Source organism: Bos taurus, chromosome 28, assembly GCF_002263795.3.
Source record: "Bos taurus isolate L1 Dominette 01449 registration number 42190680 breed Hereford chromosome 28, ARS-UCD2.0, whole genome shotgun sequence".
NCBI classification, from domain to species: Eukaryota; Metazoa; Chordata; class Mammalia; order Artiodactyla; family Bovidae; genus Bos; species Bos taurus.
In genome coordinates this window covers 7600756-7733398 of record NC_037355.1, presented here as the reverse complement: position 1 = coordinate 7733398, position 132643 = coordinate 7600756, and the positions used below count along the sequence as shown (strand labels likewise).

General features: G+C 45.0%; 2 long non-coding RNA genes across 2 annotated transcripts; both read left to right on the top strand.

The window, feature by feature from the left end:
• Positions 1 to 29386: 29386 nt before the first annotated feature.
• Positions 29387 to 39836, top strand: LOC104976163 (uncharacterized). Its single transcript, XR_816147.4, has 3 exons — positions 29387 to 29629; positions 30036 to 30081; positions 37102 to 39836. It is a non-coding gene; the product is annotated as an uncharacterized lncRNA (long non-coding RNA).
• A 12220-nt stretch (positions 39837 to 52056) lies between these two features.
• LOC132344119 (uncharacterized) lies at positions 52057 to 116965 on the top strand. Its single transcript, XR_009493233.1, has 3 exons — positions 52057 to 53602; positions 55527 to 61691; positions 113791 to 116965. It is a non-coding gene; the product is annotated as an uncharacterized lncRNA (long non-coding RNA).
• Positions 116966 to 132643: the final 15678 nt, after the last annotated feature.

The window sequence follows — 132643 nt, the reverse complement described above, 5'->3', positions numbered from 1 at the left end:
CAACTCATGACTTCTCTAGATCTTTGTTGAAGCGCCTGTTGGGTTCAGGCAGTCATCTGTTCCTACTCTCCTACTCTTATTTCTCTCTTTGACCTTCTCTTTTCCTCCTTGGCCTTATGGGTGGGGAAGGCTGGCTGTAATTGTCCTGGAAAACCAGCCCTCAACTGGGAAGTGACCCTTTTCTGAGAGTGCCTCAGGTCCAATACACGTGTCTTCCAGGATGGACATGTCAAGCACTGGTCTGCCTCTTGGCCTATCAGATACAGTTGAATATATGTGGCTGAAGCTCCTTCCAGTTGGTTATTTATCTTCTGCTTTCAGTTGAGTGTGGCTGTGTGGTCAGAAATGGGCTCCCCTGTGTCCTAGTCCCCTTGGCTGGTGGTACCTTTTCTCCTTCCCCACTCTTCTCCAGTAGGTAAGTTCTTCAGGGAAAGAATAATCAGAGATGAAGTGAAGTATGGACACGCACAGTGGAATTCCCATCAAATAATGAGAAACATCTGAGAACAAAGTTTTCTGGTCATGAGCAGTGTAGTAGGCTGCCTATTAGTCCAGAAGATATAGTCTTTTATCTCTGTAAATGTAGCCTGTAAATGTTACTTCCTTTGGAAAAAAGGACTTTGCAGATGTGATTAAGTTAGGCATCTTCAGATGGAGAGGTTATTCTGGATTATAGCAGTGACTTCTGAATGCTATCACAGTTGTTCTTATAAAACAAGTGCAGAAGGAAATTTCTCTCTCTCTCTCACTCACACACACACACCATACACACTCTCAAAGGCGTTGTCAAACTGGAAGCAAAGATTGGAGTGATGTGCATGTATGTGTGCTCAGTCACTCCGTCTCTGCCACCCCATGGACTGTAGCCCTCCAGACTTCTCTGTCCATGGGATTATCCCAGCAAGAATACTGAAGTGGATTGCCATTTCCTCCTCTAGGGCTGAGTGATAAGTCAAAGAATGCCCACGTCCATTGGAAGCTGGAAAAGGCAAAGAATGAATTCTATTCTAGAATCCACAGGGAGTATAATCCTACTGACATCTTGATTTTGGTCCAGTGATATTGCTATTGGCCCTCTGGACTCCAGAACTGTAAGAGAATAAATTTAATCGTTTGAAGCTACCCAAGTGTGTGGCAATGTGTTACAACAGCCACAGGAACCTAATGCCACCTGTAATTATGATGTCAGAGCTTAATCACTGTAAGATCATTTCTAAGCTGGGAGCCCCCAACCATCAAACCCACATCTGGAGTACTTCAAATGCCATGTCGTACTTAGTCAACAAACATGTTCTGAGCAATGTTTTGATCAGTGTTCAGCGGCAGAGCATGGATGTTATTCTAGTAGTTTAAGTCCAAAGAAATTTATTACAAGCCATTAAATGGCTAGGAGAAGAGGTATGAGAACAAGTTCTAGGCTAAGCTTCCCAGGATGAGTCCATTTAAAGATGCTGCTCCTGCCACCACCAGGAAGCTGGCTGCTCACCTGCAAAGCTTGCCTATAGCTGCTACATCATCTGTGCTCCCAAAATGAATGCCCTGTGCCACACTTCTCTCCCCAGTGGACCCAGTTCCAAATTTTAGTCTTGCATGACTGCCTGTGCCTTAAGGAATTTAAACTACAACCAGAACTGTAGCTGCAAGGGAGTCTGGGAAATGTGGTTTGTAGCTTTCCAGGTTTTGCTTTATAGGAAGACATTCCTATGGTGATTAAATTTGCAATCCTGATGCCATGGATATTGAGTGAACCAATCTATGGGTTTTTTCTTTGTTAAAATTAATTTTATTGTGTCTAGAATATATTTTTTGGCCACCTGACGTGAAAAACTGATTCATTTGAAACGACCCTGATGCTGGGAAAGATTGAGGGCAGGAGAAGAGGGCAACAGAGGATGAGATGGTTGGATGGCATCACCAACTCAATGGACATGAGTTTCAGCAAACTTTGGGAGACAGTGAAAGACAGGGAAACCTGATGTGCTGCAGTCCATGGGGTTGCAAAGAATTGGACATGACTTAGCAACTAAACAACAATATTAAAAATTTGTTTTTATTTTACTGGAGCAGAGCTGATTAATAATGTTGTGACAGCTTCAGGTGTAGAGCAGAAAGACTCAACCATAAATATACACGCATCCATTTCCCCCCCAACCCCCCTCCCATCCAGGCTGCTACATAACATTGAGCAGAGTTCCATTTGCTGTACAGCAGGTCCTTGTTGGTTATCCATTTTAGAGATAGCAATGTGTACATGACCATCCCGAACTCCCTAACTGTCCCTTCCCCAGGCAACCATAAGTTTGTTTTCTGAGTCTTTTTCTGTTTTGTAAGTAAGTTCATTTATATCATTTCTTTTTAGATTCCACATATATGGGATGTCATATTGGAATATTTTCTTTAAAGAAATTAATATAAACCCATGTTTGCCATTTTACATCACCCCATCAATTTAAATTCCATGAACCTTTAATGCTTTTTTAAAAAAAAATTTTGAAGTATATAGTTGATTTACAATGTTGTGTTGGTGCAGATATACATCAAAGTAATTCAGTTATATATATATATTCTTGTATTTTATATATATACACCTTCAATTATATATGTTCTTTTCCCTTTATATATTTCCATAAATGTGTTCTTTTCCAGATTTAGTTCAGTCGCTCAGTCATGTCCGACTCTTTGCAACCCCATGAACCGCAGCACGGCAGGCCTCCCTGTCAATCACCAACTCCCAGAGTCCACCCAAACCATGTCCATTGTGTCGGTGATGCCATCCAACCATCTCATCCTCTGTCGTCCCCTTCTCTTCCTGTCATCAATCTTTCCCAGCATCAGGGGCTTTTCAAATGAGTCAGCTCTTCGCAACAGGTGGCCAAAGTATTGGAGTTTCAGCTTCAACATCGGTCTTTCCAATGAACACCCAGGACTGATCTCCTTTAGGATGGACTGGTTGGATCTCCACATAGTTCAAGGGACTCTCAAGAGTCTTCTCCAACACCACAGTTCAAAAGCATCAATTGTTCAGCACTCAGCTTTCTTTATGGTCCAGCTCTCACATCCATACATGACCACTGGAAAAACCATAGCTTTGACTAGACAGACCTTTGTTGGCAAAGTAATGTCTCTGCTTTTTAATATGCTGTCTAGGTTGGTCATAACTTTCCTTCCAAGGAGCAAGTGCCTTTTAATTTCATGGCTGCAATCACCATCTGCAGTGATTTTGGATTCCAGAAAAATAAAGTTAGCCACTGTTTCCACTGTTTCCCCATCTATTTGCCATGAAGTGATGGGACTGGATGCTATGATCTTAGTTTTCTGAATGTTGAGCTTTAAGCCAACTTTTCACTCTCCTCTTTCACTTTCTGCCATAAGGGTGGTGTCATCTACATATCTGAGGTTATTGATATTTCTCCCGGCAATCTTGATTCCAGCTTGTGCTTCCTCCAGCCCAGCGTTTCTCATGATGTACTCTGCATATAAGTTAAATAAGCAGGGTGACAATATACAGCCTTGACGTACTCCTTTTGCTATTTGGAACCAGTCTGTTGTTCCATGTCCAGTTCTAACTGTTGCTTCCTGACCTGTATACAGGTTTCCCAAGAGGCAGGTCAGGTGGTCTGGTATTCCCATCTCTTTAAGAATTTTCCACAGTTTATTGTGATACATGTAGTCAAAGGCTTTGGCATAGTCAATAAAGCAGGAATAGATGTTTTTCTGGAACTTTCTTGCTTTTTTGATGATCCAGCGGATGTTAGCAATTTGATCTCTGGTTCCTCTGCCTTTTCTAAAACCAGCTTGAACATCAGGAAGTTCACAGTTCACATATTGCTGAAGCCTGGCTTGGAGAATTTTGAGCATTACTTTACTAGCGTGTGAGATAAGTGCAATTGTGCAGTAGTTTGATGATTCTTTGGCATTACCTTTCTTTGGGATTGGAATGAAAACTGACCTTTTCCAGTCCTGTGGCCACTGCTGAGTTTTCCAAATTTGCTGGCATATTGAATGCAGCAGTTTCACAGCATCATCTTTCAGGATTTGGAATAGCTCCACTGGAATTCCATCACCTCCACTAGCTTTGTTCATAGTGATGCTTCCTAAGGCCCACCTGACTTCACATTTCAGGATGTTCAGCTCTAGGTGATGGGAGTGATCATACCTTCATGATTATCTTGATCATGAAGATCTTTTTTGTACAGTTCTTTTGTGTATTCTTGCCACCTCTTCTTAATATTTTCTGCTTCTGTTAGGTCCATACCATTTCTGTCCTTTATCGAGCCCATCTTTGCATGAAATGTTCCCTTGGTATCTCTCATTTTCTTGAAGAGATCTCTAGTTTTTCCCATTCTATTGTTTTCCTCTATTTCTTCGCACTGATCACTGAGGAAGGCTTTCTTATCTCTTCTTGCTATTCTTTGGAACTCTGCATTCAAATTCTTTCCCCTTAAATATATATTCATATATATATATATAAATATATTCTTTTTTATATTCTTCTCCCTAATAGTTTATTACAAAATTTGAGTATAGTTCCCTGTGTTATACAGCAAATAGTTGTTGGTTATCTATCTTATATATAGTAGTGTGTTTGCTAATCCCAAACTCCCGATTTATCCCTCCCTGCCCTTTCTCTGAATCCATGGTTTCTAATTCAAGCAACTGCTATGTGCTAAGCACTGCTTAAGCAAATAGGACAGAGTTGTTGCACTCAGGAAGTTAATTTTCTCATGATTATACATAGCAAGTTCATTAAGAGACCCAATAATTTCACATACAGGTATGTGCTATATAGAAGATTAAGTGGAGTTATGAGGTAATGGCTGGGGTGGAGTGTTGGAGGCTTTAATTAGAATGGTCAGAAAGGGTCTATTGGTGTGGCATTTTTGTTAAGTTTTGGATGATAAAGGGGCAGCCATGCAAAAGCCTGGGAATAGTGTTTCAAGAGGAGGGAACAGGATGTGCAAAGGCTTGGAGAGAGGAATCCCTTGGCAGCTTCAAGGGAGAAAAAAAAAGGCACTTGTGGCTGGACTGGGGTGGATGGAAGAAGAAAAGAGGGAAAATGGGTTATAAACTGGGCAAGCATGAGGTGTTGAAGACCTTACAGGAGTTTGGATTTTATTTTGGTTGTAACAGGAAGTCACTGGAAAGCTTTAAGCAGGAAAGTTGTAGTAAGTTGAAGAGTACCCTCAAAAACTCATGTCTGCTGGGACTTCCCTGGCAGTCCAGTAATTAAGACTTTGTGCTTCCAATGCAGGGGTGAAAATTTGATCCTTGGTCAGGGAACTAAGATCCCACATGCCATGCTGGGCAGCCAAAAAAAAAAAAGTTCATGTCTGCTAGGAACCTCAGAATGTGACCTTCTTTGAGAATTGAGTCTTTGCAGATATAACGAAGGGAAGGATTAAGATGAACTCATCTTGGGTTAGGGTAGGCCCTAAATCCAATGAGAGTATCTGTATAGGAGACAGAAACAGGGTGACTCAGAGCAAAGACAATGGGAAGATGGAGGCAGAGACTGGAGTGATGTATCTACCAGCCAAGAACTCAAAGGACTGCTGGTAACCACTGGAAGCTAGGGGAGAGACATGGCACACGGAGGACACGGGACAGCTTCTCCCTCAGAGTCTTTAGAAGGAACCAACCCTGCCAGTATCTTAATTCTGGACTTCTGGTCTTCTCAGCTATAAGAGAATACATTTCTGTCATTCCGAGCCACCTGGTTTATGGTAATTTTTTCACGGCAGCTATAGGAAACTAATAGAGGAGTAGTGTGCTCTAATTACTGCTGTGAAAGATCACTCTGGCAGCTGACTGTCTGGGTGTTTCAGTGGTCCAGGTCAAAGATGATGTAGCTTGGTCTAGGGTAGTGTCTGGGTAGATGGTGAGAAGCTTTCAGTTTCAGGATATTTTAGAGAACTCCTATGGGCTTTGCTCTTTGATTGGCTGTTGGGGGATGGCTGGGAGAGAAAAAAGAAGAGTTAATGTGATGCTTAGGTTCATGCAGAGACATTACTTTGCCAACAAGGTCCGTCTAGTCAAGGCTATGGTTTTTCCTGTGGTCATGTATGGATGTGAGAGTTGGACTGTGAAGAAAGCTGAGCATCAAAGAATTGATGCTTTTGAACTGTGGTGTTGGAGAAGACTCTTGAGAGTCCCTTGGACTGCAAGGAGATCCAACCAGTCCATTCTGAAGGAGATGAGCCCTGGGATTTGTTTGGAAAGAATGATGCTAAAGCTGAAACTCCAGTACTTTGGCCACCTCATGTGAAGAGTTGACTCATTGGAAAAGACTTTGATGCTGAGAGGGATTGGGGGCAGGAGGAGAAGGGGACGACAGAGGATGAGATGGCTGGATGGCATCACTGACTCGATGGACGTGAGTTTGAGTGAACTCCGGGAGATGGTGATGGACAGGGAGGCCTGGCGTGCTGTGATTCATGGGGTCGCAAAGAATCAGACACGACTGAGCGACTAAACTGAACTGAACTTAGGTTTATGGCCCATACAACCAGCATGGTTTGTTTTTATTTTAAAAATCCATTTATTTTATTTTATTTATTTTTTTGACTGAACTAGACCTTCATTGCCATGCACGGGCTTTCTCTAGTTGCAGCGAGCGGGAGCTCCTCTCTCGTGCAGCACAGGCTTTAGAGCGTGGGCTCCGTAGTTGTGGCACACTGGCTTAGTTGCCCTGAGGCGCATGTGGGATCTTAGTTCTTTGACCACGGATTGAACCTGTGTACCCTGAATAGGCAGGTGGATTCTTAACCACTGGATTACCAGGCAAGTCCAGAATAGTTTATTGAGATGAGAAAGTTTGGGGATCTGAGTTATGATCGAGACTTGGTCATGGTAAGCTTGGATGACTATTTGAAACCTAAGCGTTGATGCTGAACTAGGTGATTTACCAGACTAGGGTGTTAGGGAGAAATGGGCACAGGGATAAAATAAAAAAAATCATCAAAGTAGAGATGATATTTAAAGTGTTGAGACTAGGTAGAAGAGAGAAGAGCAGGTGGGGATATCCAAAGACTATATAGAGATTGGGCAGAGACAAAGGAACCTGAGAAGTGTGAGGAGTGTGTAGGAGAAACATTAGATGTAGGTGGGATTGTAGAAGTCATCTGAAAAAGTGCTTCTAGGAGGGAGTTATTGACCATGAATGCTGTAGAGGGTTTTGGAAAGAAGAAGACAGCACTGAACAAGCCCATGGTGTGATGGGGGTCTCTGGTGCCCTACTTTAGGAAGGAGGTGGAGATGAGAGCTTGACCCGGGCAGTTGGAAGAGAGAAGCAGGGGTGCAGGAGGTCAAGGAGGTGGTAATGGTGAGTCTATACAACTCTTCAGAGAAATTAGCCTTCTGAAAGGAAGGATGGAAGTGGTTGGGTACTGGTGGGGGAGGTGGAATCAGGGAGACTGGGGGTCATGGCAGGAGAAGTGTGCGTGAGGAGATGGGGAAGATTCAGAGGATGCGTGATGGTGTTGGCCATTGATGGTTAGGGACACTCTCTCTGCTGGGTTTCAGAAGGTAAGGCAGAGTGTGTGTACAGGGCCAACAGGGCTGTGCCAGCTGATGCAGAGAGCTGATGGTTGGTAGAACGGGTGGTGGAAATTGAGCTCAGAACCCAGTGATGACTGCTGGAGCCTCTGCCATCAGGACTCTTGTGGAAAGTCACCCCTGTCTCAAGGGTGGTTTGTTTAATTCACATCAGCAATGTCCAGATGGCAGGAACCCAGGTCTCTGTGTCAAATAATTAAAGAAAAAGTATCCCTTTTCCCTTGAGGATCTAGAACCACTGCTTTCCTTTCTTCCCATCACCCCTTGTCCCCCACCCCAGGGAATTCTGCAGGGGCAGAGTTTCTCTGTCCCAAGAGTCTGATTATACTCCCTGTCTCGAGAATAATCTTGCTCCTCCTTTTCAAAATAAAGCTAATGAATCTATTTTTCTTTTTATTCTCTTTGTCTGAGACCGTGCGACCTTCACTCTGTCCCCCCCCCCCCTCTTTTTTTTTTAACTAGAGTTCTCTATGACATCCATTCTCTTTTTTCTTGTCCTAGCCTTCTTTTGGGGCTCCTCTCATGGAATCGGAACTTAAATTTTTCCCTAAAAAAAGGGAAAATCCTTCATACATTAAACCTTAGCTAACTAATAATATAGTTTGACTGGTTGTCCTTTTATCTGCTAGGGCAGTTTTTTCAGTCTTCTGTAGACCACTAGTCCTGGGAAATATTCTGCCCCTCCAAGAATTTCTTGGTTAAACCAACTTTGGACATCTTGCATATTAAAGGTTCAGAGAAATCCTGCAGTTAAAAATTTACATAATTCTGCTTCATCAAACATTTCTCAAACATATTTGGCATGTGTTCTGCGGAACACATATTGAGAAACTTCTACCTATGCAGCCGTCGTGTACAGCAAAAGACAGTTGTCCCTGCCTAACATCTGGATCCAATGGAACCTTTAAAAAATATTTTTCAGTCATTGTACAAATAATCTGTAGAAGTAAGAGCAGAAAACAACTCTATTAGATATTTGGACACTAGAATTGAACACAAAAAGTCCACATCTTTCTTCCATATTTTCCTGATTTTTGAATGTAATACCCTTTGAATGCAGCTCATTGCCCCTCAGCTGCTGCACATCATTGTGGAACATGGTCCTGTAAATACTGACTCAGACTTCAAAGGCATCTCTAGGAAGTTCTAGCTTCTCATTGTTTCTGCATCTTCTTGCACTTGCATCATCAAAATATGAGAAAAAAAAATTGGGACCTTTGATAGCACATGATTTTGAAGAGGAGATGATGGCCAACTTCTTTGCCTCATAACTGCACAGACTTTTCATTTTTAGATTTATAAACAGATTAAGATGATCAGTCTAACAAGTCTCTCTATTTCCTTCCCATCACCTCTGTATATACATCTGCTCTAAACATTTGCCCATTCAAGTAAATTCCCAGTGCCTTGACATCATAAAAGATGAAAGAGCACTTCCAAACATCCTTTTAGCAATGCGATGGTCCAGGTTCCTGTGACAAAACAGTGCATGATGAAGTCTTTCTGGTTTGAATAGCTGATTGAATGAGAACGCCATATTTCCTTCTTGTCCATAAGAATATGTAATTCACCCATCAAATTTTGAGTTTGAGAAAATCCATCAAGGATATTATTATCTGAAGACTTATTGTCTGAGGTTTCATGCATATGATCAGTTTCATCATTGTCATTAGAGCACGCAGAACTGCCGCCCTGTCTTCATCTTTTGATTCATCTAAGAATTGTGAAACGCTGGCCTTTAGTTTTTTCTCTATGCCATTATAAATACAAAGTAAAAAAATTGCTCAGTTTTCAAGTGTGTTTAATGCAAGCTCCAGAGATGATGTGTCTATTCTTCTTTTATAATTCTTAAGATGATGCCATGCTTTTGGCAATGCAATAGGAAAAGCAAGAATGATGCAAGTGTGATGATTTATCTCACAATTGCATTATCCTCTTAATCTAGGTCATTCCATCATTTTTCTTCTACTCCTTTTTTCCCACATTGTTCAGAATAATTATGACTAATGATGAAGGAGCAGACGTGTTTCGAGATAAGCAACTTAAGATCTGCAAAAGTAACTTAGATGTATAAAAGGGTCTTAGGGATGGTATGATCATCCTTTTCTCTACTTGTGATGAGTGGTGACTGCTCTCTGCTTATAGTGCTTGGGCTTCTCATTGCAGTGACTTCTCTTGTTGCAGAGCATGGGCTCTAGTGTGTGTGGGCTTCCACAGTTGCAGAATGTGGGCTCAACAGTTGTGGCACACAGGTTTAGTTGCTCCGAGGCACATGGAATCTTCCAGGACCAAGGATCGAATCCATGTCCCCTGCATTGCAGGCAGATTCTTAATTGCTGGATCACTAGGGTTGTCTAATAATTAATCTTAATCTTTTAAGAAAAATAGTAATTACTTCTTTTCTCCCTTTGGAGAACCCCTAATAAAGAATAGTAACATCAATCCTTACCAAAAAAATAGAAGTGCTCAAAAAACAAAATACCTCCAAAATTAAAATTGAATCTAACACAGAGGAGCCAGGTTGGGCACCAGCCTGTCCAGGATGGCTTGGGGAGGGGGAAGCTGAAGCCCTACCCCCAACCCCCAGGAAGAACCGGCTGGTCAGGCTATGAGGTCACATGTGCCTCAGCCTGGCTGGTAAGACCCTGGCTGGGAGTCACCAACTGAGGCTCTGAGGGGCTGTGGGGAGCCCACACCCAGCACCAGAATACGGAGCCTCTCAAAGATTTGGAACACTTTGGGTCTCAAGCTTTTATTTTCCACACCCCATCAGGGAAAGAAAGAGTGAGAGGAAGCCAACAGTTAGGAGACTTTGTGTTGTTGTGTGTGGCTGTTGGGGCAGCGGTCCCTAGAAAGGACTGGTTTGTCCCATTAAGATTTCTCTCTCCTGTCCCTGTTGGACACAGGAAGTCAGGGAGAGAAGAAATAATATCACACCCTCCTCACTCTTCAAAGCTCAGTCCTAGTTCTAGCCTTGAAGTCACCCAGACTCTCCAACTCCTAGCAACACAGCTGCCCGCCCCACTAAGCCCCTGGCAAGCACACAGCCCCTCTTCCTCTGCCTTCCATATCAAACAGTGACTGACTGACCATAGCCAGTGACCAAGGCGACCCTCCACCAGGAACAGTCGGCACTCTCTGTGTGTCCTCAGGCCCTGGCACAGTCTCTGGGCCCGGTTAGGGCCTGCGCGTGGATATGGAGGGCACGGACGTGGCTGTGCTCTTGCACACAGGGTGTGGGGCTGTGTGGTCTGTGCACATATCGGTCACTGTCTTGCCCCAAGGAGCTGACTTATCACTTGAGGAGATATAGCCCCATGAAAGAAAAATTCGTAGTACAGTAAATGACATTTGGAGAGATGAACCCTTCTCTTCTTATTCCTCCCAAACCCATCTGGGGGTTTCTGAAAGATCCCATTGCCTCCTGGCTGGCATCTTCACTGGGTGGGTGAGGGGAGAGGGCAGAAGGGACACCTCGGAGGGAATATTCCCAGCTTTATCTCCCAAGTGTCTAAGCTGTATTCTTGTGGATTCTCTTCTGCCTACTGTTAACCCACAGTTTCCTTTTGGGTAGATAAATAATGATTCTCTGTCACCACCCAACATTCCCTGCCCCACTCCCCCACACCCGTGCTCCCTGAACGTCTTCCAGTTCTTTTTTTAAAAATGTATATATTTATTGTAATTGGAGGCTAATGACTTTACAATATTGTAGTGGTTTTTGCCATACATTGACATGAATAAGCCATGGGTGTACATGTGTCCCCCATCCTGAACCCCCTCCCACCTCCCTCCCCACCCCATCCCTCAGGTTGTCCCAGTTGCACCGGCTTTGAGTGCCCTGTTTCATGCATTGAACTTGGACTGGTGATCTATTTCACATATGGTAATATATATTCCCTGCTCCAAAAATCCATTTAATATATGTGAAGGCCACCCTATGGGATTCTAAGAGAAATGTCCTAGTTCTTAATACAGCTTGACTTTTGAAAATCAAAAGCACTTTGGTTTTCAGAGTCTTGTTTCAGCCAAAGGGGGACAACTAAGAACCTTGAGAACTGGAGAACTAAGAACTTGAACTTGAAATGGACAGTGTCAGGAAAGCCATCCTGCCCCTGAGTTGGAGAGGGGCCAGCAGGCCACCACCCAGGGGTGGGGAAGGTCAGCTCAGGCGGTCCTAGGGCCCACCACTCATCATAGACTTGACAGATGTGCTGTGTCTACTGTGACCGTGATCTAAAGGTAGCATTTTAAGGAAGGAACAATTTTTGTGAATTTGAAAATGAGCTGGTAGAGGGAACAACCGGAAACAGTAATGTCTTAATGCCTTACAATACTACCCCAGTGTCCTCATCGAAGTGTGAGACACACTGGCAGTGAGAACCATGGGAGTTCAGGGAGAGGAGAGAGCGTGGTTGGAGACTGGGAGGGTTACACAGGGCGATGTACTGGAACTGGGGTTTGAAGAGGAACCAAGGGACGTCCCTGCTGGTCCAGTGGCTAAGACTCTGCGCTCCCAATGCAGGGGGCCCCAGTTCAATCCTTGGTCAGGGAACTAGATCCTACATGAGACAACTAAAAGATTCTGATGCTGCCACTGAGACCTGGCACAGCCAAATAAAGAACTATTTAAACAAACAAATCTAAAAAAAAGAGGAGCCGAGTAGGCAGATGAGAGGGAGAGGAACGTCTAGGTGAGGTTATGATGTAGACAAAAGGGTGAGGGGAGAGATGCTCCCAGAGCAAGTGAGGATGCTGAGGCTTTGGTGTTGGGAGGATGCAGGAGAAGCTTGGGAAGGTGGTTTGGGGTGGGGAGGGTGGGGCTGGGGAGGCTCTGAAGGCCAGGCTAGAGACAGGGTCACTGGAGTGGGGGGTGCAGGAGGGCAGCCTTCAGACAGGAGGCTCTTCTGGGATGAACCTCGGTCAACACAAGGCCTCGCATAGTGGAGCAGGAAGATCCGACCTCAGGGACTCTCTGAGGTAGGATGGGAAGGAGTCTAGGACTGTGAGAGAGGCTAAGCTGACTGTGACAGGAATGAGGAGGCCAGAGGGGAGCCGTCAGCAGGGCTGATCCCCAGTGGGCAGCCGGTATCAGGCCTTTGGAGGACAGCTGAGTGGTCAGGACATGTCCAAGGGGCACCTGCACAGAGGTGGCCCTGCCCTGGGGCGAGGCTGGGGGAGGAGGGGACCTCAGCAGGAGACCAGAGCCGTCTGGGAAAGCCCACGGTGGGCGGTCACCTCACACGCACACAGAGCATTTTTCAGATTTGAAGTGGTCGGTATGCACAACTCAGAGCTTGTGGAAGGGGCTGCTGATTTCTCATTGTTCTGTGATGTTGGTTTCAGTTTTGCAATGAGTGTTCACACACACAAAAAAAGAAAACCTTGCACAGTGAACATCCCAGGGGCCTAATCTCTCTTTCAGGGTTGCCGACTGACCTTGAACTCAGTGTCTCCGCCTCCCCCGCCCTGACACCCGCACCTGGGCCTCTCCGACCTCTAGGAGGGCCTCACACCCTGGCTGGAGATTTTCCACACAGCTTTGGTGATTTACATTTTTGGTATCATAGATTTTTGAACGAGCGATCTGGAGACGGTGATTTTTGGGGGTGAGCCCCCCGGCAATGGTTGTCTTTCTGGGGTGATGAGTCAAGATGACTGGGCGGGTGGTGGATGAGATGATGTCCTTTTCTTGGCATGAGATGTCTTCCAAGTAAATGAATAGGCTACTTTGAAAAACACTGCAGTGGGAGGAATGGGTGCGCATGCGTCTGCTCCAGGCACTGGGGTTCCTGGGCATCCTCACCACCACCATCTTCATGTACTCATGTTTCCCCTCAGCGGCCCCTTCTCCCGGATCTGTCCCCCCACCCCGGGATCTGATTGTGAGAACAATGAAAAACGTCAGCCACAGACTGAACCAGGCTTCCTTCCCTGAGCGCTTCCGACAGCCAGCAAAAATCAATAAATTAGGATAAAGAAAATGACATTTGGCTTTGTCTGGGCTCTCCCACCAGTGTGTTACTACCGCCTTGGTGTTGAATGGAAATTCTGTTTCCTCCCCCCTCTAAATTTACAGACTGTGTTTCCTGCTTTCCTGTTAGGGCCTACTCTCACTTAGACACTTCTGACACTTACGGATCGACTTTTTTTTTTTTTTTTAAACCACAGATTTGAAAAGTTAAACACATATAGATACACATACTCACGGGGCAAAAAAATACAAAACAACAAACCCTGTTTAAGAGCTGACTAAGCACTAAGGCTGGCCCTGCAAGAGCAAGGGGCCATGACAAAAATTCTCAGCTTAGCTGACTTACACAGCTTGAATTTTTAATAGTTCACAACTCAAGGAAAGCGATTAGCACTTTGTTGTCTACAGGATGGATACTTCACATGGTTCTTCCATTAAGACACACCACCACCATTTGAGAGAAAAGCAAATACTCGTTTGCAGGAAAGATGGGTCAGGTGACCAAGTGGGTTGGTACCCAAATCGGACAGCACAGGGCCAGGCGTCCAGGCATGGCTTTGGATGGCTGGAGTGGGTCATCTTGAGCCTTTATCCTTCCCTTTCTGTCTACCCTGATGGTCACTAAATGCTCAGAGCAGGAGAACAAAACATCTTTGCAGTCATCTTGGGTGTACATCCCAAGACTACTGTTAGCACCATCCTGGCAGAAGTGTGAAGTTTTCTCCTGGTGGGATACTTGATTTGAGATGAAGCAGTGCTGTCTAAGGGCTTCCCCGGGTGGCTCAGCAGCAAAAGAATGTGCCTGCAAGGCAGAAGCTGTGGGAGACACCGGTTCGATTCCCAGGTTGGGAAGATCCCCTGGAGAAAGGCATGGCAACCCACTCCAGTATCCTTGCCTGGAGAATCCCATGGACAGAGGAGCCTGGTGGGCTACAGTCCGTGGGGTCTCAGAGAGTTGGACACGACTGAAGCAACTCAGCATGCACACATACAAGTGCGGTCGCAAGTTGGTAATGAGGTGGGGTCCCCATACAACCAGCCTGACTTCTCGATGAGAACCTTGGTTTCTGCTTCTGGGCCTCAGAATTTGCTCAACTAGCCCAAACACCATTAGAGCTCTGGTTGAGATCATGCTGTAAGGTGCTGATCCCAAGAATGAGCTGCCAGGTTTATAAAGAGATCACTGGTACCCACTGGATTTTGTGCTGCGTTTGCTCAGAGGAAATTGTGCAAACTTGTTAGATAATGAGCAGTGATTCTTACCCACGGGTGAGACCAACTCCACAGAACTTCTGTACCTTGAGAACACATATGCTCAGCGTGCAGCAGTGGGCTGGGGACTCTGTTGTCCCTGGCAGACAAGGCCAGGGTCTGCCTTCTAGGGGCCTACTGCCCCGGGCAGGACTGGACATTTCTGCAAAGGGCAAATATTTCCTGCTGTGAGGACCGTGTGTCTCTGAGGCAACTACTTGGTCACTTTTGGGTGAAGGTAGCTTGGTTGTGGTTGTGTCTCAATAAAACTTTATGTACCAAACAGGTGCTGGCTGGGTTTAGCCCATTTGTTAACTGCCTAGATTTTTCCTCTGAGTTTCTAAAGTGCAGGAACAAGCTCTATTTTAATGTTATTGAACTATAGTTGATTTACAATGTTGTGTAAATTTCTGCTGTACAGCAAAGTGATTCAGTTATATATACTTTTTCATGATGGTTTGTCATAGGATAATGAATTTAGTTTCCTGTGCTATCCAGTAGGACCTTGCTGTTTATCCATTCTCTATATAATAATTTGCATCTACTAATCCCAAACTCCCAATCCTCCCCTCCCCATCCCCCTCCCCCTTGGCAACCACAAGTCCAAGGAACACGTTCTTATTCATGTTTGTCTAGCTAGAGCCTGGTGCAGGGCCTGATTTTCAGACTGAGAGTTAATACTTTCAGAAACGAATGCACACACGCACATGTATAAGACCGACGGCAGCAGCACTATTTTCATTAGCCCTAAACTGGGAACAACCCAATGTCCATCATGAGCAGAACAGATGAGACCCTCAGGGGCATATGCTGGGTAATACACCATGAAGATCTTCCAAGGAAAATGCCGTGGCTCTCTAGGTATGTTTATAATTCCCACCTTGAGCTGCCTTGGAGTCATGATACTAGACTATTTAAAATAAAAGACTCAGCATATCACATACACATAGGCACACACACAGGCAGTTATCTTACAATTAACCTTTCAGGTGTATGGATAGCTTATATTCCAGTTCTGTTGTCCTTCCAACTCCCTCCTTTCCTTATTCCTCTCTCTTTCTCCCCCTTTTCCTCTTCTCCCTTCTCTCACCTCTTTTCGTAAATATTTATTATTCATCTTCTATGTACCAGGCACTATGCTTGGCTTTAGGTAACACAGAGCAACCAAGACATAACATCTGCCTGCAGGGAAATTATAGGCCAGTAGCTTAACCCGAGGAAATCAACACTGAATATTCGTTTGAAGGACTGATGCTGAAGCTCCAATACTTTGACCCCCTGATTTGAAGAGCTGACTCACTGGAAAAGACCCTGATGCTGGGAAAGATTAAAGGTAGGAGAATGGGACAACAGAGGATGAGATGGTTGGATGGTATCACCAACTCAATGGACACAAGTTTGAGCAAACTCCAGGAGATGCTGAAGCACAGGGAAGCCTGGCGTGCTGCAGTCCATGGGATTGCAAAGAGTCAGACACAACTTAGCAACTGAATAGCAACAACAAAAGCTGAACCCAAAGAAAGGAAAAATAAAGGCAGAATTTAATAAACGAAGACATAAATATAAAATAGGGATTATCAATAAAACCCAAAGTTGGATTCTTTGGAAAAGTAATAAAACTTATTTTAAAAGTCAATAATTTTAGCAAGATTGAGCAAGAGGAAAAAAGAAGGTAAAAATAGTCAATGTCAGGCATGATAAGGAGACATCACAACAGAACCCACCTTCATTAAAGACCATAAGAAGTTGTTATGAACAATCTTACGCCCATACATTTGAAAATTTAGATAAATGGGTATATTCCTAAAACATATAATTTACCAAAACTGACAAAGAGTATGAATCTTAACTATTCCAACATCTATTAAATAAATTAAACCCTTAATTAAAAAAAAAAAAAAAGCTTTCCACAAAGAAAACCCCAGGCTCAGAGGTAATACTTTTCGAAACGAACGGGTGCAAGTACATGTATAACAATGATGGCAGCAACACTGTTTGCACTAGCCCTAAAGTGGGAACAGTGCAAATGTCCATCAGCAGCAGGACAGATGGGGAAAAATCAGAGCCACAAAATATTGGGAAGCTTGCCCTGAAGCAGCGTATGCAGATGGTTGCTCTGTGGTGCTGGAAAAGATTTTCAAGGGAGAAGTGCTCCTGTCTGGAGGCTTGAGAGAAAGAGCAGATTCCTGCTGGTGGATTTGTTAGGAGGGTGGGGAGGGAGCAACACACCCTATGTGTTTGGGAAGGACAGGCACTTAGGGAGCTGGAGATTAGGAGCAAGGGGGAAGGGCTGGAGGTGATTCTCGGTGGGCCAAGGAGAGCCACTGAGGGGTTTAAGCTCAGAGATAATAGAACCAGAGCTTCCTGTTTTAGAGGGATACTCTGGAGGCTTTACTCTGAAGGCTGAATGGAAACAAAGACCATAGGGAGTATTGGAGAGATGCACAAGGTCAGCTAAGAGGCAATGAAGCAGGGGATGGTGCCATTGCAGCAGAGGGTAGAGAGGAGGGAGTGGAAACAAAAGCACTGCTGGATTGAATCTGTATGACTTGGGCAGGGAGCACATTCAGGGGCGAGGGGGAGAGAGAAGAGTCCAGGACAGCCCTCAGGTTGGGTTTGGGTGGACAGGTGGCTAAAAATCCCATCCTCTGGGGAAAAGGTCAGGGAATAGGAGGAGTTAGGTTTGAGGCATATTGACCTGGAGAATTCAGTAGGAAGTTGGGCATTTGGATGCAGGGCTCAGAGGCAAAACTGCGCTGGACATCAGTTCAGTCGCTCAGTTGTGTCTGACTCTTTGTGACCCCATGGACTGCAGCACGCCAGGTTTCCCTGTCCATCACCAGCATGGCGGCTGTCAAAAGGTGATCGGACGCTCCCCTTGTAGTCCTGTGGTTAACAATTCGCCTGCTAGTGCAGGATATGGGTTCGATCTCTGGTCCAGGAAGATTCCACATGTTGTGGGGCAACTCGGCCCACATGCCAGAGCTCCTGAGTCCGTGCTCTAGAGCCTGTGCTCTGCAACAAGAGAAGCTTGTGCATCCAAGGAAGAGTAGCCCCTGCTTGCTGCAACAGAGAAAGACTGTGTGTAGCAATGAAGACCCAGCACAACCAAAAATAAAATAAATAATTGTTTTTAAAAAGCTGATGGGAGTGGAGGGAGAAGTCTTTGGCCAGCACCCGTGTATCTGACAGTCATGGGCTGTGGTGGGAAGGTTTCTACTGCAAAGAAAGCACAGAGCCTTCCTTTGAGGTTGTCTGCATATGCTGGGGCAGAAGTTGTCATACTGGCTGAGGGAAGGCTCCAGTGGGATGGGGACCCCCCAAGATGGGGGACCCAAGGAAAACAAGCCCTTAGATGCCCTTAGATGCTGCCTCCTTCCAGCAGCAACTCCTGGTCTCCATTAACATTTGGCTCCCTCCAGGAGGCTTTTTGCTTCCTTAAACAATAAGGAATTAGGGCTATTGGTTCTGGATGTTGAAACAAAGCATGTTTTTTTTAATATTATCAGCCCCATAAGGAATGAGAAGCTTCAGAATGGCTCGTCTTGTCTGGGAATGGCACCGTTCATGGGGGCTCCTTTCCTTCAACTAAGGAGTAACTTGACATTTTTGAGAGTTGTCTCAGCCTCAAAGCTACAGATTCAGTTTGAAAACCATTCTGCACATATGCAGTCCTGCATGATTTTCGTTTTACAGCATAGAGGCAGGAATGTGTATCTATTGTTTTGATGAGCTTTATGATCAAAGTCTATGGAGTTGGTTGTAGATATTTTGAAGGCAAAGAAGCAAGTTCTCATCTGGGGGACAGAAAACTAAGCTGAATGGACAATTTGAGAATGGAAGGAACATACCCAAGGAGACTGGATAAGACAACTTTGGAAAAATATAACGCAGAGTCAACCTTTGCTTAAATAAATCTTACCAAGGGACCCAAGAGGGCTTCCCAGGTGGTGCTAGTGGTAAAGAACCTGCCTGCCAATGCAGGAGAGGTAAGAGACATAGGTTCGATCCCTGGGTCAGAAAGATCCCCTGAAGGAGGAAATGGCAACTCACTCCAGTGTTCTTGCCTAGAGAATCCCACGGACAGAGAAGCCTGGCAGGCTATAGTCCATGGGGCCACACAGAGTCAGACACAACTGAAGCAACTTAGCGTGCATCAGGGACCCAATAACTAACATGGGTCAGTGCTGAGCTGCTTGGGGCCTTGGAGCCCACCCTTTTCCACCACCCCCTGCTCCCCAGGCTTCACTCTTGAAGCACGGCTACCATGGTCTGTGTCTGTCCTGCTAAATTTACCCAGCACCCCCTGGGCAGTGTCTCTTGGGTAGCCACGCACATCTCTCCATCAGAAAGACCTGACTCACCGCCTGTTCATCTGCATGCCTGTCTGGTCCTTCTGTCACAGGGAGGCCACTGGCTCTTTTGTTTTCAAAAAATATTCCAGCCCATGGAGTTTTTCAGCTGGGGCTTGGTCTCCCAAGGCTTCTGGCTTGAGTGGAACTGACATCTTGTGTCTGAAGGGGGACAATCAGCTCTGGGCTTTGAGAGGAAAGAAACCCACAGGCATGTGTGTGGTAGGCGTGTGTATGGGTGCTGGGTCCTCTTGGGGCTTGAGGCTGTATATGCACACACTTCCTTGGGTGTGAGGAAAAGAGGACAGGTGGGGAGTGGGGCCCCCAGGGGCCCAGACCTGGAGGAACTGCTGAGCAGTGAACTCTGAGAGGCTTTGAGGGACGGGATGTTTAGCACACAAAGGGCAAACGTAATTCATATCCATAAACCTGACAAAGGCACATGACCACTGACCGTTCTACTTTGGAATTTGCTCTTTAACCTAGTAAGGTGGATTCAGAAACTCAGCGAGATGAGGGCATTGGTTCAGAGGTCAAGTCTGGCTGAACCACTCGGAGTCACCTCGGCTAGCTCTGCAGTGGTCACAGTCTCCTCCTGTCAACAGCAAGCATTCACCAGGCACCCAAGGGCACCTGTTCAAACCTCAGATCCATCCCTACCTTGTCCCAGAGGGTCAGCAGGGCCAGTAGGCATCTGCAGGCACTTAGGGCATGCTGGGCACCATTCTAGCACATTTGGTGCCCCATCTCATTTCATTCTCACAACACCTTTGAGAGGAGAGGCTGGATAAAAGCAATGGGGAGCATTGATTTTTTCAGTGTGGGCTCACCATGTTATGGGCTTCCCAGGTGGCTCAGTGGTAAAGAATCTTCCTGCCAATGCAGGAGACTCGGGTTCGATCCCTGGGTCGGAAAGATTTCCTGGAGAAGGAAATGGCAACCCACTCCAGTATTCTTTCCTGGAAAATCCCATGGACAGAGGAGCCTGGCGGGCTATAGTCCATGAGGGGGGGTGGGGGTGGGGGTCACAAACAAGCCATACACGACTGAGGGACTAAACAGCAGCAATGCCATGTTGTAGGTTCCTGTTTAAGCCCCCGACAGGTACTGGTCCTGGATGAGCTCTGGAGGGACGGGAGGAGATAGAGAGATGGTGGCTTTGGCAGCAGCAAGCAACCCAGTGAGGGCAGAGCAGAGAAGAGCTTCAGGTGCCAGGAGAGGGACCCACCAGGGGCACAGGCCGGGGCAGAGCCCAGCATAAAGCAGAACAGCTTGGGTGGAACCCAGGCTGCTTCGGTCCCTCAGGACCTCAAGCATGGGAGCTGCCACCTCCCCAGGCAGGGACACTTTCCAACCTGGTAAAGAAATCCTACAGATATCCCTTCGAAGTTGGGTCCAATGTGGGTTTATTAGGATGCTTCCTAAGTCCAGGAAAACTCAGTTACAGAATCTGTGAAGCACATTTCTCTCTCTCTCTCTCTCCTGGAGAATCTGATGGGGATAAGAGAGGCAGAGGAGGACCGCCATGCAAAAAGCTATGTTCTAATCATCCCTCCTGACCTCACTCAGCCCCAGAGTATGAGAGAAGCTGGACAAGCAGGAAAATCAGGGGAGTGAGGGAGGTTCTCAGGGGCATCTTGGGGTACTGGCCTTTTTCAGTTTAGGATTCTTGGTTTAACTCCCACCTTTATATGCTTTCCTATATAGGGAAATGGTCCAATTAGATTTTTTTCAGGGATCAGAAGGAACTGAGCTTCTAGTTGGTGAACAGAAAGTGTGGCTGCTAGAGGAATAAAGGGTGCTCTGGATTCCAGCTTCCAAGGCGGCCAGTGCCGCTCCTTGTTCAGGACTCAAGGGTGGGGCAGGATACAGCCTAGATGTCCCTTGGCCAGTGCCTAGGGACAAACTGGCTTTTCAGGAAGGAGGCTGGTGAGCCAGCAGGTGACCGCATAATAAATTTGTGAGAATTTATCTGCCAAGACTGGAAGGAAGGCTCATCCACAAGCTCTCTGTGTTCTCTATCCCAGGTGATGCCGTCGAGAAGCGCAAAGTTTGCAGGCAAGGGAATTCGCAGCGTGTCTTTTCATTCTAGGTCTCGGGCAAAATATGTCCTTTGATTGACAAGGCGTGAAGGTGAGGAGAGAGCGGGCAGAGCCGCCCAGGTAAATCAGAGGGAGATTTTGCAGGACAGGAGGGCATAGAGGAAGCTTCTCCATAGGGTATCTGCAACCTGGGGAGGTGGGAGATAAGTGCAGCCAGAGCCAGCTGGCTCCCGGGGGAAATGGAGAGGGTAGAAGTGCACATTGGTGCTAGTGGGGATGGGCAGGCAGGCTCCCAGGTCGGGGGGATCTTTAGCTGCCCTGCAGGGGGACTTAGGAGTCAGCAACAGGATGCAAGAAAGGACAGAAGGGACCGGGCCCCTTTACGCCTGAGAAGGAACAATGGTCATTCTTCCACTGGAGGCTGACCTTCCCGAAGAAGGGAGGAAAGGCCTCCAGGGCGAGGGGGTGGGGGCAGGATTAAGGAAAGGGAAGACAGGGACCACAGACGCCTGCACTGACCCAGGCGAGCAAGAGGCCTTGGGAGCTGACTTGGAATCTGATATGCCCCGTCTCCGGCATGAAAGAACCTGGCCAGCTCCTGCTGATGGCTTTACCTGAGTGTGACTTTATGACTTCACATGCACCACTGACTCAGCCCTCACCCACCTGCCCACCTCTGTGGCCTCCTAGGACCCAGAGCTGCAGGCCCGGAAGGGTCGCTGCCAAGCTGCCTACGGTGAGGGTCTCACATGCTGTGTTGTGAGGCTCTGTGAGACTCACCATCTATACACACAGGAAGAAGGATTTCCCAGAAAAAATAAAGGAAGCTGGCCAATGTAATCAACTCACACAAACCCCTCCTCTTTCCAAATATGCGCCTATCTCCAAAACAATCAAAACGGCCCCATTAAATAACACTTGTTCAGGACAAAGGAAGCACTGCATGATGGGATCACAAACCGGTTCCAAGGAAAACATTCCCAATTGTTAGGCATGCGACAATGGACAAAAAAAGCTGAATGGCATTTCCACGGGAGGACTCTCGAGATTGGGGCAAATCCTTAAGAGCACTTGAGTCCCCTGTTGAGTCCCCTGTCTGGGGGTCACCTGGTGGCTGTCCCACAGTCGGCACCCCCAAGGAGGCTGTCCCTTCCCCACATTGTGTCCAGAAGGGATAGAAGCTGGGCTGGGGCTTGGCACTCATCACAGCCAAGTCCTCACCTGCCTGCTGCCTACCCTCAGTGACATGGACATTTGAGCCATATCTGCCTCTGGTGTCAGCCCCCAGGCCCTCAGTGGGAGGCGGGCCCTCTCTCCACAGTGGTCAGTGGCCCTGGAGACTTCATCTGGTGACAGGAGGAGACGGTCGTCAGGGGCCAGAGGCAGCTGAGACCAGGGAGCCTTTCTTTTTTTTCCCCCCAAAATGTCACATTTTATTACTTGATCAAGGACTATCTTTACGGACACAAATGATGTACATAGTGAAAAACAAACAAAAAACCCCATATTTATGGTCTTCCCTGGGGGTCTGGGCTTCCCTGGTGGCCCAGACAGTAAAGAATCCATTTGCAACGCAGGAGATTCAGGTTCGATCCCTGGGTTGGGAAGATCCCCTGGAGAAGGTAATGACAACTCACTCCAGTATTCTTGCCTGGAAAAATCCATAAACAAAGGAACCTGGCTGGCTACAGTCCATGGAGTCACAAAGAGTCGGACATGACTGAATGACTCACACACTGGTGGTCCAGTGGTTAAGAATCTGCCTGCCAAGGCACTGGACACAGGTTCCATCCCTGGTCCAGGAAGATCCCACATGCTTTGGAGCAACAAAGCCCATACACCACAACCACTGAGCCTTCGAACTGCAGCTACTGAAGCCCAAGCACCCAGAACCTGTGCTCCACAGAGAAATCACTGCAATGAGAAGCCCACATGCCTTGATGAAGACCCAGCACAGCCAAAAATAAATAAGTAAATAAATTAAAATTAAAAAAATTAAAAGAACCCTCTGCTTAAAACATGTTACATATGCTTGCATTTGACAGTTAAAAACATGTTACTATATCTCTGTGAGATAAACAAATATCATTGTCCTCTTTTTATAAACTAAGAAATTGTAGGTAAAAGAGATTTTTCCAAGGTCATGTGGATAATATTTCACAAAACAAAAATAAGTAATTATTTATTTTGATTTCTATACAGGGACCTACTACCTATGCTACGATAAAAATTCATCATTTGTTTATCATCACACAGCATTAGAGATTGGGGAGTCTTAATTTGTCACCAAAAGAAGGGTTTGGGAAACCTTAGGGACAACAGTCTTCTCTTCTCTTATGGGCTGAGTTGTGTACTCTCAGATTCCTATGTTGAAACTCCAACTCCTGGTGTGACTGTATCTGGAGACACGGATTTTATGGAAATATTAAGGGTGGGGCCCTGATCCCATAGGATTAGTGTCCCTGCAGAAGAAACATCAGAGAGAGTTCTTCCTGTCTCTCTTTCACTCCCAGTCTCCCCATGTGGGGACACAGTGGGAAGGCAGCCATCTGCAAGCCAGGAATTAAGCCCTCACCAGGAACCTGCTCTTGGACTTCCAGCCTTGGAACTGTGAGAAATAAGTGTGTTTAAGCCACCTGGTCTGCTATACTTTGTTATGACAGCTCACACTGACTAAGACATCATTCAGTGACAAACCTGAAGGAAAAAGGGACCAAGAAGTCGGGGGGCAAATGGATCCTGCAGGCATCTCAGGCATCTGCCCATACAGCTGCTGAGGGCTGCCCGCTCAAGACCCCACTGAGCCTCGTACGCATGTCTGTCAACTTTTATGTTGGGGCTTCCCTGGTGGCTCAGATGGTAAAGAGTCTGCCTGCAGTGTGGGAGACCTGGGTTTGACCCCTGGGTCAGGAAGATCCCCTGGAGAAGGAAATGGCAACCCACTCCAGTATTCTCGCCTGGAAAATCCCATGGACAGAGGAGCCTGGCGGGCTACAGTCCATGGGGTCGCAGAGAGTTGGACGTGACTGAGCGACTTCACTAACAGAAGCAGAAAAGCAGAGCCCAAGAAGTGTGGAGCCTTCTTTCAGTCCTCACTGCGTCTGTGGGTTGTGTGTGCCTCACCTTTGGGTGAAGGCTGGTGTGCCCACAGGCCACGTCACATGGCACCTGTGAATCACAGGCAGGCGGTAAACAGCAGGGAGAGATAAATTCTTAATAAACCAAGTCCCGTTGTTATGCAAATACGCCTGCTGACAAAGAAAAAGGGAGCGAGAACTACAGGATATTTATAACAGGGAGAAGCGGGACTGTTTGGAAACAGACGTTTTATGAGGCTCCCGTGAGGCACCAGCTGCTCTTTCAACATTTCTATTTCAGGGCTTTATGTAGGGAAGCAATCCCTCTATAAATAGCAGGGCAAACACATTTGGGGAGGTGGCTGTCCCTGTGTGGGGAGGCTGCGGCCAGGAGCCCAAGTAACCTTGAGACCCTGTCACCGGACTCTCAGGGGCTTCCCAGGTGGACACCTCCCTCCTTGCCGATGTTTCAGGGGTTCCAAATTCTTTTCCTTTCTGCCTGCCTCTGGGCTTATTCTTTCTTTTTTTTTAAACTTTAAAAATATTTTTCTTTATGTTTTGAAAAAAATTCATCCCTCAGAAAACTTGCAAGGTTATCGTGTGAAGTGAAGTAAATCAGACAGAGAAAGACAAATATCATATGATTCACTTACATGTGGATTCTAAAACAAAAATGATACAAATAACTGATTTACAAAACATAAATAGACTCAGAGACACAGAAAACAAATTTATGGTTGCCAAAGGGGGAGAGCAGGAGGGAGATAAACTAGGATTTTGAGATTGACATATGCACACTGCTATACATAAAATAGATAAACAACACTGACCTACTGTACAGCACAAGAAACTACCCTCAATATTTTGTAATAACCTATAAAGGAAAAGAACCTGAAAAAGTGTATATATATATATATATACATACACACATACTGAATCACTCTGCTATATAACTGAAAGTACATACCTTGTAAATCAACTCTACCTCGATTTTAAAAAGTTGCGAGAATACTACAAGGAGTTATCTGTATGTCTTTTGCACCGATTTACAAGTTCACATTGTGCATCCTCTCTCTCTGTGAATACTTGCTATTTGTCAGTTTTGCTGAGCTATTTGGGATTAAGTTGCAGACAAAGGGGTTCTTCAGGAAGCCAGTATCTCCTGAGAAAGATTTTTTTTTTTTTTAATGTAACCACGATACGGTGAGTTTCACTACCAAGATCTAAAATGAAGTCCATATTCCCATCTTACCGTTGTCCCCAGTATGTTGTCATAACATCCCTCTTTCCCCATATACACGATCCTGTCCAGAATCATTTGTCACATTTCCTTATTCTGTCTCTTTAGTTTCCTGTAATCCCCGAGAATTCTATAGTCTTTCTTTGAACTGCACAGCCTTAATATTTAGCCAGTTAGGATCTGAAAAGGGAAGAAGCATGACCACAGGTACAAAAGAATAAGAGATTTATCAGAGGATTTGTTTATGGCAGCATCGTGGGAGAAGTGAGCCCTCCAAGCACCGGGCAGCCACTCCATGTCTGCCCGCGTGTGTGTGTGCTAAGTCACTTTAGTCGTGTCCGACTCTGTGTGACTCTATGGTCTACAGACCGCCAGGCTCCTTCCTCTGTCCATGGAATTCTCCAGGCAAGAATACTGAAGTGGGTTGTCATGCCCTCCTCCAGGGGATCTTCCTGACCCAGAGGTCACACCCAGGTCTCCTGCATTGCAGGCAGGCTGTTTACTGACTGAGCCACCAGGGAAGCCCCACTCCATGTCTACCACCCGGATTTTGTGCACATTCTATTTTGCGCACATTCTCTACCCACCTGCCCAGCCACCTTTCGTCCCCACACTTCTCTCTCCTCCTGTAAAAGAGCATCTGATAAATGTAAGGCAGGTGAGCATACCTGCCAGCTGTCCTTCAGTGTCAGCCTGCTTACCAGGTTAGGTCCTCGTCTCAGCTTCTCTTCCTTGTGAGATGGGAGACCTCCCTGGGGGGACAGAACCCAGTCTAGCCTATTTACAGGTCCATCTCCAGGAGCCAGCCCAGGACCTGGCAGAGTCTTGACTCACAAAATAGCTGGACAGGTGAAGGGATGAACTGGTTCATCACGACAGATGAACCGGATGAACTGCTTTTCTGGAATCCAGACTGCCTGAATGATGACTTGTATGGTTGTTTGTTGTTTAGTCACTAAATCGTGTCTGACACTTTTGTGATCCTATGGACTGTAGCCCTCCAGGCTTTTTTGTCCCTGGGATTCTCCAGGCAAGATTACTGGAGTGGGTTGCCATTTCCTTCTCCAGGGTATCTTCTGACCCAGGGATCGAACCCAGGTCTCCTGGATTGCAGGCAGATTCTCTACTGCTGAGCCTCCTGGGAAGCCTGACTGGTGGGGTTTGGGTCTCGCTATGAGCAATGGCTCAGTTGGTGGGCTGTAGGGGATTGGATCTGCCGCTGTGTCCAGTGGTGACTGTCCTGGAACAGAATTGCTATGATTAGGGCAGGATTCAATTTCAAGGCCTGGAAAGCCAGTATATCAGTTGGCTTAAACAAGATAGGCATTTATTTCTCTTTCACATGAACTGCCTCCTGAGGGAAGTGACCAAGGCACCCTTGGGGTCCCAGGCTCCCCTGACTTCCCGCTCTACCCTCCCCGGGGTGTGGCCTTCTTTCTTGTCCCTAATGACTATTACCTACTTTCAGGGTACAGGAAGAATCACAAAACAAAGAAGAAACCAAAAGTGTAGCCATGGGACACCTCCGCTTACACCCCACTACCCAGCACTTGTGTGGGCCACATGGGTGGCAAGGGAGGTGCAGTGTGATCTTTATCCTGGGCAGCCTCCTGCCCGGGTTAAAATGCTACTGCCATGGAGGAGAAAGGAGTGGTTGTGTCAGGGTTCCAGCCGTCTTCCCCACAGTTGTGTTTGGGGGAAGGCCACATGTCTTGGTTTTCACTCTTTCACATGCAGGATATGAGTTTGAGCAAACTCTGGGAGACAGTGAAGACAGGGAGCCCTGGCGTGCTGCAGTAAATGGGGTTGCAAAGAGTCGGACACAACTGAGCAACTGGAAAACAGCAACCTAATGCAAGATGGGCAGGGGGCAGAGGGCCCAGGCCCCATCTCTGCCAGGACAGTGAGGCTGCTCATCATTAGCTTCTCCTAGGAGTGGGGCAAGCTGGAGGCTGTGTGTCATGATTGGATTGCTTGAGTTGACTGGCACGAGGCCGTCCGTAATGCAAATGACAAAAATTCAGAGAGTAGGCTGTCCTTAAATGCATTGGGAAAATCCCCCATGAAACAACAACAAACAAAAACTACTCGAAGCCCATGGGAGAAGAGAGGAGGGTTGTGTGTGTTTGTACATCGGAACCACGGTTTCTCATGGCAGGCTCACTGGCTGTTTTTGCTGCAGTATGATAGAAAGAGCCCATTTACTGTAGGGTGGGAATTTTAAATCTCCTTTTAAAAACATGATTCTCCTGGGATTGTGTCAGAGGCAGGGAAACTGCTCCCGGGAGAACAGTTTCGTAACAACTTGTAGCTGAGTTTATTTTGTTTCATTAAAGTATGCCCGGCTGATCGTTTCCTCCTGTTCTCATGCCTTGGGAGGCAGAAGGTAGAAAGCAAATTGGCCCCTGAACAGTACAGCGGTTGGCGTGTGAACCAGGGATGCCCCTCGCTGTGTTCAGCGGGTGAAACACCCTGACTCCCAGCAGTCCTTACGGGTGGGGAGGGGTAGGGGAGTGCCTCTGATAAGGGAAAGGCGGTGTGTGCTTGATTTAGCCACATGGCGCTTGAGCATGAACTGCTGGTGTTCATCCAGGTCAGTTTCCCCATGTCTTCCATTCTGGGACCTGGACGGGGATTGTAACATTGTTGGAGAAGGAAATGGCAACCCCCTCCAGTATTCTTGCCTCATGGACAGAGGAGCCTGGCGGGCTACAGTCCGTGGGGTTGCAAAGACTTGGACGTGACTTAGCGACTAACCCACCACCACTGGGCATCACAGGGCTAGGGTTTATCTATTTAGTCATTGTCCCTCTAAGCCCTTGTGCTATTTGGCGGGTCAGAGGGGCAAATGCAGGAATGTGTACGTGTCAATCAGTGGAGTAAACAGAAGCACAAAACCGGGAGGCCTGCATTTATTGAGGGTGTACTACGTGCTAGGTCCTGAATGGACACCATCTCAAGACCACCTTTGAGGGCATAATGACTGACTTCTCACTTTGGAGCCGAGGTCAAGGAGGTTGTGGCAACTGAGGAATTTGCCTCCAGGTCTGCCTGTGATGGGGTTTGGGGGTGGGACACTCAAGGAGGGAGGCAGCCCAGCCCTTTAAGGCTGCCCAGGGGCATCTGTGCAGGAGAGAGAAGGCTTTCTCACGGTGGGGGCTGCACGGGCTATCACAGGACAGGCCCCTCCCTCCACTAACGGACCATCCGGGCAGACTTTTTGCCATTAGCAGCGGCCTCTGTGGTTTGACAAAGGTCCTCCAGCTTATCTGGCCCTTGGTTTCCTGTGATATTAATGTTTACACCGAGACAATACCAGCGCTTTCACTGTGGGTTAGAATGAAGAATTTACCTTCTTCAAGTGTGAGATCTGCCCTCCTGAACTTTTCCACACCAACCGTTTAACCCTTTGATCCTTTCAATCTGTTGTTTTCCATATATCAGCTGGTGTATCAGGCCAGCTTGGATTTAAAATCCTCTCCCTGGCCCAGTGCTAATGTAGCAGAAAACAACAAATTCGGAAAGACTGATCGAGAGATTTAAATAATAAAAAAGTGACTTCCTCACTTTGTCGGTGTCTTTAGCAAAGCAGATATTTACTCCGTTAGTAATTCATTTTTAAAAATCTTTTTATGCACTCATTTTTGTCTTCGCTGGGTGTTCGTTGCTGTGCGCAGGCTCACTCGCGTTGTGGAGAGCAGGGAACTACTTTCTAGCTGCGCCGGCGCTTCTCATTGCAGTAGTTTCTCTTGTCTGCGAGCACAGGCTCTGGGGTGCGTGGGCTTCAGTAGTCGTGGCGCTGGGGCTTAGTTGCCCTGAGGCATGAGGAATCTTCCCTGGACCGAGGATGAAACCTGTGTCCCCTGCATTGGCAGATGGATTTTTAACCACTGGACCACCAGGCAAATCCATTTATTTTTTTTCCTATGTCCCGTGGGAGAGAGATCTCAAAGAGTTTCAGGTTTACTGTTCTGCTGAGCTTTGCATGGGCCAACGTGTTTTCTCCTGCACCTCCCATTCTAGGGGACAGACTCAAGCATAGAGTTTCCACCAAAGCAGCACCGCGGAGACCCCGCCCTTCCCCCAAATGCAATCCAGAAAATTCTCCTCCACCAAATAATAATTGTCGCATCCTCAAGGTATATACTTTTATACCAAGTAGTCCTTTGTTTCTCCCCATATGTCTTCCACCTGTTTTCTTATGTTTCTATGCTGCTGACTCTGTGCTGTGGGCAATATTGAAAACGCATATGTCACAATCCCTGCCCTCAAGGAACTTAACCAGACAATTGGGAATTGACACCAAAAAAATGATAGAGAACCACAAAGATGGCACAGCCTCAAGACCTAAATTTCAGACTATAGTTTGAAATCCTTTAGTGGATGGGCTGTAAAATGAGTTTAAGGGATCACAATTGGCATTAAAAAAAAAGGAAATAACTCAAACAGCAAAGATTTGAGTGTCTATGACATAGTACAAGTAAGCATATTTTTAGTAAAAGTTTGGTTCTGTTTTACATAGAAATATCATGTTTCTTACCATAGGTCCTGGTCACATGTGTTTGAACACTTCTGACAAGCCAGGTGTGAGGTGAGTATGGTCTGGTGTATGAAAGAATGCCAAGGAGATACAATCGTTCCTAACTTGTGTTTGAGTCATGGACCCTGAGGACCATTTGAGAATGATTGCAAGTCCCTCTAGAAAGCATACATATGGCTGACATTTTGCCTATGATCTCAGTAGTTCATGGACTTTACAACCCGTTCACAGACCTTGGTTAGATCCCTTTGATCTGGAGATTAAAGCCAGGAGGTGGGGGTGGGAGTGGTGGAGAGACTGGGGGAGGTGGTGCGGTCTCTGTTTTCAGGGCCCTGAATTTCTGTTGAGGAAAGAAGATCATCCATTACTCACGGGAAGTCAACAAAGGCTTCCAAGGAGAAGCAGCTGACCTGCATTTTAGGAAGATTGTTCTGGAAGCTTTAGAGGGCAGAAATCCAACTCGGAGGCTTTGTAATAATTATTTGAGAGATGGGAGAGGCGGATAGGTAGGAAGGCATAGCCTGAGATGTTTTTATAATGAAAAAAGAAATCACTGGACCTGGTATTTGTTTGGATAGAGGGGAAAATGAGGAAAAGAGTCTAGGGTGGCCCCTGGGTTTCTAGTTTTAAATGGACAACGATGCTCATCACAGTGTCAGGAATAAATAGGGGGGAAAAGTAAATCTGGGAAAGAGTATGAGTTTAGTTTTGTGGTTAATGGACATGCTCAAGTATATATCTGGAGATCCCAACATGCTTCCTTTGAAAACAAAGAGCAAGTGCCAGTGAAGGCTGCCTTAGGGTGGGGCTGAGGACTGGCGGACTGGAGGAAGAGGGGGCTTTGTACTTCGTTTGCATGGGCGTGTTGTTTGGTGGAACAGTTTGGCAATCCTGGGACAACAGGAGTGTTCTAAAGACTCTGAAATCCCCACTCACTGTGGAAATAACAGGAAAGGCACAGCAGGTGAACTGGTGAGGGGGGCAAAACAGTGCTTGGAATACAGCTTGGGGCTCTAGAGGCAAGAGGGACTGGTTTTAGAAATAGAGGGGGAGGGGCTGGTCCTGCTCAGTAGAGAAGAAGGCCCTATAGACTGTGGCAAAGTATATCCTATACTGGACTGGGTTGCTCTACTCTCCTCCAGGGGACCTTCCCCACCCAGGGATGTGTGTGCATAAGTCGCGTAGTCATTTTCGACCCCATGGACTGCAGCCTGCCAGGCTCCTCTGTCCATGGAATTCTCCAGGCAAGAATACTGGAGTGGACTGCCATTTCCTCCTCCAGGGAATCTTCCTGACCCAGAAATCAAACCTGGATCTTCTGCATTGCAGGCAGATTCTTTACTGTCTGAGCCACCAGGGAAGCCAGGATCGAACCTGCATCTCTTCCATTTCCTGCATTGGCAGGCGGGTTCTTTACCATTAATGCCACCTGGGAAGCCCATGTGTGTGTGTGTGTGTGTGTGTGTGTGTGTGTGTGGACAATGTCCACCCCACCAGAAACCTGAATTGGTGGGTCTGTCCACTCCCACGCCATCAGCACGTGTGAGAAAGAAGCACCCTGACACTAACACTGCCTATTTCTAGCCCATGTCATGGCTGTGTTCTGCTGTGTCTCTGGTCTGCTTCTGATCTGCCAGGTCCTACGCTTCTGCTGGGTCCCTTTATGGCTTAGCACTGAACCCTCAAGCCTAGTGCCCAATAATGCCCACTCAGTCTTGACCTCTGTTGGCCTCCACCACATCCGTCTACGATTTGCCTTTGAATCCTGGCCTGAACTTCTGCCAGCATGTCTGGACCACTGTCCTGTCTCATCCAGTCCTGTGGCCTGGTTTCTGCTGAATTCCACTGAGCCTGCCAGTGGACAATATACCAGAGACCAGGATCCTCCAGTCTCTTCCAGGCCTGGGTACCAGAAACAACCATGTTTGTTTCTGCTACAGAAGATCAGGTCGGGAAGGAACTTCACGTTTGTTCACTCTTGATGGGTGCTGCTGGGAATCTGGGTTAGAGTCAAATCTGTATTTGATGATCTGGGCAAACTCCTCAACTGTTTGTTTGTAGTGTTACTAAATAGTTTCAGATGTCAGTATAACATGTATGCCATGATGCTATGATTGGAGCACTCTGTGCTGAAAAAAAAGTTTTTTTTTCAGATAAGCAAAATACATAAGGTGAAATTAAATCTCCTTCTCAGTCTGGAAACCTCTGTGAAGATCCTGCATTATTTACCAACCACAAGAGCTTTTCCTTGGCTGGGGCATGTGATCCAACTAGCACTTTTTTCCAGCTGCTCAAACATACTTTGGCACAGTCACTCACTAGCTCCAAATACCAGGATTACTCCATTCCTGTTCAGAGGTTCAGTGACTTGGCTCCCAGAGGAAAAGCAAAGGCAGTTTCAGAAATCTACTAACTCCCCAAATGGAACTAAATAATAGCCGTGACTTCAGGGTATTGTTTGAAGGTGAAAGGAGATGATGTGTAGAAAGCATTTATGGGATGTATGTGCCTGGCACCTAGGGAGGTCTGGGTCAAGGTCAGCTGTTTTCCTTAGGAGGTTCTACGGATGAACACATCAGCTGGGGCTTCTGGGGTGGGTTTGTCATAAGTTGAGAAATCAATCCAGAGTCTCCAGGATGCTATGTCAGCAGCTGAGGAAGACCCAAGTTTGAATCCTAGCTTTGTATCCTCCACCCTGGGTTTTGCTGAGTCTCAGTGTTTTCATTTGTCAATGGAAAGAATGCCTTTCTCAGAGGGCTGCTGAAATGACCAAGAAAAACATGGACTAATGGTAAGTTATCAAGCAGCAATTATGATTACTGTGATCTCTCCCGCTTCTTTAAAAAAAAAAATGTTGATTTTTTTATTTGGCTGCACCAGATCTTTGTTGCAGAATGTGGGATCTAGTTCCTTAACCAGGGATTGAACCTGGACTGCCTGCATTAGGAGTGTGGAGTGGGGCTTCCCACCAGGGAAGTCCCCTCCCTTGCTTTTTGTAGCAAGTTGTCAGGAGAGCATCACATGCTCAGGTATCTTCTTGGGTGTTACAGAATTGTTTTAGTGTAGGTGATGACCATTCATTCGTTCGTTCATATGGTCATTCATCAGTTCATTCGTTCATTCGTTCACCTAACAGATATTTGTTGATTACCTTCTATGTTCTTGTGCTAGAAATACTGCACTTGCCCTTATGGATGTCATATCCTGGTGAGAGAACACAGTCACATAAACCAAAACATATGGGAGGTACATGTGATGCCTGTGCAAATGGGCAATGTCAGGTTTATTAGGGAGATTCAGGGTCTGACTTCACCAAGCTCAGGGAGCCAGCGACCTAGGAACCCATGACCTTTATGCCTACTCAGGCTTTTCCTAACTGGATTGACTTAGCTGGTGCTTACAGTTGAGGTCCTTCCTCCAGTCCTGTGTGTCCCGTGGGGCCCTTGCCTCCCAGGCTCAACAAGGTCTGTTGCTCTGGGGCTCCCTAACTTCTGCTTTGCTCCCCATCTGGATGAAGGGTGCTCCTGGAGTTTTTATAAGAACATCTAGGTTCTCTAGAAAATTAACTCAGGAAACTAAATAGTGCTTCTGGCTGTGGGGAGGACACAGAAGAGAGCTCTGATTCTCCATCCCAGGACCCAGAACTGCCTTCACATCTCACTCAAGCACCTCTGAAACTTGTCAGCCGCCTTCACACTGTGGTGTCTTGGTTAACACTGTTCTGTCAGCCTAGCATCTCCCTTCTCCACCTCTCAGTTCTATCCATCTTCCCAAGTGCTGCTCAGATAATCCCTCTGTTTCAGAGAGTGCAAGCTGTCCCCCAGTATCCATTACCCTCTGATTCTGGTGGTCCCAGAGTCTCTGGAGTTGAACTGGGCACATGGCGAAGTGTGCAACACTTCCCAGACTTCCTGAAGCTCGATGTGGCCATGGGACCAGGAACTGGCTCCTTCCCACCCTTCTTGCTGGCAGGAATGGGAACTTGGTATTAGGACCCCATATCCTGGCAGAGCAACAAGATGGAAGGTGCCTGGCTCCTTGACGTGGTGAAGCTGCCCCATCAGCCCTGGGACATGGATGTTCAGTCAGTAATCTGAGAGAAAACCAGTCTCTCTTTTTTAGAAGATAGTTATTTTGTTTTTTTTTTTCAAATTTAATTTTTTATTCTACATTGGAGTATAGTTGATTTACAATGTTGTGTTAGCTTCAGGTGTCTAGCAAAGTGATTCAGATGTATGTATGTATGTGTGTATGTATATATATATATATATATATATATATATCTTTTTCAGATTCTTTTCCCATGGAGGTTATTACAGAATATTGAGTAGATTTCCCTGTGCTAATCAGCAGGTCCCTGTTGTTTATCTATTTTATATCAAGTAGTGTGTATATGTTCAGAGAAGGCAATGGCACCCCACTCCAGTACTCTTGCCTGGAAAATCCCATGGATGGAGGAGCCTGGTGGGCTGCAGTCCATGGGGTCACTAGGAGTCGGACACGACTGAGTGACTTCACTCTCACTTTTCACTTTCATGCATTGGAGAAGGAAATGGCAACCCACTCCGGTGTTCTTGCCTGGAGAATCCCAGGGATGGGGGAGCCTGGTGGGCTGCCGGCTCTGGGGTTGCACAGAGTCGGACACAACTAAAGCGACTTAGCAGCAGCAGCAGCAGCAATGTGTATATGTTAGTCTCAAACTCCTAATTTACCCCCTCCTCCCTTCTCCCCCAACACCACCCCGTGGCTCAGTAGTAAAGAATCTCCCTGCCAACATGGGGATGCAGGTTCGATCCCTAGGTTGGGAAGAGCCCCTGGAGAAGGAAATGGCAACCAACTCCAGTATTCTTGCCTGGAGAATTCCATGGACAGAAGGACCCGGTGGGTGCAGTCCATGGGGTCACAAGGAGTTGGATATGACTGAGCGACTAAATAACAACAGCAACTACCACATATCCTGTTTGGAAACCATAAGTTTGTTGTCCAAGTCCAAATGAAAAAAAAAAAAAAGAAGTAGATGTGAGACACAAGCTGACTTTTATCACACTAGAAATGGAAGAAATTTGGGGAAAAAATGTAAAATAATGCAAGTCTTTTAATGCAAGTTTTTGTTTTGGAAAATATACTTGTTTTCATTACATTAAAAAAGCTAGTTATTTTGGTTTTCTTTAGAGAACCAGATCTAATCTCCTAAAGACTCATGCTCCTGTGTGAGAAAGCTGAGTCCCTTTCTGCCTCTTTCTATATATCCTAAACATGTGTGCTTTGGCCTTCAATAAAGCCATCCTTCGGCTCTGTTTTGGAACCCAGAGATTTGTAGGAGCTTATAGTTCCCTGACAACATGACCCCTGGGTGAGCAGGAACCTGTCCTATTAAATGTGTACCTCTCCCTATAGCCATAAGCACAGTTAACCGTTACTCTTTGTGTACTTAATGAATGTGTGCTTAATGAATTTTTGGTGAATGAAGAACGATTCCCTGATTCTCCTGGACTAAAAATACCCTTTTTCTAAAGCATCTCTGTCCAATATAAATATAATGCAAACCATATACGTCATTTCAAATTTCCTAGTAGCCACCTATAAAGAAAATGCCAAAGCAATTTGGTGACATTCATTTTAGTTAGATATTTCATTGAACCCTTTATATTCAAATGTTGTCATTTTCACAAGTAATCATTATAAAACTTATTACCAAGAGAGTTTTTACAGTCTTGTTTTTCATGCTAAGCTTTGGTATGTGGTGTGGTTTTTGTATTTTCAGCTCATCTCACTTGGGACCAGCTGTGTTTTAAGCACTCAGTGGCCACTTGTAGTGAGTGGCTTCTGTACTCAGTTCTGGGGGGCCCTAAGCCATCTTGGAGGCATAGGGGAGACCTGAAGGGGCTGGAAGGGCAAAGGGGATACAGGGAGGCAGAAACGAGGCTTCATAGAGTTTTGCTTGGCTGTGATACACTAAGACTCAGTGAATTGTAGCAACTGTTGAGTGATTTCAATACAGAAAAAATATTGTGGGAAGAGGAGGAACCACTGACAAAATGAAAGAAGAGATGGAGTCAGGAATCAGGAGTAGGCAGACTTTGAGAGGAACTCTGGGGGCCACCAAAGCCTTCAGGTAGAAGTCGAGCTTTGCCATATTTAATGGTGGATTAAAATGAGGACCAACCTTGCCCAAGAGACATTATGGCACGAGGCTGGATTTTCCACCACATTGCCTGAGTGACCCCGGTGAGCCGTTTCCACTCTGAACTTCAGGTTCCTCAGGAAGCCCCCTGGTAGCAATAGCCTGTGGGTGGAGAGCAGTCTCTTCAAAGGATCAAGATTCCCAGCAGCATGGTAAGGAGACATTCCATGGGCCATCTCTGACAAGCTCTAGGGCCACCAGACACAGCAGGCTCCATGGATGTCCCGGAGGAAGGATGGAGGAAGGCTTTTTTTCTTGGCTTATGGAAACAACAGGTAGTTTCCAACCGAGGGATCTGGCCAAGGAAGAGTTGATTCTGCAGGAAGGGAAAACTCAGAGACTGATCAAGGGAGGGGCAGTCCCCACACAGTGGGGAGGGGGAGGGAAGTTTTGGAACACAGAAGGCAGGATAAATGCCTTTTTTCCTGTTCCTGGAATTTCCTTCATGGGGCTCAGGGGTCTGAGGAGATGGGGCATGAAATACCTCTCAGCAGCCCAGCCTGGGCCTATACAAGGAAGAAATGGAGAATCATGGCACTCACATGAATCACTTGAGGGAGAAGCAAAAAAAACACCCCCAAGAATTCCTTTAAGATCTCAGCCTTCCAGTATCTTGGGCTTCTTTTATCCAGGTAATAGTCTTGGTTTTCTACATAACTTGGGCTTCCCTGGTTGCTCAATGGTAAAGAATCTGTCAGCAGTGCAGGAGACCCAGGTTCAATTCCCAATTCAGGAAGATCCCCTGGAGGAGGGAATGGCAGCTCACTCCAGTATTCTTGCCTGGAGAATTCCATGGACAGAGAGAGGAGCCTGGTGGGCTATGGTCCACGGGGTCGTAAAGAGTCAGACACGACTGAGTGACTAACACACTTTCTTTCCACACATAGATCTGGTCATAAAGGATGTGGGAGGAGGCCAACTTGGAATTGATTTCAGGAGGAGGAGGTCTGATGTCTCGAAGCTCAAGGTTCCAGTCACTGGAGTATTCCAGGGAATAACAGAAACCATGGTCACGGTGATGGTCTGAGAACATTTGCGTGCTTGATTCACCAGAGAATCTTAGAAACTTATGACTTTGTTCTTGGGATGCTGCCAGTCTTTCTGGAAGTGGCTGTACTTTGGGATGAAAGCAGCTGAGGAAATAAAAAAGTGTTAGGTCAGGACCAACAGCCTGACGTAAAATCCCCAGGCCAGCGTTGCAAATGAGAGGTCAGCCAGCCCCCAGGCCAAGTGTATTCTTGATGGAAAACTAATTAATTTTCAAGAAGGAAGTATGTCATTGGATAGAGTTCCTTCTTGTCTCCCCAGCTTGTATAAACAGCTGGACTTGTAAAATTTTCTGCATGGAATGCTGGTCCTTTAAGACCCAGCCTTGGCCACATGTATCCCAATGTTTCCTGATGATGATGCTTTCCTTGAGTGGCCCCACTGGGGATGAAGGAAGAAGTTTCTACTGCACATCTGGACTGGCTGTTGGTCCAAGCAAGGTGCTCCACAAATGTGTGTGAAGAGGAGGCATTCATGAGACTCAGCTTCTGAACAATTAGGAGAAAGAGGCACTTGACTCCTCCCACTTCCTCCTGCCTTCATCCTCCAGGTCTGGTGTGCCCAGAGGGCACTGGAAGCCCACCTTTTTATTTTTTGCCAGTCTTAGTATTGTGTTGCTTAGCGCTGTTTTTCTTACGTAAGAGGGAATATCCAACAGACTTGATAAATGTATTCATTCTCGCGTGAGAGGAATTTAACCCTTCACCCTGGTCCTGAGTGGCCTAGGCTGAAGATTCAGAGCTTAAGCAGCTGGTTGCCAATCAGGATTTTGCCCCTTACTAGCTGTGAGGCTCTGGGCAATTATTCACTTTGCCTCTCTGAGCCTTAGTTTTCTCTTTCATCTTAAAAACAGAAGAGTGTTCCTTGTGTTTATCATTGTTTAAAGTAGAAGTTCTTGGGACTCCCCTGGCAGTCCAGTGGTTAAGACTCTGAGCTTCCACTGAAGGGTTCAATCCCTAGTTGGGAAACTAAAATCTTTGAATACCGTGTGCAGAGTGGCCAAAAAGAAAAAATAGTAGAGGTTCTTAACCTGAGTCCAGGGATGAGCTTTAAGAAATCCATAAACATTCCGATATACCTGGTAAATTTTTTTCTCTTTGCATATGTGAATTTTCCTTCAGAGATGATCTGTAACTTTCATCAAATTCTTAAAATGGCATTTGACATTTGCCTGCCTCTCCCCTCAAATAACACCACTGGGTTAGGGATGACACCTGTAAATGGTATACAGTAAAATTTCTACTTAAAAGGTTTTAAAAAATGCTAATGATTTTTATACCTACTTTCCAGGGTTTGTAGGATTAAATGAGATGATGGACAGTAAGCTCTTAGCACAGTGTTAGACATGCTGCAAGCACCCCAATGCCGGATACTGGGGTAAGATTTTGAAACGCAGAGACTTAATTTTCTCTTTTGTCTTCTAGAGTATATAACCTGTATGCTAATTGGGTGGTGCTAGAGTAGAGGAAGGAAGCAGAGGGGAGATTGTGATTTATCCCAGAAAAACTCTCCACCATTCGTTTTGGCGACCTCACCTAGAAGCTGGGAGTTGACTGGACAGCTTGCATGAGTGCAGGGCCAGAACTCTCTGTCTTAGACAAGAAGTTGAGTGTGCTCCAGGGATATAGGCATTAGGAGTGTTGTATTAGGGCAGAGTAGTGAGAGTAGGGCTCCCCTCCCTCCAGAGCAGGCAAAACAAGATTTACTGTCTGTAGGGAATTTTATTTTTAATTTAATTTTATTTTTAAACTTTACGTAATTGTATTAGTTTTGCCAAATATCATAATGAATCCGCCACAGGTATACATGTGTTCCCCATCCTGAACCCTCCTCCCTCCTCCCTCCCCATACCATCCCTCTGGGTCGTCCCAGTGCACCAGCCCCAAGCATCCAGTATCGTGCATCGAACCTGGACTGGCAACTCGTTTCATACATGATATTTTACATGTTTCAATGCCATTCTCCCAAATCTTCCCACCCTCTCCCTCTCCTTTTAAAATGAGGATAAAATTGGGGCTTCCCTGGTGGTACAGTGGTTAAGAATCCACCTGGCAATGCAAAGGATACCAGCTGCAGCCTTGGTCCAGGAAGATCCCACATGCTGCAGAGTGACTCAGCCCATGCTCCTGGAGCCCATGCTCCAGAGCAAGAGAAGTCACCACCATCAGAAGCCCGCACCCAATGAAGAGCAGTGCAACCAGAGAAGGCCCGCGTGCGGCAACGAAGACCCAATACAGCCAAAAATAACTGAGTCAATAAAAGAATAGAATGAACCCAAATGAGTCTATTTTTTATTGTCATAGGCAATTTTAAACACTTTCTGTGATAAAGAAGATCTGATATATACTAGAATAATGCTATTTGCAGCAACATGGATGGACCTAGAGAGTATCATACTGAGTGAAGTAAGTCAGACAGAGAGAGACAAATTTCATATGATATCCCTTATATATGGAATCTAAAGTAGGACACAAATCAGTGTATGTAAGAGACAGACGCATACTCACAAATATAGAGAACAGACTTGTGGCTACCGAGGGGGAGGGTGGTTGGGAGTGAAGGACTGGGAGTTTGCCATTAGCAGAGGCGAACTGTTATATACAGGATGGATAGATAACAAGGTCCTACTGTATAGCTGCTGCTGCTGCTGCTAAGTCGCTTCAGTCGTGTCCAACTCTGTGTGATCCCATAGACGGCAGCCTACCAGGCTCCCCTGTCCCTGGGATTCTCCAGATAAGAACACTGGAGTGGGTTGCCATTTCCTTCTCCAATGCATGAAAGTGAAAACTGAAAGTGAAGTTGCTCAGTCATGTCCGACTCTTTGTGACCCCATGAACTGCAGCCTACCAGGCTCCTCCGTCCATGGGATTTTCCAGGCAAGAGTACTGGAGTGGGGTGCCATTGCCTTCTCCATACTGTATAGCACAGAGGACTATATCCAATGTCTTGTGATAAACCATAATGAAAAAGAATGTGTATATATATTAAAAAAACTGAGTCACTTTGTTATACAGCACCAATGAACACAATATTGTAAATCAACTATACTTCAATAAAAGTAAAAAATAAAATTTCTCACATTGACAAAAAATCAGCATCTGTAGCAAAATAGTCCTCCCTACAAAAAATAATTTTATTTTTCTAAGTTCTAAATAACTGGTAAAATTACTGTTGAGTTTTAATAAAATATATGTTAATTTTTTAGCATATTTTTTACCGCTTATCCTTTAATGAACACTGTATTCTCTGTGGAAAGTACTTTGGACACCTCCTAGGTATGTCATGGAGCAGTGGTAAAGAATCTGCCTGCTAACACAGGAGATGCAAGAAACATGAGTTGGATCCTTGCTTCATGAAGATCCCCTAGAGAAGGAAATGGCAACCCACTCCAGTATTCTTGCCTGGGAAATTCCGTGGATAGAGGAGCTTGGTGGGCTACAGTCTATGGGGTCGCAAAGAATCAAGACACAACTGAGCACACACAAACACACACACACAACTGAGTATACACACACACACACACACACACACACAGAGGTATGTCGTTGGCCTCCCAACACATCCTCACCCAGCTACACAGTTCATTTCAAGAGTGAATGCATAGTCATCTAGAACCATCTAGAACCAAAAGAACCATCTAGAACTGTTCTTTTGGGATGCACTTCATGCCTCCAGTCCCTGTGATATAATATATTCCTTAAAAAAATGGTGTATCAATTTAATGGAATAGTAAGCAAGTATCGACTATGCCAAAGCCTTTGATTGTGTGGGTCACAATAAACTGTGGAAAATTCTGAAAGAGATGGGAATACCAGACCACCTGATCTGCCTCTTGAGAAATCTGTATGCAGGTCAGGAAGCAACAGTTAGAACTGGACATGGAACAACAGACTGGTTCCAAATAGGAAAAGGAATACATCAAGGCTGTATATTGTCACCCTGTTTATTTAACCTATATGCAGAGTACATCATGAGAAGAGCTGGACTGGAAGAAACACAAGCCGGAATCAAGATTGCTGGGAGAAATATCAATAACCTGAGATATGCAGATGACACCACCCTTATGGCAGAAAGTGAAGAGGAACTAAAAAGCCTCTTGATGAAAGTGAAAGAGGAGAGTGAAAAAGTTGGCTTAAAGCTCAACATTCAGAAAACGAAGATCATGGCATCCGGTCCCATCACTTCATGGGAATAGATGAGGAAACAGTGGAAACAGTGTCAGACTTTATTTTTCTGGGCTCCAAAATCACTACAGATGGTGACTGCAGCCATGAAATTAAAAGACGCTTAACCCTTGGAAGGAAAGTTATGACCAACCTAGATAGCATATTCAAAAGCAGAGACATTACTTTGCCAACAAAGGTTCGTCTAGTCAAGGCTATGGTTTTTCCAGTGGTCATGTATGGATGTGAGAGTTGGACTGTGAAGAAAGCTGAGCGCCGAAGAATTGATGCTTTTGAACTGTGGTGTTGGAGAAGACTCTTGAGAGTCCCTTGGACTGCAAGGAGATCCAACCAGTCCATTCTGAAGGAGATCAGCCCTGGGATTTCTTTGGAAGGAATGATGCTAAAGCTGAAACTCCAGTACTTTGGCCACCTCATGTGAAGAGTTGACTCATTGGAAAAGACTCTGATGCTGGGAGGGATTGGGGGCAGGAGGAGAAGGGGACGACAGAGGATGAGATGGCTGGATGGCATCACTGACTGGATGGACGTGAGTCTCAGTGAACTCCGGGAGTTGGTGATGAACAGGGAGGCCTGGCGTGCTGCGATTCATGGAGTCGGAAAGAGTCGGACACGACTGAGCGACTGATCTGATCTGATCTGAAGCAATTATCAACAAGAAAAAGGTAGATCTCTAGATACTGATAGGAAACAACCTCCAATCTATAGTGTTAAATGAAGTAAGTGATATACAGAACATTTACAAATATTTTAAAAAGTGATGTGTACGTTCCTGTGTATGTGAAGAATGGTAGTATAGTGATTGTAAAAATAAGGACACATACTTGAACTACTCCAATTCTGTTACCTCATGTGACTGCTTGAAGGTCTTGTTTATGTTAAAAATTGAACACAGTGAAGCAGAGTGTGAATTTCGAGGTGCAATATTTTTGTTTGGTAAGTGACAAGTTTAGTTCATATGTGAAATATTTTACTGAATCTGAACAATATTTTGAATACTGGCATTTCTTTTTCTTTCTGTATTGTTTGTTCATTTTAAAGCTAAAGAACACATCAAGACATCAAGAGGGTAATGACTATTACTGATTATTATGTGATTCTTAGATGAATAATTTTGTGGCATAGAGAAGGGGGTTTTAAAAAATGATATGCTCTGGGTGTCTGACACACTGCATGCCACCTATTTTTAATCAGAACTTACAAATGATTTTCGGGCATTATTTTTATTTGACCCTCACAAGAGTTACTCAGAGAAGCAATTTAATCAACATTTGTAAATCAGTCACCTTTGAGGCCATTCCAACAGAAGAACCCAGGTTATTAATCCTATTGACCTGCTACTCAGTCCCTGTTCTAACAACAAGAAGCTTCCTACTTACTGATACTGCTACTCATAGAAAAAAAATCCTTTAATTCTAGAGATGAAAGGATAAACATAATGTGGGATAGAGTTAGCATCTCAGGATGAGGAAGGAGACCACAGATGGGAGCCCTCCCTATTTTGGTAAAGGGAGAATTTGCAAGAGTTCAGCAGGGAATTTCAGAACCGGAAGTGGGACCTGGAGCTCCTTCTTGGTGGGAAAAGGGAGTCAAGAGAAGACTTGGAATCTTTGGGCTTTTTCTGGTGGCTCAGATGGTAAAGAATCTGCCTGCAATGCAGGAGACTCTGGTTTGATCCTTGGTTTGGGAAGGTCCCCTGGAGAAGGGAATGGCTACCCACTGCAGTATTCTTCGGCTTCCCTGGTGGTTCTAGTGGTTCAGATGGTAAAAAACCTGTCTGCAATGCAGGAGACCAGGGTTCGATCCCTAGGTGGGGAAGATTTCCTGGAGAAGGGAGTGGCTACCCACTCCAGTATTCTTGCCTGGAGAAGGGCCTTCTCAGGTTTCTGTGATAAATCCGGTCTCCCTGCAAGTGGGCGGGGCTCTGCTCGGCAGCGCTGTTGCACAGGAAAACAGCGCAATTCACCGCAAGTCCTGTTTCAACCTCGCCCCTTTGTTAACCCGGAGAAGGCAATGGCACCCCACTCCAATACTCTTGCCTGGAAAATCCCATGGACGGAGGAGCCTGGGGTGGGCTGCAGTCCATGGGGTCGCTAAGAGTCCGACACGACTGAGCGACTTCACTCTCACTTTTCACTTTCATTCACTGGAGAAGGAAATGGCCAACAGAAACTATAAGCAAGGTGAAAAGACACCCCTCAGAATGGGAGAAAATAATAGCAAATGAAACAACTGACAAAGGATTAATTTCCAAAATATACAAGCAGCTCATACAACTCAACACCAGAAAAATAAACAACCCTATCAAAAAGTGAGAAAAAGACCTAAACAGACATTTCTCCAAAGAAGACAAATGGATGGCTAACAAACACATGAAAAGATGCTCAACATTGCTAATTATTAGAGAAATGCTCATTATTAGAGAAATGGGTGCCTAAATTTTGACAAAGGAGGGACGAAAATACAATGGTGCAAAGACAGCCTCATTATAGAAAACTATAATGAGATATCATCTCACACCAGTCAGAATGGCCATCATCAAAATGTCTACAAACAATAAATGCTGGAGAGGGTGTGGAGAAAAGGGAATGCTCTTGCACTGTTGCTGCTGCTAGGTCTGCTAAGTCACTTCAGTCATGTCTGACTCTGTGCGACCCCATAGACAGGAGCCCACCAGGCTCCCCCGTCCCTGGGATTGCACTGTTGGTGGGAATGTAATTGATACAGCCACTATGGAAGATGGAGATTCCTTAAAAAAAAACTAGGAATAAAACCACCATATGACCAGCAATCCCACTCCTAGGCCTATACCTGAGGAAACCAAAATGAAAGAAACACATATATCCATGTATCCACGGAGAAGCAATGGCACCCTATCCAGTACTCTCGCTGGAAAATCCCATGGATAGAGAGCCTGGTAGGCTGCAGTCCATGGGTTGCTAAGAGTCAGACACAACAGAGCAACTTCACTTTCACTTTTCACTTTCATGCATTGGAGAAGGAAATGGCAACCCACTCCGGTGTTCTTGCCTGGAGAATCCCAGGGACGGGGGAGCCTGGTGGGCTGCCGTCTATGGGGTCACACAGAGTCGGACACGACTGAAGTGACTTAGCAGCAGCAGCAGCAGCTTGGTTAACCATGCATCTTAGAATTACCGAGGACCTCTCCCCATTTCTATCTGGGACTTCATCAGGGAGGCATTCTCCTGCAGCAAAGCTTCCCAGTTGATGGACTTAGGCATGACGAAATGGATTTTAGCTGGGCTGATAGAATGTGACTCAGCCACCAACTTGAGCAGCCCGGGGTCCTGGGCTGTGAGCCCAGCTTTGAACAGCAGCTTCCCATCCCCCACCCCCACCTCGTGTGCCACACAGATGCATTCTGCACGTGTGCAGTCTTGTGCAAAAGGTCAAGAAGTACTGCCTCCAGGGCAACACAATACTATTCCTGGCTCCTGAGGGGAGAAACGGATCTGTCAGGTGCAGATAAGAGAAGGGTGGTTTGACCTGTTTCATTACTGGTGAAAATTACCTGGTGGTCTGTGTGCTTCCAGATTAATTGGGCTGTTTTGCAATTCAGTATCCTGTGGGGAACACGGGGCACACATCACCCTTGTGTTTGGAAGCTCAGCAACTGTTTTCCAGCTTGGGTTGCTGTATTTTTTTCTGTTTGTTTTTTCTGTTTCCACCCACAGCCTATTAAGACATTGTGAAGTGCTCAGAGATACAGTAGTGCTGTACACACGCCAGTTCTTCTTCTTCCTGAAACAAAGGGAAGACGCTGTGGCTCTGGTGCCCTGTGATACGTGCCATCTAAGACTTATCATAATAAGATGGTTTGGATCCTTGTTTCTGGAAAGATGGCACCACCTGTGTCTGAGGGTGATGGTGACAGTTTATAAGCACTTGTCAAATTATAACATATGAATGAAACTCAAGTCATGAATGAAATTCTTTTGTGGGGATTTATAACTGTTGATTAAACCATCCAGACTTTATTCACAATTGGTTGAGATTTCATATCCTCTTTCCATGTGTAACGAATGAACTGCATTCAGCCAACAAATATTTATTCAATGTCTTCTGTATCAGGCGCAGGACTATGTGCTGAACACGCTTTACTTGGTAAGACAGAAAAACAATTATTGAGGCAGAAGGAAATGCCTGTAAACAAAAGCTGAAGGTGTTCTGGTTATCTGAAAGTGGTTATTGAAACGAAAATGTGTAATAGTGTCTGTCTTCCAGATTCATAGGTACATCTGGCTTAATTCTCTCTAAATTCATGGGTCCACCTCTAACATTTGCAGAGTACAGGGTGGGGGTACAAATAAGCCTATAAATGGTTAAATCATGTCTTCTCTTTCTTCTATCTTTAAAAAAATATATACATTCATAAAGACAAAATTTAAAACTGTCCAGAGCTATGTTTCCATGACCAAAAGTTGGCAGTACTAGAGGTGACTGAATTAATTATTATTGCACGTTTAAATGTTCATCTGTTTCATTTGAATGACAAACAAAATAAAGACACACTTAATTTATCATTATTTTATATTTATTTCCTTAAATTAATTTTTTGCTTTCATTTCAACATGATCACAAATCCTGTCATTATAAACGAACATTTTCACATCATTTTGTTCTGTGGACAGCAATGAGCTAAGGAGTTCTTTGTGTAGGTATATTTAAAATATGAAAATCTTGAGTGTATTTTCATAAAAAATGTGAGAGTACATATAAAATATTAAAAAAAATATTTTTACATATACTGGGTTGGCCAAAAATTTCATTCGTGTATTTACATAAGATGCTACAAAAACACCTGCATGAACTTTTTGGCCAACTCAATAATTTGAAAGAAAGTCACTTTTCTCATAAAATATGAGGTTAAAATTTGAAAGGAAATATTCAAATTGTTGTAATTCAGTTCAGTTCAGTTCAGTTGCTCAGTCATGTCCAACTCTTTCCGACTCCATGAATCGCAGCTCGCCAGGCCTCCCTGTCCATCACCAACTCCCGGAGTTTACCCAAACTCATGTCCATTGAGTCGGTGATGCCATCCAGCCATCTCATCCTCTGTTGTCCCCTTCTCCTCCTGCCCTCAATCCCTCCCAGCATCAGAGTCTTTTCCAATGAGTCAACTCTTCACATGAGGTGGCCAATGTACTGGAGTTTCAGCTTCAGCATCAGTCCTTCCAATGAACACCCAGGACTGATCTCCTTTAGGATGGACTGGTTGGATCTCCTTGCAGTCCAAGGGACTCTCAAGAGTCTTCTCCAACACCACAGTTCAAAAGCATCAATTCTTCGGCGCTCAGCTTTCTTCACAGTCCAACTCTCACACCCATACATGACCACAGGACAAACCATAGCCTTGACTAGACGGACCTTTGCGGGCAAAGTAATGTCTCTGCTTTTCAATATGCTATCTAGGTTGGTCATAACTTTCCTTCCAAGGAGTAAGTGTCTTTTAATTTCATGGCTGCACTCACCATCTGCAGTGATTTTGGAGCCCAGAAAAATAAAGTCTGACACTGTTTCCACTGTTTCCTCATCTATTTCCCATGAAGTGAGGGGACCAGATACCATGATCTTCGTTTTCTGAATGTTGAGCTTTAAGCCAACTTTTTCACTCTCCTCTTTCACTTTCATCAAGAGGCTTTTTAGTTCCTCTTCACTTTCTGCCATAAGGGTGGTGTCATCTGCATATCTCAGGTTATTGATATTTCTCCCGGCAATCTTGATTCCAGCTTGTGCTTCTTCCAGCCCTGTGTTTCTCATGATGTACTCTGCATAGAAGTTAAATACACAGGGTGACAATATACAGCCTTGATGTACTCCTTTTGCTATTTGGAACCAGTCTGTTGTTCCATGTCCAGTTCTAACTGTTGCTTCCTGACCTGCATATAGGTTTCTCAAGAGGCAGATCAGGTGGTCTGGTATTCCCATCTCTTTCAGAATTTTCCACAGTTTATTGTGATCCATGCAGTCAAAGGCTTTGGCATAGTCAATAAAGCAGAAATAGATGTTTTTCTGGAACTCTCTTGCTTTTTTGATGATCCAGCGGATGTTGGCAATTTGATCTCTGGTTCCTCTGCCTTTTCTAAAACCAGCTTGAACATCTGGAAGTTCACGGTTCACATATTGCTGAAGCCTGGCTTGGAGAATTTTGAGCATTTCTTCACTAGCATGTGAGATGAGTGCAATTGTGCAGTAGTTTGATGATTCTTTGGCATTACCTTTCTTTGGGATTGGAATGAAAAGTGACCTTTTCCAGTCCTGTGGCCACTGCTGAGTTTTCCAAATCCGCTGGCATATTGAGTGCAGCACTTTCACAGCATCATCCTTTAGGATTTGAAATAGCTCCACTGGAATTCCATCACCTCCACTAGCTTTGTTCGTAGTGATGCTTCCTAAGGCCCACTTGACTTCACATTCCAGGATGTCTGGCTCTAGGTGAGTGATCACACCATCGTGATTATCTGGGTCATGAAGATCTTTTTTGTACAGTTCTTCTGTGTATTCTTGCCACCTCTTCTTAATATCTTCTGCTTCTGTTAGGTCCATACCATTTCTGTCCTTTATTGAGCCCATCTTTGCATGAAATGTTCCCTTGGTATCTCTAATTTTCTTTAAGAGATCTCTAGTCTTTCCCATTCTGTTGTTTTCCTCTATTTCCTTTGCTTTGATCGCTGAGGAAGGCTTTCTTATCTCTCCTTGCTGTTCTTTGGAACTCTGCATTCAGATGCTTATATCTTTCCTTTTCTCCATTGCTTTTTGCTTCTCTTCTTTTCACAGCTATTTGTAAGGCCTCCCCAGACAGCCATTTTGCTTTTTTGCATTTCTTTTCCATGGGGATGGTCTTGATCCCTGTCTCCTGTACAATGTCACGAACCTCCATCCATAGTTCATCAGGCACTCTGTCTAGCAGATCTAATCCCTTAAATCTATTTCTCACTTCCACTGTATAATCATAAGGGGTTTGATTTAGGTCATACCTGAATGGTCTAGTGGTTTTCCCTACTTTCTTCAATTTAAGTCTGACTTTGGCTATAAGGAGTCTATGATCTGAGCAACAGTCAGCTCCTGGTCTTGTTTTTGCTGACTGTATAGAGCTTCTCCATCTTTGGCTGCAAAGAATATAATCAGTCTGATTTTGTTGTTGACCACCTGGTGATGTCCATGTGTAGAGTCTTCTCTTGTGTTGTTGGAAGAGGGTGTTTACTATGACCAGTGCGTTCTCTTGGCAAAACTCTACTAGCCTTTTCCCTGCTTCATTCCATATTCCAAGGCCAAATTTGCTTGTTACCCCAGGTGTTTCTTGACTTCCTTCTTTTGCATTCCAGTCCCCTATAATGAAAAAGACATCCTTTTTGGGTATTAGGTCTAAAAGATCTTGTAGGTCTTCATAGAACTGTTCAACTTCAGCTTCTTCAGCATTACTGGTTGGGGCATAGGCTTGGAGTAACTGTGATATTAAATGGTTTGCCTTGGAAACGAACAGAGATTATTCTGTCGTTTTTCAGATTGCATCCAAGTACTGCATTTCGGACTCTTTTGTTGACCATGATGGCTACTCCATTTCTTCTGAGGGATTCCTGCCCGCAGTAGTAGATATAATGGTCATCTGAGTTAAATTCACCCATTCCAGTCCATTTGAGTTCTCTATTCCTAGAATGTCAACGTTCACTCTTGCCAGCTCCTGTTTGACCACTTCCAATTTGCCTTGATTCATGGACCTGACATTCCAGGTTCCTTTGCAATATTGCTCTTTACAGCATCGGACCTTGCTTCTATCACCAGTCACATCCACAGCTGGGTATTGTTTTTGCTTTGGCTCCATCCTTTCATTCTTTCTGGAGTTATTTCTCCACTGATCTCCAGTAGCATATTGGGCACCTACCGACCTGGGGAGTTCCTCTTTCAGTATCCTATCATTTTGCCTTTTCATACTGTTCATGGGGTTCTCAAGGCAAGAATACTGAAGTGGTTTGCCATTCCCTTCTCCAGTGGACCACATTCTGTCAGACCTGTCCACCATGACCCTTCCATTTTGGGTGGCCCTACACGGCATGGCTTAGTTTCATTGAGTTAGACAAGGCTGTGATCCGTGTGACCAGATTGGCTAGTTTTCTGTGATTATGGTTTCAGTATGTGCCGTCTGATGCCCTCTCACAACACCTACCGTCTTACTTGGGTTTCTCTTACCTTGGACATGGGGTATCTGTTTCATGGCCGCTCCAGCAAAACGTAGCTGCTGCTCCTTACCTTGGACGAATGGCCTCTTCTGATCTTGAACGTGGAGTAGCTCCTGTCTGCCCTCCTGTGCCCGTGCAGCTGCCGCTCCTTGGACGTAGGGTAGCTCCTCTCGGCCTCGCTTCAAATTGTAATTAGCAAATGTAAAAAGTGTTCAATTTTCTCAAATAAAATGTCTTACATGTTATTTTCTGAAAATTAAATCTTATCACATCATTGTAAACTATACTTTCAATTGCTAGTATTCAGCTCTCATCTAGTTGCTAATGTAAAGGATCCATGTTCTGCATCAGACACGTTACAGTTAGACCTACAAAGACACCAATTTTAAGATCATGGGAATTGTGAGATTTTGCACCAGGTTCCCCAGCTGCCATGTGTGATTGTTGCGAATACCATGTTAATTTTTGAGTGTCTCCGGGAACAGGAATTGGAACAGGAAGAGAAGCACTGGAAACAGATGAGTGCGTCTACCGGGAAATGATAATTTCTGCTGCAAGAATCTGTTCAGTCACATTGGCCGAGGGGAAGCAGTTGACATGTTAATTTGTCTTTGCTCTCACCTGCCTGCATCTGCTGCTCAAACCCTCTCTGCGATCTGAAATCCTGTCCTGTCTCTGATCAGCAGCCACGGTAAAACTCAAAGGCCTTCGTGGCATTTGGAAGCAATGAGTTTCTCTCTTTTTCCCAGAGACCATGGGCAGAGATACAGAGATGTGATAGAGAAGCAGTTTCCTGGGGCCTGAGCCATGTTAGTTACAGACAAGATGTTTAGGGTTATGAATGAGGCTTTGGCAACAAAGAGCACAGATCCCAAGTGACTGCAGTGTCCATGGGAGTGTTAACAAAATTGCTTTTTTTTTTTGTATTTATGAATGAGGAGCCATCTAGGTCACAGGGCTCAGAGCAGAGTCCCTGAGTTTCCTGGTAGCATCAGTCATTCATATGGAGCAAGACCTAGTGATGCTTTCCCACTTGAGAGTGACTCTTCTTACCTCCTGCTCGCTGCCCCATCCCAGCTCTGCTCAGCCCACTTTCAGGGTGGGCTCTGGACAGGTGTCTTCCATCCAGTGTACGTTCATGGGCCATGGACCAGGAACAGTTCATTTCTGTCCTGGGATGGGGTGGGGTGGGATGGGCTGGGAGGTGGGAAAGAGGTTCAAGAGGGAAGGGACATATGTATACCTGTGGCTGATTCATGTTGATGTATGGCAGAAACCCAAACTAAGTAAATGAAAAAACAAAAGCAAAAACTTCTTTATGAGAGTCTGACAGATGGAGACAGAATTTCCTGCTTAGAATGAGCATATAAGCAAAAACTGAAAAACAGAGGGATTGCATGAGGGACTTCCTTGGTGATCCAGTGGCAAAGACTCCATGCTCCCAATGCAGGGGGCCCAGGTTCAATCCTTAGTCATGGAACTAGATCCTACATACTGCAACTAAAGATTTCACATGCTACAATGAAGATTAAAGATCCTGTGTGTCTAAGACCCAGTGCAGCCAAATAAATACTTAATTTAAAAAAAGAAAATGCAAAGTGAACGCATGAGTCCATTGTAAGGCCCACACAACATTTTGGTGCTGTGTTAACATAACCAAGGGTGGTAGAATTCCACGTCTAGCCTTGTAGGATGAGGGCTGACTTCAGTCCTCTCTGATCACCCTGGCAAAGTCTTACAATTTGAAAAGACTCCCTTCAGTCACTTGGGATCTGTGCTGTCTCTTGGCCACCTACTGCATAGACCTGACTCATTGGAAAAGACCCTGATGCTGGGAAAGATTGGGGGCAGGAGGAGAAGGGGATGACAGAGGAAGAGATGGTTGGATGGCATCACGGACTCAATGGACCTGAGTTTGAGCAAACTCTGGGAGACAGTGAAGGACAGGGAAGCCTGGCATGTTACCGTCCAGGGGTGGTCACCAAGAGTCAGACATGACTTAACAATGGAACAGTAACAAGAAGTCTCTCACAAGTCGCTTACAATGAAAACACGTGACTGTGATACCTTCTGCTGTTCATCTGTCTGCTCTGTAAACTGAGCTTTGTCCTTGGTGACATTGGGTGCATTTAACAACAGGTTCAGACTCTAAGTTGTACTGTAATACAGTGATTCTCGAGGAGACCCCGATTTCTCCGGTTTCACTGATATTTTGATTGGATTTTCTTTTTAAGCTACCTCAGCCAAAAGCATCTTCTCGCAAAAACAGTAGGTTCATTTCAATTCAATATTTCGCTTTGGACAATTGCTGGAATCCATTTAGCACCCCATATTGGAATGCGGGCTCTCCGGGACTCACATGCTTCCCACCCATTAGCATTTGAGGGAGCCTTGGCAGACAGATTGAGGTCAAGGGAAAGGCAGACCCCCATGGCCAGTGGAAGAGCAGAAAGCTGGTGCCTTCAAATTGTTGTAAATAGTGCTTTGCAAGCCATATGCTGCCTGAGACTGTATTTGCATTGTGTACCCGGCCTCTTGCTATCAAACACAGGAAGACACAACACTGGACAGAGGGAGATAGAGGCCCCAGTGAACTCCAGAGTTTCCACCATCCACCTGATGTTGATCGGGTGTTTAGTCTGGCAGAAGCTCAGACCAGAAGGTCATTTTTGGGAAACACGACAATGTCTTGTGTCGTGGGTGTTTCAGAAGGTAAGGAGGCTCTCTTTGCACCCTAAAGCAGAAGAATATTTGGACTTCTCCTGCCTGACTAGATTTTTCCTCTAGGAACTGGTGGGGCCCTGCAGGCCAAGCCCAGGTTAACTTCAGGGGCTTCTCTGGTTAAGCGCCTTACAAAGCTGAAATCCTGGGGTGCAGTTTTGGGACCCTGCTATGAGAAGATGTGGCTGAGACACTATAGCAGAGGCCAACCTGGAGCCCAGGGGTGCCTGATGGCCTGTTTTCCCAGGTGGGTGGATGGGTGGCTGGCAGGGTCCTGACCACCCCAGATGCACGGCCATGGTGGGTTGGGGAGTGGGTGTCACTTAGCAGTGCTGCTCTACCCGAGTCATTGCTCTGTGACTCTGAGGGACTCTTTCCCGATACAAGTTCAGTGGAGCTAAGTTTTTAGCTCAGGTTACCCTGTGGCACAGGTGAGAGAGAAAGACCCTTTCTCTGGCTGGAAGACAGCCCCTCCTCCTGCCCCGGCCTGGGAAGTGAGAGAGGAAGAGGAGACCCTCTCCTGTGGCCTGGCCACACTCACCTCCAATTCACATGGATTAGGTAGGAGCTCTGTAGGGTCAGTCAGAGGGTAAGTGCAGGTTTGGTGTTCTGGGAAACCTGAGTTTTAAGTCTAGTATCTCAGTTGTTTGCCTTCTGTGCAGCTTGAGGTAAATTCCTTAACCTCTCTGAGCCTCAGATCCCTTACTCCTCAAATGGACAGCTGAATGAAGTAGTAGTCTGGCTCACAGTAGGAGCTGAGTAAAACGTAATTGCTTTTCCCGCTTCTCCATCTTTGAGCTGGCCAAAGCCCACGGGCAACACATTCTCCCCACCTCTGAAGTGTGTTCCTGTCCATCACAGACTCAAGGACCTTTGGCTCTAGTGTGATTCACATGGACAGCCCTGCCTGTCTCTTTGAGGACAGGTGTGGCTCAAGAGTCCACCTGTCACCTGATTCTCTGCCAGGCCAGCTCAAAGTCCATAGCTTCTTTAGTGCTTGGGGACCTGGAACGCCTGTGACCTCACACCCTCGTATCCATGGCACTTGGCTTTGTCAGTATGTGTCATCTTGTCTGATGCTCCTGCTCTGCAGGTATCCTCCTCCTGCACTCTCCCCACCCCCCCTGCCTGCCTAGAGTCACCAGAGGAGACAAGAAAGAGGGTGGAGAGCAAGAAAGCCTCCAGTCTTCTTGACCTCAGCTAAAATCTCGGCTCTGCTAGTTATAAGCTGTGCAGGGGTAGGCATGTCCCTGAACTCCCAAGTCCCAGCATATCCTAGTCTGAACAGCAGGAATACTAATTCCTTCTTGGCAGGAGTGTTGTAAATATCAAAGGCAGTGACTTATCTGGCACTTGGGAGGTATTTGATAATAATATCCTTGTTATTCAGAGCAATGTTCTCATGCCCTTAAATCATTTTCTTGAAATAATTAGAAAATCGGTTCTCAAACTGTGGCCCCAGACCGGTAGCATCAGCATCACCTGGATCTTGTCAGAGATCTGCATTCTCAGGACCTGCTGGGGGGTGGGGGTGGGGTGGGGATGGGGGGCACACAGTCTGCTTTCATAAGCCCTCCAGGGGATTCTGATGTGTGGCAGAGTTAGAGAGCCTCTGAACTAGAATGTCTTTCAAACCCTCTCATGTCTTTCAAGGTCATTTCTTTGGCCTGCCTGATTATGCTCACTGGCTCCTGCCTGTGATTTGGGAAGGATTATAACTCAAGGGTCATCAAGGCTGGATTGATACCTGCAAGTTGAGAAGGGTATCACCTACCTCGATGCAACAGAAGGGCTCCAAAATCCTTGAGCCATATCCTCCTCTTGGTGTAGACAAGGGTCTTTGATTAAGGAATCAACATTCTGGGCTTTGCTTTTCATTCCCCAACACACATGCACACACACACTTTGCTTTTCATTCCCCCAACACAGACTCACACACACACACACACACACACACACACACACAAACACACACACTCTGGGAAGGCTGCTCTTCTGTCCCTGGGTAGCAGAAGTGTGTAAATTCTGTGCTGATTTTTCTCTTCCAGCCTGAGCAAAGCTTCTTCCTCTTATCTTGGTTCTTTTCTTCCGTGGAAGGGACAGCCAGAGCTTGATGGATAGGTAACCAGCTAAGTCTTCGGTCGGGTGTATTATGAGCATAGATGCCACCAGCGAGGGTGGACCAGCACTTTGCCTGAGCCCAAACAGTGTTATTAGTACCGAATGGAGGCTGGAACTGTAGGAGAAACCGAATGCCTTGATGTTGCCATGTTCTGTCAAGCTGTCTTCCCAAGGATGTGCTGATTTCTTTCATGTGGCTTGTTATCATCCTGCTCACAGAATTGCTGGATGAGGGCACATTCAGGCAATTAGCATAAACAGCACTTGATTTTGGGGTCTATGACCAACTGCCCTTCCTGAGGATCTACTAGGTGCCAGTCACTCCACAAGGAGTGTGAAGTATTTAGAGTCTGGGATGGCCTCTGTTTCTAAGAACAAAATATTTCAAACAGCTCCCCTGAGTTTTTCAAATATCCAAATATTTAGCATCATACATGAATCTGGCCTGAGTGTGAATCCTTACTGTTTCACCCCTCTTTTCGGAGGCAGTGTGATTTTGGAGATGAGGGAGACCTGAGTTTGTTGGATTTTGGTTCTGCCACTCACTAGCTATGTGACCTGGGGAAAGTTACTTAACGTCTCTGAGCCTCAGTTCCCTTATCCCTCCAATGGAGCTGAGAATTTTGCAGAGCTGATGGGGAGATTATGAGAGATCTATAGTATGGTGCCTGGCGCATACTTATGGTAGGTGATCAATAAGCTGTAGTTGTTCTTTTGGAGTTTGCCTCTGGGCAAAGCATTAGAAAGATAATATATGTCATCCCACAGAAAAATAACTTTGAAGTAACTGTTTGAAAATTTTAATGGAAGAAAGATGGAAAAGCTTTCAGAACTAGAAAGCAGAGGTCCCTCCAGCAATGTTTGGGCTCCTCGTTTCATCATCTCTCCCAACACACCCCACTGGTACGTCCTGTAGGGCACTCTTTCTGGACACCAGGTGAGGGACGTGTGCCCACAACTGAGCCCATGAGCCATGGTCCACCTGTCAGCCAACTGTGGAACCGACTCAAGATGCTGAACTTGGCTGCTGTTTTCCTCTAGGAAACGTTTGCCTGGAACACTGACTGACGACGCCAGGAGTCTCGGCTGGCTGAGCCAAGAGTTCTAAGAACTTGTTCTTGACTTTTCACTGGGATCTCATAGGTCAGGTCATTCGAACTTTTCAAGTTCCACGAGAAAGGCATGGGAACAGAGCGACTCCCCCAAGGCTGATGGCTCAGACACGGGACTGGCCCAGAGTGGATGTTTGCTATTCCTAAGAGTGCTCAGCAAACCAGGCTCTGAATACAAAATTAGGAATCAAGTAAAATCGAATGGGCTCTGCTTAAATATTAAACACAGTGGCAGAATAAACCTGTAAAATATTTTAGATTCTTTGTAGCACGGTGACCTTTTTCTATTTCCTTGACACTTTTTCTGGCCTGATTTTTATTGTCGTATAATACACTGAACATAAATCGACTCTTTGGACCATTTTAAAGCATACAGCTCAGCAGCATTAAGTACATTCACACTGTACTCGCCACCATCCATCCGAAGAACTTGATCGTCTTCCCAGACCGAAAGTCCGTCCCCGTGAAATGCTAACTCCCTTTGCCCCTCCTCCCAAGCCCTGGATAAATTGACACTGTTTATTCTACCCAAACATTTTTTGTAAAGACCAAAGGGGGCTTCTAGAAGACAGTAGAGTGTGCCACCAATAATCCTCCCCTTCAACAAGACATGGAAGAACTCTGTCTTCTTAATACCAGGACCTTTGACCCCCTCACATGGAGCGATGAAACAAAGGCTCCAGCACAGGCGGAAATATTTTGCCTCTCTGGAGTCACCCTGCATGCCTTTATTTTTGCCTTTGCTGAAAAGAGCAATAATATAATGTTTAGAAAAGAACACTTGCAAAGAAGAAAGACTTGGAACCAACCACCGTCTTCCTGAGTTGTTGACAGCTGCTATTCAGTGGAACCTCAGTGGAGACAAAGAGAGACTGCAGCATTGTTTTGACACGAACATTGGAAGTGGCTTCCTTCCAGAGCTTGGCTGATTTAGGTACCTGGATCGGCGGCCAGAGCCTCCTGTGCTGTCTTGACTTTTTCCCTATGGCGATTGTTGATGCAGCTGTGGAAGGGTCTGGTGTGTATCCTGAATCTCCAATTGCTTCCTTTGTTTGGAGTCAGATGTTTCTAGGTGCTGTCACTGTGTCTTCCTGACGCGGTGCCTGCTCCATTTCTACGTTTCCTCTGTGTCGAGGAAAAGCGATTATTTCCCTGTTGAGAAGATGCTTCGGGCTTTCTCAGAATCCTAGCAGCAGGGTTGGCCAACACCTTGATTTTAGTGAAAGATCACTGAGATATGAAGATAGGAAGAATCTAGAGGCACTTAAGAGAAATTGAAAAAGGTTCCCCCCAGGAAGGGGTGTACCTCTACATCATTAGTTTCGATTTTTTTTTTTAAATTGGTAATGATCTCTAGGTCTATCCATATTGCTGCAAATGACATTTTGGTTCTTTTTTATGACTGAGTAGTATTCCATTGTATCTATGTACCATATCTTCTTTATCTATTCATATGTTGATGCACATTTAGGTTACCTTCATGTCTTGCTGCTGCTGCTGCTGCTGCTGCTAAGTCACTTCAGTCATGTCCAACTCTGTGCGACCCCATAGACGGCAGCCCACCAGGCTCCCCCGTCCCTGGGATTCTCCAGGCAAGAACACTGGAGTGGGTTGCCATTTCCTTCTCCAATGTATGTAAGTGAAAGGTGAAAGTGAAGTCGCATAGTCGTGTCCGACCCTCAGCGACACCATGGACTGCAGCCCACCAGGCTCCTCTGTCCATGGGATTTTCCAGGCAAGAGTACTGGAGTGGGGTGCCATTGCCTTCTCCAGCCTTCATGGCTTGACTACATATAAATAGTGCTGCAATGAACGTTGGGGTACATGTATCTTTTCCAATTATGATTTTCTCTGGATAGTCCAACAGAAATTAACACAACATTGTAAATCAATGATATTTCAATTAAAAAAAAAGCTGGCAGTGTGCAGTCGGCTTGTTCTGAGCCTTTGATGCCATGTCGCTGACCTGCTCACCTGGCCTGGCTGCTGACTCACTGTGAGCCCCACTGAGTCATTTCACAGCTCATTTTCCGCCACCAATAATGGGCTAATAATGCCTGCCCTAGTTGTAAGACTCAGATGTGGAAACACATATGAAAGTGGTGTGAAATCATAACTGCTTTCCCAGTGAAATGCGGCCGGCCTTGCGGTGAGCCTTGTGCCAGCCTGTTGGGGCAGAGCCGCCCAATGGGGTGCCCAGCTATCAGAGGTGTGTGTGGAGGTGCTGAACCCCCAAGCCCTCGGCTGTGACTCATCTCCTGTGAATACTATCATTTCCTCAGAGGGCTGTGACAAATGACACAGATGACAAAAGTGACTGGGCAAATGCTGTCTGGGAGGCCGGGAGGAGAAGGCCTACGGGCACAAGAAGAGCTGAGATGGGTCCTGGGCCAGGGCTCCCATGACACACTCACTTGACTTATCCTGATTCAAATGTCACTTCCTCCAGGAAGCCTTCCCTGAGCTCTAGGTATGTGGCCTGACCAACACTGCATAGGAATTGCTGGTTTCCAGTTTCCCTTGCAGTTCATAGATTCCATGAAGGCAGGACCATGGATTCCATCTATCTCCACTGTAACAGTAGTTCCTCAAATACTGATAGTTTTCTGGTATCCCCACTCAGCCACTCCCTAGCTGTGTGACTTCAGTTTTCTGATCTGGTGAAGGGGAATTGAAGTCACTCTCATGAGATCAGAGTGAGGACCGACAGAGCTGGTGGCACAAAGGCACGCCTCCTGAGAGGTGCTCTGATAGGGGTCCTTTCTTACCCAGGTCCTGGAGGTGGCTGCCTGGAGAGACTGATGTCACTGTGCTGGCGTTCCTTCTCAGATTCTAACTCCTGCCACCATATTTGTTCTTCACCAGCCTTTCCACTATAGCTTCAACACATAAATCCTTGATCATTGTGTGCTCAAACAACGCAACCTTGGGGCTGAATCCTTCAAACCTGTGTTTACTTATGTCACCAAATTGAGCAATAGGGTTTATGGCTTTCTTTCATGGGACAAGGACATTTGACCAGCAGAATTTGGGAGGTGTGAGCAGTATGTAAGGGTAAGTTTGAGTAAGTGTGTCTATACATAGACTTTCCTCATGTAGGTCTAAGACTGGATTTATGGATTCCTATCAGGGCACCCCTGAGGGTCCACATGAGAAAGTGTCAGGCCAGGCCTAAGTGGCCTCATCTCAGAGGGCATAGGGACTTCAGGTCCAAGCTGGGGCTTAGGAGTCCAGGACATAGAGAGGAGAGGGGCTGCTGCCTGGGTGAGGGTCTGAAGCTGGGAACCACTGTCCCTCTCCTGGCCAAAGACAGGGCCACAGAACAGGGGAAATTCTGGAACACTGAGAGGAGGCTTGGGGCAGATCATGGATCTAGGGAAGGTTTGGGGACAAGCCTGACAAGGAATAGGGAAGGGGTATGGAGGCATCACTTGGAGCCATGGTGTGTGAGAGATCAGAGAGAGGCAGGGGCCGAACCACAGTCCCCAGGAGGCCACATGGTAACCCTCACGTGGGCAGATGTCATCAGGAGCCACGAGGTTCTCCCAGCTTTCAGGGTCCCTGAACGCTGTTAGCGCTCTACTGATGCCTGAATCCCATTCATTTATTTATTCATTGGCTTATTTAAGGTTTTTAAAAAAGTTAATGGAATATCATTGATTTTCGATGTTGTGATACCTTCTGCTGTGTAGGAAAGTGAATTTGTTATACATATATATGTATCCACTCTTTTTTAGATTGTTTTCTCATATAGGTCATCAGGGAGTATTAAGTAATGTGCCCTGTGCTATACAGTAGGTCCTTAGTAGTTATCTGTTTTATGTACAGTAGTGTGTAGATGTCAATCTCAAATTCCCAGGGTATGCCTCTCCCTTATCCTGGGAGTGCTTGGAAAGTTCTTGATACTAGGAAATCCACCAGTGGGTGCAAGGATCTGCCTCGTTGTCCCAATTCAGTTCAGTTCAGTCGTTCAGTTGTGTCCGACTCTTTGCAACCCCATGGACTGCAGCACGCCAGGCCTCCCTGTCCATCACCAACTCCTGGAGTTTACTCAAATTCATGTCCATTGAGTCAGTGATGCCATCCAACCATCTCATCCTCTGTCGTCCCCTTCTCCTCCCGCCTTCAATCTTTCCTAGACTCAAGGTCTTTTCAAATGAGTCAGCTCTTCACATCAGGTGGCCAAAGTATTGGAGTTTCAGCTTCAACATCAGTGCTTCCAATGAATATTCAGGACTGACCTGTTGTCCTGCTGCTAAGTCGCTTCAGTCATGTCCGACTCTGTGCGACCCTATAGACGGCAGCCCACCAGGCTCCCCCGTCCCTGGGATTCTCCAGGCAAGAACACTGGAGTGGGTTGCCATTTCCTTCTCCAATGCATGAAAGTGAAAAGTGAAAGTGAAGTTGCTCAGTCCTGTCTGACTCTTCGCGACCCCATGGACTGCAGCCTACAAGGCTCCTCCATCCATGGATTTTCCAGGCAAGAGTACTGGAGTCGGGTGCTGTTGCCTTCTCCTGTTGTCCTGCTGCTGCTGCTAAGTTGCTTCAGTCGTGTCCAACTCTGTGTGACCCCACAGACGGCAGCCCACCAGGCTCCGCCATCCCTGGGATTCTCCAGGCAAGAACACTGGAGTGGGTTGCCATTTCCTTCTCTAATGCATGAAGTGAAAAGTGAAAGGGAAGTCGCTCAGTCGTGTCCGACTCTTAGCAACCCCAAACTCCCTTTTAAAATGGCCCAACCTTCACATCTACCCAAGTAACCACCTCCCAGATCAGGACAGAGCATATTTCCCAGGTCCCAGCAAGTTTCTTCCTACTCCTTTCCAGGGAGCAGCCCCCTATCAGCCCTAAGGCCTCTGCTTTCCTGATTTTGATCACCTTTGATTAGTTTCACCTGCTTTTGAGATCTGTATAAACGGAATGGGCTTCCTGGGAAGCTTAAGCGGTAAGGAATCTGACTGTAATGCAGGAGACTGGAGTTCAATCCCTGGGTTGGGAAGATCCCCTGGAGAAGGAAATGGCAACCCACTCTGGTATTCTTGCCTGGGAAGTCCCATGGACAGAGGAGCCTGGCAGGCTACAGTCCATGGGGTTGCAAAGAATCAGACGGACATGACTTAGTGACTAAACAATAAAATTAAACAAAAGAAATGGAATGACATAATCTTCACTCTTTTGTGTTCAGCACTTGCATCTCCTAGTAGGAAACAGCTCTTCGCTGCACTGAACCTCCTCTGGTGGGTACCACCCACATCTTAGCTCACTTCCCGGAGAGTCTCCTCCCAGGCACCCCTCCCCCAGCCCTACTTCCCGCTGCACCCCTCCAGGTCCTTGTCATCAGAGGGCGGAATGTGGTGGCCACAGTGCCAGGGCTCCGCTGATAAACGTTGTCTCCAACTGTCCTCAGAGGAAGTGCCAAGAGCGAGAAGTACTGGCTTTTCTTAACCCCCAGAAGGGGAAGGCCATGGCCTGGAGTTTGGAAGAGGCAAGCTGGTGATGAACTTGAATATTAGCTCATGATCTTGAGAAAGTCATTTGACCTTCTGGTTTCCTCCTTTCCAAAATAAAGGGGTGGTTTGGTTTAGATGCTCCTTAAAAAAATTAATTCAATCCCAGGGTGAGGGCTGCTGTTGACTGCAGAGAGATGGATTTAGGGGATGTGAGGGAGGAAATTGTGGTGGGAAATGCCAGTGGAGGAAAGCCAGGCAGTCATGGAAGCAAGGCGATACTGCTGAGTCACTTGTAGGGGGTGGAGCCATCACCATAGCCTCTCTCTCCACACACGCCAGCATAGGCAGCTGAACAATAGAGAGGGTGGGCCATCAAACGCCTGACGCACTGAACTACAGAGTAGGACCCCAGCCAGGGGGCCCCTCTATGTGCCTGATGCGCCGAACAATAGAGAAGGACCCCAGGCAAGGGAGCCCTCTAAGTGCCTGAACCGGCAGAACTACAGAGAAAGACTGGCCAAAGAGGCCTTCTGATCGCCAGCTACAAGAGACTCGAAAAAAACTCTGATAGGGCCATAACTCCTGCGGTGGAGGCAGTCTTGTGTCCTTGCACACTTTGAGCTGCCAGGGTCCCTGCAAACCAGGTAGCTGCACCATTTTCACGCTCAACTATATTTATTCCTTTGTTTGTTTTTCCTACTGTTCTTTCCCCCTTGCAGTTAATCTTTAATGCATATAAATCTTTTCTATCTACCTCTATTTAACTTTGCATATCAATTCTTTCTTTCTTTTCTTTCTCTCCTTTCCTTTCAACTTATTTGTTAGTTTTATTTTCATTGCTTTACTCCCCAGTTGGCACTTTGCTTTAGTTTTGCTTTTCAGTTTGTGCTTTAATTAGTTTTGTTCTGGTAGATATAATTTTTGGTTTTCTTGTTCACCAGGTAAATCTATTGTACTTTATTTTTGTTGGACTGTTTTGATTTTGAGTATGGATGTATATTTATCTGTGTATATTCAGTCACACTTTCTATTGTTGTTATAAATGTCCGCCTCCTCTATGTTGGGCTTTTGCAGTTCTGTGGAGTTTTCCTTTTTGTTTTTTCCTTTTTTCTTTCTTCTTCCATTTTTAAATTTTCTTTTTTATAACTTTAATTTTTAAAAAACCTATTATATTTTTTATATATTTATTCCTTTGTTTGCCTTTCCTACTGTTCTTTTTCCCTGCAGTTAATCTTTAATGTATATAAATCTTCTTCATATACCTGTATTTAACTTTCCATATCTCTTCTTTCTTTCCTTTCCTCTCAACATATTTATTAGTTTTGTTTTCATTGCTTTATTCCCCACTTGGCACCTGCTTTAGATTTGTTTTCCAGTTTGTGCTTAAGTTAGTTTTGTTTTTAACTGGTAAATATATTTTTGATTTCCTTTGTTCACAGAGTCAACCTACTATACTTTTGTTTGACTATTTTGTCTTTTCTAATGGGTGTATATGTATATGTTTATATTCCATTATTTTAACTATTATTTGCCTGATTTTGTAACTGCCATTTGTCTGGGGTTCATCTTTGGTTTCTCGGTTTTGGATATTTGTTTTAATCTCACTTAATGCCATAACAAACCACTTGTGAAATCTTCACTCCTGACCAGAAATCAAGCCTGAGCCTTTGGAGTAGGAGCACTGACTCCAAGACCCTAGACTGACTAACCCAGTTCAATTCAGTTCAGTCACCCAGTCGCGTCTGACTCTTTGTGACCCCATGAATCACAGCATGCCAGGCGCCTGTCCATCACCAACTCCCAGAGTTCACCCAAACTCATGTCCATCGAGTCAGTGATGCCATCCAGCCATCTCATCCTCTATCGTCCCCTTCTCCTCCTGCCCCCAATCCCTCCCAGCATCAGAGTCTTTTCCAATGAGTCAACTTTTCGCATGAGGTGGCTAAAGTACTGGAGTTTCAGCTTCAGCATCAGTCCTTCCAATGAACACCCAGGACTGATCTCCTTTAGAATGGACTGGTTGGATCTCCTTGCAGTCCAAGGGACTCTCAAGAGTCTTCTCCAACACCACAGTTCAAAAGCATCAATTCTTCGGCACTCAGCTTTCTTCATAGTCCAACTCTCACATCCGTACAAGACAACTGGAAAAACCATAGCCTTGACCTTGTTGGCAAAGTAATGTCTCTGCTTTTCAATATGCTATCTAGGTTGGTCATAACTTTCCTTCCAAGGAGTAAGTGTCTTTTAATTTCATGGCTGCAGTCACCATCTGCAGTGATTTTTGAGCCCAGAAAAATAAAGTCTGACACTGTTTCCACTGTTTCCCCATCTATTTCCCATGAAGTGAGGGGACCGGATGCCATGATCTTCGTTTTCTGAATGTTGAGCTTTAAGCCAACTTTTTCACTCTCCTCTTTCACTTTCATCAAGAGGCTTTTTAGTTCCTCTTCACTTTCTGCCATAAGGGTGGTGTCATCTGCATATCTCAGGTTATTGATATTTCTCCCAGCAATCTTGATTCCGGCTTGTGTTTCTTCCAGTCCAGCTCTTCTCATGATGTACTCTGCATATAAGTTAAATAAACAGGGTGACAATATACAGCCTTGACATACTCCTTTTCCTATTTCGAACCAGTCTGTTGTTCCATGTCCAGTTCTAACTGTTGCTTCCTGACCTGTATACAGGTTTCTCAAGAGCATGGTCAGGTGTTCTGGTATTCCCACCTCTTTCAGAATTTTCCACAGTTTGTTGTGATCCACACAGTCAAAGGCTTTGGCATAGTCAATAAAGCAGAAATAGATGTTTTTCTGGAAATCTCTTGCTTTTTCCATGATCCAGCAGATGTTGGCAATTTGATCTCTGGTTCCTCTGCCTTTTCTAAAACCAGCTTGAACATCAGGAAGTTCAGAGTTCACATATTGCTGAAGCCTGGCTTGGAGAATTTTGAGCATTACTTTACTAGCGTGTGAGATGAGTGCAATTGTGTGGTAGTTTGATGATTCTTTGGCATTACCTTTCTCTGGGATTAGAATGAAAACTGACCTTTTCCAGTCCTGTGGCCACTGCTGAGTTTTCCAAACTTGCTGGCATATTGAGTGCAGGACTTTCAAAGCATCATCTTTCAGGATTTGAAATAGCTCCACTGGAATTCCATCACCTCCACTAGCTTTGTTCATAGTGATGCTTTCTACGGCCCTCTTAACTTCACATTCCAGGATGTCTGGCTATAAGTGAGTGATCACACCATCGTGATTATCTTGGTTGTGAAGATCTTTTTTGTACAGTTCTTCTGTGTATTCTTGCCACCTCTTCTTAATATCTCAGCTTCTGTTAGGTCCATACCATTTCTGTCCTTTATCAAGCCCATCTTTGCATGAAATGTTCCCTTGGTATCTCTAATTTTCTTTAAGAGATCTCTAGTCTTTCCCATTCTGTTGTTTTTCTCTATGTCTTTGCATTGATTGCTGAGGAAGGCTTTCTTATCTCTTCTTGCTATTCTTTGGAACTCTGCATCAGAGAGTGCCAGGCTGCGATGGCACAAGTGCGCCCGAGAGGAGCTACCCCACATCCAAGGTCAGGGGCAGTGGCCGAGAGGAGCTACCCCACATCTGAGGTCAGTGGCGGTGGCCAAGGCGAGCTACCCAAATCTGAGGTCAGGGGTGGTGGCCAAGAGGAGCTAACCCACGTCCGAGTTCAGGGGCGGCGAACAAGAAGAGCTACCCCACGTCTGAGGCCAGGGGTGGTGGACAAGAGGAGCAACCCCATGTTCAAGGTTAGGAGGGGCGATTCGTCCAAGGTAAGGAGCAGTGGCTGCACTTTGCTGGAGCAGCCGTGAAGAGATACCCCATGTCCAAGATAAGAGAAACCCAAGACGGTAGGTGTTGCGAGAGGTCATCAGAGGGCAGACACACTGAAACCATAATCACAGAAAACTAGCCAATTTGATCACACGGACCACAGCCTTGTTTAACTCAATGAAACTAAGCCATGCCATGTAGCGCCACCCAAGACAGAAGGGTCATGGTGGACAGGTCTGACAGAATGTGGTCCACTGGAGAATGGAATGGCAAACCACTTCAGTATTCTTGCCTTGAGAACCTCATGAACGTATGAAAAGGCAAAATGATAGGATACTGAAAGAGGAACTCCCCAGGTCGATAGGTGCCCAATATGCTACTGGAGATCAGTGGAGAAATAACTCCAGAAAGAATGAAAGGATGGAGCCAAAGCAAAAACAATACCCAGTTGTGCGTGTGACTGGTGATAGAAGCAAGGTCCAATGCTGTAAAGAGCAATATTGCAAAGGAACCTGGAATGTCAGGTCCATGAATCAAGGCAAATTGGAAGTGGTCAAACAGGAGCTGGCAAGAGTGAACGTTGACATTCTAGGAATAGAGAACTCAAATGGACTGGAATGGGTGAATTTAACTCAGATGACCATTATATCTACTGCTGCGGGCAGGAATCCCTCAGAAGAAATGGAGTAGCCATCATGGTCAACAAGAGTCCGAAATGCAGTACTTGGATGCAATCTCAAAAACGACAGAATGATCTCTGTTCGTTTCCAAGGCAAACCATTCAATATCACAGTAATCCAAGCCTACACCCCAACCAGTAACGCTAAAGAAGCTGAAGTTGAACAGTTCTATGAAGATCTACAAGACCTTTTAGAACTAACACCCAAAAAAGATGTCCTTTTCATTATAGGGGACTGGAATGCAAAAGTAGGAAGTCAAGAAACACCTGGGGTAACAGGCAAATTTAGCCTTGGCATACAGAATGAAGCAGGGCAAAGACTAATAGAGTTTTGCCAAGAGAATGCACTGGTCATAGCAAACACCCTCTTCCAACAACACAAAAGAAGACTCTACACATGGACTTCACCAGATGGTCAACACCGAAATCAGGTTGATTATATTCTTTGCAGCCAAAGATGGAGAAGCTCTATACAGTCAGCAAAAACAAGACCAGAAGCTGACTGTGGCTCAGATCATGAACTCCGTATTGCCAAAGTCAGACTTAAATTGAAGAAAGTAGGGAAAACCACTAGACCATTCAGGTATGACCTAAATCAAACCCCTTGTGATTATACAGTGGAAGTGAGAAATAGATTTAAGGGACTATATCTGCTAGACAAAGTGCCTGATGAACTATGGACGGAAGTTTGTGACATTGTACAGGAGACAGGGATCAAGACCATCCCCATGTAAAAGAAATGCAAAAAAGCAAAATGGCTGTCTGAAGAGGCCTTATAAATAGCTGTGAAAAGAAGTGAAAAGCAAAGGAGAAAAGGAAAGATATAAGCATCTGAATGCAGAGTTCCAAAGAATAGCAAGGAGAGATAAGAAAGGCTTCCTCAGCGATCAACTAACCCTGCTGCTGCTGCTGCTCCGTCGCTTCAGTTCTGTCCGACTCTGGGCGACCCCATAGATGGCAGCCCACCAGGCTCCCCCGTCCCTGGGATTCTCCGGGCAAGAACACTGGAGTGGATTGCCATTTCCTTCTCCAATGCATGAAAGTGAAAAGTGAAAGTGAAGTCACTCAGTCGGAGTATCAAATAGTGAGAACTCACACAAAGGAAACCACCTGAATACAAGACCCTGCATCATCCGACCACCAGTAAGCACCCTGTGCAGGATGTCTCATCTAAACAACAAACAAAACAAAAATACAAACCCAGTCATCAGTAGACAGGATTACCACCTCACTCAGCCTTGCCCATCAGAGGAAAAACAAACAAACAAAAACTCAGCATAAATTTCACCCTATACAAAGCTCAGCCTATACAAAGCTCAAACTGCTGGACCAGTCTTAGGAGGGCAGAACCCAAAAGGAAGAAAGAATTCAACTTTCTTCAAAGAAAAAATTCAACTTTCCTGGAAGCCTGGGAAAGGAGACCTCAGACACAATAACTTAAAAATATTGAAAAGGCAGAGAAATACTGCACAAATGAAGGAACAAACTAGAAACACAGAAATCCAAATAAATGAAGAGGAAATAGGCAAACTGCCTGAAAAAGAATTCATAATAATGATAGTAAAGATGATCAAAACCCTTGGAAACAAAATGGAGAAAATGCAAGAATCATTTAACAAAGATCTAGAAGAATTAAAGAATAAACATACAGAGACAAACAACACAATTACTGAAATTAAAAATACTCTAGAAGGAATCAATAGCAGAATATCTGAAGAATAAGAACGAATCAGTGAGCTGGGAGATAAAATGGTGGAAATAACTTCTGAAGAGCAAGATAAAGTAAAAAGAATGAAAAGAGAGATCTCTGGGACCATATCAAATGCACCATCATTCAAATTATAGGAGTCCCAGAAGAAGAAGAAGAAAAGAAAGGGTATGAGAAAATTTTTGAAGAGATTATACTTGAAAATTTCCCCAACATGGAAAAGGAAATAGTCAATCAAGTCCAAGAGGCACAAAGAGTCCCATACAGGATAAACACAAGGAGAAACATGCCAAAACACATACTAATCAAACTAACAAAGGCTAAACACAAGAAAGAATCTTAAAAGCAGCAAGGGAGAAGCAACAAGTAACATACAAGGGAAACCCCATACGCTTAACAGCTGATCTTTCAGCAAAAACTCTGCAGGCCAAAGGCGAATGGCAGGACATATTTAAAGCACTGAAAGGGAAAAATCTACAACCAAGATTACAGTACCCAGCAAGGATCTCATTCAAAACTGATGGAGAAATAAAAAGCTTTTCAGACAAGCAAAAGTTAAGAAAATTCAGTACTACCAAACCAGCGTTACAGCAAATGTTAAAGGGACTTATATAGTCAAGAAATACAAGAGAAGAAAAAAGATCTATAAAATAAACCCCAAACAATTAAGAAAATGGCAATTCAGTTCAGTTCAGTCGCTCAGTTGTGTCTGACTCTTTGCAACACCATGGACTGCAGCATGCCAGCCCTCCCTGTCCATCACCAACTCCCGGAGTTTACCCAAACTCATGTCCATTGAGTTGGTGATGCCATCCAACCATCTCATCCTCTGTTGTCCCCTTCTCCTCCTGCCTTCAATCTTTCCCAGCATCAGGGTCTTTTCAAATGAGTCAGTTCTTCGCATCAGGTGGCCAAAGTATTGGAGTTTCAGCTTCAACATCAGTCCTTCCTATGAACACTCAGGACTGATGTCCTTTAGGATGGACTGGTTGGATCTCCTTGTGGTCCAAGGGACTCTCAAGAGTCTTCTCCAACACCACAGTTCAAAAGCATCAATTCTTTGGCGCTCAGCTTTCTTCATAGTCCAACTCTCACATCCATACATGACCACTGGAAAAACCATAGCCTTGACTAGACTGACCTTTGTTGGCAAAGTAATGTCTTTGCCTTTTAATATGCTGTTTACGTTGGTCATAACTTTCCTTCCAAGGAGTGAAAATGGCAATAGGAACATATATATCAAAAATTACTTTAAATGTAAATGGATTAAATGCTCCAACCAAAAGACAGACTGGCTGAATGGATGCAAAAACAAGACCCGCTGTCTACAAGAAACCCACTTCAGACGTCAAGACACATACAGACTGAAAGTGAGAGGATGGAAAAATATATTCCATGCAAATGGAAAGCAAAAGAAAGCTGAAGTAGCAATCCTCATATCAGACAAAAGAGACCTTAAAATAAAGAAGATTACAAGAGATAAGGAAGGACACTACATAATGATCAAGAGATCAATATAAGAGGAAGACATAACAGTTGTAAATATCTATGCATCCAAAATAGGAGCATCTCAATATATAAGACAAACACTAGCAGACATAAAAGAAATTGAGAGTAACACAATAAGAGTAGGAGACTTTAACACCCCACTCACACAAATGGACAGATCATCAAAACAAAATTAATAAGGAAACACAAGTCTTAAATGATACGTTAGGTGAGGTGGATCTCATTGATATCTTCAGCACATTCCATCCAAATGCAGAAGAATACACCTTCTTCTCAAGTGCACATGGAACATTCTCCAGGATAGACCACATCTTTTCTCACAAATCAAGCCTCAGTAAATTTAAGAAAATTGAAATTGTATCAAGCATCTTCGCCAACTACAACACTATGAGACTAGATATTGATTACAAGAAAAAAATTGTAAGAAACACAAATACATGGAGATTAAACAACACGTTTCTAAATAACCAACACGTTACTGAAGAAATCAAAAGGAAAATAAAAAAATTTCTAGAAACAAATGACAATGAAAACTTGGCAACTCAAAACCTACGGGATGCAGCAAAAGCAGTTCTAGGAAGGAGGTTTATGGCGATACAATCCTACCTCAAGAAACAAGAAAAACATCAAATAGACAATCTAACTTTACACTTAAAACAACTGGAAAAAGAAGAACAAAAAACCCCAAAATTAGTAGAAGGAAAGAAATCATAAAGATAAGAGCAGAAATAAATGAAAAAGAAATGAAAGAAACAATAGTAAAGATTAATAAAACCAAAAGCTGGTTCTTTGAGAAGATAAACAAAATTGGCAAACCTTTAGCCAGACTCATCAAGAAAAAAAGAGAGAAGAATCAAATCAACAAAATTAAAGATGAAAAAGGAGAGGATACAACAGACAATGCAGGAATACAAAGGATTATAAGAAAGTATTATGAACAACTATATGGCAATAAAATAGATAACCTGGAAGAGATGGACAGATTCTTAGAAAAGTTCAATCTTCCAAGACTGAACCAGGAAGAAACAGAAATTATGAACAACCAAATTACAAGCACTGAAATTGAAACTGTGATAAAAAATCTTTCAAAAAACAAAAGCCCAGGACCAGAGGGCTTCACAGGAGAATTCTGTCAAACATTTAGAGAAGAGATAATGCCTATCCTTCTAAAACTCTTTCAAAAAATTACAGAGGAAGGAACACTTCCAAACTCATTCCATGAGACCACCATCACCCTGATACCAAAACCAGACAAAGACAGCACAAAAAAAGAAAACCATAGGCCAATGTCATTGATGAACATAGATGCAAAATTCCTCAACAAAATTTTAGCAAACAGAATTCAGCAACACATCAAAAAGCTCATATACCTTGATCAAGTTGGGTGTATTCCAGGAATGCAAGGATTTGTCAATATACACAAATCAATCAATGTGATACACCATATTAACAAATTGAAAGATAAAAACCATATGATAATCTCAACAGATGCAGGAGAAGCCTTTGACAAAATTCAGCACCCATTTATAGTTAAAACTCTTCAAAAAATGGGCATAGAATGAACCTACCTCAACATAGTAAAGGCCATTATGATAAGCCTACAGCAAACATTAGTCTCAATGGTGAAAAACTGAAAGTATTCCCCCTAAGATTAGAACAAGACAAGGGTGTCCAATTTCACCACTGCTATTCAACATAGTTCTGGAAGTCCTAGCTACAGCAATCAGAGAAGAAAAAGAAGTTAAAGGAATCCAGATTGGAAAAGAAGAAGTAAAGTTCTCAGTATTTGCAGATGACATGATACTGTACATAGAAAACCCTAAAGATAGTATCAGAAAATTACTAGAGCTAATCAGTGAATTTAGCAAAGTTGCAGGATACAAAATCAATACACAGAAATCACTGTGTATTTCTATATACAAACACTGAAAAATCAGAAAGAGAGATTAAGGAATCAATCCCATTCACCATTGAAACTAAAATAATATCTAGGAATAAACCTACCTAAGAGGAGCCTAGAAGGCTGCAGTCCACGGGGTCGCTGAGGGTCGGACACGACTAAGCGACTTCACTTTCACTTTTCACTTTCATGCATTGGAGAAGGAAATGGCAACCCACTCCAGTGTTCTTGCCTGGAGAATCCTAGGGACTGGGGAGCCTGGTGGGCTGCCGTCTATGGGATTGCACAGAATCGGACTGAAGCGACTTAGCAGCAGCAAGGAGATAAAAGAACTGTAAACAGAAAACTATAAGACCCCCCAATGAAAGAAATCAAAGACAACATAAACAGATGGAGAGATATTTCATGTTCCTGGATAGGAAGAATCAATATTTTGAAGATGACTATAATACCAAATGCAATCTACAGATTCAGTGTGATCCCTATCAAATTACCAATGGCATTTTTCACAGAACTAGAACAAAAAATTTCACAATTCATATGGAAACACAAAAGACCCCAAATACCCAAAGCAGTCTTGAGGAAGAAGAATAGAGCTGGAGGAATCAACCTTCTTGACTTCAGATTATACTACAAAGCTACAGTCATCAAGACAGTATGGTACAGGCACAGAAACAGAAATATAGACCAATGGAACAAGATAGAAAGCCCAGAAATAAACCCTTGCACCTATGGGTACCTTATTTTTGACAAAGGAGGGATGAAAATACAATGGTGCAAAGACAGCCTCTTCAATAAATGGTGCTGGGAAAACTGGACAGCTACATGTAAAAGAATGAAATTAGAACACTTCCTAACACCATACACAAAGATAAACTCAAAATGGTTAAAGGCCTATTGGTATTTATTTAATGGTGTAAGACCAGAAACTATAAAACTCTTAGAGGAAAGCATAGGCAGAACACTTGATGACATAAATCAAAGCAAGATCCTCTATGACTCACCCACAGAGTAATGGAAACAAAAACAAAAGTAAACAAGTGGGACCTGATTAAACTTAAAAGCTTTTTCACAGCAACAGAAACTATAAGCAAGGTGAAAAGACACCCCTCAGAATGGGAGAAAATAATAGCAAATGAAACAACTGACAAAGGATTAATTTCCAAAATATACAAGCAGCTCATACAACTCAACACCAGAAAAATAAACAACCCTATCAAAAAGTGAGAAAAAGACCTAAACAGACATTTCTCCAAAGAAGACAAATGGATGGCTAACAAACACATGAAAAGATGCTCAACATTGCTAATTATTAGAGAAATGCTCATTATTAGAGAAATGGGTGCCTAAATTTTGACAAAGGAGGGACGAAAATACAATGGTGCAAAGACAGCCTCATTATAGAAAACTATAATGAGATATCATCTCACACCAGTCAGAATGGCCATCATCAAAATGTCTACAAACAATAAATGCTGGAGAGGGTGTGGAGAAAAGGGAATGCTCTTGCACTGTTGCTGCTGCTAGGTCTGCTAAGTCACTTCAGTCATGTCTGACTCTGTGCGACCCCATAGACAGGAGCCCACCAGGCTCCCCCGTCCCTGGGATTGCACTGTTGATGGGAATGTAATTGATACAGCCACTATGGAAGATGGAGATTCCTTAAAAAAAAACTAGGAATAAAACCACCATATGACCCAGCAATCCCACTCCTAGGCCTATACCTGAGGAAACCAAAATTGAAAGAAACACATATATCCCATGTATCCCACGGAGAAGGCAATGGCACCCTATTCCAGTACTCTCGCCTGGAAAATCCCATGGATAGAGGAGCCTGGTAGGCTGCAGTCCATGGGGTTGCTAAGAGTCAGACACAACAGAGCAACTTCACTTTCACTTTTCACTTTCATGCATTGGAGAAGGAAATGGAAACCCACTCCAGTGTTCTTGCCTGGAGAATCCCAGGGACGGGGGAGCCTGGTGGGCTGCTGTCTATGGGGTCGCACAGAGTTGGACATGACTGAAGTGACTTAGCAGCAGCAGCAGCAGCAGCATGTATCCCACTGTTCATTGTAGCCCTATTTATAATAGCTAGAACATGGAAGCCACCTATATGTCCATTGACAGATGAATGGGTAAAGAAGTTGTGGTAAGTATACACAATGGAATATTACTCAGCCATAAAAAGGAACACATTTGAGTCAGTTCTAATGAGGTGGATGAACCTAGAACCTATTACACAGAATGAAGTAAGTCAGAAAGAGAAACATAAATATCATATTCTAGCACATATATACAGAATCTAGAAAAATGGTACTGAAGAATTTATTTACAGGACAACAATGGAGAAACAGACATAGAGAATAGACATATGGACATGGGGAGAGGGGAGGAGAGGGTGAGATGTAAGGAAAGAGTAACATGGAAACTTACATTTCCATATATAAAATAGATCTCCAACTGGAATTTGCAGTATGGCTCGGGAAACTCAAACAGGGGCTCTGTATCAACCTAGAGGGGTGGGAGGGAAATGGGAGGGAGGTTCATAAGGGAGGAGATATATGTATACTTACGGCTGATTCATGTTGAGGTTTGACAGAAAACAGCAAAATTCTGTAAAGTGATTATCCTTCAATAAAAAATAAATTAACTAAAAAAAATTGTAGTAAGACAGTGACACACCAGAATATCTACATGCCTCTCATATATTTACCTATTTGATCACCTCTCTATAAATTAAACTAGTAAAGTACTGACTAGGGTGCAATAAACAATGCAATGTAAAAAAAATTAATTAATTAGGCTGCATCTGGTCTTAATTGTAGCATGCGGGATCTTCCTTGTGACACACAGACTCTCGCTGAGGTGCTCAGGCTTAGCTGCCCTGCAGCATGTAGGATCTTAGTTCCCCAACCACGGATCAAACCCAAGTCCCCTGCATTGCATGGCGTATTCTTAACCACTGGACCACCAGGGAAGTCCCTAGTGCCCTTTAAATTTCCTTTGGTCCACAGTCTGTGGCCCAGAGTCCTTCCTGCTCGGAACCATTGGTACACCCAGAACATACATGTAGTTCTCAAGTGAAAATTCTCGGTTGAGAAAGTGTGTGTGCGTATCCCACCTTGAAGTTCAAAATTGTGTAGACCTAATTTATTTTATACCCTGGGTTTGAAAAGCAACCTTTCGACAGCAGGGAGAGCCGACCTCCTTGCATTGATTGATGAGGGGCTTTTTAAATTCCATCTGACCTCCGGTGCTTGCCCCCACCCACAGGCAAAGAGCTATCTGGTGGTCTTCTCTATAGAAATTTCCAGAAATGGATAAAAGGACAATTCTGTTTGGAGAGTATTTTGATGTCTTGGTTCCAGGAGTTTTAGAAAATCTTCAGACTCTGAAAAATCTATATTTTGGGATTCAGTTCAAAATGGGGCTCTTGGGTCCCCTGGCGAGGAGGCAGACTGTATAACGACCATGCGATCATCAGCGGCCAACAGCGGGTGAGCTCCTGGCTGCCACGGCTCAGTGTTCCCCATCTATAAAACAGGGAAACAATTTCTGATTTATCTTGTAGGGTAGTCCTGAGCATCAGCTAAGAGAAAAGCCCAGAGAAAAGGCACTGTCACAGTGCACCAGGTGTCTTTTAATAAACCTTGACTTTGGTCGAAGGCTCAGCCTGTTGATCAATTAATTCTGGTTTTTGTTTCCTGTTTCCCCGAGAGCCTAGCGCTTTTCGAGAGTTTTTTCAACCCCTCTCCATAGCTGCCATCCCTCACCTTTTCTTTTTCTCTGCTTTTCTTTTGTCTCGAGCACCGCCCTTTCCCATCACCCCTGCTGCTGGGGGCAGGAGCCTTCAAACTAATAAGCACCCTTTTCTCTCCGCCTCCTGTATCCATGGCTCCCTCGCAGGAAATTCACCCTGCTCCAGCCCCGGGGTCTGATCCGGGCCCATCTCTTGGTGCCCGTGTGGGGCTGCCCCATAGGTCACAGGTACACCTGGACTTGTGTCCCTCCTAGCTGGCTTGGGATGTTTAGAGCTGTCATATACGACGGCTAGATGGGGGCTATGATTTCTTCACAATGAGATTCAGACAAGCCAAACCACCTGCCTCAGGCCCCCAGACAGTGTGTCTCCAATCTATACTTTGCGTTAGCTCCTTAAGCCTTCAGTCTCTGATCATGTCACACTCGTTTATGTGAGTCTCTTTATTTGAAACTTGTGAGAATCCAGTCTAAGCCTTACACAGCTACTCAATCTTTAAAAAAAAAAAAAAATTATTTATTTGGCTTCACCAGGTCTTAGTCGCAGCATGCAGGAACTTTAGTTGTCACATGTGGGATCTAGTTCCCTGACCAGGGATTGAACCTGGGCCCCTGCACCGGGAGCTCCGAGTCTTAGCCGTTGGACCACCAGGGAAATCCTGCTACTGAATCTTTTTTATCAGATCGAACAGTTAATAAATATTTGTTTCATTTAATGGAAGTCTGAAGAAATAGGTGTATCATGAATGCTCTAGCATAGAAATTACTTGACCAGGCCTAGCCTGTAGCCACAGGGCATGGAACCCCTCATACCCTCCAACCCCCCACTTTTGAGTAGTACCTTCTGCCATTTTGTATAGCAGAGAAGGTTAAGGCCAACAGTGCAGAGAAGGCAAGGGGGTTAATCTCTATCCTCAGGCTTCTTTCTTTGCCTCGTGTGCTCCGAACATTCTGGAAACATTACCTTCAAGTAATCTTTAAATCAAAATGTCAACCTGCTCTTCATTCCCATTTACCGTGCTGGCCCCCAGGGATGAAACGTGCCATTTTTACAGGGGGCGACATCCTTCCTAACACATCTTCAGTGGGTGATTTCATCTGTGTAACATCCCTTGTACCAATGACAGGCTCCAGGATAATAGAGGCCTGGATCTCACCCTTTCATGATGCCATTTGGTTCCCAGCTTTGGAAACTCAGAATCAAAACATAACCAAAGCACGAGGGAATGTTTTCTGGGTTTAGCGTGACCTCCGGGTTCCTGGCGAACGTGTGGAGCCTGTCACGCGCCCAGGAACCTCACTGTACCAGATCATTAGTTGAAACTGAAACCAAAAGCATTTCTGTAGAGCAGTAGGGCTGCGGCATCCTCTTTTCACTGACACTGAATGCAAAGGGACTCGCTTCCATGTCCAACATGGGATGGTGTCCGTGCTTCTTGGCTGTCTGTGTAAGACGGTCAGCTCAGTTCAGCAGCTCTCTGGGTTGGCTCAGAAGATGATGCTCTGGGTCCCCAGGTTCCCAGCAGTGTTGGGAAGCCGTATTTCCCTCAACCACCAGGCTCATTCATAATTTGAGACCAGCCAACTCCATCTTTATGGATCCACATTAGACATGAGGCTGTTCATTTGCTTAAAATAGAGATACAAGTTCCAGATGAAGAGAAAACTGCCAAGGGTTATTTCGCAACCTCCTTTAAAAGATCTGGAGTTGCCTTTCAAGTCATAGAGACACAATTTATTTATAAGGGTTCACCCCAAACAGGTTTCCAAAAATAGCGGGGCTGTTACACAGTCAAGGTTGCCTCACCACCAAGGTCCATGAAGGTTCAGGACATGGGGCTTTCCCCTGCAGAGGTGGGATCTTACAACTTCTGTGGCTCTCTCGGGACCTCTCAGGCTGCTACAGGACCTGGGCTGGAAGTAGCCTTCTTTGCATGAATATTGATAACATTGAACATTCCAGGTCAAGCCGGCCTCTCCATCTCCCTTCATGCTCCTCTTTGGAAGTGGACATACGGCAGGTCATAGGTAGTGGGGAACAGAAAAGAGCCTTTGTCTCAGTCAGGGCCCACCCACCCTGCCCTTAGTCTGGGCTGCTTACCCTCTGTGGAGGGCTCCTTTCTCTCAGGTGTGTGGCCTTGGGCTCCCTGTGCCATGGAGCTGGCGAGGGTAGTCAGTCATCTGCAGATTCTATCTTCCCACCTATACCCTACTTAGCCTGTCCCCTTCAGAGGCCCCATGTCCCACATCACGAACCCCTAGGCTGTGGGGTGTCTTGTCAGGTCCCTGAGCAATGCTGATGCCCCTCCCCTCATACCAGAGCTATCAAGTCTGGGAGAGCAGAGGATGTGGGACAGTCTGCTGGTCCAGCCTCCTCTATTTCTCAGCAGGGCGACATCGGCTCTCCTTGCCTCCTTTTGTTTTGAAACAATGTGATCCTCTTAGAATACTTGCCATCCCATGTGTCTCAGTCCTTTCAGGTTGTAATTGCTAACAAATTATAGTAGACTGTGTGCCTTAAACAACAGAAATTTATATCTCACAGTTCTGAAGGTTGGGAAATCCCAGATCAAGATGCCAGCAGATTCAGTGTCTAATGAAGACCCGTTTGCAGGTTCGTAGATGACTGTCTTCTTGCTGTTTTCTCTTGTGGCCAAAAGAGGAGCGAATTCCTGTGTCTCTTATTAGGGCACTAATTTCATTCATCAGGGCACCATCATCATGACCTAATCACCTCCCAAAGGCTGCACCTCCAAATAACGTCACATTGGGGGTTAGGGTTTCAACATGTGAGCTTTTGGGAGGATGCATACATGCAGTCCATAACATCATGATGCAGTCCATAACACCATGAGGCAGGTGGAGGGGTGTGGAGTGAAGGTACTTCATCAGAGAGTGAGGGCAGTTCAGGGCACAGAATGGCTAGCAGATCACCAAGGATTGCCTCCAAGAGAGGCCATTCATCTCTGAAGCTTAAGAGGGCAGCTAAGGATACCATTCAGTTAAGGGATAGCTAAATACAATCCCCAAGGGATGCTTTACCTGTTGCACTGCCTGTTTTCTTAAGATTAAAATTTAAAAAATTTTTATTTATTAATTTTTTGGCTGCACTGGATCTTGGTTGCTGCACTGGGTCTTCACTGTGCTTGGGCTTTCTCTAGCTGTGGTGAGTGGGGACGACGTGCTAGTTGAGGCTTCTCAATGCAGCAGCTTCTCTTGTTGCAGAGCATGGGCTCTAGGACGCATGGACTCAGTAGTTGCAGAGCATGGGCTTAACTGCCTTGCAGCATGAGGAATCTGGACCAGGGATAAAAACCTACGTTCCCTGCATTGGCAGGTCAGATTCTTGACCATCAAACCACCAGGGAAGTCCCTCACTGTCCGTTATGAGGGCTGCTCTAATGCTGGCCTAGCCCTGCATATGTATGGATCTGCCCTTGGGATGCCTAGTGTGTAACTGTTGATGTGTTCTGTGATGGTCTTTGGGTCAGAGGATTCCAGAAGTCAGATCTGGTAACTGGACTAGTCTAGGTGTTCATCTGTGCATTTCTTCCCATCTTCAAAAGACGTTTATTAGATACTTGCTGTGTGCTCTTGGGAAACAACATAAAAACAAACATTGGTTGCAGCCTTTGTATAACTCACAGTCTTAAAGAGACTAGAGCCAAGGAAACAGGTGTATTGGCTAGCTCTTGCTGTGTTAACAAATAACTGCAAAAACCTCAGCAGCACACGACCATACATGTTTATATTCATGGATTTGAGGGTCAGTTGGGGTGGCTTAGGTTCAGTCTATAGGTCTGTGGGTACTGGCGGGGCTCAGTCCTTGCCATAATTGTTCATCTGGGGTCCCAGGCTAAGGGACAGCAATGATCTGGCAGTAGACTCTTCTTCTAATGACGATGGGAGTACAAAGGGGCAAGTGGAAACATGCAAGACTCCCAAGGCCCAGGCTCAGGACTGCTGTTTGGCCTTTCTGTCCACACACTTATGGCCAATGCAAGTCACATGGCCAAACCTAAAGCCAAAGGGTGGCAAAGAGCATCCGTCCATGGCTGGGCTATGGGCACAGGAAGGCAAGAACAAGGCTGATAGTGCTATGCACTACCACACGGGCGATGGCCACAGGAGCAGACCACTGTGAGACCTGGGAGTGGTGGTGGTAGTGGTTGGGGCACTAGGGCAGGCCAGCATTAACCTAACATTAACTATGTTAGGTTTTTGGGCTGGGGAAAGCAAGATCTCCCCGTAAGGTCTGTATGGGTGCAGGTTCCTGGCTTTGGGACCTCTGGGTGCCTATGGCTATGCAAATTCCAGCATGCAGAGGGTGCCCGGGGACCAGTGTGACTGTATTCTTCAGGGCCTTGGCATGCTGCATGGAGGGGAGCCCTGGATTGTCCTGCTCTTGCTCAGGGAAGGGCCTTTCTCTTCACAGTGGTCTCTGGACAGCCAAGACGATTTTCAAAACACTGCTAAGGCCTCATTCGCCTTTTTCACTCTCACTTTCTTATGAGTGTACAGTGGAGTTTCCCATTGGCTTCACGATGGGGCAACAGATTGAGTTCAGAAGGAGAAATGAGAATTGAACCTGGGTGTCCTGCATTGAAGGCAGATGCTTTACCATCTGAGCCACTAGGGAAGCTCTAATATAAATAACACAATTATATGATAAATAATAATTATATTATGAATGATAAATTCATAATAAGGGAAACATTAACTCAAAGTCTATGAAACATAGAGGAAGAATTTACCCTGAAAGTGAGGAAAGAGGAAGAAAAGACAGTGGTATTTAGAAGAAATAGCTTCTCTGGGGTGTGGCCCTGAACCCCCATCTGTAAAGGCTGGAGGTGGGTTTTTACAGCTGGTCTGGTGGTTGGTCATACAGGGGCCTCACCTCCACCAGTCTTGGTTTAGGCAGGATTCAAAATGACAGTGCTTTTTCCACCCTTGCTTATCCAGCCCAAGCCTTGGGGCACAAGCATGTGTGATGGGGCTTGACTTTCCCTGACAGAACTCTGGTGGCTGCTTCTGAAAAGCAAAACACAAAGGAAATACCCGCTCTGTCCTGCACGGAGCAGATCAGCCGCCTCTCCCTTTGTGGCTGCTCCCTGCTGTCTGCTTCTGAGTAACTGTTTCTCTGGCTGATGGAGTGAAACCAAGAGACGGCTTTGACCTCGGTGTATTTATAGCCAGGAAGTAGGAAAGTATCACGAGTAAAACCAGAGAGGGGAAACCATACAAGGTCCCCTGGGGAACGGTTCGAGTTTGTGTAAGCGTGTGTATGTGTGTGTGAGAATGATTTGGTCAAAGTCTTGATTAGAAGGAAGCCTGCGTGGCTAGGTCAAGTGAAAGATCAGCATCTTTTGCCTGTTCTGAACTTAGTGTCACTGTCTGTGAGATGGGACGAGTGCTTGTTCTGTGCGGCCCCTTTTGGGCACATGAGGGGGTGGAAGTGACATAATTGTAAACTGCCGTCAACATGAAGTATTCTAGAAGGCTTCCAACCCAATAAGAGAAACCACAGAATTGCTGGCTGGGAGGGAAAAATATGTTTAAACATTAACAGTTCAACTATCTGTGGCATCCCAAGCCTTCTTTCAAGTTTCTCTTGTCATGATGTGTTAACAGCTGAGAACAGTCAGCCCTGGGGATGAGGAGCTTCGGTCCATTCGGCACAGAATGTCCTTGGCTCCCGGGCGGTTCTCAGACGGAAGCAGCTCTGAGTGAGACCTGGGAGGCCCAGCTGGGGGCAGCTCTGGGTGAGGGGCGGGCCATGCTGGTACTGGCAGGGCTGAGCCTTTGGATGGAGCTGGATGAGCAAGGAATTGAGGAGAGGAAGGAACCAGTCTCCAAGGGCCACAGAACAGATCTGTGCCCCTGCTCCTAGGAGGCTGGTGAGCACGTCTGGGCCTGGCACCCTTTGATCCCCCTTGAAACTGTGTCCCGTCTTGCAGAAGTGCAATGGGGGTAACATCTGCATCAGATGATGTCTCAATGCAGAGGTTCCCAGGTGGTGCTGTTGGTAAAGAATCTGCCTGCCAATGCAGGAGACACCAAAGATGCAGTTTCGATCCCTGGGTCAGGAAGATCCCCTGGGATAGGAAATGGCAACCCATTCCAGTATTATTGCCTAGAAAATTCTTGCCTGAAAATACAGTTCACTGGGTTGCAAAGAGTTGGACGCGACTGAGCATGCAATGCCAAGGCAATCCAGCTTGGCTATAGAGGTACTACTTGGCGTGGAGGGATGGTGACCGTATACTTTTTTGCACAGCTGGGGTGCTATTTTGAAAATAAAAGGGGGTGCTGTTAATGATTACTCTGGGTAACGAGAATAAACTGAAATGGCCTGGGTATAGGAAGCATGTGGTCACTCACCTAGAGGTCATGAGAGACACGCAGCTTATCCCGTGTGCTTTCCCATGGAAAGGCAGCCAGCCACTCCCTAAGGGTTAGAGAAAGAGTCCCAGTGATTCCACCTGTGACGGGCTTGGCCAGTTCTTGTCTTGGGTTTTCCCAAGACAACAGAAGGGTTAATGGGAGGTCTGGTTTAGAGACCCAAGCTGGAGTCACCATAATCTCTCCCGTTTTCCCAGAGTTTCATACTTTTCAAAGACACTTTCACAAGATCTACCATTTGATGGGAAAATCTTACCCAACAGAGCAAGAGTGGATATGGTGGCTTGTCATCAGAGGGGTGAGGAACTAGAGGAGCATTTGAGCCCAAAGCCATCAGCCTGCGAGGAGTGAATTCATTTCCCAGTACCTGCCCGAGGGGTGGTTCTCTCCACTAAGCTGCCCATCAGGACAATGGCTAAAGTCCGAATGTCTTATAATGCATTTCTACCCAACTGGTAACTTTTTATAAAAATTATTACTTATTTTTCTTATTTATGTTTTGGCTGCATGGGATCATTGTTGCTTGCAGGCTTTATCTAATTGCAGAGACAGGGGACGACTCTCTAGTTGTGGTGCTTGGGCTTCTCATTGCGGTGGCTTTTCTTGTTGCAGAGCTCGAGAGCTACAGGGCGGGCTTCAGAAGTTGTGGTGCGTGGGCTTAGTTTCCCCTCAGCATGTGGAATCTTCCTGGAGCAGGGATGGAACCCATGTCCCCTACATTAACAGGTGGATTCTTAACCACTGGGCCACCAGGGAAGTCCTCAGCTGGTAACCTTTGAGAGAGTGCACAAAATCAGAAAGGACAAACCCCCGCTGTGCTTGGAGCAGAGAAGCCCTTTGAGATGGAGAGGGGAGGCTAGGAGCCTGTCTGGATGCGCGACCAGGCCTCCACAGGTCTTTTGGTGTCCCTGTGGTTTCACAATGGCAGTCGAGCCCAGAGCTGTCACTGTTAGAGGCCGGGGGGCAGCTGGGTGCAGAATGCATCAAACTACTGAGCCTCACCCCATCCTCCCCAGGAGAGGAACTTACAACCCCTGTGATTTCAGGAAACAGCAGGAAGTCAGAGCTGAAAATGGCCTTGAGAACCACCTCCTCCAGCTTTCTTATCTAAAAGGTGAGGAACCTGGGGGACTTCCTCGTGGTCCAGTAGTTAGGAATCTGCCTTGCAATGCAGGAGACTTAGGTTCTATCCCTGTTCAGGGAACTAAGATCCCACATGCTGAGCAGCAACTAAGTGTGCGCACTCTAAGTAGAGAGTTGGTGTGCTGCAACAAAAGATCCTGGGTGTTGCAAGTAAGACCCGATGCAGTCAAATAAATAAATAAGTAAATATTTTTAAAAGGTGAGGAATCTGATGTGTAGAGGTGGAGGAGGAGGCCAAGCATGTTTATTTCATGCCAAGCATCTCACTTGCACGAATCTCAATTCCTTTGCAAAACCCTCTGAGACAGGAACTCTCATCTGAGATGAACTCTGTTGCCCCAACTAGTTAAGTGGGGAGGCAGGATTTGAACTCAGGCCTCTGCCTACTCTGAACCCACGCTCTTTGTACCCAAGGCCCTGCCTTCCTCTGAGGCGCTTTGTCTGGAAGTGGTCAGGCCAAGCTGAAGGGACACTAACCCCGGTCTCGATCTTTTTTAGGTCAACTCTCATTGTAAATATTTTCCCTTTGATTTTGCAACCCTCAGCAATTACTTACCAGGGCTGCATGGTGAAGATAAGCTTATGAGAGAGGAACCTCCTGCCTCACTCAAGTGAACCATGGTGGTTTCAGGAAGACTGTCAGGTCGTTCAGGGCAATTAACCCCAGCAGTGAACACCGAGTCCACTCTGGAGATATGACCAGGGTTCATTGTTCTGTGATCTCAGAAAAACTGGGTGAGTCAGAGGCAAATCAGGCCTGAGATGAGGTGGTAGGATGTTTTGGCAGGGCCTGAAAGCCCACCCCACTGCAGCAGAGGCCCCTCCTGGCCCCCGGGGGAGGTAAGCAGTTGTGGGATTGCACTGCCAGGACAGCAGCAGCAGATTTAGCTCCCCAGGTAGCCCACTCCCTGGCAGAGACAGTGCCAGGCAAGGTGGGATCCTGCCTGGGGATGGGAGGGGTAGTGGGGAGAGACAAGTGGATGGGGTCCTGGGCAAGTGACCCCAAGGCTCACTCTCGTGTGGTCATATCTGATCTATTTCTCTGGAGATGCTGGAGAATCCAGAGGAGAAGAAGCAGAGGGAACTACATCCCCAAGAAGACCATGTGTCCCCAAGAAGGAAGCAACAGTGCCTCACATGGGGCTGGTGGTCTGATGGACCGAGACTGGGTCCACCAGTGAAGGGTTCGGGGGACTGTCCTTGAGGCAAGAGTCAGCACTGAAGGTCCTGGTGCCCTCCCCCTCTGCCTGCATTCAGGGTCCGGTATATGTAGTCGTCTGCCTTCTCTCTTGGCTCAGCACTTACCATATCCTTGAGAAACAGGCCAACACAGGTGGGTCTCTACCCACCAGGCTGATGTTTGGAGCTCTGATTCACACAGGGGCAAACAAACCAGGTTCCTGAGCCACCTCCAGCACTTCCTTGAAGGAACTTTTTGGCCAACTCAATACATACTAGATTTTGCAATCTCTAAAAAAGATGGACATTTCAGATGTCATAATATTACTGTTCAAGACCTAAAAATATAAATAATTCCTTGCTTTCACCCAATACCCAATCCAGATGGAAATTTCTCCGATTGTCCGGTGTTTTGTTTTTTTTTTTCTAACAGTCGATTCTTTTGAATCAAGTCTGTCATTTGAATTGGTTGAGGTTTTTAAAGGAATGAGGCCAGTTCTGCAGAAACCCCCAGACCTGGCTTTTGCCTTTGTCTCCCACACTGATGCTCACCTTACAGTCCTTATTACAGCTGCCCTCAGTTGTGTCCACAGCTGAACTGGCCTTTCTGCTCCATCTGCATCATGAGCTTTTCTTGGGGACAGGTGCTTTGTATTCCTCATGGTTCCCAAGGGAGTGCATTGGGCATAGTAAGTGTTTTGTTTATTCTCAAAACATCACTGTATCAGAGGAATCACAAGGTTTTTCTGTTTGCCAACTTAAAACTTAAGGGCTTGAGATTTTTGAAACCCTTCCATGAATGGGAATGACTGACTGGGTCCAGAGATGTTTGTGCACAGAGCAGAAGGTAGACCAGATGAACTTTAAGACCCATGATGACTCTACAATACTGGCTGCTGTTTGACTTTGTCCTCCAACTTTGCTCTGGGATTCATCAATATTCTCGTGGTTAGATTCTACATGCTGGCATGATCTGAGAAAAAAATTTGGACACACTTTCTTGCCACCACTTTTTACAGCTTGGCAAGGGGCAGAAAGGGTGCCTTCCCCTCCTTTCGTTGCTGTGTCATTTAGTGAGGTTGCTTGGAGCCAAGGTCTTGGCGTGTCTGGGTGGTGGCGCCTTCTGCCCCTTGCTCTGCTTTTTGACCCAACTCTCTGATCTCATAGCCTCTGACTTATTTCTAGAGGTGTAATCTATATGCCATGTTGCAAGCAAATGAGAAAATATGGCTTGGATTATGGAGTGCATGATTTATTTATTCAACAAGATTTTTCTGAGAATCTATCATGTACTAAGTCCTGTCTTTCTAGGTTCTGGGGGTTTCAAGGTGGTCAAGATACACTTTGTTGAGAAGGAGTTCACTGTTTAATGAAAGAGATAGAGCATCAGTGCCATGGTGGAAGGCAGCCAGAGCACTGTGGAAGACAGAGAAAGGCAACCATTTCAGTCTGGAGAGCTTCCTGGAGGAAGCAGATTCTAAGCTAAGTATGGAAAGACATATAGGAATTTGCTGAGAGAAAGGGAAGGAGAAGAGGGAAGAACTTTGTAGATGTATCCCAAGGAGAGAGAATAGCATGTGGATGGGAAACCACGTTTACTGCATATTTTCAGAGATGTTTGTAATTCACATTTCACAAATAATTAAAAAAAGACCTCAGGGAGGTTAAATGATTTAGCTAAGGTGGGGGTCAGAGAAGAATTAGAATTATGGTCACCGATTCTCTAAGAGGCAGTTTAGCACCCTGATTTTATTCCATGCCCATAGAGCACCCACTCCCTCCGTTCAGCAATTGAACCCCCCCTCCATTTGTGCCAGTCATGAAAGACTGGGCCAGGGGTGTTCAAGGGGTACACAGTTGCTGCATTTGGGTAAGGAGGGTTAGGCCTTGTCCACGTTTGGGGAGAATCACAGGGCTCCTTCACAGAATCCTCATGACATACCTGGAGACTGGAAATCCTATCTTAGGGAATGGGAAATTTCCTCTTTCTAAAGTTAATGCACACTGTGTTATAGTGGCTGCTTTTGAACCGTGGTGTTGGAGAAGACCCTTGAGAGTCCCTTGGACTGCAAGGAGATCCAACCAGTCCATTCTAAAGGAGATCAGTCCTGGGTGTTCTTTGGAAGGACTGATGCTAAAGCTGAAACTCCAATACTTTGGCCACCTCATGTGAAGAGTTGACTCACTGGAAAAGACTCTGATGCTGGGAGGGATTGGGGGCAGGAGGAGAAGGGGACGATAGACGATGAGATGGCTGGATGGTATCACAGACTCGATGGACGTGAGTTTGGGTGAACTCTGGGAGTTGGTGATGGACAGGGAGGCCTGGCGTGCTGCGATTCATGGGGTCGCAAAGAGTCGGACACGACTAAGTGACTGAACTGAACTGAACTGACAAACTAGATATACCAGACTACTGACCAGATAAGATTATTTGATGATATATATGTTACATGAAAACTGTGCTCAGTCGTGTCTGACTCTTTGTGACCCCATGGACTGTAGCCCACCAGGTTCCTCTGTCCATGGGATTTCCCAGGCAAGGATACTGGAGTGGGTTGCCATTTCCTCCTCCAGGGACATGAAAATTATGGTTTATTATATATACATGATATATATATATATATATATATTTGGTTATATATACATATGGTTAATGCAACCACAACCTTAAGGAAGACCATGGATTTTCTTCTCTATATCAGATGGTTAAAAAAAAAAATCTCCAAAAAATTAGAAGCATTCCTCTAGAACAGATGCATGAGCTCTTTTAAAACCCCTTGACCCTGGAATATTTGGCACTCAAGTGATCACCAGAGCAGTAGGCACTTTACTTTGAAGACTTTCTTAATTAGAGGAAACAAGGAAGCACATAATGACCCAGCACCTACTACATATCAGACATTATTCTAGAAAGTTCCACACACCATTCTATGTAATTTTCACTAACTGTCAGAGACATTCATTACTAGCCCAGTTTTTACACATGAGGGAACACATATTCTGAGAGGTTAAATAACTTGTCACAGAATAAGCAGTGAAACTACAATTCTGACCCCAAAGTCTATTCTCCCCTCAGAACCATAATTATATTTCCATACATTAGAGGTGGTGCCTAAGATTTAGTTCTCATGTCAGAGTCTCTGGATTTGAATCCAGGCTCCCATAATTACTTACTCTGGACAAGTTACTTAGCTCCTTTTGCCTTGACTTTCCTGGTTGTAATGTGGGTAATAATGCAACTTTTTCAAAGAAGGATTCTGGAGTCAACCCAAGTAAAAGACTTGAAATAGTGCTTGGCACTGAAACAAATGTTAACTACTATTATAGAGATTGTTGTTTGAAATCAAGCTTACCTTTCACCTTGGTTTGTCTTCTTTGGGCATAGAACAGCATGTTGGCACAACTTTGAGGGCAGGACGGGTTGCCTGGACCCATCAGCCAGGAAAGCGGAGGACTGGCCAGGACTGGGCTTCTCTTCGTCCAGCCAGGAAGGACTAACCAGTGTGCAGGGGGTCCCAGAAGCCCTGAGGAGCTGGGCTGCCTCTGCCTGACTGGATCCATTTGATAGGCCAGGGGTGGGTGAGCATAGCGTTTGGGAGACAAAGGATCCTGAAAAGAATCGAAAGTTGAGAATCTCTCTAAATTTAGTAATGCCACACTTTCCCAAAGGCCATCTAGGGGATTCAGACCATATCAAACCTCTATCTGCTGGGGCAGGTCAAAACTGACCCCAGAATATGCATAACAAGGCTCATATCATAAGCTGACTTGCCCAGGAATTGGTGGCAAAAGTGGGATTTTGTCTGCTGAGGCTTGGAGGGGACGGTGATGCATAATGAGGACGCACCAGGACCTGAGTCTAGCTTGGCTGAAAGAGCCAGGCAGGGTCCGCAGGGCAGGCACACAAAGGTCCAGGGTGGTGCTTAGTTGGTATCATGGGAGCTGGTCTGGGCAGAGAAGCAGGTGGCACTGGGCATGAAGGAGGGTGAACTGAGCAACACTGTGAGGGCTTAGGGAGGACAGGCCCCTGGGTCCAGGGAGTTAAGTCCAAGGCAGAGCCAAGGAGCAGCAAACAAGGATAGGTCTGGGCCGTGACCTTTGCCCCACGTCAGACGAAGCTGGTGCTGGTGGGTGAGGATGGGGGTCCAGTGACAGAGGGGCCAGCTGCCACTGTGGTGATAGGGCATGCAAAGGGCACTGTGCTCGGGGGCAGAGTCCAGGCCCACACCCAGCTAGATGTACACTTGGGGCCATTTCCTTCAGCCTGGCGGAGCCTCAGTTTTCCCATTATTAATTGGGGATAATGCTATCTGCTTTATGTGGCAAAGTACAGACACTAAAGGAAGGGACAATGCCTGTGCAGCCGCTCAAGGAAAAGGAGGGTGTGGTATGGGGAGGCCTCATCCCAGCCCTTCTCTGCATCCCAGTTATTCCTACCTACTCCTGCCAGCTCCTTGAATCTTATTCTGTAAAAGGTCGTCTAATCTATAAAAGGGAGATAAAAATAACAACCTCACATTGATACCTACCAGGGTTCTTGGCCTTCCCTAAGCAATAGAAATCGGAGAAGGCAATGGCACCCCACTCCAGTACTGTTGCCCGGAAAATCCCATGGATGGAGGAGCCTGGTAGGCTGCAGTCCATGGGGTCGCTAAGAGTTGGATATGACTGAGCGACTTCACTTTCACTTTCCACTGTCACGCATTGGAGAAGAAAATGGCAACCCACCCCAGTGTTCTTGCCTGGAGAATCCCAGGGATGGGGAGCCTGGTGGGCTGCCATCTATGGGGTCGCACAGAGTCGGACATTACTGAAGTGACTTAGCAGCAGCAGCAGAGGCCAGACAAGAAATTCAAGCAAGCTTTTCCTGGGAGGCCTCTACTGCAGCCATGAGGCATGGAAAACAAGTAACGTTTTTCCTTGCTCACTCCGATGGGGAGGCGGGAGAACTTGTTCTATATATGGGATGAGGGTAAGGGTGTGCCCAGGGGTTGGGCTGGCTTAGGTGGTTTGCCCACCACTTAGGTGGGGCTGTGTGCAGGGGGCATGCTCAGTACCCTGCTTTTGCTCCCAACAACCTGTTCTTGCTCTTCAGGCTCTTCAAAACTGGCAGTTGGGATTTTTGGTCTCTTTGTATCTTTTGGGTGCGGAATTTGCCCCAGTTGTACCTGCCCGCAGTTATTTTTAGTCCCACACAGTTTCTTTGTATCTTGTCGCTCAAGGAGAGGTGTGTCCAGGTGCAAGCATAACAGCACTGCAGCAAAGGGTCCCAGGTCCCAGCCAGTCTCAGTCTCATGATGCCTCTGAAGACTTTTGGTGCCAAAAATGTTAGCGGCATTAATCTGAGGCAGAGTGGGTGCTCCTTGAGGGCCTGGGGAACCTGGGAGGGAGCTAGATCCTGGCCGAGAGCCATGTGCCCTGCAGAAGAGCACTGCTGTCCAGCAGCTCTGAGTGGCAGGGTCTGGGATCCTGCTCAGTGACCAGGCAAGGCCACTCCGTGCTGGGGCCTCATTTCACCTTGAGCAAGTCAAAACCTGCATGTGTTATGTCGGGTTTCACCTTCCATCAAGTCTCCACCACACTGAAATACAAGCATCTCCATCATGGGCTAGGGCAGCTGCCCTGTCTCCTCTGGGTGACACCTGCAAGGTGGATCTGAGTGTCCCTCAGTGTCCCCACAGGCCTTTGTAGTCCCCGGACATGGGACATGGTGGCAGTTAGAGGGACAGGTAATGGTGATATATGCCGAATTTCATCAGCTCGGGAGGCAGGTGGCTTTAATGGCTATCTTGGAGGTGACATTCCATTAGGGGTGATTGAACTTAATGTTAATGGCAGGATGACTTACTGTTTCATCATCCTCTCCCATGCCTGAAGGTCAGTGGGAAAACTTTCTTTCCTCCAGGAATGATACTCCAAAAATCCATGTAACACCGTGCCAATCTGGCTTAATGCTCAGATACTGAGGGGTCTGGGAACTGTTTTGCACAAACAGATTTGTTTGTCAATGTGAATCTCTCAGTTCAGTGACTCCAGAGCCAGATGGCACAGGGGTCAATGTTGATTCCACCACTCGCTGGCTGTGTGGCCTTGGGAAACCTACTTAACCTCTCTGTGTCTCAGTTTCCTCCTCTGTAAGGTTAGGTGATGACAGCGTGCATTCCCCGGGATCATTGTGCAGATTACACATTTTGGTAGATGTAAAACAGCTCACAGTACCTGAAACATGGAGATTGCTGTGAAAGTGAAAGGAAAGTGAAAGTCACTCAGTTGTGTCTGATTCTTTGCGATCCCATGGACTATATAGTCTGTGGAATTCTCCAGGGCAGAATACTGGAGTGGGTAGCCATTCCCTTCTCCAGGGGATCTTCCCAACTCAGGGATTGAACCCAGGTCCCCCTTCCCATTGCAGGCAGATTCTTTACCATCTGAACCACAAGGGAAGGGAAAGGAATAAACAGTCGTTTATAAAACATGCTCAGACCCACAAGTGAACAAACAGTGGAGCTAAGGTGAAGGGTTCAGGAAGGAGTAGGTGAGTGTGGAAAAGTACCTCAGGAATGATCAGAGGGGTGTCAGAAAGGCAGGCTCACAGGTTTTGACCAAGTCCAGAATGATATACCCTTGAGTAGAGAGTTTCCAAATGTTTCCCAAGAGGAAAAGAAAATGGGCAAGATGTATTTTTGGAGGCTCTTTCCTGACAGTGGGAACGGAAAGAAATCAATATATATGAGGGCCATTAGGAAGGAGGGACCTGCAGTACCTTGGGGGCTCGTAGGACGTGGGGTGAAGGGGCAGGAGAGGTCTAGGGTGACTTTGAGGCGTCACCACCAGCATGGGAGGAGCTGGACTGGAGGGAGGAGGGTGAATGGGTTTTTGGACAGCAGGAGGATGTGGTTGCTGGGGGCCACTCTGGAGCTGGGTCAGGGGTGGAGATGTAGATTTGGGAGTTGGCTGCTGACATGAGAGGGGTTCTCAGCTCTTGGGATGGGGGAGAGAGAGGGGAAAGCATAAAGCATTGAGGAGATGCACAGGGAATATTTGTGGGGTTAGAGGCTGACAAAGGAAAAAGCAGAGTGGGAAGAGGGCCAGAGGAAGAACAAGCTGCGGTGCTGGCGGTGTCAGGGTGAAGGTAATATGCTGCAGGAAGGCCAAGGTGGGGTGATGCAGAAGGGCAGGTGCTGCTCGATCAGCCTCTGGGCAACTAGTCTGGGTGCAGAGTTATAGGGAGGGGCTCGGCAGGAAGGATGCCTTCAGGGTGTTGGGCCGTCTGCAGTGGGATTCAGTTTTAAGAACTTCTGCAAAGTGCCAGAAATGACAAGATACTGTCTTCCTCTAAGGGAGAAATGGCGGCAGGCCGGGCAGTGAGCAAGTCCCATTTGTCTATTCACTGGCCTGCCTTCTGAAGGCCAGACCAGGAAATGGTGAACAGATGGAGAGGTTGGGCCTCTTAGTCATGTAATTTTGAGCACTCTGGGCCCCAGTGTCCTGGGGCGGGTGGTATTTGGACTGAATGGTGCCTGAGGTCCCCTTCTGCCCTCTCTGCCCATAAGCCCCATAGCTAAGTAGTTCCTGTGCTAGGCTGACCTCTGAGGGTCAGGTTCTAATCCCTAGAGACCACTTTCATTGGCACCGCAGCCCCCTAATATGTGTGGGTCATGTGACTCTCACTGTGATAGGAATAACTCATGACTACACAAACATTTACGGATTGCAAACTACTCATGAGTGTGTTCACATGTGAGCTGAGTGTCATCATCTTTTTTTTTAACCACTACAAAGCAAAGCTTTACTGTATTTCTCAGTGACTGAACTTAAGAATGTGATGGAATGCAACCAGAGATGATCATACCAAGTAAGTCAGAAAGAGAAAGACAAACACCATATGATACCACTTATATGAAGCTACAGTATCACATAAAGGAACTTATCTATGAAACAGAAACAGAATCTCAGATACAGAGAACAGACTGATGGTCGTCAGGGTGTGGGGGGCGGGGGTTGAGGGGCGGATGGAGTGGGAAGTTGGGGTTAGCAGTAAGCCTTCACGTATAGAGTGAATAAACAACAAGATCCTATTGTACAGCACAAAGAACTATATTCAGTGTCCTATGATGAACCATACTGGAAAAGAGTATATATGTGTGTTAGTGGCTCAGTTGTGTCTGACTCTTTGTGACCCCATGAAATGTAGCCCCCCAGGCTCCTCTGTCCATGGAATTCTTCAGTCAAGGATACTGGAGTGGGTTGCCATTTCCTCCACCAGGGTATCTTCCCCACTCAGGGATCCAACCCCAGTCTCCTGCATTGCAAGCAGATTCTTTACCATCTGAGCCACCAGGGAGCGAATAGAAGTGTGCAACTGAATCACTTTGCTGTTTAACAGAAATTAACACAACAGTGTAAGTCAACTATGCTGCTGCTGCTGCTAAGTCGCTTCAGTTGTGTCCGACTCTGCGACCCCATAGACAGCAGCCCATTCTCCAGGCAAGAACACTGGAGTGGGTTGCTATTTCCTTCTCCAATGCATGAAAGTGAAAAGTGAAAGTGAAGTCTCTTAGTCATGTCTGACTCTTTAGCGACCCCATGGACTACAGCCCACCAGGCTCCTCCATCCATGGGATTCTCCAGGCAAGAGTACTGGAGTGGGATGCCATTGCCTTCTCCAAAGTCAACTATACTTTGGTTTAAAAAATAACATGCTGGAGAATATGTTAACAATGCAGATTAAATTTAACAGGGTATGGCATGTGTCCATTCCATTGTCAATGGCACAAAGAATTTTTTAAGATAGAAAATTCTGCCAATGTTAAAAAGTTATTTCATAAGACAAAGTCACATTATTCAAAGATGAGTAAAATTCGAGCATCAGTTCAGTTCAGTTCAGTTCAGTTGCTCAGTCATGTCCAACTCTTTGTGATACCATGAATCGCAGCATGCCAGGCCTCCCTGTCCATCACCAACTCCCGGAGTTCACTCAGACTCACATCCATCAAGTCGGTGATGCCATCCAGCCATCTCATCCTCTGTCGTCCCCTTCTCCTCCTGCCCCCAATCCCTCCCAGCATCAGAGTCTTTTCCAATGAGTCAACTCTTCGCATGAGGTGGCCAAAGTACTGGAGTTTCAGCTTTAGCATCATTCCTTCCAAAGGAATCCCAGGGCTGATCTCCTTCAGAATGGACTAGTTGGATCTCCTTGTAGTCCAAGGGACTCTCAAGAGTCTTCTCCAACACCACAGTTCAAAAGCATCAATTCTTCGGCGCTCAGCTTTCTTCACAGTCCAACTCTCACATCCATACATGACAACTGGAAAAACCATAGCCTTGACTAGACGAACCTTTGTTGGCAAAGTAACGTCTCTGCTTTTCAATATGCTATCTAGGTTGGTCATAACTTTCCTTCCAAGGAGTAAGCGTCTTTTAATTTCATGGCTGCAGTCACCATCTGCAGTGATTTTGGAGCCCAGAAAAATAAAGTCTGACACTGTTTCCACTGTTTCCCCAGTTTCCTCATCTATTTCCCATGAAGCGATGGGACCAGATGTCATGATCTTTGTTTTCTGAATGTTGAGCTTTAAGCCAAAATTTTCACTCTCCACTTTCACTTTCATCAAGAGGCTTTTTAGTTCCTCTTCACTTTCTGCCTTAAGGGTGGTGTCATCTGCATATCTGAGGTTATTGATATTTCTCCCGACAATCTTAATTCCAGCTTGTGCTTCTTCCAGTCCAGCGTTTCTCATGATGTACTCTGCATATAATTAAATAAGCAGGGTGACAATATACAGCCTTGGCGTACTCCTTTTCGTTTTTGGAACCAGTCTGTTGTTCCATTTTATTGTCTTGTTTACATGGTCAAAAATTCAAGGTTCAGTAGCTTGACCATACTCACACAGCTAGGCAACGGCAGAGCTGGAATTTGAACCCAGACACTTACATTCTAAGTTTCCATCACGACACACTATTTTAAAATTTAAGTGGATTAGAATAAATTGTTTGAGTAGTGTGAAGAATTTTGTATGACTCCTTGAAATGTTTAGCAAAACTGATATGGCCAAATTTGAGCTAGTTGTGGGGCTATTTGACGTCTCCAGTATGGAAACAGTTGGTTTTAACCTTTTTTTCCTGTTTGCAGATAAGGAAAGCACAGCCACTCCAGATCAGCCTTATGTTGCTGCTTCTGGATCTGCTGACTTGGATGGTGACCGTAGTGACTCATGGGTGCTCAGCTTACAGCTGTCTAGGACCAGTGGGTAATGGTAGATTCCCAACAGTAGCATCTCTGGTTTGGAGTTCCACCTGCACAACTTCCAGAGCCCAAGCCCTCCCTTTCTCTGGAAGTTAAGTGTCTGGAGTGACCTCAAAGATTCTCCTTAGTGGGACATAGCTTTGCACGCTAGCTGTCACTCTGGAGTCCTTTCCTATTCTGGCTGGAGCTCTGCTGATCCACTGGGTTCCTGTCCTGCTGTTGTGGGTTGGCTTTGATGTGACCTTGAGATTAGCTGCTGCCACACGGAGGTCTATCTTCCTGGTGTTGACCACCTTCTCTCTGGTCCAATGCTTCCTGATGAAAAGGAGGGGGTAATCCCCTCCTGCAAGTCAAAGAACACTGACTCAGCTACTTCTCTGCCAGGTAATATCACTGGACTGGATGGAGGAAGGTCCTGTCCTCTGCTGGTTGGCCCAGGACCTCTTCGTGTGTGGTCTGGTTTCTCCAGATGGCAGTGGCATGTTCGCCTTGACTGATGGGTTGCCCTATTCCTTTAGCACTTTTGTGGGAAGGAGAAAAAACACTCTGCAGTGCCCTGTCCTCTCTGAAGAGTGGATGAGTCTTTGTCTCCAGGGGACCCAAGATGGTTTTTTCAGTCACTGAGCTTGTGAACCAGGCCTGAGTTATCCTTTCTTTTGCAGGTTTTAATTAGGGGGGAAAAAAGTGTTCTTGCAGAAACTGGCACTGTGAGTTTGGATCTGGAGGGATCTTGGACTTTGGCAGCGCGGTTGGGGAGGGGGTCAGGGGGCGTGACCCTGCTTAATGCCTAGGGCAGCGGAAGTCCAGCTCCCCCATCTTGTCTCTAGAATCCCTCTGTATCCCCCATTTCAGGCCAGGTCATCACTTGACCCGGGCAGCACCAGGCGGGTGATAAATCCATGCCACCCATCAGTAACAGAACAAATGCATTCTCCCTAGCCCGGGAACTGGAGCAGTCTGGGAACTGGAGCCTCCCCAAACCAAATCAGCTGACGTGAACAGAGCTCAGGCTGGTGGGAACAGGACATTTTGTGGAGACACTGGCGTCTGTTCCCTCCCAGAGCCCCACACCCCTCAGCGCTTTTCCTTGAAGTCCGAAATAGCGGAACGAGCGTATTCTTTCCTGGGGCAGCTGCTCTGCTTACTTCCAACATGTTGTGCTTCCAGAGCTCAGAAAATCAGAGGCATCAAAGGAGAGAAGCTGCGAGTGCTCAGCCCGCAGGGACAGGCGGCTTTGGAGACTCCAGTTTGCTTTTTTCTTTCCATGTGCGTCAGATGTGCCGTCTCATCTTGCAGCGCCCGGCCAGCTCTCACTCTTCCGCAAAGCTGTGGCTGGGGCGCCCTTCTGGCTGGAAAAATGTTTAAAGTTGGGGTGACAGGCAGCAATCCCTGACGCTGGGAGAGAAACGCAGATAACTAAACCAAACATGAGAGCAGTTGCACATGTGTCATCCTGACAAGATGTAAGTCAGGTCGGATCTGGGTCCAGCTGTAGCCCTGAAAGCTAGAGAGGGAATATTCTCGGCTTGGGAGCCTTCTCTTTCTTCAGCTGCTTGCGAACCCGTTGTTGAAGTTGATTGATGTCCTAACTCAGTGGCCATGTTGGCTTCAAAGCAGGCATTGGCTGCTCCTCTTGCTGATTTCATAGCATCCTCTGTTGATTTCAGCTTTTACAAATAGGCCAGGGACTGCATCCACGTGGGGCCTCCTTCTGGGTTTCCTGGCCTCTCGGGCAGCCATACTTGTCTGTTCATGTTTGACCTTGCCTTCCTCCAAAGTCAGGTTTAGACTTCGGAAAATGCTTGACAAATGCAAAAACGATAGGTTTAACAGGAGCCTGAGGCATCATTGGGAAAGCTTAATTTAGTTTACTTTTGTTTTAGGATAGGTCATTCATTTTCTTGGTTCATAAATCAAAGCTATAAAAATCCTGGCTTCTATTCTCGTTCCCATCAACCCCAACCCAAGCGAATACTTATATTAGTTTCTTGGGTGTCTTTAACAAATACAAGCAAATATGTGTGTATTTATGTATTTGAAAACATATATGCGCTTCCTTTCCTCTTTCCCAGAAAATAAAATGCAAATGGCTCATAAAAGAATGGAAGGCTCCTCAGTCTCACTTAAGAGAAATGCAAATTAAAATGACAATGAAATACTAGCGTGGCAAGGCTGACGAAAGTTAACATTCTGTGCAAACTGGTTTGCACTTTGCTCTTTTCACCTAATTGTATATCTTGGAGATTTTTCAAATCGGTGCATAAAGAGTATCTTCACTAATTTTTACAGCTTTATAGTATCCTATTTATGGATACACCGTAAATTTAACTAGTTTCCTATTGATGGACCCTTGGGTTGCTTCCAATCTTTTGTTACTATAAACAGTGCCAACCAGGACACTTCCTGTATGTGCTGGTACATCTGTAGGATAAATTTTGGCAAGGAGGACTGTTGGATCAAGGGATAAGTGTGTTTATAGTATTTTTAAGGTTTTCCAGATACCTTCAATGGGATTGTGTAGTATGTACAACCTTTCAGTTCATTTCAGTTCAGTTCAGTCACTCAGTCATGTCCGACTCTTTGTGACCCCATGAACTGCAGCATGCCAGGCCTCCCTGTCCATCACCAACTCCTGGAGTTCACTCAGACTCACGTCCATCGAGTCAGTGATGCCATCCAGCCATCTCATCCTCTGTTGTCCCCTTCTCCTCCTCTAGTGATAAATGAAGACCCTCCTTCCCCACAGCTTTGTCACAGTGGCATTTCATTGCAGTTTTAATTTGCATTTCTCTTATTCTAAAGTGAAATTGAGCACCATTCAATTCTTTTAAGAGCCATTTGCCTTTCCTCTTCTATGAGTTGCCACTGCATATCCTTTGCCCATTGAAACAAAAATTGTCTTATTGGCTTGGCCCCCTTTCCTTAATAACTCTGGGAACTCTTGATATGTTAAGGGAAGATTAGTTCTCTGCGATAGGAGTTGTAAATATTAACCCTACAATGTTGTCTTTTGATTTTGCTTATGGTGTGTGTGTATCTAAGTGAAATCAATTTTTAGGTGATAGAATATAGTAATCTTTTTCAGGGTTATGGATTCTGGATAAAAGAAAGGCTTTCCATACTTAATAAAGAAAGCTGAGCACCAAAGAATTGATGTTTTTGAACTGTGGTGTTGGAGAAGACTCTTGAGAGTCCCTCGGACTGCAAGGAAATCAAACCAGTCAGTCCTAAAGGAAATCAGTCCTGAATATTCATTGGAAGGACTGATGCTGAAGCTGAAACTCCAATATTGTGGCCACCTGATGCGAATAACTGACTCAATGGAAAAGTTGGACACAACTGAGCTGAACTGAACTGAACTCCCATACTTCAAGGTTCTAGAGTATGTTTTTTTTTCTAGTACTTTAATGGTTTCATTTTTTTAATGTTTATACCTTTGGGAGTTGATGCTATGGAATGATCTTATAACATGGAGAAAGGCATATTCATCACTCGTCTGTTCCCTTGGAGACAGAAGGCAAAATGGAATTAGCAGGCATCCTGTAATGCCCCAGGGACTCCTGGGTGGTATAGTGGTAGAGAATCTCCTGACAGTGCAGGAGATGCAAGAGACGTGGGTTCAGTCCCTGGGTCGGGAAGCTCTCCTGGAGTAGGAAATGGAAATCCACTGCAGTATTCTTGTCTGGAAAATTCCATGGATAGAGGAGCCTGGCAAGCTACAGTTCATGGGGTCACAAAGAGTTGGATATGACTGAGCACTTAGGCACACAGCTGTGATGACCCAGTGAGAGACACTTACCACAATGGGCTCTGTCTTGGTTGTGGTCTAGGGAGGATTGGGCAGGCCCTACGCCAGCACCCCAGTGCCCTTGGGGTGTCTCATAGTTTATTCAGCCAAGGACTTGGGGGTTTGTCTGAGACTCAGGGACCTTTCACGGAACAAAGTTTTGTTTCTTTTTCACTTTTACTGATTGCAAATAAGAGGGAGAATCTGTTATCAATCCCTATACATTACACTTGCTTTCATCCGTATGTCATCTTATCCTGTCCTCTGAACCGTTCTCCACAGGATTCTTTCTGATTTTACAGGTAAAGAGATGGAGGCTCAGGCAGGCAGTTGACTTGCCTAATGCCATTCATTTGGCTAGTAAGTAGATGAGGCAAAGTACAGGTCACAGGACACCTGCTAATTTCATTTTGCCTTCCGTCTCCAAGGGAACAGATGAGTGATGGGTCTCCATGCTTTTCTCCATGTTCTAAGATCATTCCACAGCATCAGCTCCCACAGGTACAAACATTAAGGTCCAGAACAGTCTCTGGGCAGCCCATTCCCCTTCTTTAATGATAGAAGCTCTGCCTTTACCTGGTTTGCTTATGGGTTTCAAATTAAGCTTTGGCTTCAAGAATGGATCTACTGCAAGAGTTTGTGTTCTCCAGACAGGAGAACATTTTTTAGTGCTTCTCATCCTCAGCAATGGGTTTTGGCTTGACCAGCACCACCCCACATCACTTCTGTCCCTGCTTCCATGCCCATGACTGTTACCCTGTCTGCCTAGTAGATCTGAAGGGTCCCAATCCACTGAGGGCATTACTAGGAGTTGAAAGCTCAGTGGGGTCTCAGGGCTGGGAGCTAGCAATGGCAGCTGCAAAGATGATTCCTCAACTGACTCAGCCCAGCTCTGGGCCTCCTCCAACCCACTGCCACCACTGGCTTCATGCTGGAAGACTCCCAGTACAGTAGAGCTGATGTTTTTCTCAAGGGCTGAAATATGGGGGAAAACTGCCACCAGCCACCCTCTCCGCTTTCCCTCCCTCCTCACACCACAACAAAATGTTGTGGGGTATCTCCAACCAATACCAACAGTTACTCAGTGATACCTTTGGTAAGAAGTAGAAACTAAGGTATTACTCAAAATCAAGCTGAGGGACGTTTACAGGTATTGATATTTGAGCTTATTATAACTTTTTACAGAGTGAATTTCCTTCTGCATTTAAGGACTAATAGGCTTTGATGCTTCTATCATCATTTCATTCAGTGGTGTTTAAGAATACTAGAAACAAAAACATTTCTAACAACATCATCATTATCATTATCCTTCAGCATCTAAGTTAGGTGGACTCTATCATGAATGGTTAAGTCAGCATCATCATTCCGATCACCATTACGAATAGAATAATATGGGGTTAAACAATCAGGCTTCATGGAAGGAGCTCAGTGCCAGAGGCTTGATACCAAGCTTCAAAAAACTTAGTTTTATAGAAAGAATGCAAATCAAAACTACAGTGAGATATCACCTCACGCTGGTTAGAATGGTCACCATCAAAAAGCCTACAAATAATAAATGCTGGAGAGGGTGTGGAGGAGAAGGAACTCTCCTGTGCAGATGGTGGGAATGCAAACTGGTGCAGCCACTATGGAGAACACTATGGAGGCCCCTCAAAACACTAGAAACAGAGCCCCCACACAATCCTGCAATCCCACTCCTGGGTGTGTATTGGGAGAAAATTTTAATTTGAAAAGATACGTGAACCGCAATGCTCATGGCAGCACTATTTACAGTAGCCATGGAAACCACTTGGAAACATTCTAAAAGTCCGCTGACAGATGAATGGATAAAGATGTGGTACGTATATACAATGGCATACTACTCAACCATTAAAAAAGAATGAAATGATGCCATTTTCAGCAATCTGTATATACATGTCTGGACCTAGAGATTATGATAATAAGTGAAGTGAGATAGAGAAAGACAAATACCATCTGATATCACTTATATGTGGAACCTAAGAGAGATGCAAAAGAACTTATATACAAAACAGAAATAGACTCGTTGTTGTTCAGTCACGAAGTTGTGTCTGACTCTTTGTGACCCCGTGGACTGCAGCGCTCCAGGCTCCTCTGTTCACTGTCTCCCAGAGTTTACTCAAATTCGTGGAAATAGACTCACAGACATAGAAAACAAATTTAGGGTAACCAAAGGGGAAAGGGTGGGGAAGGATAGATTAGGAGCTTGGAATGAACATAAACACACTTCTATATATAAAATAGATAACCAACAAGGACCTACTGTGTAGCACAGGGAACGATACTCAATAATTTTCATAGCATATGGGGGGAAAGATGTATATTTATACCTATATCTATATATATACACACTGTAAATCAAGAATACTTGAATAAAATTTAAAAAGAGGGAAAATGGCCCTCTGTAGAGAGGAGGCCATTTATTTCACATTCCTTGCAGATATGAAGGCTCATTCTAGGAAAGCACCGTCCTCTGCTCCCTCTGGCATTCCGGAGCAGTTTCAGCTTGTGAGGATCTTGCGTCCTGCACAGAACCCTGGGACAGGATAGCTGTGTTTCATGATCAGCCCCTGGGCTGTGTGGGGGCAGGCAGGTGTGTTCAGAACCCAGAGTCCACTTTTTGCATCCTTCTCCTCTTGTCATGGACGAGGCAGTGCAGGAACTTTCCATCAGGCTTGATGGGAACAGGCTTAAACTTTTGGGGATAGCAGTGCAAAAATGAGCAATGAGGTGTCACGCGGGGTCCGTAGCTGGGGACAATTTTTACTCTTCCTATTTAACAAACATTGGATAGTGGTGGTATGTCCATGACCCTGTCTTAAGTTAGGCTCCTAGCAGCAGACCCTGAGAAGTGCTTCCTGGAGAAATGTGGTAGGAGAGATGGGGGAGTTGGATCAGGAAGGGAACCCAGCAGAGGATGGCTCCTACTCAATCCTTCCTGGGAGCAAGCTTTTCAGTGACCCGGGGCCTATGCTCAGGGAGGCCCTGGCCTGGGACTAATGCTCTTGAAATTCTTAATCACTTTGGAACAAGGGATGTGCATTTCCATTTTGCACTGTGTGTGTTAGTCCCTCAGTTGGGTCTGACTCTTTCTGACCCCGTGGACTGTGGTCTGCCAGGCCTCTCGGTCCATGGGATTTCCCAGGCAAGAATACTGGACTGGGTTGCCATTCCCTTCTCCAGCAGATCTTCCCAACCCAAGGATCGAACCTGAGTCTCCCGCCTTGCAGGCAGATTCTTTACCATCTGAGTCACCAGGGAAGCCTTGCAAATTCTGTATATGGTCCTGGCCACAGGGGAACTCCTGAGTGTGGGCACCTCAGGGCTGCCCCCCTGGGGGCCAGGGGACCTGAGCTTTATAGTTCTGTCATTAGCTATCAGCACCCCTTAAATATTCCCAAGTTTTTCTGGTTCCTTTTATAAGAAGGCAGAACTACTCTAGGGGCTTTAGGGCAGTCCTCTGAAAAAGAGCAGCCAGGGGGTGGCTGTTGGAAATGCCAGCATCTTGAAGGGGTGGCAGCTTCCAAATTCAGGGCCAAATTCTTCACACCTCTTGAGGCCAAGTTCAGGTCACGTAGTGGCTTCAGTTCTACTAGGAGTCCTCGGTCCTTCTCTTCATCTACCGCTTCTGATTATGGATAAACAGGGAAAGTAAAAGAATGATAAACAAGGTTAAATAAATGATAAATGATGCCAACTGCTAGGAATGCTGTGATTCTCCTTCCCAGGGGGACGATTCCTCACAAATCCACTGTGCTCAGGTTGGAACTGCGTCATTGCACCCGTCAGCTTTGCCTTGTTGTGTTCAGTTCAGTTCAGTTGCTCAGTTGTGTCTGACTCTTTGTGACCCCATAAACTGCAGCATGCCAGGCTTCCCTGTCCATCACCAACTCCTGGAGCTTGCTCAAACTCATGTCCATTGAGTCAGTGATGCCATCCAACCATCTCATCCTCTGTCATCCCCTTCTCCTCCTGCCCCCAATCTTTCCCAGCACAGGGTCTTTTTCAATGAGTCAGTTCTTCGCATCAGGTGGCCAAAGTATTGGAGTTTCAGCTTCAGCATCAGTCCTTCAGTGAATATGCAGGACTGATTTCCTTTAGGACTGACTGGTTTGATTTCCTTGCAGTCTGAGGGACTCTCAAGAGTCTTCACCAACATCATAGTTCAAAAGCATCAATTCTTCAGTGCTCAGCTTTCGTTATGGTCCAACTCTCACATCTATACATGACTACTGGAAAAACCATTGCTTTGACTAGATGGACCTTTATTGGCAAAGTAATGTCTCTGCTTTTTAATATGCTGTCTAGGTTGGTCATAGCTTTTCTTCCAAGGAGCAAGCATTTTTTAATTTCATGGCTGCAGTCACCATCTGCAGTGATTTTAGAGCCCCCCAAAATAAAGTCTGTCAGTGTTTCCATTGTTTCCCCATATATTTGCCATGATGTGATGGGACTGGATGCCATGATCTTTTTGAATGCGGAGTTTAAAGCCTGCTTTTTCTCTCTCCTCTTTCACTTTTCATCAAGAGGCTCTTTTGTTCCTCTTTACTTTCTGCCATAAGGGTGGTGTCATCTGCATATCTGAAGTTATTGATATTTCTCCTGTCAATCTTGATTCCAGCTTGTGCTTCATCCAGCCTGGCATTTTGCATGATGTACTCTGCATATAAGTTAAATAAATATACAGCCTTGACATACTCCTTTCCCTATTTGGAGCTAGTCTGTTGTTTCATGTTCAGTTCTAACTGTTCCTTCTTGTCCTGCATACAGATTTCTCAGGGGGCAGGTCAGGTGGTCTGGTATTCCCATCTCTTTCAGAATTTTCCACAGCTTGTTGTGATCCACACAGTCAAAGGCTTTGGCATAGACAATAAATCAGAAATAGATGTTTTTCTAGAACTCTCTTGCTTTTTCCATGATCCAGCGGATGTTGGCAATTTGATCTCTGGTTCCTCTGCCTTTTCTAAATCCAGCTTGAACATCTGGAAGTTCACAGTTCACATATTGCTGAAGCCTCGCTTGGAGCATTTTGAGCATTACTTTACTAGCGTGTGAGATGAGTGCAATTGTGCGGTAGCTTGAGCATTCTTTGGCATTGCCTTTCTTTGGGATTGGAATGAAAACTGACCTTTTCCAGTCCTGTGGCCACTGCTGAGTTTTCCAAATTTGCTGGCATATTGAGAGCACTTTCATAGCATCATCTTTCAGGATTTGAAATAGCTCAACTGGAATTTCTTCATCTCCACTAGCTTTGTTCATAGTAATGCTTCCTAAGGCCCATTTGACCTCGCATTCCAGGATATCTGGCTCTGAGTGAGTAATAAGACCATTGTGGTTATCTGGGTCATTAAGATCTTTTTTGTATGGTTCTTCTGCGTATTTTTGCCACCTCTTAATATCTTCTGCTTCTGTTAGGCCCATACCATTTCTGTCCTTTATTGTGCTCATCTTTACATGAAATGTTCCCTTGGTATCTCTAATTTTCTTGAAGAGATCTCTAGTCTTTCCCATTCTGTTGTTTTCCTCTATTTCTTTGCACTGATTACTGAGGAAGGCTTTCTTATCTCTCCTTGCTATTCTTTGGAAATCTGCATTCAAATGGGTATATCTTTCCTTCTCCTTTGCCTTTGGCTTTTCTTCTTTTCCCAGCTATTTGTACGGGCTCCTCAGACAACCATTTTACCTTTTTCATTTCTTTTTCTTGGGGATGGTCTTGATCACTGCCTCCTGTACAGTGTCACGAACCTCCATCTATAGTTCTTCAGGCTCTCTGTCTATCAGATCTAATCCCTTGAATCTATTTGTCACTCCGCTATATAATTGTAAGGGATTTGATTTAAGTCATACCAGAAAAACATCCATTTCTGCTTTATTGACTATGCCAAAGCCTTTGACTGTGTGGATCACAATAAACTGTGGAAAATTCTGAAAGAGATGGGAATACCAGACTGCCTGGCCTGCCTCTTGAGAAACCTATATGCAGGTCAGGAGGCAACAGTTAGAACTGGACATGGAACAACAGACTGGTTCCAAATAGGAAAAGGAGTATGTCAAGGCTGTATATTGTCACCCTGCTTATTTAACTTCTATGCAGAGTACATCATGAGAAACGCTGGACTGGAAGAAGCACAAGCTGGAATCAAGATTGCCGGGAGAAATATCAATAACCTCAGATATGCAGATGACACCACCCTTATGGCAGAAAGCAAAGAGGAACTAAAAAGCCTCTTGATGAAAGTGAAAGAGAAGAGTGAAAAAGTTGGCTTAAAGCTCAACATTCAGAAAACGAAGATCATGGCATCCGGTCCCCTCACTTCATGGGAAATAGATGGGGAAACAGTGGAAACAGTGTCAGACTTTATTTTTCTGGGCTCAAAAATCACTGCAGATGGTGACTGCAGCCATGAAATTAAAAGATGCTTACTCCTTGGAAGGAAAGTTATGACCAACCTAGATAACATATTGAAAGGCAGAGACATTACTTTGCCAACAAAGGTCCATCTAGTCAAGGCTATGGTTTTTCCAGTGGTCATGTATGGATGTGAGAGTTGGACTGTGAAGAAAGCTGAGCGCTGAAGAATTGATGCTTTTAAACTGTGGTGTTGGAGAAGACTCTTGAGAGTCCCTTGGACTACAAGGAGATCCAACCAGTCCATTCTAAAGGAGATCAGCCCTGGGATTTCTTTGGAAGGAATGATGCTCAAGCTGAAACTCCAGTACTTTGGCCACCTCATGTGAAGAGTTCACTCATTGGAAAAGACTCTGATGCTGGGAAGGATTGGGGGCAGGAGGAGAAGGGGACGACAGAGGATGAGATGGCTGGATGGCATCACTGACTCGATGGACGTGAGTCTGAGTGAACTCCGGGAGTTGGTGATGGACAAGGAGGCCTGGCGTGCTGCAGTTCATGGGGTCGCAAAGAGTCGGACACGACTGAGCGACTGAACTGAACTGAAATGAATGGTCTAGCGGTTTTCTCTACTTTCTTCAATTTAAGTCTGACTTTGGCAATAAGAAGTTCATGATCTGAACCACAGTCAGCTCTTGGTCTTGTTTTTGCTGACTGTATAGAGCTTCTCCATCTTTGGCTGTAAAGAATATAATCAATCTGATTTTGGTATTGACCATCTGGGGATGTCCATGTGTCGAGTCTTCTCTTGTGTTGTTGGAAGAGGGTGTTTGCTATGACCAGTGCGTTCTCTTGGCGAACCTCTACTAGCCTTTGTTGTGTTCAATCCTCAAATATCTTCCCAACAAAACACTCAATATGTGCATTTTTCTACTTTGCCATCTCCTATGCTCCAGTGTTTTGGCCACGTGATGTGAAGAGCAGGCTTCACATCTGCTCTTTACTGGAGAAGTTCCTGATGCTGGGAAAGATTGAGCGCAAAAGGGGAAGAGGGCATCAGAGGATGAGAGGATTGGATGGCATTACCAATGCAGTGGACATGAACTGGGGCAAACTCTGGGTGATGGTGAGGGATAGGGAGGCCTGGCGTGCTGCAGTCCATGGGGTCGCAAAGAGTCAGACATGACTGGGCAACTCAGCTGCATTTTTAAAAGAGTGTCCCCTCCTTTAAAAAATTTTTTTTAATTTATTTATTTATGGTTGCTCTGGGTCTTCGTTGCTGTGTGCAGGTTTTCTCTAGTTGTGTCGAGAGGGGGCTCCTCTCCAGTTGCAGTGCGCGGCTTCTCACTGCGGTGGCTTCTCTTGTGGAGCACGGGCTGTAGGTGCACAGGCCTCAGGAGTTGTGGCTCACGGGCTTAGTTGCTCTGCAGCAAGTGGAATCTTCCCGGACTAAAGACCAAACCCGTGTCCCCTGCATTGGCAGGTGGATTCTTAACCACTGGACCCATAAGGAAGTCCTGCTAAGCGTTTTTAAAGAAAATATAACTCTTATGGTTTTGAATCTTTGTACCAAGTTCCTCGAACTATATATTTTTAAAAGTTTTTCTTCTTAGCTTAAAAATAAGATTTACAACACATTTGACCCTTGGCTGGCTGTGTCTCTGACTGTCTAGATATAGCTCCTCTGCAGATTAGAGACTGGCCCAAATGTGACTAGCTTTACTGGTCTACCCAGATTTTACCATCCAGCGTTAGCTTGTGGAAGAGGCTAACAAATTCTTGACCTGAGCATTTGTCTTTTAAAGGACACAGTCATGCAGACATCACCAGAAACTTCTAGGAGAGAAAAAGCATGCAGGCATATGAAATGAATCCCCTGAAATAGCTTGCACTGGCGTGCATTTCCAGGTGATGGATTCATGTCCTAAGAGCAGGAACTTCCCCACTTTTTAACATTGTCCTGCCACCTACAAACATGCCCATGGGCTTTTATGTAACACGCATATCCACTAAATACACTAAATAGACAATAAACGCGAGAGCTCAGTTGTGTTACCTGCAACCTGCCACATTCTAGAAGTGTTTAAAAATTTCCTCTATTGTACCATGTCTGAAAAATGCCTCTTTTAGCTTTTAAAGATTTTGACGTTGAAAGTTTGGTTCCTATGTCCTAAGCCGCATGTTTGTCCCTGGGTCACTGTTCTCACCAGTCACTATTAGCCAGTGACTCTTCTAGGAAGAGTCAGGAAATTGCTATCCTTCTTCCCTCTGTCTTCACTGTCATCATGACCCATCTAACCTCATCTTGCCCTCTTCCTTTTCCTCTTAGCATTTTTCAGTGTGCTTACCTTGGATTTTAATTAAGTCCAATTTGTTGGACTGGCCATGGTGAGATACTCATTTTGACAAAAGCACACCCACTCATGTGGTTGATCTAGGGGCATCTGGCTAAAAACCAACAAGCATGGCACCACTAAACCTGAGCCTTCCTTACATGGGAAACCAGCAAAAGCACATTCTCTCTCTCTTTTTCAATTTCCTCAAAATATACATTCCCAAAGCACACAGAGAAGTGCATGCTCAGAGAAGTGCCACTGTTTACTAAAGATGCCCCACAAAGGCTGAAAGAGGAAGGAGAGGATGTTTGACTATCAAAGCCAATCTGGAGGAATCTTTGAAGGAGGAAGAAGAATCTAAGAATTGGGGCAGAGGCCACTGTGAGAAGACTCTTGATGTTTTTAGGCTTGTTCTAATCCTTAACATCTCCTGTTGAATCCTGCCAGGCACTAATGTCTTCTCCATCTTCCATCATAATTTGTCCTTGGAGAGAAAGAAACTAAGCCATCTTCAGGGAGTTCTCTGGGGAATGAAGGGAAAGAGGGAGTAGATGGATGATCGACTCAGGGGATGTGTGTGTGCGGTGAGATTGGAGAGCCCTCTCTGAATCCTTCGCTTCTGCCCTCGTTTTCCACTCCACACTGTGCCACACTGAATATACATCTCAGCTTGTGAATAGTGTCTTGGACTACTGAAGAGTTAAATTATTCTGAAAGACTTCCAAAGGAGACTCTGTACTCTCCCAGTATGAGAGTGACTCACTAAAGGAAATCATTACTTATATCCAATTAGTTTCTTTACAAATGCTCATTAATTTAATTTCCTAGGCAATCTTCACTTTCTATCTCAACTGGAATAGTCATAGGTAATTCCTTTTTAGGAATCCACTACAAATTTGTCCCCATGACCCAGTATGGAACTGAAGCCATCATTCTCTCTGCCTCTGTTTCTTTTCCCTCTCTCGGTCTCCATCTTTTTCTGTCTTCTTCTACTTCGCTTTGGCTTGCCATCTAATTCCATCCTACCCCACATAACCTCAAAAACTGCAGATGAAATGTTTCCATTTTAATTCTGATACTACAAGACTATTTTGCAACTCTGAATTTTTAGTCCTAAATATGGCACTTTCTCCTAGATGTTTGATACTTTTTTTTTTTTGGTCTAATGGATCAAGATGGCTGCAAATATAGTACAAATAGACCAATTAACACTGCTATTTCTTCCAAAGTCAGGGTAATATTGAAAAACTATTTTAATGGATAGAACCCATTATCATGTAAGGCCATAAACCTATATCTTTGAAAAAATAATAAATCAGGTACTTTCATACTAGTATGGCTCCTTTTTCCTGCTTTAGGCATCTTCTAATATTATCAGACTCTTCTGCGTGCATGCTCAGTTGGGTCTGATTCTTTGCTACCCTTTAGACTGTAGATGTCCAGGTTCCTCTGTCCATGGGATTATCCCAGGAAGGATGCTGGAGTGGGTTGCCATTTCCTCCTCCAGGGGTTCTTCCTGACCCAGGGATTGAACCCGTGTCTCCTGCAGCTCCTGCATTGGATCCTTTACCACTGAGCCACCTGGACTGTGGTTGTTTTTTAGTCCCTGAGTCATGTCCGACTCTTTGCAACCCCATGGACTGCAGCACGCCAGGGTTCCCTGACCTTCACTGTCTCCCAGAGTTTGCTCTATCTCATGTCCATTGAGTCAGTGATGCCATCCAACCATCTCATCTTCATGTCCCCTTCTCCTGCCCTCATCACCTGGGAAGCCCCATCATATATCAATGCAGCACAGAATTGCATTTTTAGAATTAAGATTCTTAATTAATCTAACACTACCAAAATAAAATAATTAAACAATGGAATCCATCATGATACCTTTTAGAAAAATAATGAAATTAATTTGGCTGTGTTGGGTCTTACTTGCAGCAAGCATGATCTCCAAGGCTTGTGAGATCTTAGTTTCCTGACCAGGGATCGAATCCACATACCCTGCACTGTTAGGTGGACTCTTTACGACTAGGCCACCAAGGAAGTCCCTCGAGATACATTTTTACAGCAGCTTTTCCTCATCACCACCTGTCACAAGGCCCTTGTAACTTGAAGGATTAGAGGAGGGACTTCCAATGATACTGATGAGTGTTTCCATCCATGTGTTTGAGAAAGATGACTTCCTTTCTAGAGACACCAGCTCTAAGTCTATCCACTCCTCTTTTATTGTTGTTGTTCAGCTCCTTGGTGCATTGTGCAAGTTACCTGGCTTAACAAATGTTTGCTTTTTGGTGATGTGCTTACTCTGTTTTGGTTTGGTCCCTGATAGAGCCTGGTTCCCCCTCTCCTCCTCATGTGCAAGGGACTTGAGCACTTGTAGTTGATAAATCACATCAAATATGTTTGCGTAAGTTCTTCTTTCTGTCTTTCAAGATACAAGACCTAGATTTTTCTGCATGTTTGTTTTGTTTTAATGAACTTGACCACATGTTATATGGAATGCTGCTTGCTTACTTCTAAATAGTACTAGGTCCTCAGGACCTGCATACACAACCAACCACATAATTTGTAGGGCCCTGAGAAAAATAGACCCACACAGATCTTGCTCAAAAATTATTAAAACTTTCAAGTTGGTGACAGTAGATCATTGGATCAAGAGCTCATCCGTCATGAAATCCATTATTCCTACATAAATAACTTATGACTAAACCTAGGCATGATCTGTGATTTAGCCTTGGTTTGTTTCTTTGCTATTTTAACTTCCAAGCTAAATATGATTGGTCTATATCTCAGTGCTTTGAGAATCTTCCACTGACCTCTCGTTTATATTGTTGCTATCAAAAAGTCTTCTGCCAAACTAACTTGTTTCTTTGAAAGTATTTTCCCCCCTGATTGATTTTGCCCCTTGCAGTTTTTCCTTACAATGTGTCTAGTTTTGTGTATCTAATTTTGCTTTGTGTGACCTAATTTTGCTTCCTGAACCTGATTTTCATCCTGTTTTAAAAAATTCTCAGCCACTAGCTTTTAAAATATTGACTCTTGACCTATTTTTTTTTCTTTCTGAAAGTCCAATATGATCCATGCTAGAACTTTTCATGTCTTTAACTTCTTTTTAAAACTGCTTTTCTTTCTGCATTGTCCTCTAGGTAATCTCCTTCCAAACCATTTTCTGGTTCTCTAATTCTCTCTTCAGCTATCTTACCTGATCTTTAAAACCATTCATCGAGTTTTTGTTTTTTATTATATACATTTCATTTCTAGAAGTTATATTTGGTCATTTTCCAAAAATGTCTGGTCTCTTTTTTAGGAGTCTGATTATTTTCTGATAATTTTTACTTCTTTTACATTTGGGCCATAATACCCAGCCTCTTTCTGATAGTTTCATTATCGGGATGTTCTTGAGGTTCCTGGGATTCGCTGTCTTATACTGTCTGCTGTTGTATGTCTTAACTCTGGTTCTTGGTGGAATCGTGGTCATATTTCCTAAAGCACTGTGTAGTTTTTGATTGTGTGGTTCTATCTCACCGAATTCTCACTCTGGGGATTTTGTGTGGCAGAGATTGAGGATCTGTTTCGATAGAGAAGTTTTTCATTTGCTTTACCAAATGCCCCTGTGATAGAATGAGATTGGGACTCTTCTTATGTTATTTAGTTGGTTTGGGATTCCTAGACTGTACAGGTGAGTGAATTTAAATGCAAACCTGTGTGAAGTGTGGCCTGTGGTTATGAAACTCAAGACAACTTTTCTTCCCTGCCAGAGCTCCCACTGCCGGGGCAGCCGAACTGTCAGCACCTGCTCTGGTGTTCAGCCTGCTCTGGTCTCAGGGATTTCCTGCACTGATCTCAGCCTCACTCTTAAAACCATGTTTGTTATTTCTGTAGGCATATCTAGGTATTTTGTGGCTGGAGGTTTTGTTAGATTCTCCTTCATGATATTGCCACAAATGATAGCTCCTGTCATTCTGAATTTCTGAGCTCAGAAAAAGCATTCTCACTATGATAACATATTTTGACATCTCTCTAGATGTTAGAAACATCTTATGAAGCAGGCCAGGAACCCTGACCAAATTCAAGGTGGTTCTTTTGTACTTATAAGAAAGTGCTCCTTATTTTTAAAGGTGGCTTTGATTTAGATGAAACTTTGGTTTTGTTCTGAAAAGAAAACAGCTAATGTACTTACTCTTTGCTAAAAATGACTGAAGTGCACAAATGGCTGGATTTATTTAGTATCAAAATGTGAGATGCTTAAAAAAATCTTAGGAATTTGAGGACACCGAGAGGGTTGCTCAGCACTGAAGGGAAAACAGGAGGAGAGAGGCATTTCGGTTCCCTGTGCCATGCATGCTCTCTAGCTTCGAATAACGCCAGGATTTCTCTCTGCTGTTTCTTCCTTTAGCTGTTGAAAAATTTCAGCCCCTTCAAGATCTGGTTTATCAGAAAATGAGAAAGTCTTCACCCAAAGAAGCACTAGAGAAGTGAAGACAGATTCCTATAAAAGCTTTCATGGCTGAGTCAGCTGGGAGGGCAGCTGGTGATCATTTCCTGTCTCACCCTGCAGAAGGGAGCTACCCAGGAAAGGGATATATAAAGTGGAAGGATATTAGTTGGTTCCTGTACCTCTCCAAGGACCTGTAAGGCTCATGGCGTGGAATGCTCTGATAGCCAGACAGGGAAAATACAGCCCTGTGGACCAAGAAGGAAAGTCATTCATTTATCCATGCATTCAACACTTTTACTTCTCATTAAAGGCAGGGCTACATGGGTAATTTAGGTAGCAAACTTTCAATATGACTAGATATATATACTTAACTTTTTTCTTGTGTTTTTTTCCTGCTATTCGCTAAAAAATCATTTTCTTGACGTACAACTGATTTTTTGGTTGTTTTGGATTAAAAGCCTTATTTACTCTGAATGCAAAACATTCAATAATATTTATTGGTTTTGTTGTTTTTACTATTCTATGAACATCTTTTTCGGAGAAGGCAATGGCACCCCACTCCAGTACTCATGCCTGGAAAATCCCATGAACAGAGGAGCCTGGTGGGCTGCAGTCCATGGGGTCGCTAACAGTCGGGCACAACTGGGCAACTTCACTTTCACTTTTCACTTTCATGCATTGGAGAAGGAAATGGCAACCCACTCCAGTGTTCTTGCCTGGAGAATCCCAGGGACGGGGGAGCCTGATGGGCTTCCGTCTATGGGGTCGCACAGAGTCAGACACGACTGAAGCAACTTAGCAGCAGCAGCAGCAGAACATCTTTTTAGAAAAAAACACCATGCAGTATTATGAGCTTTGTCAATGAGGGAATTCTGGTTGTTCATTTTTTTTTTTTTTTTTGGTTCAAATAACATCTATCTAGTATTATGCTCCTTCAGGTTTTGTACTAGGTTCTGTGGGTCTAAAAAGGTAAATTATAAATAGTCCCTGCCCTTAGGAATCCCAAGGTACAATGCCTTGTGGGGAGGCCAGTACATATACAGAAAGAAAGTACTAAATGAGACCCAACTAATCGTCAAATGATCTAATTAAAGAATTACAATGAGGGACCTCCCTGGTCGTCCAGTGGTTAAGACTACAAGCTTCCAATGCAGGGGACACAAGTTTGATTCTGAGTTGGGTAACTAAGATCCCACATTTGGAACAGCCCCCCCCAAAAAAAAAAAAATCACAATTAGTTCCACAACTTTTTGTGTGCATGATAAAGTACACATAACATAAATTTACCATTTTAGCCATTTATCGGTGTTATCAAGTACGTTCTCATTGTTGTGCAACCATCACACCACCCATCTCTACAACTTTGTCATCTCCCCAAACTGAAACCCTGTACACATGAAATAACAACTCCCCATTTCCACCCTGGTAACCACCCTTCTACTTTTTGTCTCTATGAACTGGACTCCTTTCGGTACTTCCTACAAGTGGAATCATGTTGTTTTTTTCCTTTTTTGTCTGCTTCACCCATTACTTTTTTAATCGAAGGAAACCTGTTGTACAAAAATGAACATCTCAGCCTTGTCCCTGACTGATTCACTACTTGGCTGGCCTGGTGTAAGATAGTCAACTTTTCCTAATGCCCTCGGCTCTGCAATTGCTCAACTGTTTTAGAACCGTTTTTTTTTTTTTTTTGGAAGAGTCCATCACAGTGTGTGATATTAATCAATTCAAGTCTGCTGACATTGTTGTAGTGCTTAAGAGACTGCTACTCCCTGGAAACACCGAACAGCCTCCCTCCGTGGGTGGTGGTGTGGTGAGGTCAGAGGCTCGCAGGTGGGCCTGAGCCTTGGCTCTGCAGGAAGCCGGCTGGGTCCCTAGGCTGTGCGTTTCCCAGGGCTTCACGTGTGATCATGTAGAGAGACCTGCTATTCCTTCAGCCCAGCTGCCTGCCAGAAACCAGGCCCTATGGATTCCCTCCAGACTTGGGCTCTGAGCTGAGCTGTCTAACAGCTTTCCACTGGGGCCAATCAGACACTTGCCAGAGGGCCATCTCACCAACTGCTTTTGAGTCACTTGTTCTATTTGAGATCTGTCGTGTGCTGGGAGCCCTCACTGGGCTTAGGGAAAGACCTAAAGTCAGTTGAAACTTGACCCGGGTCAAGTTTCCCAGCTGTATTTCTGGGGCACTTGTTTATGCAGTGAAATGTGTAATTTACAGTGGGCGTGGTCTGCTGAGCAGGAGTCAGCTCTGGGCGGCTTACTGCCGTGAGCAAAAGAACTCATTTTCTTGGGTTCACTTCTTTTTTTTTTTTTCTATTCTTTTCTATTATGGTTTATTACGGGATATTGAATACAGTTCCCTGTGCTGTACAGTAGGGGCTTGTTTATCCATCCTATATATAATAGTTTGCATCTGCTAATCCCGAACTCTCAAGCCCAACCTTCTATTGATGGGGTCCACTACTTATTCCACCAGAATATACATTCCTCAAGGGCTGGTCTGATCTCTGCTATATTCTCATTCCAGAAGACAGCCTGGGATAAAGTGTGAATATCTCCTACAAATGGAAAGGAAACATTCTCTTGTCAGGCTATCAATGTACAGAGAATAATGTTGTTAGAAATCAGAAAAATGATACCATTGATAAATGCACTCATGCTACTTAATCAAAAAATAGTCCAACCTATTCTAGCTCTTTCAAAAGGTAGAATAGGAAAAAAAATCTTTTCATTTAAAAAAATTTTAATCATTTCATCTTAACATAATATTACTGATTACCTTTCTTCTTAAATTTCATAGGATCTTATTGATACATCAATGAATTATGTAGAATTGAAAAAGGAAATTAATTGCTTGAGTTTTCAGAATGTTTGTATTGGTTCTCTAGTAGAGTTAAATGCTAATATTACCCCAGAAAACTGATGCAACATTTGTGAAGCAATTGCTGTAACGGGGCCTCTGTGTAACATTTCCTTGTATAGGATTTTGAAAAAAAAAAAAAAAGCTTAGGTCTTGGAAAATATTAGACAAGCACCTCTCTGCAGGCTTGCCACATAAGCACACGGCTTTCATTCCCCAGTGGACTCTGCTTTTGACTTGACAGTTCCTCATTTGTCTCGGGTTTGAGCCTCACTTCTGTTTTCTGACCACCAGCCAGCCCTGCCGTCTTTGTAGAAGTGGGAGGTGGCTTGGTCTTCACACAGATGTGAAGTCCATCACCAGCACACTCTCTCCCCCAACACTGTGCCATCCAGCAGAGCAGGCGTTAGAGAACAGCTCTCAATGTGCTCCCAAAGTCACCTGTGACCACTTGAATCCTCTCTCCTCCACTGGCTTCTTTCTTCTGATTTGAAGGGTTATCAGTACATATTCCTTTTTAAAAAAATTCTTTTTATGTTTAACATTTTGGGTCTATGTCCATTTTAGTTAATCTTTGTATGCGGTGCCAGATATGATCAGTTGTTGTTGCTGGTTTTTTTTTTTTTTTTTGCATAGAGTTATTCAGGTTTGTACGGATGTGAGAGTTGGACCATAAAGAAGGCTGAGTGCAGAAGAATTGATGCTTCAAGTTGTGTTGGAGAAGACTCTTTGAGTGTCCCTTGGACTGCAGGAAAATCAAACCAGTCAATCTTAAAGGAAATCAACCTTGAACATTCATTGGAAGGACTGATGCTGAAACTGAAGCTCCAATACTTTGGGCACCTGATGTGAAGAGTCAACTTGTTGGAAAAGACCCTGATGCTGGGAAAGATTGAGGGCAATATGAGAAGGGGGAAACCGAGGATAAGATGGTTGGATGGCATCACCGACTCGGAGGACATGAGTTTGAGCAAACTCCAGGAGATAGTGAAGGACAGTGATGCTTGGTGAGCTGCTGATCCTGGAGTTACAAAGAATCAGACACGACTTGGTGACTAAATAGCAACAACAATTTAAGTTTACGAGGCATGTAGGAGCTTAGTTCCCAGACCAGGGATGGAACCCGTGTCCACATTAGAAGGCCAATGGCTCTGGTATCCTGGCCCGACCTTCTATCCTCTGTGACTGGATGGTATCTGATGCTACATTTCAGCAGTTCTATTGTTTGGGGAATTCTCGCAGAGGTAGCAAATAAACCCTCAGATTTCAGGTCCTCAACACTGATGTTTATATCCTGTTCAGGGTGGTGGACAACTCCCCTCGGGTGCTGATTTGAGGAGCTAGACTCCTTCTAGCTACAGCTCTCCCACACGCCGGGGCCTTGGAGACCTTTGCACAAGCTAGAGGGTGAGGGAGAGGGTACATTTCACCCTGTGAGCCTGAAATCGCTTCTACTCCATTTCCTTGAGCTGGGAGATATAATCCCACCGAGGCTTCTATAATGCGGACAGGAGAACGTGGGTGCTACTGGACACTTAAGTTTCTCTATCACAGTGATGGGCTGACCTTCCGAAGCCTCAATTTCCTCCTCTGTAAAACAGAGACAGAATCCATCTTCGAGAGTTCTTGTGAGGATCAGAGCTAATGTCTGGGATAAGACTAGCTGAGCGCTTGACACAAGCCGCGGTGGTGATTACAGCCAGTGAGTGAGGGGCTCGCTCACTTTGGGGAGAGCACGGGCAATTCAGTCTCATCCCTTCCTGATTACAAATACTTTGTCCGTGCCTGTACTTCTGCTGAAGGTTTCATAATGATTATTATGCAACCTGCATTCTGTATAATTATTATGTAAAGACAAGTATGTCATCATGATTATTATGTAATATGGATTATGTATTGTGATTATTATGTAAATACAAATGAACCTCTCACTCTAAGCATATGTCTCATGGACTAATATTCCTGGGGCACTGACATGGGCTTTAAAATATTTTCCCATTGTCTGCTACCATCTGAAAAGCTACTGTCATCAAAGAAATACAGGTCATTGCAAAAACTGCCAATGCACAGACAGCTCCAATGTGGGGCTTCTGCCGCATGCTGGGTGCCCTCTCCCCTGCCAGCCTGACTTGGGAGACTTGGATCAGCAATCATGGTTAACAGTTTGGGTAAATCCTTTCAGAAATACTCCATGTTTACTTACAAGCATGTATAAATGCTTTCTTTTTACATAAAAGCCAAATCATGCTGCAGCTTTGTCCACACTCATTCCTTTTAACAGCCACATGGTTTCCCATCATGGCCAGTTTATTTAACCAGAGATGAGAGTTTTACTGGTAAGTAAAAAGGCATCAAACTCTTTTCTCTGTATGAACTGGTTAACTCCCCAAGTTTCCTCCCCATCAAATTGCAGTCCCCCCACCCCTTCCCCTGCCCCTTCCTTCTGCAAATGCTTATGGGTGCATCCTCATGCCTCCTACAGGGCAACCGTCACCATCCCAGGAAATGGACCAGCTGCTTCAAAACTTCCTGCTTATTTTGTTAGGGAGGAGGCCGTGGGGGAATAATGTGTCAAAAGCCTGGAGGAACCCCTTCCCTGAACCTGTAGCCTCAGGCTGGTTCAAAATTGCAAAGCAGAACCCTAGTCCCATACACTGTGGGTGGGAATGCAAATTGGTGCAGCCATTACGGAAAACAGTATGGAGTGTCCTCAAAAACTAAAAATAGATTTGCCGTATGATTCAGTAATCCCACTCCTGGGCATATATCCAGAGAAAACTCTAATTTGAAGTGATGCATGCATTCTAATGTTCACAGCAGTGCTATTTACGATGGCTAAGACTTGGAAGCAACCAAAATATCCATCAACAGATGAATGGATAAAGATGTGGTACATATATACAATGGAATATTATTCAGCCATAAAAGAATGAAATAATGCCATTTATAGCAATATGGATGGACCTAGAGATGATCATAATAAGTGAAGTAAGTCAGAGAAAGACAGATATCCTATGATATCACTTATATGTGGAATCTATACAAATGTTACAACTGAGCTTATTTATTATACAAAACAGAAATAGACTCATAGACGTAGAAAACAAGCTTAAAGTTACTAAGGGGGATAGTGTGGGTTGGCAGTGGGGTAGAAAAATTAGGAGTTTGGGGTTAACATATACACACTACTATATATGAAATAGATAAATAAGGACCTACTGTATAGCATAGGGAGCTTTACTCAATATCTTGTAATAACCTATAATGGAAAAGGATCTGAAAAAGAATGTATATATAACTGAATCTCTTTGTTGCACACTTGAAACTAACACAATATTTTAAATTAACTATACTTCAGTGATAAAAATAAAATTCTCATTGGAATAATTGGAAAAAAAGAGTTAAACAATCTTTGTTTTATCTCTAGGGCACTGGGAACACGTGCTCCCAGTTCAGGAATTTGGGTCCAGAGATGTTAGAGCAGAAAAGAATTTTTGCCTATTGTTCAATCTGGTTGAATTAAGACTTCCTAAGTTAGCCTTAAGTTTTCCTAAGTTTCTAAGTCTTCCTAAGTTTTCCTAAGAAAACCAAGTGGTTCTTGCAACTTTGCTGAGGTACCAGTCAGGCAGTAAGGTCATGGAGAGCTCAGAGATCTTGGTGGTTCTGTGTTCTGTAAAGCTGTGAAAATGATCTTGTGTGTTATGTGACTGACCCAAGCCATGGGAACCCAACTGGCTTCAGTCCTAGAATAATATTTTCCAATTTTAGCCATCTTTGTGCTACCTTCTGATTTCCTTTGTGTGTGTGTGTGTGTGTGTGTGTGTGTGTGTGTGTCATTGCATACCTCCTTTACCAATTTATTTAGTATTTATATATTTGAAGAATTGCGCTTACTATTTTACAACTGATTTTTAGATCTACCTTAATCCTATGGAACATCTTGGAGTTACAGGTTTGTTAAGTTGTATTTTTTCTAACACACATCACAATATATACAACTCTTCTTCAAGATTATTGGGACTTCCTTGGTAGTCCAGTGGTTAAGACTCCAAGCTTCCAATACAGGGGGTAAGAGTCTGATCATTGGTCAGGGAACCAAGATCCCACATGCTGCAGGGCACAGCCAAAATTAATTAATTAAATTTAATTTAAAAAATCATTCATCTATGTACTGCCCAATATCATTGCCTATGCTGCACTTTGGCAGTTGCTGTTCTAGTAACTTCCACATCTCTTCAAGGGAGATGAATCACTGAACCACTTAAGAGTGACCCTAAGTAAGTCAAAAAGAGAAAAACAAATCTCATATATTAACACACATATGGAATCTAGAAAGATGGTGTTGATGAACCTATTTGCAGGGAAGGAATGGAGACTCAGATAGAGAGAATGGACTTGTGGACACAGTGGGAAAAGGAGAGAGTGGGACAAATGCAAAAAGTAGGGTCAGCATATCTACACTGCGGGCATGCGTGCGTGCTAGGCAGTGTCCGACTCTTTGCAACCCAATGGACTGTAGTCTTCCAGGCTTCTCTCTCCATGGGATTCTCCAGGCAAGAATACTAGAGTGGGTTGCCATGCCCTCTTCCAGAGGATCTTCCCGACCTGGGGATCAAACCTGCGTCTCCTGCCTTGCAGGCAGATTCTTGACTGCTGAGCCACTGGGGAAGCCCATATAATAAACTACCATGTGTAAAATAGATGGCTGGTGAGAAGCTGGTATACGATCCAGGGAGCCCAGTCTGAAGCTCGGTGATGACCTAGAGGGATGGGATAGGGGAGAGAGGGAGGCTCAAGAGGGACATGATATATGCATAATTATGGCTGATTTGCATTGTTGTACAGCAGAAACCAACAGAACATTGTAAAGCAATTTTCCCCCAATTAGAAAAATAAATTAGAAAACAACAACAGCAACAAAATGTTTAAGTATAGCTGATTCACTTTGCTGTACAGGAGAAACTAACACAATATTGTAAAGCAACTGTAGTCCAATAAAAAAGTTGAAAAAAAAGATACAACTCTTTAGAGATCTTTGGAACATGTAGGATTTATGTTATAAGAAAACAAACTCTGTTTATTCTCCTGCACCAGCACAGGATGATATTTTTGGCCATAGCGATCGTCATGGAATGCTTTCTCTTTTTCTGGAAAGAAAGTAAATGCCTCCATTCTCAATGACCCCTGAGGATAAGTAGTAAAGCATGAGGAAGCACAAGGGACCCTGATCTAGCAGATGTAGGCATCTTTTTATTGCTTCATGCGCACTGGGCCAGGCTCACGTTAGTCCTATTTTTAGACTTTCGGGTTGACTTGGTGAATCTGGCCTCCTTTTCAACAGATCATATTAATGGCCTGCAGATGGGTCTGTAATTGATTCCTTTCCATCACAATTATTTCACATGCCGGCAAATGTACTCAACGTCTCCTTGGTGAATAGTCATGTAGTTTCTAAAACCTCTGCTAGGTCTGGGAACAGGTTTTGTCTTTGGCTTGGACATCAGAGGATAGACTATTCTAGAAGGATTTACTGAGCACTTGCATGCACATTCAGCGTCCTTGGCAGTTTTGTTGAGAATTCGAGTATGTTGTTGGCTCTGCATTCAGTTACATGGAGATGCTGGTACTTACTATCTTGGCGGTTGGAGGCAACGGCTGCATTACTGGATGACATTTAGAAACAATTCCCCAATGTATTAACATACTTACAAGTTCCATTATCCAGGAATCTGTCCAACTCTTTCCCCCTCTTGGCCACACCTTGAAGTATAGCTGGGACTCCAAAAGCATTTTAATTTTATGTTCCACAGACTTTCCCTTAAGAGGCTCTCATTCCTCCTTGAGCCCCCGTGTGAAATCTGGGACCCATTTCCCCAGTGTGACAAGCACTAGTGGGAGTCGGGAGTGGAACATGAGTTTGCATACATAACAATGTGAGTCACTGTCCATCCAGACTTCAGGGAGCCACTGATGTTGCTGATATCCTCATGAAGAATTACATGGCAGAAGACGTGACCAAGTCAACTAGGCAGTTACTCACCTGATGCAAAGGACCAAATGGAGAGATGAAAAGAGAAAATGAAACTTTAGCTATGTTCATACTCCAAACATGCGTTCATTTCCTAGTGAGTTAACTAAATCTTGCTCATCAGATAACTGAGATTTATCCATGTTCTCTTCAACTTGGTGCATTATCCAGGGAGCCAGTTTTTCCTCTGGAGCAAGTTTCTCTATCAATCCAGGGTGCATGTGGCCACATCCTTTCCACATCAGATACTTTGTAAAAGTGAAAGTGTTAGTTGCTCAGTCCTGTCTGACTCTTGGACTGTAGGTGGTGTCAGATCCCATGGACTGTAGCCCACCAGGCTCCTCTGTCCATGGAGTTCTCCAGGAAAGAATACTGGAGTGGGTTGCTATTCCCTTCTCCAGGGGATCTTCCTGGCTCAGGGATCGAACCCGGGTCTCTAATATTGAAGGCTGATTCTTTATTGTCTGAGCCACCAGGAAAACCATCAGATGCTTTGTACCAGGACACAGTTTAATAGATATGTTTATCTGGATCAATGTGTAATTTGAAAGCTGAAGCTTCTGCTTTAAAAGTTATGACTTCGTTTTCAGATCAGACCAATGTTACTATTAGTATATGCCCTTTGAGTTATTAGAGCTTTTATTCATTAATGAGGTTACAGAAAGTTACCTTTTTTAAAAATATTAAAGTATAATTGACATGTAAAATTATATTCATTTCTGATATAATGTATAACTGATTTGGTATTTGTTATGTATTTCATTCAAATGTATAATGATTTGATATTTGCATATATTGTGAAATGACCACAGTAAGTCTAATTAACATCTGTCATCACACATAGTTACAGAATTTTTTTTTCTTTCAATGAGATTTCAAGATTTACACTCTTAACAACGTCCAAATATTCAGTATTAGTTTATCAACTATAGTTGCCATGTTGTACATTACATCCCCAAGACTAATTTATTTCACAACTGGAAGTTTGTATCTTTTAATTCCCTTCACCTAAGAGTTACCTTTATGATTTCCATTTATGACGTTCAATAACAATATCAAACTCAAGTAACTTTAACTTTTGGAGTTAAGAACTCATGTTACAAATATGTTCTGGGATATCTTTCAGGAAGGACCTGACCTCAGCTGCCTTACAATTCTTTTGATCTCTTACAACATCTCCAAACCAACAGAATGGACAAAGGAAATTAGTCCCGAGTCTTGCTGGCTTTGAGATGAAAAGATAAATGGGAAATGGTGTCTGAGGTTGTTCAGGCAGGGAAACAGGTCATCCTCTCTGGGGACCATTCAACCCTCTCCAGGATGGTGCAGATGCCATGCTTGGAAGAGCCAGCCACTCTCCCCACTTCTTCCTTGTGGCCTCCAAGCCCACTTATGATGGTCTTGATTGTTATTGAGCCTTTTACTTAAGGAAATGCAAGGCCTGTACCAAAAAACAAACAGCGATTTGCATTCATCCTGAATTAAATTACTAGGGTGCCCAACACTTAAGTATCAAGTTACTTTTGGACAGAATGGCCATCAGAAACCTTGTTTGCTCATCTTACTTCACTCCAGGTACCAAAACCTCTGAAGTCCTACAATAAGACTCTAGGAAGTCACTCAAGTTCTCATCATCTCTAAACGAAGACACTTAATGGATTAATGTTTTGTGGCTTAGTCTAGTTAGGGGATTTCCAATCTCCAGTGATAAAGGAGTTCATTACTTTTCTAGCACATGATTGTGAGTATTTACTAGCTTGGGATTATAGTTGGCCTGGATAGACACTAGTTAGGAGGAAAGAGGTGACATCAGAGTGGGGATAGAGCTTCATCACTGACATAAATGCTGAATGATAGGCTTGATTCTTATCAATTATCTTTAAATTTTTAAAAAAATTTTTATTTATTTGGCTGCGTGGGATCTTAGTTGCAGCACATGGGATCTTAGTTGCAGCACGTGGGATCTTTTGTTGTGGCACATGGACTGTAGTTGGGGTGCACAGGCTCAGTAGCTGCTTGCTGGGCTCGCTGGGCTTAGTTGGTCCACAGCATGTAGGATCTTAGTTCTCTGAGCTGGAGTCGAACTCGTGTCCCCTGCATTAGAAGACAGATTCTTAACCACTGGACCACTAGGGAAGTCCTTAAAAGAGCTTTTTAAGCTCAGAATTGGCTTCTGTTTCTTTGAAGTGGGAAGAACATCACTCTTTTTTCCACCCCGATCCTTCCTTCCATTTGCCATTGGCACTGACTTTCTTAACTAAAAATGCAATTTAATGGCACCCCTCCCATGACATCAAATTTTAATTAAAGAATGTCTCAGGCTGATCAAAGGTCCCCAGCCCCAGATGAACCTCACTGTCTCAGCAGACTCTCTTTTGCGGTGCTGGGGATAAAGAAGCTGAAGAATGGTGGATGAAAGTGCCCCAAACCTCCAGGTTTATGGACTTGGCAGATGAAAGGGCTTGGCAAGGGGCTTAGCAGATGAAGGCCAGCGTTGGCGTGTCTGAAAAAGTCACACCTTCCACTCATGTGAGCTCTTATTTTTCAAATATATGTACATGGTTATAATGAATAAAATGTACATTTATTTACTTGAAAACATACCTAAATTCATTATAGACTTTTGTCATTATATATTTCCTCAATCAAGAAATAAATACTTAACATACAACCACTATTCTCTATGAGTCTGCCAACTTGGGGGGAGTTTAAAAAGAGTTCCCAGATTTGAGAATATAGAGCTGCTAATAAAGAGACAAACCAAGGCCAATACCACGCTGCTGCTGCTGCTGCTAAGTCGCTTCAGTCATGTCCAACTCTGTGCAGCCCTGTAGACGGCAGCCCACCAGGCTGCCCCGTCCCTAGGATTCTCCAGGCAAGAACACTGGAGTGGGTTGCCAAGTCCTTCTCCAATGTGTGAAAGTGAAAAGTGAAAGTGAAGTCGTTCAGTAGTGTCCGACTCTTAGCGACCCCATGGACTGCAGCCTACCAGGCTCCTCCGTCCATGGGATTTTCCAGGCAAGAGTACTGGAGTGGGGTTGCCACTCCAGTATATGCCTTGTCCATGATGACCCTTTAAACATCAGGCCCAGTGGAGCAGAGAACTGTATCCTGGGTGGGGTTGCAGAACCGAAGGACAGAAACAGGGTGAGCTTATATCTAATGAGACCTGGAAACAGCCCACTCATGGGGGCCAGCGGCTTGGCATCATGTTTGTAAAATTCCCACTTAATTTGTTGATTTTTTATTAAAACATTATTTAAATTGAAATATACTTCATTTACAATGCTGTGTTAGTTTCAAGTGTAGAGCAAAGTGATTCTGTTGTACATATATATTTACACATATTTTTTTCAGATTATTTTCCACTGTATTAATAGGTGATTGCAAGATATTGCACACAGTTCTCTGGGCAATACAGTAGGTCCTTGTGGCTTACCTATTTAATATATAGCAGTGTGCATCTGTTGGGCTTCTCTGGTGGCTCAGACAGTAAAGAATCCGCCTGCAATGCGGGAGACATGGATTTGGTCCCTGGGTTGGGAAGATTCCCTGGAGGGGGGCCTGGCAACCACCCACTCCAGTATTCTGGCCTGGAGAATCCCCATGGACAGAGGAGCCTGGCAGGCTACAGTCTGTGGGGTCCCAAAGATTCGGACACGACTGAGCGACTAAGCACAGCACAGCACAGCACAGCACAGCACAGTGTGTATCTGTTAATCCCAATCTCCCAATTTATCTCCTCTTCCCTCCCCTGCTATCCACTTAGGTTGTTTGTTAATATTTAAAGTGAGTGTCACCTAAGTTCATTGTCAGGTTGCATATATCCAGTCTGAGTATGGACAGTTAGCCCAATAGAAGGGGAGGCACTGACTTGTTTTGCGCCCTTGGCCTTCTTGGGGGAAAGCAGGGATACTACCTAATGCGATGGTGGGGTAAAGCCCTCCGTGTCCCCCCTCTGGGCCAGGGAAGAGGAACCCATTGGGTGTTGGGCACCCCTACATGTTTCCCACAGTTCCCTCTCATCTGTCACCTGGGGACCATTGCCCTCTGGCACGTAGATTCATGTTCCATTTTCTCTGCCAGAGGTTAGGCTTTGTGCATCTGGGGCTGTGTCTGCCTGGGTCCAGCATGGGACATATTTGCTGAATGAATACATCAGTGAGTGCATGAATACATGAATGGCTAGGCGTGACTTTGACTTTACAAGTTAGAGATTGAAAACATTAGAAGGAGATTTCAAAAGTCCAGATCACTACTCATGAAATATGCCTTTCATTTTTTCCTTTCTTTTGTTTTTGCCCACATGGATTTCTAGAAGGTCAGAGTGTTAAATGAAAAATCCTATTTTTTCCCTTGGTAATAGAGACAACACATGTTCATTGTAAAAGACTTAATTGCATAAAAGGGAGAAGGGAAAAGCTGACCGTCCTTCATAATCACAACTCCTAGGGTATGCATTTCTACCCTGTCCTGGGTGTGTCCTCTGTGGTCTCCACGGAGTCCCCAGACCTTCTCTGCCCTTCTCTGCCCTGCTTCATCCCAGAGGCTGGCTCATCAGGGCAGAATCCAGGCTCCTTTGCATACCTCATGCTGGCATCCTGTTATGTTCAGCCAGTGGCAGGCAGAGAAGTTGGAACACTGTTCCTTGCCTACAGTTCCCAGGGATATTCTGTCCTTGCTGATTTCAATTTCCACCTCTGGACCCTCCCGTGAGGTTTCAGTCCTAACTAGGCCTAGGCCCAGCCATCCCCCTCATTGCTCTTCATGCCCTTGGAGCCATAATGGCTTCCCACCAGGACTGGTCAGGGTGTCACTCTCCCACCTGTTCACTTAACTCTGCCCACAGTTCTTTTTATTAGTGGTGGCGGGGGGAGGTGATGCTGTACTGGCTTTTCACTGCTGTATGCAGGCTTCTTCAGTTGCGGTGCATGGGCTTACTTGCTCTGTGGCATGGGGGATCCTAGTTCCCTGACCAGGGATTGAACCCACATCCCCTGCACTGGAAGATGGGTTCTTAACCACCAGACCACCAGGGAAATCCCCGCTCACAGCTCTTAATGAGGTCTTTTCACTAAACATGGAATGAATTCTGCTTCCTACCAGGACCCAGACTGAAACAACACACATAAACGATGCCTTAATATCTATTCTATCTTATTCATCTGGTTTTTTAAACTTAATACTCTCTTAGAGGAATCTTTTAATGCTATTAGATGTGATTACATTTCCTCATGATTTTGATAATATTTTAATAATGTTTGATAATATTTTCAATAGGGTTTAATTGAAGCCCACAAAGATTTACTGAGCACCTCCCTGTGCAAGATGGCAATCCACTCCAGTATTCTTGTCTGGAGAATCCCATGGACAGAGGAGCTTGGTGGGCTACAGTCCATAGCGTCACAAAGAGTCAGACATGACTCACATGACTTAGCATGCAGACGTGCATGCCCTTGGGGAGAGGGGGGCTTAAGTAAAATGTGGAAATAACTGGGCAGAAAAATGAGAGGTGTCATAAAGGAGATACTAAGTAAGAGCTTTAAGAGTTCCAAGGAGACAGAATGTGGGGCATTAGAAAGACTTCCTCGAGAAAGCAGTGTCCCTGATATGCCAGGGGGTGAAGACTTAAACCAAAGGGAGCTGGGAGCCTGACATACATCTAGGGCAAACAGGAAGGCAAGAGCCAATACCTTAAGCTGAGAATTTTCGGATTTTTCTGAGCAGTGAAGAGTCTGGTTGAGCTGAGCAGAATGGAATGTTCTCACAGGGCATTTTACTCATCTCCCCTTTAAAGCAGTTTTCTGAAATAATATCATTTTTCTGTCTCCCCTCTAGATTATAAATTCCTCGAGGCCAGGGATGGTTCCTTCACATCCTTGTATAAACACCACATGTAGCATAGGGAAGGGATTCCAGTGAAAGTTTGTTGAATGGATTTGGATGGACACCCTGTGATGGGAATGGAAATTCGCTGTCAGACGGTGGTGGGTTTCCAGGACCAGGCTGAGTAGTTTGTAGGAAATTCTCTGGACCTGATTCCTTCTGTTCATCTCCTCTCCTCTCTCTTTTAGGCTTAATCGCAATCATAGATATAAAAATGATTTGTGGACAAGGACACGATCTTCTGACATGACACGTCCCCCTTTCCCATCTTCATTCTCTTAATGATGGGTCAGGGTTAGGAAGCCCAGACCCTCCTCATAGAAATGATTTTGGGGGAGAAAAATCTCAGAAGCTTCTGGCTTCCTGGCTCATGTTAACCAGGGAAGCAGTTAGCAACGGTTCTGCAAAATCAGGTTGGTCTTTGAAGTGGAGAGCAAAACAAGAGCTGAGTTTGGCTCCTATCTTAATATTAGAAGTTCAGAAAGTCGCTCTTTTTCTGCTGTCCCACCGCTTCTCTGACCAACCCAAGTCAGGCCAAGGAGCCCCAACTTCTGCCCCAGACTCTCCCTTTCTCGCTTGTCCTCCACATCCTGCCTGCTTTCTTCTGCTTGGAGGCTGAGAGCATTGATTGTATGGTAAGGGAATAGGACAGAGTTTGGGAAACTTGTAGGGTGCTTGTGTACTTTGTAGCGAGGTATAGATGATGGTGGGTTCCCTGGTAGCTCAGCTGGTAAAGAATCCGTCTGCAATGCGGGAGACCTGGGTTCAATCCCTGGGTTAGGAAGATGCCCTAGAGGTGGAAATGACAACCCACTCCAGTATTCTTGCCTGGAGAATCCCAGGGACAGAGGAGCCTGGTGGGCTACCATCCATGGGGTCGCAAAGAGTCAGACACGACTGAGCAACTAAGCACAGCACAGCATAAATAATGGTGTTGTAGCAGCAGCGATAATGATAATACAGAAGCAGAGATGGACATAGCTGGATGTGAATGTGAGCTTCACTGGTCACACACTGGCTCTGGGTGACATTGCTATCTGGATGCTAACTTGGTTTATACTATAACAGAGTTGTGCAAATGAGGGAAAAACAGGGCAAGGGGAAGCACATAGCTTGGCACAGCAACTCACCATGTTTTATCCTTTTTTCCACTACACACAAGCACTTTATGTATTCCAAACTTCTGAAGGAAATACACGTGTATCTCTTTATCAGTGATTATCTATTAATACCCTATGCAGTGCAAATTCCAGCAGAAGTACGTAGCACTTTGGAAGATGTAGTTGGGGAGAAATCAGGTTTAGTTGGCTTTTCAAACAGTTCTCCATTGTCTCTTAATCCTAAAAAATTAATTTAAAAATCAAAAAGAAAGATGAGTGTCTGGCTTCCATTTCTGAAGCCAGTTGTCCTGTTAGCTCATGAATCACAAAAAAAGCACGACATATACACAGATGACCCCCTGCCCAAAGCATATAGCATGCTTCTCAGGAAGGAGAGGTACTTTGTCAAGTGAAACCAGTCTGCACTGATGGGACCTCAGGGTGTCTGGTTACAATGATCTTGTAAACATCCAGGCAAACCTGTTGACTGGTGAAAATCCAGGTTCTAAATACTGTTTACTCGGGAATAATTTGTAATTCCTTTCCTAGCTCAAATAACCATAAACTCCTACAAAGTGCTTTATAAACACTCATTACAGTATTACAAAAGTCTTTGGAGCGCCACGTGATGATCTCCATTTGGCAGTTGAGTAAACTGAGTCACAAAAGTTGAAAGATCTGCTCAAAGCTGTGCCAGGAGCAATGGCAGGGCGGGGCCTGAGCTCAGACTTCCTGGCTCCTCTTCTGCTGAGTGGTTCCGGGGGCTGTGCTGGGAGGAGGCATGCCCAGGCTTCTGACCACCCAGGGTCCCTCGTGGGCAACACTTCACTGAAGCCCATTGCCTGGGACTGGCCAAGGTCCCCTGGGTTCCCAAGACACCACCACCCTGGGCCAAGGCTCCACTTTGAAAAGGCAATCAAAACATCCCTACACACCACCCACGCAATCCTTTCCTCCCCAGGAGCCTGGCCTCACCTATGCTCAAATACTGCCCACAGATGGAGAGGCAGATAGAACAGTAAGATGCTAGCTTTCTGTTCTTCCACGTATTTACTGATCAGCTGAAAAGAGCCAGGCTTAGCTGGGGCTGGTCCACTGCATTGCAGGCAGATTCTTTATTGTTTGAGCCACCAGGGAAGTCCCGTGATATGGATGAGCTTAAATGTGAGGAGTTCATGTTGGAAAGATGGAGTGCCTTGTTCTCTGACAGTCCTGATCCCACATCAGCACAGTTGGTTGGCACACTGCCGTCATGTCCCATTGTGACCACTCTTCCGGTCATTACTGTGACCAGCGTCATCACTGGCATTACTGTCCCAGGCACTGTAACCATCACGGTCATGACCAAGATAGCATCCACATGTATTCACCTCTTGCCTCCCTCTAGGCTCTTCTCAACAGGTTGTTCCCCATTCATGGTCCTCACCCAGTCTGGGTGCAGTCATGAGGCAGCAGTGAGTGGACAGTGATGATCACCACTGCCCTAGAACCCCATGTGCTTTGTCTGTCACACTCTTTCAGGATGGTGGTGCTGTCCAGGGCATCTGGAAATCTTAGAAAACAGCGTTTTTACCTATGGCAGTGCCTGTGGGCAGAATACAATTATAGACACTTAAAAGAAGATAATATAACAAAAACTAATATTTGGTGAATGCTTATTATGCAAAACCTCATTTAACCTTCCTAATATCCCTACGAGGAAGGTGATATCATTATCCCTAATATAAAGAGGAGGCAACTGCACACAGAGAGGTTTAGTGACTCTCCCAGGGTCACCCAGCTCCAGGCAGTGAAGATGGTCTGGTGGTCTTTGACGCTGTTTATAATATCTTGGCTAGGTGCCTGTGTGCACCTGCATGGCTTTCAAAGCTACCTCTTTATCACAAAGATATGGAAAGATTATAAAAATGTAGCTTTCCAGGGTCCACACCCAGAGAGTTTCATTAATCGTGTAAGAGAGAGGGTGGGGCCTTGGAGACTGAATTGTGAGCGAGCATCCCAAGTGATTCTGAGGGAATCTACCCATGGACAGGTAGTTGGGAGCCGGCTGCTGATGCAAGTGCACAGGCAGCCTCTCCCCTTTCTATGCACTTGGCGGAGAACATCTAATCACTGTGCTCTTTCCTGATGTGGTCCCAGAATCCTCAGTGCAGGTAGGGACCATCAATCATTTGGAGGTGGCTTCCAGACTAAACTCATTTGTCATCCTCAGCCCAGAGTATCCAGGAAGGGAACTGAAGAAGTTGAGTTTTATCACAGACAACTAACCAAACAAAGAAGGAAAATAATGGGATATTTCTGTGCCTCGGGTTCCTTTCTACTGTGTCAGGGGTTGATAGTTAGAGAATTTTTCATTTTTAGTCTGGAGAGGGTGGATTCTTATCTCTAAATTGCTCTATTAGTTAAGGTAAAGCAAGTTATTTTAACATTTTATGACATTTTATAGTGTATTGTAACTGTCACTGAAGCCATTCTGAGTTCTTCTTCTTTTTTTTTTTTTTTTTTTAAGCCATCCACCTGACCAGCTTCTGCCCCATGAACTGGAATAGCTTCCATGTGTTGGATTTATTCATTAAGGATGACTCTCAACAGCAAATCAGTTGTGTTCAACCAGCAGCGGAACCAGGGGAAAGAGTTTCATTCCAATGAGGCCTTCAGAATCCAGGCTGATGGAGCCTCAGACATTCTCAAGATGTGGCTTCCAAGATCAATCACCCAAGTATTCACATCCAGGAGACCGACAAAGATAAAAGACAGTGGAGAAATGCCCGCTGGTCGGAAGTCACATTGGCCAGAATACATCTCATTGGCCAGAACCTGGTCACGTGGCTTTTACTTAACTGCAAGGGAGGCTGGGAAATGGAGCCCAGCTTGCCCAGGAGGAAAGGGAGCCAGGTTTGTTGTGCAGCTAGCCAGAGTCCCCTGTGGGCCAGGAGGGGCTTTGGGTGCACCAGGAGGGGGTGACTGAGCACCACGGCATCTAGGGTGGGTGCTGCGTGGGCCATGGTATTTCATTTTGTAACTCTTGAGCTATCTCTCCATTGGACAATCAAAATACATTCAATGGGACAATTTTCAAATTTTAAATAGTAAAATAACAAGAACAATGAATACTCTTTTTTTTTTTTTTTTTGGCCACGTGTGGCATGTGGAATCTTAGTTTGCCACCAGGGATTGAATCTGTGTCCCTTCAGTGGAAGTGAGGACTTTTAACCACTAGACCACCAGGGAAGTCCCAGCAATGACTACTTTAGAATTTTCTCCAACATCTCAACAATCTCTTGTCATTTGAGAGGGGGATTCTTTGTATTTGTGACTTTAGAAATGCTTGTCTGGCTCATCTCATGGCTTTGTTCATTGTCTTTCAAACTGTTTCCTTGACCTCTAAGGGAAACCTGTCAGAATCTGTCCCTGGCCTTCTCCATATTCTGAGATGAAGACTAGAGGGATGGACTTCCCTGGTAGTCCAGTGGTTAAGACTCCGAGCTCCCAACACAGGGGGCTCAGGTTCGATCCCTGGTCAAGGGAACTAAGATCCCATATGCTGCAACTAAGATCCAGTGCGGCCAAGAAAAAAAAAAAAAGACTGGAGAGGTAAATGAAAGTTTCTGGCTTCTGAGCAAAAATGGTGGCCTGGTCCTTGTTCTCAGAAGTAAGCATCCTGGTTGTTAATGTACAGGCTCTGGGATCAGAACCCAGCACCACGCCCTCCAGTGGGGGTCCTTTCAAATGCATTCACCTTCTTATACCTCACTGTCCCAATTTACACAGGAGGACAAGAATACCGACGTCTCAGGACTGCAGTGAGAAATAGCAGAGGTGGTGCCCGATGTACAGGAAGCACGAAGGCTGGTCTGTGCTGATATTATTGTGGTTAACTCCAGAGGCAACCAGCCAGCCGCTGGATCTCAGGTGTGCTGTGTGGGTAGGATTTACACCGAGGGCTCAGAATCTGTACATTTCCCTCAGAACCAAGCTGTGGTCGGGACTGCTCTCTCACCGGCCACCAAAGAGCTGGTCTTTGAAGCAAACCCTGCAGGCTCTCCAGCCCTCGCCCAGCTGTGACTCAGTTTCCCCACCCACTAAAGGGGGCAACAAAGACAGTTCTGAACTTGTTGGTAAGACATGTTGAGAACCTTGAAATACAGATGGTATTTAGCATGAGTTCAAAGCATCATGTAATGATTTTATTGCCCCTTTTATTCCTGAGATCTTTCTGTTTGCTTAGCTTCCAAACCCAAGCCAGAGCCATAAAATCACTTTTATGCGAGCGCCTTTCACACACATTTTGTACCAAGCGCACCTTTCAGATAATGCGGAAGGTGCTCGGAAGGATGGGGGTGGAGCCGTGAGGGACAGGGACACTGGCCAAACGGAAGCCATTACTGCCCGCTGTCACTGCCATTGGTGGTCAAGCTTTTCCAGGTGTCTGCATGACCAGCTTCAGCCCCAGGGAGTGGATTAGCTGGCACATGTTGGATCTGTTAGGATGGCCCAGACACCAAATCAATTGTGTTTATCAAAGCTTTGTCCTTTCTTGTGGGGTCAGAATCTATGCCTTATCACCATTCTTTCTATAATCCCCCGACCTGAAACCACAGGAAATAAAGGATCTCAAGTTGGAAGAGACCCTTGAAGTTGGTTGGCAGGTGTAACTGATCACCCAGGGTGGGAGTCCATTTCATGGCATGCCAAGTAAGCGGTGGCACCGTCTTTGCTGGCAAACATGAGACTCACCTTCTCTGTGTTGGGAGACATCCCATTCTATCCTTGGATGGATTTGTTTGTAAAATGTCCTGACGACAGGTTGGCTGTGTTCGGGTGAGTCCCAGGATGCGCTGGGTTCCCATCTGGCCACGGAAGATGCAGGAAATGCTGAGAAAGCTTTTAAGCCCCTGGGTAGGAAGAAAAGAAGCACAAGATCCAGGGAGCATTTCCAGTCAGGTTCCTCCTCTTGTCTGTTTACAGTCCTTGGCAAGTGGGAGCCCACTGACATGAGTCAAGGCCTAGCGTTAATTTACAGGGACTGAATTTTCAGAGGCTGCGTCTTTGTTGCTGTTCTGTGCCTTCCACTTTTAGTCCAGACAGGGAACGGCAGGCCCCCAGGTGAGGCAAGAACAAGAAAACCCCTTCAATATCTGTCTACACCAGCAGGAGTTAAAAGTGAATGATTTAGTTCTCAAATCCACTGAGTAAGTCCCCTCTTCAGTTGCCATTCAACAAAACCCTGTTGTGTAAACAGCCCTACAGAATATAAGGGAATTCAGATCCTGATGCTTGAGATACTTACAAACTCTTTAGCGAGATGGAAATTTTACCTGGACTTTACAGCCTCACCCCCAGGAACTCCCATCTTAGGCTACTGGGGTGGTTACTGGCATCTCTATCCTTCCTCCTCCCTTTACTCTCTGTGTGTCCGAGGCACATACACACCACACACAGACCAGAAAACAACTTCCTTTTGCCTGGAAGTTCCCTCACCCCTCGCCATAGACATAGAGAGTGAGGGAACATGTGAGTGGGTTTTGGGGTGCAAGACAGGCAGCCTGACTCTGCGGGGGTGGGGGGTGGTCCAGCCAGGAAGAGCTGGTTCTGGGGTCAGACCGTGGCAAAAAACCTGGGGCTAGTGGTTGGGAGCCCATTATAAACACTCTGTAAGTTGCTATGGGTTAAATAAATAAATGCCAATGAGTACACGTATCTAGGAATCTATCCCATGTCTATACATGGTCCCAAAGTCCAGTAGCAACTCGACTCCATTCTTATCCTCCTGTTGCAGACTGCTTTTGTCTACATCATTCAGGAAAGGGGATTTTAAAACCACAATATTCTAGAAACAACTCTTGCCATCTTACAACCCTGGATATATCCTCAGACCCTTCTCCCAAAAGAGATTTTATAGAGCAGAGGATTCAAGAACCAAAGTCTTGTGGGATTTTTCTCTCTTTTAATCTCTCAACAAAGATAGGCAGAGGAATTTATTATTATCCATTTAAGTTGACTGGTGTCCAAGAAAATCTAGCAGTGAGTGCGCTAATGTTTAGGAAGTTCCTTTTAACGTCAGCCCAAAGCACTTGGGGAAAATGTTCTATTCATAGTGTCCAAGTGAGGCAGGCAGATGTCAAGAATTATTATTCCATTTAACAGATGGAAAATATGAAACCTTCATTCACGGAGCAAGTGGAGAACAGAGCTCAGGAGAGAAGCCATCTCTCTCTGCCTGCACAAGTAGTGAGTTACCATATGAGTGTCACGTGCTCTTGGGACATGCCTCCCTGAAGTCAACTTTCCCTGGCCTGTGTCCCTCCAGGAACTGGATGAAAGGAGTGGTTCCAAAGGTATCTATACTATCCACCATGTCTTTCCAAGTTTCTGGGAGGGAAGTGGGTAGTCTCCCCAGTGTGGTCCCCACGGCATTGCTCCAGTGCTGCCCAGAGCCTTTTGACCATCCACACTTATCACACACTCTTCATCT